This window comes from Eurosta solidaginis, chromosome 3, assembly GCF_040869045.1.
Source record: "Eurosta solidaginis isolate ZX-2024a chromosome 3, ASM4086904v1, whole genome shotgun sequence".
Lineage (NCBI taxonomy): Eukaryota > Metazoa > Arthropoda > Insecta > Diptera > Tephritidae > Eurosta > Eurosta solidaginis.
Genome location: NC_090321.1, coordinates 49,098,389 through 49,242,567, shown reverse-complemented (window position 1 = coordinate 49,242,567; position 144,179 = coordinate 49,098,389). Strand labels below are relative to the sequence as shown.

The window sequence follows — 144,179 nt, the reverse complement described above, 5'->3', positions numbered from 1 at the left end:
ATTAAACTGAATTCCAGCGCCTCTACAATTGTCGCCTTTTATACTCTTTGATTTCAACCTTCGCATCTTCTAGGCGCTTCCAGAATCTACTAGTCCAGCAGCTCTCAAACTGCTCAGCTGTAACTGCAATTGCACAATTTTATACATCTTTTAGGCGCTTCCAGAATCTACTAGTCCAGCAGCTCTCAAACTTTTCAGCTGTAACTACAATTGCACAATTTTATAGTTTTTCTCATTGCATACTTATAGGAGTATCTCAGATATATGAATGTGTTTGTGCATTGACTCTCCGCTGCTCGTATACGTACATGGTACATATGTGTAGACGCAATTATTGTTTCGTTTATGTAGATACATAATGATTGATCTATGGATGTGAATTCACGTCACTACTTAGCATCGGCTTAGAGATGGCAGCACTCCTTAGTTTTGCTAATATTCGTAACACTGCCCTCCACCTAAGTCTGATCATCCCGATTAGACAAATCTCCCGATCTAAACGTTGCCAGCCTTTCCAAATGGACCACTTTCATTTTGGTTCGTGGTTTACCAATGGTTTGTATGCGGTACACTACATCGTTGATCCGTTTTACAACTTTGTATGGGCCTTCCCAATTACACTGCAATTTCGGGGACAAACCTTTTTTACGTTGTGGGTTGTATAACAGCACCAAATCTCCTTCCTGAAAACCTCCTGAATTAATTGCTTTATCGCATCTGGCTTTCATCTTGTCACTCATAATATTTGTTCGTTGCCTTATCAGATCATGTATTTCTCTTAGCTCTTCTTCCAAATCACTAGTGGATTTCTTGACATTTCCCTCCGCATTGGCATCTATCCCAAACTTCAAATCAGCAGTCTAAGGTCATTGCCAAAAATTACTTTTGCAGGGGTTTGGCCCGTTGTCTCATGCACTGCTGATCGGTAAGCCGTCAAGAATAATGGTATGCGGGTACCCCACTCTTTATGGTACTTGTCTACTACTTTCCTTAAGTGTTCCTCCAATGTTCTATTGAATCGTTCTACCATACCATCGGATTGAGGATGCAATGCAGTTGTTCGTGTTTTTCGAATGCCCAATGATTTACACATTTCCTGGAACACAGCTGATTCGAAATTCCTGCCTTGGTCAGAATGTAACTCTATTGGTACACCATACCTTGCAACCCAATTGTTTACAAACACTTCTGCTACCATTTCCGCTTCTTGATTTGGGATTGGGTATACCTCTGGCCATTTGCTGAAATAATCCATAACTACCAGTACATATTTGTTTCCGCCCGATTACTGCTGAACCCTTTCTCCAAACTAAAGTAAAGTGGTATATCCTGGTTCTTATAGCGCATAATCTTTCTCCGCATATCGATCATGATGTCATGGTCAACTAAGAAGTCCACTTCCAATATGACTTCATCAACAATCTCCGCCACAATGAATTTGTGTAGAAACATGACCTTTCCAATTAATACCTCACATACCACTTCTCCTTGGACTTGTTTATACTCGCCAGTGACCGTACGCAACCTTGCCCCAGGTAACGGTTTTACTCTCCTGTTGACCAAGTCAGATCGGATTAAGGAATGAGATGCGCCCGTATCTACAGTCAGTACACGCTCCTTGCCAACCAGCTTTCCATCGACGGCAAGACTGTTCGACTTTCTTCCAATTTGCGACACAGATATCAGAGGACATTCAATAGCTGAGGCAAGTTTTCGTTCTTTACATTTGACACGCTCTTCCTCATCTACTAGTCCAGCAGCTCTCAAACTTTTCAGCTGTAACTACAATTGCACAATTTTATAGTTTTTCTCATTGCATACTTATAGGAGTATCTCAGATATATGAATGTGTTTGTGCATTGACTCTCCGCTGCTCGTATACGTACATGGTACATATGTGTAGACGCAATTATTGTTTCGTTTATGTAGATACATAATGATTGATCTATGGATGTGAATTCACGTCACTACTTAGCATCGGCTTAGAGATGGCAGCACTCCTTAGTTTTGCTAATATTCGTAACACTGCCCTCCACCTAAGTCTGATCATCCCGATTAGACAAATCTCCCGATCTAAACGTTGCCAGCCTTTCCAAATGGACCACTTTCATTTTGGTTCGTGGTTTACCAATGGTTTGTATGCGGTACACTACATCGTTGATCCGTTTTACAACTTTGTATGGGCCTTCCCAATTACACTGCAATTTCGGGGACAAACCTTTTTTACGTTGTGGGTTGTATAACAGCACCAAATCTCCTTCCTGAAAACCTCCTGAATTAATTGCTTTATCGCATCTGGCTTTCATCTTGTCACTCATAATATTTGTTCGTTGCCTTATCAGATCATGTATTTCTCTTAGCTCTTCTTCCAAATCACTAGTGGATTTCTTGACATTTCCCTCCGCATTGGCATCTATCCCAAACTTCAAATCAGCAGTCTAAGGTCATTGCCAAAAATTACTTTTGCAGGGGTTTGGCCCGTTGTCTCATGCACTGCTGATCGGTAAGCCGTCAAGAATAATGGTATGCGGGTACCCCACTCTTTATGGTACTTGTCTACTACTTTCCTTAAGTGTTCCTCCAATGTTCTATTGAATCGTTCTACCATACCATCGGATTGAGGATGCAATGCAGTTGTTCGTGTTTTTCGAATGCCCAATGATTTACACATTTCCTGGAACACAGCTGATTCGAAATTCCTGCCTTGGTCAGAATGTAACTCTATTGGTACACCATACCTTGCAACCCAATTGTTTACAAACACTTCTGCTACCATTTCCGCTTCTTGATTTGGGATTGGGTATACCTCTGGCCATTTGCTGAAATAATCCATAACTACCAGTACATATTTGTTTCCGCCCGATTACTGCTGAACCCTTTCTCCAAACTAAAGTAAAGTGGTATATCCTGGTTCTTATAGCGCATAATCTTTCTCCGCATATCGATCATGATGTCATGGTCAACTAAGAAGTCCACTTCCAATATGACTTCATCAACAATCTCCGCCACAATGAATTTGTGTAGAAACATGACCTTTCCAATTAATACCTCACATACCACTTCTCCTTGGACTTGTTTATACTCGCCAGTGACCGTACGCAACCTTGCCCCAGGTAACGGTTTTACTCTCCTGTTGACCAAGTCAGATCGGATTAAGGAATGAGATGCGCCCGTATCTACAGTCAGTACACGCTCCTTGCCAACCAGCTTTCCATCGACGGCAAGACTGTTCGACTTTCTTCCAATTTGCGACACAGATATCAGAGGACATTCAATAGCTGAGGCAAGTTTTCGTTCTTTACATTTGACACGCTCTTCCTCATCTCCTCCAACTTTGCGTTTACGGCCACCCATATTGTTGGAAATATTAGGACCAAGATCGCAATGACGTGCAATGTAACCGGGCTTCCCGCATTTGAAGCATTTGATAACTCTCTCACTCCGCTTTTGCGATCCTTTCAGCGCCTTCAATATTGCGTCTACCCACTCTGGCCTTTCTACTTCCACACGGCGTGCTTTGCACGCTGGCTTACTCAAAAGTGATGCTGTTTCCTGAGTCAGTGCATAGGATACCGTTTCAGCAAATGTTTGCTTTGGGCTTGCGTATGTATGTAGCTCGTTTTGTGTCGACGTCCCGTATGCCGTTTATAAAGCTCTGAATCTTTACCCTTTCAGTGTATTTCACGGGTGCAAGATGAGCCAATCTTTCAACATCCGAAGCAAACCCCTGCAATGTCTCATTTGCTTTTTGGTAACGGTTTTGCAACTCAATTTGGAATACCTGGTTTCTATGCACGCTTCCATAACGTCTCTCGACAGCGGCCATCAATGCTTCATAGTTGTTCCGCTCTCCTTCGGGAATTCTCTGTAGGATTTCGGCTGCTGGCCCCTTCAATGCTACGAATAGAGCTGCAACTTTATCTTCAGTATTCAAGTTGTTCACTGCTGCGGTCTTCTCAAATTGTAGCTTAAAGACCTGGAAAGGAACAGAACCGTCAAAGGATGGTGTTTTTACCTTTGGATTGCTTGCTGAAACTGCTGGGCGATTTAGTTGCAATTGCTCCATACGACCTTTAAAATCCTCGACTTCTGCCTGAAATTGAGCGACTTTTGCATCCTGTGCTTCCAGCTTTGATGATATACGGACTTCCTGCTCTTCAAGTTGTGTAGATATCTGTGATGATATCTGTGCTGAAATTTGCGCCGACATTTCGGATATTCGTGCCTCTTGTGCTTCAATCTTCGCTGTTATTTCAGATGACATTTCTACAATACGTGTCTCCTGTGATTCCATCTTAGATGCCATATATGTCTTCTGTTCTTCCATCTTGGACGCTATGCGTGTCTCCTGCGATTCCAGTTGAGATGCAATTTGCGACGACATTGATGTTACTGTCGATGATTGTGCAGATATTGCAGCCAATATCATGTTCAAGTCTGTGCTCGTAACTGTCTGCGATGTTTCATTTGTCTCTTCAATTTTTGTTGTCTCCTCGCCATCAAGAGGAAAGACATACTCTTCCACGATAATTCCTTCTGCTTCCATTGCCTCTCGTAGTCGTGCTTGAAGTTCGATTTTAATGCCGCTTGTATTCAACCCACGGCTCTCCAACTCCTTCTTCCGCTGCTGGATCTTCAATTCACTCCACTTTGCCATGTCCAAGTTGTATTCGAAGCCTTCGGAATTTATTCAACAATCCCACTTCTGACACCAATTGTAACGAATTTACTGCAATTCCTCTTATTTGCAATATTCTGCTAACGTTCGAATCACTAAACTGTTGAATAAATAACTCCAATATTGAATAACGGAAAAATGGCCTTTATTAAAGTACTTCACAATAAATAATACTGCTATTGCTCGCCAGATAGCGTCTTAATCAAAACTGAATTATTGTGCCTCTACTGGTGTGCCTTTTATACTCTCTGATTTCCTTGTTCGCATCTTCTAGGCGCTTCCATTTCCAGAATCTACTAGTTGGCCATCAGCTATCAAATTTCTCAGCTGTAACTACAATTGCGCGATTTTATAGCTTCTCTCATTGCATACCTGCGGGAGTATCTCAGATACATATATGCATGTAGTTGTGCGTTGCTTCTCAGCTGCGCATACGTACATATGTGTAGCCATAATGATTGATTCGTTTATGTAGATACAAGTGACTGTCTGCTTTATTGTTGTTGTGACTTTATTTACTTAGACTAGGGATGTGAGTATCACTTAGTGTCACTCATATTCGTCACAGTACGAATGTTTCTAAGATTATAAAAGTGTCGAATCGTGCATCGCAAATAGGGTTTTAAACGCGAAATGTGTGAAGACCAGTTAAGACTTTGATCAAGAGACACACCCAAATATTGAAACTACTTAACTTTTTCAATTGTAAAGCAGGAATCGCTACAATGAGCATTGCAATTGAAAGAACTCATTGGACAAGATAAGCCATGTAGCGAAAAATACGTGCAATTAGTAGAATGGAAACAATATCTCCGTCAGGCATATCTCTCGCATGTAGATTAAAAAACATCATCTGTGTTTTTTTACTTACAACAAGCATATGCTTAGCAAACCACGCTCTTAATAAATACACATCATGGTTGATACCTGCCACCAAATCTAAAAAATTCATTGAACCGTATGCAATCGCGAGGTCAACCGCGAAGGCATTTACTTTTCCGTAGAAGGGTAATGAAAAAATTGAGTTCAAGTAAACTAAAAACAATATTGGGCCTAATACAGACCCTTGTGGCACTCCCATGTTAATTGAGACTGAATAACTTAAACAATCAGTGAATCTTACCCTCTGAACTCTTCCTGTTAAGTAGGAACTAAACCAATTATGAATAAACCCACGAAAACTGGCGCAATGCAATTTATCTAGCAAGATTTTATGATCTACCATATCAAAAGCCTTGTTAAAAAAAAAAAAATGTAAGGCGCGATAACCTCCGAAGAGATCTAAGGCCGAGCTTCTCTTCCAATTTGCGTCGTGCTCCTCTTGATTTTCCCTACAAATTGGCCGGACGGGACCTACATGTTTTATGCCGACTCCGAACGGCATCTGTAAGGCAGATGAGTTTTCACTGAGAGCTTTTCATGGCAGAAATACACCCGGAGCGCTTGCCAATTACTGCAGACGGGCGACCCCGCTTAGAAAAATTTTCTTCTAATTGAAAAACCTTATTTCTAAAATTTTGATGTTGCTTTGCCCGGGGTGCGAACCCAGGGCATACGGTGTGATAGGCGGAGCACGCTACCATCACACCACGGTGGCCGCAAAAAGCCTTGTTAATATCCGCAAATAGGTCAGCGCGGGTTCTTTCTGTTATCTAAGTCGGCATTTATAAGGGAACAAAAGTTAAGTAAAGCATCTTCAGTAGACCTTCCTGATCTAAAACCGAACTGCATTGAGCAAAAAAAGTTTGTTGTATTTTCCAGGAACGAACAATCCTATTTTTAATCAGTTTCTCAAAAACCTTTGAAATAGAAGACAGCACAGAGATAGGTCTATAATTGTTTTTGTTTTGTTCATCTTTCATATATTTGTACAATTTAATGCGGCGACTTCTATGGGAATAAAGAAATTGAGTTACCATCTCTTCAAATAAAACAACTTTGGATAACGATTGCTGGTAATGGCATAAAGGAAGTAAGATATTTATATAGCAATCCTTTTATTAAAATTGGCAGCATAGAAAAATATTTTAATTGAGCCGCGTACATCCATCCGTCCGTCAACGATGACATTAGCAATGAGATATCATTACAAAATTTGGTATACCCGCTTATCTGGGCCTAGAATAGATTGGTTTTGAAAACGAGCGAAATAGAAAAATAACCACGCCATGCGATAGTTGCCCATATGTATTTGCAAAGTTTAAATGTGTTATTAAGTTGACATGTGTACAATGAATATATTTTTAATGAAAATTATAAAGGGTACACTTGGCAAATACTAGAAGTTTCCTAATACTTAAGCCACTTGCTGCTTTTAGATCTGACGGCTGTATCATTCCTAATAGCTGGAGTCTTAGCCTGGCAAGCGCAGGGCACGATCACAGAACGTGCTCCTCCAACCCGCACTTCCTAGATCTGCTATCATTGACCAAGCCTAATTTAAAGGCACGAGACGCCAGAAGGCAGTGTTCAGTCAGAATACCCAACATGAGTCTACAGTCCTCTCTCTTTAATGATATAAGCAACTTTGTTACTCTAAGGTTGTAAGACCTACACATAATCTTCGACACGTTACAGCCCCGCGCTTGAACCCACGCGTTTCCCGCTTGGCCGATCATGTGCACCTCTCGCCTTCTTTTAATCTCGCCCAGTCTAATTGGGAAGTCTACGGAGCAAGCTTCAAGGGAAGCGCCCTTTTTAGCTAGTTCATCCGCTTTTTCAGTCCCATCTATTCCCATATGCCCTGGGACCCAATATAGATGCATGCTTCTCCCTGTCCCGATTCTCTCCAGAGACTGCTTACACTCTAACACGCATTTAGATGCTGTGTTATGCGGGATTATTACCTTAATCGCTGATTGACTGTCATTATAAAAGTTAACACGGTTGCAGCTTAATCTATTTTCTTCCAGTGTTTCTACTGCTTTGGTTACGGCTAATATTTCCGCTTGGAATACGCTACAGTAATCTGGTTGCCTGTAGGATCTGCTTATTTCCTGATCAGTACAGTATACCACACCCTCTCCTCCATGTTGATATTCCATGACAGCTTACTGTTTAGGATGATTCCTAAATATTTTGTGCAAGGTTTCTGCTGTAGGGTCACCCTCCTAACTTAGGCCTGGTCCAATTTGTAAACAAGACCATATCCGTATTCTCCGCGTTGGCTTTCAACCCGATATTAGATGGCCAGGTATGAATATCCCGAAGCGCCCAATCCATCAGAGATCTAATCGTTGGAAGGTACTTTCCACTTATGACAATTGCAACGTCGTCTGTATAAGCCGTAAGTTTTACGGGTCCCTCATTGACTCGCTTGGCAGTTGGTTGATGACCAGCGTCCACAGCAGAGGTGATAGCACCCCTCCCTACGGCGTGCCCCTGTCCACTGGTTTCGTGGCCTCGTACAATCCCCATTGTGATGTAATGATCAAGGGTTAGGAGGAGTTCGCTCGACGCCACTTTACTGTGTTGGAGGTTTAGAGGGTACACTTAATTAGTTCTATCTGTTTTCAAGTTGCTAATATTCCGTCGTACACTGCTACAAAACCAGAGTTGGGAGCAGTGCACTAAATTTTGAGCAGCAACATATACAACTTAAGTAGGCTGACATAATCAAGATCTTGCCTTAATTTGTCATGGATTTAAACGTCTGTTCATCTTTCACATATTATTAAAACTAGCCAATACCCGCGGGCCAGTCCGCACGATACAAATCAACACAAAACTATTGCGATATATCAATATATGATCTTGAAAACAATAGCGAGACCGTCCAGAAAATAATCTTTGAATAGTTCCAACAAATTGCGAAATGTTCGCTGTCGCAGAAATAACCAGACAGTAATATTTAGAAGGAATGATATGCTGGATATTTTAAAAGGGTAGGCTGCAATACTCCCATGAAATACTTTTTTTTTATTTTTATACTCAGTTGAGCAGAGCTCACAGAGTATATTAATTTTGATTGGATAACGGTTGGTTGTACATATATAAAGGAATCGAGATAGATATAGACTTCCATATATTTTATATTAGGCTGAGCTCAGGCCAAGGGGGTCACTGCTGGCGGACAGTGAACGGCCTATTAATTAGGTTAGCTGCGAATATCAAATAAGCAACCCTCGACCAAGAGCGGCTGGTGAGGAGGGTTTGGCTTAAAAGGCCTAAAGCACCCTGAGAACCTCCAGTGGCAGGGCGAGTAGATGCCGCCCTGAATTAAGCATCCACAGCCTAGTGCGGGGTTGCATCGAGGGAATACCTACCCAAGATAGGGAAGCAACTATACGACGTGGGATACACACTCAGGAAGGTAAAGAGGTAAATTATTTGTAAATTTAAGGTGATTGTCACATTAAGACTGAGCCCAGTAAGGTCTTAATTAAGGTATACTGGAATCAACGACTCGGATATGTTTGTTAAGGGCTGGCGAATGTGGCATTCGGAAATCTCAGTACACGGTTTGACACACCGTCGAAATGACTTTCCGGTTAATGTCTCATTCGTCTCCGTCCCGTTAAAACCTTGGCAGGCTTTGGGGTACGTTCAAAGTCCGTCATCATTAAGTTGGTGGTGCAGGTTCGGTTGAGATCCTCCCGATTAATACTGATCTGGCTCTGAACGCAGTCTTCATGAGGGACTGCGTCAACCTTCACGTGGCCTCCATACCTTCGCATAGACAACCACGGGATCTATATAGGTAACTGCACACTCGGACCAAGATAGCGGCCTCAAGTGGGGACCCAATTAAATAAATGATGAGCAACAACAATACTAAAATAAAAAACCAAACACAGGAGAATGAAATGGCGTTCAATCCATTTGTAGGAAGGAAGCTAGCTCGCTCCCCAGAAGGGCGTGGCCCATCGGCTGGGGGCCTTAACATTTCGTCGCAAGTGGTAACGAAACCCAAAGGAGCGGAGGCCGAAAGCAAGCAAGGAGCGTTGTCGCCGGGTGCTACACCGAAGCTTTGCAAAAAGAACTCCGACAGCAAGGCTCAAACGGGCACACCATTATTAAGTGAGCTAATTAAGCAGGCGTCAGCTGCGTTAAATCAGCAAAACCTCCCTGGAGAAAAAAAGATGACCAAGCTAGGCAAGGTGATTGAGGACTTGATGCAGTTCTTCATAGGGCGTAATAATATACACGCGGAAATCAAGCGCTTGGCCTCCGTAATAAAAGTGCTGTACATCGAGTCGGCCCTAGAGGTAAAGAATTTAGAACATAAATTGCGTGCAAGCGAATGCGCCAAGGATAGAAGTCCATCACCCCCAGGAAAGCGACCGAGGAATAATTCGTACTCGACCAAGGAGAACAACGTGGTAAAACCCACTACTACTCTAAAAGATGTCTTACCAGGGCACGTGGGTTGTCACAAACGACGGCAAGAAACGCAAGAGAAGACGGAGCGGAAAGAGGAAACTGCAGCCCAAAAGACGGGAGAGTGGCAGTTAGCCAAAAAGAAGAGCAAGAAAAAATCACTTAAGGCTAGGCCGGATGCAATCATCATTTCCAAGGCGGGGGATGCGACGTACGCCGACATATTGCGTAAAGTGAGAAGATGCGACGAATTAAAATCCCTGGGTGATGACGTCAAAACGATTAGAAGAACGGCGAAAGGAGAGCTGTTACTAGAGCTGAAAAAATCGCAAGATGGGAAAACAAGCGCGTACCAAGCAGAAATGAAGCGGTACTAAAGGACTCGGCTAAAGTTATAACAAAGTCCCAAATGGTCACGCTACAGTGCAGAGATCTCGATGAGATTACTACGCCCGAGGAGATTTGCAACGCCCTCCACCAGCAATGCAACATCAAACTTCCAGATGTGGCTGCCATAAAAAGCATACGCACAGGGTACAGTGGCACGAAGTCGGCACTTATAAGCCTTACAGCGGATGATGCCAAGGCGGTTCTTAATACGCAAAGAATCCGGGTAGGATGGGTTTCCTGCCAAATTAGAGAGCTCAAGCAAGAAAAACGCTGTTATAGGTGCTGGGGCTACGGGCATATAGCTCAGAAATGTAAGGAGACTGTAGATAGGTCTAGCCTATGCAGGAAATGCGGCCAGGAAGGTCATAAGGCTGCAAGTTGCGAAAATGCACCGAAATGCGCGCTATGTGGGGGACAACATTCAGCAGGCAGTTTTAAATGCCCACAACGAGAGGGCAGCAAAATTACTGTCTCATGAGGGTATTGCAGCTCAATTTAAACCATTGCGAGGCAGCCCAAGAGCTATTATCCCAAACAGTCTATGAAGGAGGATATGACATAGTGGTACTCTCTGAACAATACAAAAATCGCCAGGAGCAGGGTTGGTTCTCAGATTCAGCAGGGAAAGCCTCAATTTGGGCACCAGGGAAATTTCTCCCACAGGAAATTATGACGCCAACGGTAGCAGGATTCACGTGGGCAAAAATCAACGGTATATACGTCTTCAGTTGCTATGCCCCTCCGAGCATGACCATCGCCGAGTTCGAAGACATGATATACGGGATCACCATTGAAGCACGAGGTAAACACCCGCTTTTAGTGTGTGGAGACTTCAATGCATGGTCATCTGTGTGGGGAAGTAGACGAACCAACGAAAGAGGGAGAGTTCTCCTCGAAAGTCTTGCTTCTTTGAGGCTAGAACTCCTAAATGAACCAGGGATATATACCTTCGATACAGGTACCAGACGATCCATTATAGATCTCACCTGCGCTAGCAGCGAAATAGCAAGACGAGCAAAATGGTCCATAAGCAACGTCTACACACACAGCGACCATAAAGCTATTAGCGTAGAGCTGCTCGAAACTCCACGAACGGTAGCAGCAAGACATCGACAAAGTAGGAAATGGAAACAGCACCTTTTCGACCCACAAATATTTGACATTATCTGGAAGGACGCCATAGTACGAGAATCGCATGCGGAAGACCAGTCGGTTCAAATCACTAAGTTGCTATGTATGGCATGTGATGCTGCCATGCCCAGAAGTCGCGGAAAAGCACAGCGCACTCCGGTATATTGGTGGAATGACGAAATTGCGGAAGAGCGTAGAAAATGCCACAAAGCACGAAGAATAGCGCAGAGGGCACGCTCATCACCACGATATGCAGAGCTACACAGCACCTATGTCGCACAAAGAAAGGCACTTAAAAATGCCATAAAAAAGAGCAAGAAGTTATGCTTTAGGGAACTGCTGGATAATGTCGACCTAGATCCTTGGGGATCAGCCTACAGAACTGTGATGGCCAAAGTTAAAGGACCGATATCACAGCAACCTACGTGCCCGATACTGATGAATGTTATTGTTGAAACACTTTTCCCGGCGCAAGATCGCTGGACTTGTCCAAGCGAGGATCTAGAAAGTACGGAAATTCCGCAAATTACAGAGCAAGAGGTGCTGGACGCTGCAAAAAGAGTTGCTGATAACAAATCCCCAGGACCCGACGAAGTACCAAACATAGCCCTTAAAGCCGCGATTACAACTAGGGCTACATTATTTACTGATCTTTTTAATGCCTGTATGCAAGAAGGCATGTTCCCTCGCCCGTGGAAACGACAAAGACTTGTCCTATTGCTGAAACGTGGTAAACAGCCGGACCAACCATCCTCATATAGGCCACTTTGTATGCTGGATTCCCTAGGGAAGATTTTCGAGCGTATAATTAGTGAGCGCCTACAGCTGACTCTAGAAAGACCAGGTGGCTTATCGAATAGTCAATATGGATTTCGCAAATCAAGATCCACCGTAGATGCAATACAAACAGTCGTCAATATAGCTAGAGAAGCTATCTCTGGAGGCCAAAATAAAAGGAAGTTCTGTGCACTGATTATGTTGGACATCAAGAATGCTTTTAACACTGCGAACTGGATGCAGATAATGGCAGCGCTGCAAAGCTTCGGCACTCCAGCTTACTTACGCAGAATTATAGGTAGCTATCTTAAAGACAGAGTACTTCTTTTTGACACGGATCAAGGAGCTAAAGAGTACAAAATCACAGGAGGCGTCCCACAGGGATCTGTTGTCGGTCCAACGCTTTGGAATGTAATGTATGACGGGGTGCTAAAGATTGATCTACCAGAAAACACGCAAATTGTGGGATATGCTGATGATATTGCAGTGGTAGTAGTGGCCAAGAAACTGGACCTGCTTCAAGCATTATGTAATGACGCCGTAGCAAGAATAAAGGAATGGCTGACCAATACAGGACTGGAGTTGGCTAGCCAAAAGACGGAAGTGGTATTAGTAAGCTCCAAACGGTCGGCGAACGAGTTAGTCTTAACTGTCGGGGATCATCAAATTATCTCAAAGGACTCCTTAAAATACTTAGGAGTGCACATTGACTCTAAGTTAACTTTCAAAGAGCACTTCAGAGCGGTGGGGGAGAAAATTACCAAAGTTAATGGATCACTTATGCGAATAATGCCTAACATTGGTGGTCCGAGCGAAGCTATACGTCAGCTATTGTCCACAGTAACCAGCTCAATAATATTATACGCAGCACCAGTGTGGTATGGATCTAAACAGACCCATCAAAAATATATATTAGCAGCGTACCGACTTGCTTCTTTAAGAATAGCAAGTGCTTATCGGACGGTGTCCGACGACGCGATTCTGGTTCTAACCCGGAAAATCCCAGTGGACTTACTGGCAAGCGAAATGGCCGATCTGTATAACACTAATATCGAGCGACCATCTGAAGAAGACAAGAAAAGAGCAAGGACACAACAATAGCAAGAACGGTGGGAGGCCTCGAGTAAAGGGCGTTGGACTTTCACACTAGTTTGGAACGTAGCTCAATGGAATGAGCGGAAACACGGCGAACTGAACTACCATCTCACGCATATAATGAGTGGACATGGCGGTTTCAAAGAGTATTTATGGAAGCGTAGGATGGAGGAAGATCCTCATTGCCCAATGTGTACCACAGAGTTAGAAAACGCAGAACACGTCATGTTCTACTGCCCCCGTTTCCACGAAGAAAGACTCACCCTGCATGGAGTCTTTGGGGAGGAACCTACCACGAGAAATTTAATTTCACATATGTGCAGCAGAAAAGAATGCTGGACTGCAGTGAGCAAAATGGCATTTATAGTAATGACACGCCTGATGGATGCTGAGAGGGAGCGCAGAGAAATGCGCATGTGAAGCAGTGGCGATTAAATGGACACTCAGAGCAAATAGCGGGAACCTGGACGCGGGGACAACAGTAGGCTCTTAAAAAATGAGAAATATGGAACGCCACCCTGAAGTAATGCGAAAGTGGTGCCGGGGTGGGCGACGGTTCCAGAACGGGGCTGTTTTTTAGTCTACGGACACACGGTTGCTGCGACGGCAGCAATTATGGTGCATTAGGCATTTTTCAGCCTCCCCGCAAAAAAAAAAAAAAAAAAAAAAAAAACTTCCATATATCAAAATAATCAGCTTAAATAATGAGCTTATGACGCAGAATAGAAAATTAGTAAAATTTTAGACAATGGGCGTGGCACCGCCCACTTTTAAAAGAAGGTAATTTAAAACTTTTGCAAGCTGTAATTTGGCAGTCGTTGAAGATATCATGATGAAATTTGGCAGGAACGTTACTCCTATTACTATATGTACGCTTAATAAAAATTAGCTAAATCGGAGAAGGACCACGCCCACTTTTAAAAAAATCTTTTTTAAAGTAAAATTTTAACAAAAAATTTAATATCTTTACATTATATAAGTAAATTATGTCAACATTCAACTCCAGTAATGATATGGTGCAACAAAATACAAAAATAAAAGAAAATTTCAAAATGGGCGTGGCTCCGCCCTTTTTCATTTAATTTGTCTAGGATACTTTTAACGCCATAAGTCGAACAAAAATTACCCAATCCTTTTGAAATTTGGTAGGGGCATAGATTTTATAACGTTAACTGTTTTCTGTGAAAATGGGCGAAATCGGTTCATGCCACGCCCAGTTTGAATACACAGTGGTCCGTCTGTCCTTCCGCTCTGGCGTTAACACGATAACTTGAGCAAAAATCGACATATGTTTACTGAACTTAGTTCATGTGCTTACTTGAACTCACTTTATCTTGGTATTAAAAATGAACGAAATCCGACTATGACCACGCCCACTTTTTCGATATCGAAAATTACGAAAAATGAAAAAATGCCATAATTCTTTACCAAATACGAAAAAAGGGATGAAACATGGTAAGGTAATTGGATTGTTTTATTGACGCGAAATATAACTTTAGAAAAAACTTTATAAAATGGTTGTGACACCTACCATATTAAGTAGAAGAAAATGAAAAAGTTCTGCAGGGCGAAATAAAAAACCCTTAAAATCTTGGCAGGTATTACATATATAAATAAATTATCGGTATCCAACAGATGATGTTCTGGGTCACCCTGGTACACATTTTGGTCGATATCTGGAAAACGCCTTCACATATACAACTACCACCACTTCCTTTTAAAACTCTCTTTAATACCTTTAATTTTATAGCCATATCGTACAAACTCATTCTAGAGTCACCCCTGGTCCACCTTTATGGCGATATCTCGAAACGGCGTCCACCTATGGAACTAAGGATTACTCCCTTTTAAAATACTCATTAAAACCTTTCATTTGATACCCATATCGTACAAACGCATTCTAGAGTCACCCCTGGTCCACAGCCCCCTGATACACATGTCATACAAACACATTCCAGGGTTTCCCTCGGTTCATTTTCCTACATGGTTATTTTCCCTTATGTTGTCATCATAGCTCTCAACTGAGTATGTAATGTTCGGTTACACCCGAACTTAACCTTCCTTACTTTTTTTTTATTTTTTACCTTTATATTAAGTCGCTTTCATGTTTGTCCCCTCATTTCCATACGAATTTTTGACCCGCGGAAAAGTCTTTTTCGGTAACTTACCATTGAGCTAGACACTTGATACTTAGAGCATAGTTCAGATCTGGCAGACATTACAATGCAAGTGAAAAACAATCCGCTAGGTGGCGCACGGATCGAGATATACAGAAAATTTATTTTAAAATGGAAATTTTTCGATCGACTTTTAACTAACTTCTCGGTGATCCAGGGACTTGAAACTTAGCACATAGTTTGCGAGTCGATCGCACTACAGTTCGTAGAAAAGAAAATGCCGCCTGGTGGCAGACGAATCGAGATAAACGAAAATCCCTGAAAAAACGCAGGGAATCTTGCGATCGATTTTTAAGTAACTTCCCGGTGAGATAGAGATCTGAATCTTGGGCCGTGAGTCAGAACCCGGTGACAATGCAATATTTGATCAAAAAAAAATCGCTAGGTGGCGCGTGGATCGAGATATTAAGAAAATTTGTTTTGATTTGGGAATCTTTCAATCCATTTTTAACTAACTTCCCGGTGACCTAGAGACTTGAAACTTGGCACACAGTTTGAGGCTTAGTGACGATATAATTTATAGAAAACAAAGTTCCGCTAGATGGCGTGCTAATTGAGATAACAACAAATCCCTGAAAAACGTGGGGAATCTGGCGATCGATTTTTGAGTAACTTGCCGGTGAGCTAGAGACTTGGAACTTGAACCGTGGGTCAGAACCCGGTGACAATACAACATTTGATAAAAAAAATCGCTAGGTGGCGCACGCGGATCGAGATGGTAAGAAAACAAATTTTAATTTGTGAATCTTTCAATCCATATTTAACTAACATCCCGGTTACCTAGAGACTTGAAACTTGGCACTTAGTTAGACCTGGTGACAATACAACTTATAGAAAACAAAGTACCGCTAGGTGACGCGCTAGTCAAGATAACTGCAAGTCCTTTAAAACGGGGGAATCTTGCGATCGATTTTTAAGTAACTTCCTGGTGAGCTAGAGACCTGAAACTTGGGCCGTGAGTCAGAACCCGGTGGCAATGCAATATTTGGTCAAAAAAAATTCGCTAGATGGTGCATGGATCGAGATAATAAGAGAATTAATTTTGATTTGGGAATCTTTCAATCAATTTTTAACTAACTTCCCGGTTACCGACATGAATGGTCAAGATAGGTTGGATTGCGCCCCTTTTAGATAAAGCATCCATTTTTTTATTCCCATCTATTATCTTATGCCCTGGGACCTAATATAGATGTACTCTTCTCTTTCTGTTAGTTAGCAGCGAACGAGGCTAACTGGTGCCAGCGAAGAGAGAAGAACAAGATGAGAGAGAGTTGAGTTGTACTTTCGCCGGCAAACAAGAAAGACCTAAAAGTCGTGATCCATAAATTCTTAAATTAAATTCATTATATTAAACTTTGTATCTCTTTTTATACTCAGCTGAGCAGAGCTCACAGTGTATATTAATTTTGTTCGCATAACAGTACCCGGTAACGGCATAAACTAATCGAGATAGAAATGAAAAGAAATTCATTTAGCCATGTGCGTCCGTCCCTCCGTCTGTCCATGAACACGATAACTTGAGTAAATTTTGAGGTATCTTAATAAAATTTGGTATATAAGTACCTGGGCACTCATCTCAGATCGCTATTTAAAATGAACGAAATCGGAATATAACCACGCCCACTTTTCCGATATCGAAAATTTCCAAAAAGCGAAAAAGTGCGAGATAATTCATTACCAAAGACGGATAAAGCGATGAAACTTGGTAGGGGGGTTGACCTTATGACGCAGAATAGAAAATTAGTAAATTGTTGGACAATGGACGTGGCACCGCCAACTGTTAAAAGAAGGTAATTTAAAAGTTTTGCAAGCTGTAATTTGGCAGCTGAGTATGTAATGTTCGGTTACACCTGACTTTGCCTTTCTTACTTGTTTAACATTTAAATTTATTTGAAATCAGCAAACACTGTCTCTCAGCATGAAGACCAAGCGACCAGTGTCTCATGATTGTGGTAGTGACCTTAAACATTTCTTTTTTGACCTATGTAGTAGGTCGTATTGCTGGCATATGCTGATGACAATGATATCATTGGCCTGACCACCCGCGCCCTTAATTCTGCTTAATCCAAGCTGGAAAAGAAGCCGCAAAGATGGATTTGATGATGAATGAGGACGAAACGGTGTACCTGCTGTCATCGAGCAAAGATTCAGCTTTAATGCGCCTTGGCAACCACCTTACTATTGGCAGCCATAATTTCGAAATAGTAAAGGACTTCGTTTATTTGGGAACCAGCATTAACACTAACAACAACATCAGCTCTGTAATCTTGCGAAGAATAATTCTTGCCAATAAATGCTACTTTGGACTAGGTAGGCAATTGAAAATAAAGTCCTGTGTCGGCAACCGAAAATAATGTACTACAAGTCACTTATCTCACACGTCCTGCTATATGGTGCAGAAGCATGTGCATCAGATGAAGCGGCTCTGGGAGTTTTCGAGAGAAAAGTTCTTCGAAAAATGTATGGACCTCTACGCGTTGGCGATGGCGAGTACCGATGAAGATTTACTCCCCTATTGCGGATCGGAATAGAATCGATTATTTGTCAACATGATTGCAGGAAAAGCCACTCAAATACCACAAACTACACCCAGAGAAAACCCGCCATGGAAAAATAAATACGTTCCTATTCATTTTAAGTTTGTTTTATGTAAATAATGAGAAATTGCAAGTTTGAATACAAACGCACATTAAATTTAAAAAAGTACATATTTATTCAGCTTAAATAGTATGAATTTTAAAAAATGTAATACAAAATATTTATAAAACAAACAAGTATGTACAAATCTCATATCAACATGTTTAAATTCAATATAACATAATAGCTGTGTTTTTTTTTACGTCTATAGACGTTTGCGCTTAAACTTTATATGGGCTGCTAAGCGTCAAACTTTAAATACTCCTCTGAAATTGTTGCGCATAAAATTAGTAGTACTAAATTTCAATACGCATTATACTCAGATTCAACTGAAATATGTGTCTATGTTTCACCTCTACGCTAGATCTATGTATCACCTCTTAAAATGGTGCGTGTCCACAATTCACCGCAACTGATTCAGCTATATGTTACACTATGGCCATCAGAGGGTTGGGTCTCCGCTGTAGCTAGTTATTTAACCACTGGCGCTAGATGGGTCTCCTAAGCGTTAACTAAGCGAGGATAAGCGTTTTTTTATGCGCAAACGTAAGCGTATACGCCTGTAAAAAAACGGCTAATGTCGTACTTAACCTAACGTTGCACGTTATACATTTAAACATTCAAAAAATTCCCCGCTGATATCCTGGAACTGCTCCAGGAGTACAACCCGGGTCTACCGATCCAAAACTGGAAGGTGGTTAAAGTGGAGAAGACTGAACGGGCCACGATGCAGATAGTCCTGCTGCTCGACAGCGCAAGCGTCAAAGCTTTGAAAAGGCAGGATTTCAGGGTAAGCTACGGCTTCAAAAATATAAGCCTTAAGGTTTATAAGGCTGACGTCGAAGCCTTGGTAAACCTTGCATCTCGTACGGAGGTGGCTGAACTCCCCCCCCCCCCCCCCCCCCCCTAGTGAAGACGAGATGGTGGTAGACGAGGGCGAAGAAGCTGGTGGTTATGCTTCGTCAGGTTCGAGCGGAAGCTTGGCTCTCAGAGGGTTGTACTCTGAGGGTCAGCTTCTGGAGGATGGCGATTCCGACGACACGCTCACGGAGGAGAGCACAAACAAGCAGTGATCCGGGTCCTCCAACTAAACCTGCATCACTGCAAAGCAGCATAAGCTGCACTCCTACTGCACCTGTCTTCAGGTGCGGTAGACATCGTTCTAGTCCAGGAGCCGTGGATCGCTGGCAATAGGATCTGTGGCCTGCGGACACCAACGTATAAGCTTTATAGCGCTCAGGAAAAGGGTAAGCCTTGCACATGTATATTGGCTAAGTCTACTCTTAATGTTTTTCTTCTACCCAATTATAGCGATGGGGATTTGACAGCGGTCAGCGTCGAGGTGCTAGGGAGGAGCTTTAAACTTGCCTCCTTCTACCTAGCGCACGATCACCAAGGCTCATTACCACCGGATAATTTCAACGAGTTCGTGAGAGCGGCAAATCCACGAAACGATTTTATCCTACTCGGAGGCGACGCCAATGCTCATCACGCCCAGTGGGGCAGCAGAGATACAAATGACCGAGGTGAGTCTCTATTCAACTATCTGTTAGGCACTAATCTGAGTATATGTAATAGGGGAAATGATCTTACTTTCATTACGAGGAACCGCGAAGAGGTCCTTGACATAACACTGGTCACAGACTCTTTCAGTGACCTGATCGTTTCATGGAGGGTTCTAAAGGAGCACTTCTTTTCTGACCATAGATATATAAGTTTTTCTATATCACAGGCGCACGCAAGTCCTAAGTATATACAAAATATTAGAAGAACTAACTGGGGCTACTATAAGAAGATTATAGGTAAAAGGCTATCTGAGGAGGTACGAGTCCCAGAAAGCGAGGAGGAGCTGGACGTGTTTGTAAATAATTTCAGTCAAAATTGCAGGAATGCTTTAGATAGGGCTTGCCCGGCTAAAAAGGTTTTGGAAACTCACAAACCACCATGGTGGTCGTCTGATCTTGATAAACTTAGGAAGTCATGTAGGGCGGCCTTCAATAAAGCAAAGCATGATGGACATGAATCCTCATGGGCTGCTTTTAAAGCGAAGATAAATATATATAAAAAAGCAATCCGGAATGGAAAGCGATCCTCCTGGAGGGATTTCTGCGGTAGGATTGAATCCGCATCCGCGGCCTCCCGGTTAAGGAAGGTGCTATCGAAATCTCCAACTCAGCTAAGTTACGTCCAAAAGCCGGATGGGCACTGGACGGACTCCAGCGCTGAAACCATAAACTTGCTAATGGATACGCACTTCCCAGCAAGTACGGGTGTGTCTTCAAATATTGTCAGCGGAGGGTCACCTAATGATCAGCTGATAAGCGAAATCACAGATGATAAAAGGATAGATTGGGCTTTACAGACCTTCAAGCCCTATAAATCGCTGGGGCCGGATGGAATTTTTCCGGCTCAGTACCAGTATACTGCCGAACTTATAAGGCCCTGGATTAAAGGGATGTTTATAGGTTGTCTTAGGCTCAATTACGTACCAGTATCGTGGACGGAAGTCAACGTAGTCTTTATCCCCAAGGCAGGGAAACCCTCCCACTCTAAACCAAATGATTATAGGCCTATAAGCTTATCTTATTTTCTGCTTAAAGCGTTCGAAAGACTTCTAGAGGACCACATCAGGAGGAGGATTGAGCCGTCGCTTCTTTCGCAAGCACAGCATGCCTATACTAAGGGCAGGTCAACTGACACGGCCTTGCACTCACTGGTATCCGCTATCGAAAGGTCACTAGACCTCAAGGAATACACATTGGTGGCATTTCTAGATATAGCGGGTGCTTTCAACAACGTTCTCCCGGAGGTCATAACCTCGGCGCTGACCGATCTGGGGGTGGACGCGTGCCTGGTGGAGTTTATATACAATCTGCTTACGCGTAGGTAGATTAAAACTGAGCTAGGTGGATGCGTGATCCGCAGACCGGTCGGCAGAGGCACTCCGCGGGGAGGTGTTCTCTCTCCGCTACTTTGGGTGGTTACCGTGAACCAAATACTCCGCCTCATGGAATCAGAAGGTCACCAAGTGATCGCGTATGCAGATGACATCTGCGTCACCATGCGGGGGAAATTTCCGCAAACTCTTTGCAACCTAATGGAAGGGGCACTATCCAAAATTTCGCACTGGGCCACAGCCACAGGCTTGGAAGTCAACCCGTATAAAACCGAGCTTGTCCTCTTCACGAGGAGGTATAAGGTACCAAATCTAACACCGCCAAGAATTGGGGGTACGTTTTTAGCGTTTAGCGATCGAGTCAAGTATTTGGGAATAATTCTGAATAGGAAGCTATTATGGAGTGACCATATAGTGGAGCGATGCAAGAAGGCAGCAGCAGCGCTGTTCACCTGCAAGAGGGCAATTGGCACCTCCTGGGGATTCTCCCCCAAGGTGAAATACTGGATTTATACAGCCATTGTGCGCCCGATTCTTCTTTATGGTGCCTTGGTCTGGTGGCCTGCACTAGCTAAAACTACCTACCTTAAGACGCTTCAAAAGGTGCAACGGAGTTCGGAGCTCTCGGCTCCACTCCATCTGAAGCACTCAACACAATGCTATACCTTCCACCTCTTGACCTGGTAGCGAAGGAAATAGCGGTCATCGCCGCTCTACCCATAAGGGAAACAGGTATCTTGTCAAATGGATCTAGTGGACACCCAACAATCCTGGGCACGAGCGCCCCAGTCCCAATACCGGTGCGCACTGACTACTGCACGCCAAATAACGTCTTCGTTAAAAATTATAGTATATATATACCATCGCGACAGGACTGGAATACCATACAACATACGTTACCGGGTGCCATCAACATATTCACGGATGGTTCTAAGCTTGACGGGAAGGTGGGAGCAGGCCTCTTTTCGCCGGATCTGGGTCTAGAGGTCTCTTTTCGCCTACCAGATTACTGTAGTGTTTATCAAGCGGAAATGCTGGCGATACACAGGGCTGTGAACCATCTAGGGTCTATGCCTAAGGATGGTAAACGGGTGTTTATTTTCTCATACAGCCAGGCCGCCTTAAAGGCCCTGAACTCATTCGTCGACAACGCAAAGTCGGTCACTGAATGCCGCAGATCTCTTAACGAGATGGCTCAGCACTTCAGTATCAGCCTTATATGGGTACCTGGGCACAGGGATATCGAAGGCAATTGCAGAGCAGACGAGCTGGCCAGAAGAGGCACCACCGACGATATCCTTCCGGGAAATGATTCGGTAGGCATACCCATGGCCACTTTCAGGCTTCGTGTGAACACAAGCACTATAAGAATCGCAAATGGACTATGGTCAGCCATATCATCGTGTGAGACATCCAGGCAAACCTGGCCCTCATATGACAAGGGGCGCACAGAAGCGCTTCTGATTTTAAACAAATCAGCTCTATCGTCCCTAATAAGGGTTCTAACAGGGCATTGCTTAATAGGCACGCACGGTGCTAGAATGGGGGTAACTACCTTCGACTATTGTCGCAGCTGCAGATGTACAGAAGAGGAAGAGAGCGTCCAGCACCTTCTCTGTCACTGTCCAGCGCTTAGTAGGCGTAGGATGGCTATCCTTGGTAAACCTTTTCTACATGACCTCGCTGAGGTCTCTTGCTATGAAGTAAAGGCTCTGGCAAAATTTATAATTTCCACGAGGTGGTTTGACCCGCTTTAGGCAGGGTAGGGGTCCTCTTTTGAGACCGTATAGGGTATTACAATGGGCCCATTGGTGGCCTAAGTAGTGAGCTGTTACCATAGTGTTCAGCTCAGCCCTTGCAACCTAACCTAACCTATTATGAATGCTGCACGACGAATTCCTAATAGGCAACGAACGAACCCATGGCTAAACTATATGGTTGGCTCATCTTTACAGCAACAACATACCTTTGTTCAGATTGTCAAAATCTGCGTGTTGGGGAACGTACCCAAACTACGTGACCCATAGGCGAATGGAATGGAATGAAAAAAACTTCGCAGTTTTTGTGTGTTGTAAGAAAATGTTGTCAATATGTTGGTTTCATTTTGAGTTTGCCATCTCCTTTTGACAATCCCTATTCCAGAGAATTGTAAAAAAAAAACAAAACCAGCTGATGAGATGAGCCAAGCATATAGTTGGGCCATGGTCTTAAGGGCCAATTAATGATGACTTATAACAATATAAAAATAACCCACCACAATTCACACACATAAGATTGTGCATTCACGAGTTCAAAATTTCTTCGTTCTGCGCATCTACGTCACAGTTGACTGCTTGGGCGAATGAAAGAAAGAGAGAAAAAAACAAGAGCTAAAGGAAAATTACGTATGAATTGCCCATAAAAAACAGCTGATCTAATGTTTACATGCGCAATGCAATCTTCTTGTGTGATTTATGAACATAACCAGATAAAACAGCTGATTGAACCTACCTTATTGAAATCAATGTAATCGATAAATGGTGCCGTACCATAACGCTAACGCTATAACCATACCATAGCCAACCAATTGGTTTTTCGTTTCTCGCCATATCCATATCCTAAAAATATTTGATTTGGCGCATTTAATAAGTTTTGCAGTTTTTATTCATTGTTTTGGATACGTTATGACTAAGAGACTTATTTTTTGTGGAATATGTTTGTAATTTTTTGCGTTTTCTTAATTTTTATAAAATTTTCACGATTTTTAGATTAAGGCACAATTAATCGATCACATTGGAGATGGTTATGGATATGGGTATGGTTACGACTATGGCGTAGTAGTAACCATACCCATATCCATATCCAGCTCCAATGTGATCGATTAATGGTGCCTTAACCTAAAAATCGTGAAAATTTCATAAAAATGAAGAAAACGCAAAAAATTACAAACATATTCCACAAAAAATAAGTCTCTTGGTCAAAACGTATCCAAAACAACAAATAAAATACACAAAAAGTTAATAAATTCACCAACTCAAATATTTTTAGGTTATGAATATGGCGAAAAACCAAAAACCTATTGGTTGGCTATGGTGTTGTTATGGCGTTAGCGTTATGGTAAGAAACCATTAATCGATTACATTGATTTCCATAAGGAAGGTTCGATCAGCTGTTTTATCTGGTTATGGTTTTATGGTTATAAGTCACCATTAATTAGCCCTTAAGGAACAACTTGAAGAAAATGTAAGGAAAATAAGGGATAAAGTATATCAACCGTTCCACTTAAAGAGCTTCATCGCTTCGATTTGAATGATATATAGTAGTGTTAATTTCACTTAAATAAAATAAAATTGTTTTTTAAATTATTTTCAAAGAGCGGCATTTTTCATATTTTTATTTTTAAATAAAAGCTCGATATTTTTTCTTTAAAATGATACCTATTTTATTTTGGCACACGAAAATGTCTTTAATACATTTTTATTTTAAACATATAGAGTTCCAGCTAAAATTCACACATAAATTTTATAATTTTTATTTTTTATTTTTTTTTTCAAGTTTGAACATTTTATATATTATTTCTATTCTTTAAATAAAAGATTGATATTTTTCCTTTAAAATGATACCTATCTTGTTATGCTGCCCGAAAATTTCTTTGATAAATTTTTTTTAACATAGAGGTACAGATAAAAATTCACACATAATGCCATTATATTAATTTTATAATCACTTGAACACCTGTATATTATTCTGTGTATAAAACCATTTTATTTGTTTCATTCTACAGGTTGTACTTACAGACTATTGCTAGTTTAGTGAATATATTTAATCTAAAATTATACATACTGGCATTAAAATCTATTCAGTTCAAAGTCAATATAGTAGAGTTGTACATACTAATGTTTTTTTTTTTTTGTTTTTGGGAAATTCTTGGCTGCTAGTATGAAGGGAAAATCTTTTTACTTCAAGCTATGTTGTAGAAGCAGGAATAAATGAATGAAATTTTTGTGTTCCAGGTATTGGTTCAGCTGAATGAAAACGATATTTTAATTCGTTGCCTGTTTTTGCATGACTCTCCTTAGAACTGAACAAAATCTCTGTTTGAAGTAAGTTTCGTTTGGCCTACTGATAAAAAGAATCGCAATTAAGAATTTGACTATCCGGTGAAGCTTGTAAAAGCCAAATTAAACTTCCTTAACCCTAACGCCATAGTCGTAACCATACCCATATCCATTACCATCTCAATTTGATCGATTAATGGTGCCTTAACCTAAAAATCGTGAAAAATTCATAAAAATGAAGAAAACGCAAAAAATTACAGACATATTCTACAAAAAATAAGTCTCTTAGTCATAAGGTATTCAAACAAATGAAGAAAATCTACAAAAAGTTATTAAATTCACCAACTCAAATATTTTAAGGTTATGGATATGGCGAGAAACCAAAAACCAATTGATTGGCTATGGCGTTAGCGTTATGGTATGGCACCATTAATCGATTACATTGATTTCCATAAGGTAGGTTCGATCACCTGTTTTATCTGGTTATGGCTTTATAGTTGTAAGTCACCATTAATTCGCCCTTAAACTGGCACGCCATGCAAGTATTTTCAAATTTCCACCAACTCCATCACATGCGCCTTTGCCATGTGCCCTAGCATGGAAATGCCATTCTGCTGGAATACCGAAATCTTCCTCGTATTGTACAAGATTTTGAAAGTATACTTGTTTTTAAAATGTTGTGCTGCCACGTCAGTAAAGTATATAATTCTGGTAACTTTGATGTTGTTAGTTAAATACTTCATCGATAGTTGTTGGAAAGCATATACAGCTACTGTGTCATGTTTCAGACTATCTGATAAAATTGCCATACTTTTATGGGAAACAGGATTTCCTTCCTTATAATAAAAAACCACAGTGAATATCGTCATCTGGTCATTATTCCAGTGAAAAGATTGTGCAGCATTTTGAGCAATGAAAGAGTAATTTTCAGCAAAGTCACATGTTGCGAGAAATTTGCCTTCTTTTAGGTTTTCTCTTCTATCTTTGAATAAGCTCGGCTGTTGTTTGGCAATATATGAATGAGGCTTTAACTTGTAAATGCGATCGCATAGTTCTTCCACAAAATCTTCCAAATTAGAAACTATAGTGCCCAATGTACATCTGTCGGTTTGTTGCCTGCTCACATACTCTACTTTTTCATATATCTTTATCTTCAAGAACTGATTTTAAAGACATTTTAAAAATCTCAACTCCTGGACATTTTTGACACTCATTGAGATTGCATTCCGCAGTATTAGTTCTGCAGTTAATTATTTTAAAAACATCTTCATAATTTTCAAAAGGAAAGAACTATTTTGCACGCTGATTAGTATAAAAATGTATTTGTCTGTACACTAAGATTTCTTCAAATCTACTGTGGGTTTTCTCCAAGATAAAGGAGTATTTAAAGGGTTTTTATCATATATACATAAAAAACAATGCAGGTAGTTGCAAACTACTCAAGCACGACCATTATTGAACAATCTATTCCTAAATGCACGCGTAATGCGGGCAATTCAGGCCTAAGCAATAATTCGCGGTTTATTTTCCAAGGCTCGTTAATCACTGGAAAGCCCACACAAAAAACAATGCAGGAAGTTACAAACTGCTCAGGCCTAAGCAAGAATGCGCAAGAAACGTTAAAGGCTCGTTATTAGAGAAAAATTCGATAAAAATGCAGAAAATTATAAACTATTAATGCCTAAACAATGTAATGTCTCAATACGCATGAGTTTTAAACCCTTGAATTTCTTTCGGTAAAGGTTAAGACTCATTTTACGGAAGTAAAAAATTGGGTATGCCTGCTTTTTATGTTCTTACACTTTTTTCATTGTGGTATTATATTTTGCTTAATACTTAGTGAACATGTGAGTTATATTTATTTATTTTTACAAAACTTTATTTTTATTACAATTTGTTACTATTTTATACAATGAAATAATGAGAAAGCTTTCCTTTGAAAATAAAAAAAAAAACTAGCTAAAGCGCGCATAAAAAAATTTATACATTTTTCGGTACTTCTACGTTAAAAAAAAAAATTTATCAAAGAAATTTTCGGGCAGCATAACAATATAGGTATCCTTTTAAAGGAAAAAAATCAAGCTTTTATTTAAAAATAGAAATAAAAATACATAAAATGTTCAAACTTGAAAAAAAATAAAAAATAAAAATTATAAAATTTATGGGTGCATTTTAGCTGGAACTCTATATGTTTAAAATAAAAATGTATTAAATAAATTTTCGCGTGCCAAAATAAAATAGGTATCATTTTAAAGGATAAAGGATCAAACTTTTATTTAAAAATAAAATTAAAAATATGAAAAATGCCCCTCTTTAAAAAAAAATTTTAAAAAAAAAATTTTTTTATAAAATTTTTACTAAATATAAGTATAAACTGAACACACCATTAAACAAACATACATTTTTACTAAAATTTTTCAAAAAATTTTTTTTTATATTTATATTCGAAAAGAATGGAAAAAATACTTTAGAAACCGATCCATGCATTTCTTCTTAGAAAGCCAATTACACGACTTATGATTTATAGAAAAAAGGCTTCCACAAAAAAAATTGAGAATTCAGACGCTTATATCTCCGTAACCACCCAAAATTTAGGAGCGAACTTCAGTGAAATTAACACTACTATATAGCACAGGAATTTCACCAAATTTCATTCAAATCGAAGCGATGAAGCGATGAAGTTTTTTAAGTGGAACGGTTGATATACTTTACCCCATAAATAGTTTGTATACGAGTGAAACTACTTACCCTGCAAAAATTGTTGGATTACGTGTTCCTTTTTCTTCATGTTGGAGTACTCTAACAATAATCCTTTGCCATGCGTTTGCGGACCACCATCAGCCGATCATTGCTCGTTTTTAACGACCGTGATCAAAACACGATGATGATCGAACAGAGTTGCCAAAAGTAAAATATTACATACAAATAACTGCCCTGCAAAAATTGTTGGATTACGTGTTCCATTTTCTTCATGTTGGAGTACTCTAACAATACCCCTTTGCAATGCGTTTGCGGACCACCATCAGCCGATCATTGCTCGTTTTTTAACGACCGTCAATACGACATGATGACGATCGAACAGAGTTGCCAAAAGTAAAATATTCCCTACAAATAACTGGTAATAAATTTTACTATGGCAACTCTGATAAAATGCGCACTGGTTTTATGTATACATACTATAGTATAGAGAAATATTAGTTTCTTTATTCACGCAAATGCTAAATAACATAAGAATATTCGTTGTATAAAATATAAAAGTTGTATTGCCCATCTTCATTTACTTTCATTTTAAATTAAATTCACTCCGACAATTCTTTCCGACACAATTCCTCTTTAGTACTTTGGCATATGATCCTCTGTGGGTGCTCCATGGAGTACTACAGTGAAAGTACTTTGGAAAGTACTCTCACGTATGTACTCTATGGAATACTCACAAACAAAGCGAGAGTAGGATCACCTACTCCTCTCCTAGGACATCGCAATGTTAATTGGAGCACATTTTTTGTATGAATACAGATTAGATTTGGAGGGAATGTTAATAAAATAAATTTCACTGTTAGGGGAAAAAAATGAGGACCACCACCATCAACAAAACAGATGTTTTATATTAGTGCTACCAGCTCTCATAAAGTTGATCCAGATCGTTCCAATGAGATTTGATCGTGAGCCAGAGCTCGATAACTCAATGGAACGCTCCTATTGTGAGTTCATACAAGTGGCGAATATTTGATAAAAACGTTCACAATAGTAAACAGCCTCTATCACCTGTTCAATCGCTGTTCGATTATTTAAGTCATTTGCTCAATAGTGTTTTTCAAACATTTTTGTAGACGACTGGTATATTTCATTATTTACATATTTTAAAATGTGTTATGGTCCACTTGGGAGAGTCACCATTGGAACGTACCAGTTGGCTGGTGATAGGGAAAAGGTAGGATTCACCCTCACTCATGTCTGCCTGGGGTGCCCTACAAGAATACTGACTATCATATGACTATCATCTGATTGTCAGCAATGTCAACCTAGCGATCAGCACCTCATACAAACTTTCTATCACAAACTTAAGGGGACTTGCGCAAATGTGATGTAAACAACTGTGTACGTGTGAGTTTTTGTCTCCTTCTTATACACGAACATGGCCTACTGATTAAGCATATAGCCGTACTGCTCACTCTCATTCCTTTTCCTGGATCAGTGCTGACACTCTAACTATCAAAAAGTGTCATAAATGATAGTTTACTGTAGATATCAGGTTTGACTGTTATACTATCATAAATGACCATTGTTATATTCCGCCAAAAATGAAACTATGCTTTTTGCTTTTTATTTACTTTATTTCATTACGTTTTTAATTTTGTACGTGATAAAAGCATACGTGTTTGTTATTTGTTTAAAATAAATAGTTTTATAAGAATTCGAGTTCAGAATGTTCAATTTAAATTCAGAAAATAACAAAACAACAGAAGAGCGCTTACCTCATGCGGAAACACATTTAAAAATGAATCACCACTAACCACTATTATTTTTCGCGTATCAATTTTTTGAGTGCGCCCCCATACCTTCCGACAGCTTTTGGTATTTTTTAATATTATTTTCGATTTTTTTTCTTTTAGCATGGAGCTTTGAAATGCTTTCTTTTTCATTTTTTAAACGTATTTTTTATATGGTTTTCGTCGGTTGAAAATGGCGGAATTTAAAAAATAACAAAACAACCGTAATAATCATTTGATTGTCATATGACAGTCAGTAGTGACAACATGATTAAATCAGATAAACTGTTCTCGCATACATAAAATTCCGTTGAGAATTATGTATCTGTCTCACATGCATAATGGTATTTGCTGTATGTTCTTTTGTCCTGTACCAGGTGTCCGAAGCTTCCCCAGTTTGAGTCCTTTTTCATAACTATAGGCTGTCGTCGGGAACATGCGGACATGCGTGAGCGAACAAAGGAACATACATAAATTTGAGTATCAATGTTTACGTCATCGCAGGATCATTGTCAATTACAAGTGTGAGTGTATTAGTAAAACAGTCAGAGTTTCTTGTAGGGTTGTTGAAACAAAATTTTGTTAATTTCGCGCAGGTGGCATCGCGAAATAATCCAATGGTGTGGGAAAATTCCCAATAACGGCAACCACCATGATGAATAGTTAATTCAAGGTGACAGCTGACTAGTAGTTTCATACGAATCATGGTTCAACTATATACAGGTTGGCTCATCTGTAAAGCAACAAAATATGTCTGTTCAAATTATCAAAATCTGTGTATTGGTGTTGGTGCGAATGGTATGGAATGGAAACATAAAACTTAGCAGTTTTTGTATGTGTAAGTAAAATGTTGCCAATGTGTTGGTTTCGTTTTGAGTTTGCCATTTCCTTTTGACAATCCCTTCGACCATGCAATGACATAAATAAAATCAGCTGATGAGATGAGCCAACCTGTACATAATTGAACCATGATACGAATTGACACATTAACTTTCAGCGCAGTACGATTTTGACATTAGTCCATCGGTTCACAAAAAACGAAATATATCGAACTTTTAATTATGGCTACAGGATCGTCACCGCACTACCACCTTGAATGGTCCTACCATGGCAACCACAGTTAAATCATGCCGTTCCACTGCGCAGTCGCAAGAATGGAATGAAATTTTTTCCACAACACAATGGCGTGTGTAGCCATTTTTTGCGCGAAAGAAGGAGAACAAAAAGTTTGGCAAAGGTGGTGGCCCCAAAAAGAAAAAAAAACTTGCAGTTCGTTCAATAAAGTATTTCGGGAAAATCATATATTGCTATCGATAAAAGCGCCGTGCTTAGATACCGGCAGCTAGCGAACAAACGCTTTCGTGCGGATATCACGTATTACAGCCACACAAATAAAAAAATTACAATTGTGAAATAGCTAAAACACGCAAATATTTGGTTGCATTTCACACTGTCCCTCAGCAATAAATGGACGACGGCGCGTAAAGCAATTTTAGGAACAGCGTATCATCAAGCACGCTCTTTAAGTGTGCTTAGCGCAGCCACCACCAACTGCGCCCACCGCCATCGCCAGTGGCCACAACAACCACTTCGACCGCGCAACCCCATCAGCAGCGCCAACCAAACGCGCCGCATCCACCAGGCTTACCACTAGCATCAGCTTCAACAACCACATCAGGGCCGTTAATCGCATTCATTATGCACCAACAAATCTAACGTCGAAAAATTCTGGTCGCAATTTTGCCAACAAATACCAAGCCAAGTCAAATAAGAGCGATACAAAATTATTTAATCAGCAACAAAAATCTCGATTTAAAACAATTCAACAGCAGAACTTTTTTTTATATAACCAGGAAAAGCCATTTAAACGGCCTTTGCCGCCAAGAGCTATACGTCCAAGTACGAGTCGTGCCTGTTCGCCATCGGTGACTAAGAGTAGCGTTACAACGAGTCGGTTTATACCACAGATTCAGATTACCAAGCACATCTCTTGAACTTCCTGTTGTTGGGTGATGATCTCTTCTGGTTCTTGGCGCGTATGGAATTCAGATGTAAATTTAAAACAAAAATTTGACAAGGTATTACAAAGTGGACTCTGCGTATCTGGTCAAACTATTGGCGCAGCTATAAAGCATATACGGCGCTTAGAAGACCAATTAAAGAGCATAATTGTTAATATTGTTTCGGTGGATATAATGAAAGGGCCGCTACACCTAGGCCTGCTGAAACAACGCCAGCTACAACAACAACAGCAGGACCGCCGAACATAGGCCTGCTGCAACAGCACCAGCTTCAGCAACAACAGCAGGCCGCCGAACATAGGCCTGCAGCAGCAGAACCCGGCCACAACAACAGGAGCCACATCTGATGGGTGAGTCCGTTCCAACCCCTCCCCCATAAGGAGAGTTTAAATATAATTGCATATATGAGCAGACGCATACGTAAAAATACACATATGTATACAAAAACATAGAAATACATACTTATTTGCTTATATTAAATATAGTTATATATATAAGCATATACATACGTAAAATTACACACATGTGTACAATAACATAAAAATACATACTTAGGTGCTTATATTAGATATAGTTATATATATGTATATATAAGCAGATACATACGTAAAAATACACATATGTATACAATAGCATAGAAATGCATACTTAAGCGCTTATATTAAATATAGTTATATGTATATATAAGCAGATGCATACGTAAAATTACACATATGTATGTGTACAATAACATAGAAATACATACTTAGATGCTCATATTGAATATATTTATATGTATATATAAGCAGATGCGTACGTAAAATTACACATATGTATACAGTAACATAGAAATACATACATGTATACTTATATTAAATGTAGATGCATATACATAAGCAAATACATACATAGAAATACACGTCTGCATTCAATTATATTGGATGTAGTTATATAGCAATAAGCTTTATTCCCTTTGGAAGAAAAACCGAAGGGACGCAAATTGGCGTGCATACAAACTTACACGAAATGAGACCACAGCCTATATTAGGAGAGAAAAATGCAGATACTACAGTAAAATGTTGAATATATCGTTGCCTAATCATGTTTTGTGGCGTAATCTGAAAAAACTTCGTGTACATGTGAGTGAGAGTTCTGACTGTTCCCTTAATCCTGAAGATCTTAATGCAGCTTTTGTGACTTTTGTTCTTTTTTACATTGCGATTTATCTTTTTGTTGTACTATAAAAGATCCTAGATCTTATTGTGCTAATACTATTTTTGCAATAAATGATGAAATGATGATATATGTATGAGTAAGCATATACATACCTATAAATGCACATGTATGCAATGACATATACATACATACATGTATACTTATATTAAATATAGTTGTATATAAGCAAATACCTACATGGAAATACACGTATGCATACAATTATGTTGCATATAGTTATATGGATATATAAGCATATACATATCTATAAATACACATGTATGCAATTACGTATACATACTTACTGATAGACTCTTATCAAATATAATTATATATACAGGCATTTCCAACGTACTTAGAAATACACATTTATAGAGAAAATAAGTACATACATGCTTATATACTTGTACTAAATATAATTATATATGTGTAAGCATATACATTCCTAGAAATACACATATATAAGTAATAATAAATGCATACATGCATACATATATACTTATATCAAATATAACTACATAGGTGTATAAACATATACATTCTTAGAAATACACTCTTATAAATAATGATAAATACATTCATGCATATATACTTGCACCTACCTAGAAATACCCGGTCATATACAATGATATATACATATCTGCATATATACTTATATTGAACATGGTTATGTATAAGTAAATACATACCTAGAAATGCACATATATATGGCATGACATATACCTACATGCATATACACTAATTGAACATATTCAAACATAAGCATATACATAACTAAAAGTACACACGCATATGACCGGAATTTAGCTTTAATTTTCTGAGGGTTAACAGGCAATTGATGAAGCTGGATACTGAATTCTAATAAGTTTTCCTGAAAGGATTTTAAATAATGAATTATAAATAAAAATTGTAATTAAAATGGGAATGCTGATGTGTCCATTTATTTAGAAGGCACTAGGTAGGTCAGGTAAGGGGCCACCGAAATATAGGTGCGTCGGTGGCCATGGATTTGAGGGTGGGACAAGCACCGGGCGTCGCAACAACACCCGCGGCGCTCCTAAATATATTCGGCCTTTTTTAATTTTTTTTTTTTCAGCTGTTCATTTTGATTTTCTGCGATTGATAACCGGTCATTTCCGGTTCGATTAATTTTGTTACTTTTTTTGCGTTTAGTTTTTTTTTTTTAAGTTTTTTTTTTTTGAAATTTGAATTTGAATGTTTAACGGTACGTCCGTGGCATCCGGTTCGACCGGATGTCGTTTTAGTTTGAATCCCAGCGCTTTGAATTAGTTCTGCGCTGTTTGACCATATCAAAGGCATGATAGGAATTTTTTTCTGTTTGTGGCGCAGGACAGTAAGGTTGGCAAGAACCGCGCCCAGCCGACATGACTAGCCACAGAACACCACTAGATCATGCCGACTGCCTTCCTTACTGCTCCATTAACGATGCGATACCATAACAAATGTTTACTTAACTGGCTGCTCATATTTAATCTATTAACTAGATTTTAGAAATTAATATTAATAAGACCGTTCCATTGAGTTGTCGAACTCTGGCTCACAATCAAATCTCATTGGAACGATCTGGATCAACTTAATGACAGCTGGTACCACCCTGCAAAAACGCTCCACGTCATCTGACTAACCATTTTACCGTCATTGTGCGGTCACGCCCCTTGTTAAATTTTAGTCACGTTTGCATTAGCGAGAGTAGATTTTTTACACTTTTTTCCCACTTCGTACCTACCCTGCAAAAACGCTCCACGTCATTTTACTAGTTATTTTACGGTCATTGTGACTTTTTGCAGCGGTTATATTCATAGTCACGTTTGCATGGGCGTGATGCACTTTTGTGACCAAATTTTCCGTTTCGTTCCTATTAATGCGATCGTGCATTCCGCTCCCACTTATAGGATGTGAGCATAGCACTGTTCTGCTCACACACGGCACAATGCTCGTCAAATGGCGGTCATTTCTTCAGTCATTTCACTCTACATTTTCGAGTCTTTTGACAATAAAGTTTACTTCGGTTTTACCATTTATATAACCGTCATATAGCATGAATTTTACCTGCAGATTTACTTTACCTGGAGCAGCCATATGAATAAAATATGAACCAAAAAAATTGAATTTTCAATATTTATTATTTTTATTATATGTACATGAAATTGGAACTTATATTAATACAGTTCATATAAAAAAGAAGTAAGTACTTTAATAATAAATAAACTCGCTTAATTGGTTTTTATTTTCCAATTGAAATCTTTTCTAAGCGAGCCGAAAATTATTTTAGGCTTTAGAAAAAACTCCAATTATTTCAATAATCTACAACTTAAAGCTCAGTAGAAATTCAGATTAGGTTTACTTTTTCAGATCAAGAATATTCAAAGGTGTCGTGGAATCCGATTGCTGTCGTAATTGATGAACTTAAAAATGTACGACTAGTAATTGAGTCAGACTTATTATTGTTCTAAATCTAATCATTCAAGCAATAATTCTGCAACCCTTAGCAGGAGTATTGATTGGTTTCAAATCTAATTCCGACAGCAATCGTATTACGACATCCCTTATTATATATGCACATGAAATTGCAACTTAAATTAATACAGTTGATATAAAGAAAAGTAATTATTTTAATAGTAAATAAACTCGCCTTATTGGTTTTTGTTTTCCAATTGAAATCTTTTCCAAGCGAACAGAAAATAATTTTGAGCTTTAGAAAAAACTCCAATTATTTGAATCAATTTAAAACTTAAAGCTAAGTAGAAATTCAGATTAAATTTACTCTTTTTTTCAGATCAAGAATATTAAAAGGTGTCGTGGCAAACAAAAGCTGCTTAGTTTTATGTTTTCAATTCCGTTCCTTTCGTCTAACATCAACACGCTGATTTTGACAATCTGAACAAAGGTGTGCTGTTGCTGTAAAGATGAGCCAACCGTATAGTTGAGCCATGAGTGCTACTAAAGGGCCCATTACTGATACTTAGCATAGACTTGACTTGACTTGACGTAAACTTGGCAACTTAGCCACGATTATACTCCACTTAGCGCATACAATCTGGCATTATAAACAATAAATGTCAATTTGTATGACAAAATGACAAAATGAAATGGAAACAAACAAATGGCATCTCAAAATGTAAACGTCACTTAGAACTTACATAGAAAATCAAAATTGAACAGACTTCTAAGCCAAGTCAAGTGTTGCTAAGTTTTGAGAAATCAGTAACATGCAATGTTCATTTAACAGAACTGTAAGTGACAGTTATCAAGACAAGTCAAGTCTATGCTAAGTATCAGTAATGGGCCCTTAACTCAAAAGTTAGCTGTCAAAAAATCTACTACAGAAAACGAAATGAACAGAACTGCCATACGGATCAGAAATTGAACCAGATAAATATCAGGATCACAACGTTGTTGTTGCATTTGCATGTTAAATTTCTATCCGATTCTGGTTCACGCGTCATTGGAACTTAACTAATATGTAGTCTGATTTTCGGTATACACATTTAAAAGAAAAGCTGTAGCGGAGTTCACTAACTTATAACGATGCGATTTGTCGAGATTTTAATTAACGATTTTGTCGCTTGCCTTATCAATTGTGCTATTCACTAACTTAGTTTTAACGAATCGCAATAAATTACATTTAAATTTCGTTTTAATAGTATAAAGGTGGCAGCTCAGCTTAACGAAACCTAAAAAATGCGAAAAGCACAAAAGGAGTGCCAAAAATAAATTTCCGCATACTAACTGCTTTTAAAAGTTTTTACATATTTTAACAAATGGTAAGTAAATGCGGTATTAATTTTTTTTTCTCTGTTCATATCGCAGTTATTCTTGTACCCCTTAATTGACCATCAAGTTTAGAAATAATATCATGAGCCAAGTCTAAGGTTAGTCGGTACAGCTTTAGAAACTCCGTTGCATTCAAGTGGAATGGGTCATCTACTTCTCTATGAACCACTGGCGATGGACTTAGTAATTCCCCATTTTGTGATAAAACGTACGCAAAGTACTCAAATGCCATTTTATTTATAAATAAAGCAGCTTTTCGTGTTTGAAAGTATTTAATTAAAGTTCCGATTTTCTTTTTTAACTAAAATTGCCAGAAATATTAATATCGTGATTTTTAACGCAGCCAATTTACTTGCCGTTTATTTAACGACACAGCTGATAGTCGATAAACAAATATCGATACAAAATAGTTACTGAATAATGAAATCGTTATAGGTATCGATTCGCAAATAAAGGGATGGAAAATGTCATTAAAAAAGTTAGTGAATTCCACTACTGATTTGAAACACAAATGAGCAATTCATTGCACTTTAATTTAACCGTAGATCGAGTTTTGTATCAAAAATGATACATTTCATTTTTCAAAAATCATTAAATTCGTCCACGATGGCAACACATATCTCAACTTTTGTGACTTTGTTTTTTCCGTTGTTGCACGCATTTCAAACAAGAGTTCGAATTTTTTGATCAAGTAGGCTGCGAGAAATTTGCGAACTTCATAATTCTATAAATGTATCATTTATGATACATATGTAATTTTGAGGGGCTTTAAGTATGAAAAATATTAGTTGCGTCGTTATTTTGATATTGAACGGTGGTTTTTCTGTGAATAAGTGTTTATTAGTCAATTTTTCTTCAAAAATGTCGCGTTCTCAATATTTAACTGTGGGGGAACTCGTGAATGAAGTGATGGAAAATAGTTCACACGACGAATCCGAAAATGAAAGTATTTCCAATTCTGAAACTCAAGAGGAAAACAATGTATTCGAGAGTGATTCAAATGAAAGTTGTATATCTGATCTTGATGAATATATTGTCCCAAGTTGTAGTACGGATCCCCTTTACATAGGGAAGGACGGTACTATTTGGAATCCAAAACCATACACCATCGGCCTTTCACGAGCAGAAAATATCATAAATTTACGACCAGGGCCCGTATTACGTGTTACGATCCGTGATCGAAACTCATTTTTTAAATCACAATAGCTCTGAAATGGTGGATCGGATTAATGACATATGCGAACTTACGACAAGTTGTACTCGTTAGATCCATAACTTATTATAAGTTTTAGAAACAGTTTGACATTTGCATAGTTATCGCTTGAGTGAAAACCGTTTTCCGTCACTGATCGTAACACGTAAGACGGGCCCAGGTTACTGGGAAAATTTATTTTTTATAGTGAGTTGTTGTAAAATATTGAGTATCTAATATCTTTTAAGAATAGCAAGATATGTATCCAGTCGTGTCGAAAATGATTGTAAAATAATATCAATCTGGCATCATTCATTGTATTTCTTCTTTATTATCTATTCTTATATACACATTAATAAAGTCAGTCGCTATTCTACTTTGTAACCACGCGTTCGTAATTTACTCTGTGCAACAGGTTATGGGCCTATTTGCCTAAAGATAAATTGAAAATGGCGGCTAATACAATGAACTTTCCTTTCGAAAAGCTTCGTGGACGTGAAAATTTAGACGTGTGGAAAAGGCACGCAAAATCGTATCTGGTGCTGAAGAGCTGCTGGAGCATAACACAACATGGGGTAAAAGAGGAAAAAGAACGAAGTGTCGATAAGCGAGCATTGGCGGAAATTACGCTTATGGTTGAGCCATGTAATTTCGCTCATATCGCAAGTGCCACAAGCGCAAAAGAGGCCTGGGACTCCCTCATGTCGGCGTATGAAGACAGCGGTCTTACACGCAAAGTTGATTTGCTACGAAAACTAATACAGCTGAAGTTGGAACATTTCAATGGAATGCAGGAGTATATCAACGAAATGGTAATGACGTCACTAAAGGTGAAGGGTGCCGGTTTGAACATTGATGATGAGGTTATTGCGTCATTAATGCTTGCCGGTTTGCCAAACGAGTATCAAGCGCTAGTTATGGCAGTGGAAAATTCCAAAAGCAAATTAACGATCGACAATATAAAAGGTTTGTTGTTGCAAGATACAAAGTTCGACAGCAAGAGCGAGTACGCTGGTAATGCACTATACACAAAAAATTCCAAACCAAAGCAGAACAACAAAAATTTCAATAAGAGACATTTTCGTTGTTACGGCTGTGGTCAAGAGGGGCATTTGAGGAGAAATTGTACAAAACACTCTAAAAAAGCGCCAGAAGGTATTGAACAGAAAAAGACCACAACATCTTCAAATTCGTTGATGGCAAGTTGTCTATATTCATATTCACAAAATGTATGGTACATTGATTCGGGTGCCACTTCGCATATGACCAATGATCGTCGATTATTAGTGGATGAAAAACCTTCACAAAACAAAGATGTAATTTTGGCAAACAAAGAAAGAATACCAATAGAAAGCGTAGGTAACGTTAACATTGTCATGAACAAAACAAACAACGAACAAATGACAACCAAGAAAAATGTTGAATATGTACCAAACCTTTGTGCAAATTTATTGTCTGTTCGTGAAATGCCAATGAAAGGAAATAAAATTAAAGAAAAAAAAACTTTTTTAAAAATAAGCTTTTATTATTTTGGTTAATAAAATTAACTAAAAAGTAAACAATAAATTGACTCTAAAGAAATATAACACTTTATAAGTTCATTGTAAGCTTAAACGATAATTAGGCTTTTTCGTCTGCGACAAAAAAATTCTATATTGTACATAATTATATATTTTTAACATTAAAACTTTACACCTAAATTATTAAATCTTACAATTTATATCACAGTCCAAATTGTTCTAATAAAAAACGTGTTAAATTTTGATGGTATAATTAAGAACATTTAGGATCTCATTTTCTTGCTATCGCAATGTAACACGCTTTTATTAGAACAATTAGGACTGTGATATAAAATGTAAGCTTTAATAATTTAGGTGTAAAGTTTTAATGTTAAAAATATATAATTATGTACAATATAGAATTTTTTTGTCGCAGACGAAAAAGCCTAATTATCGTTTAAGCTTACAATGAACTTATAAAGTGTTATATTTCTTTAGAGTCAATTTATTGTTTACTTTTTAGTTAATTTTATTAACCAAAATAATAAAAGCTTATTTTTAAAAAAGTTTTTTTTTCTTTAATTTTATTTTTTACTTTTTAGTTCGTTTTATTAACAAGTAATAGAAGCTTGTTCTTAGAAAAGCTTTTTCTTAAATTTAATTTAAATATGATTTTCTTTTTTTAATTTTTAGTAGGGTAAATTATTATGGCTTTCGCCGTGTAAATTATTATGGTGTATTTGTATATTTTAGATTTAATGCACAATTAATATGTGTGTGTTTGAGCGGTCACATAATAACAGTAGTATTGCTAAAGTGCTGCTTAGTTGATGGAATGTCGCTAATTTCCTAGAGATGATCAGCAGATTGTCAATATTCCGTTAAACGGACGCGCGAAATTGCCACATCTGCTCAAATTTTCCAAGATTTTCCATTCTTGATTTAACTTAAGCTGTTATGCCAATATTTTTCAGCCAGCTTTTTTCAAATAGGTAATTTTTCCAAAAGCAAAATAAATTACAGTAACTCTTAAAAATTCAGCTATGTTGGTTATACACAGAAATACAACAGAGGGTTGTGTCTCCGCTTTTTGCAAGCGTTGAGATTCACCACGCGTGACACGCGTGATTCACCACGTCCAAATATCACAATCCACGGATAGGTACCGGCGGGTTTGTATGGGACTTAGGCTGTTATGCCAAAGTAAATACAAATCTTTACCGATAACTGTGTTATCGATTAATTTATCGAATTCTAACAAAGTAATATTGCATTGTCATCGGAGTTATATATGTGTGCAAAATTTCAGCTCAATCGGACACCGGGAAGTGTATCAAATTTAACTTGCAAGATTCCATTACAGACAACAAAAGTGAAACTAAATAAAAGCTTATAAAAAGGTGGTGTTTCAAGGCGACGATTGCAAAATTTATGACGATGCTGGAAAATGAATTGCAACAGCATACGTTGAAAACAATTTATATGGTTTGGATTGTAAACCAGAGCCTATTAGTAAGGCAATGACTGCGATTGATAATTTTCAACTTTGGCATCGCAGATTTGGACATATCTGCAACAAAGGTTTAAACAGTGTAAACAATTATTCTGGTGATGTTTATTACAGTACTCCAGATGATGGCAAGTGCATTGTGTGTGCGAAAGGCAAGCAAAGTCGAACAATAAGCAGAGAGAGTGGCATGCGTGCAAATAATCTATTAGATTTAGTCCACTCAGATGTGTTAGGTCCAATTAGCACAAGCTCATTCAGTGGTGCTAGGTATTTGTTGGTATTTGTCGATGACTTCTCTAGAACAGTATTTGCATTGCCAATGGTTAGAAAATCAGACGTTCTTGGTAAGTTCAAAGAATTTAAATGTTTAGTTGAAAATCAGTGCGGTCGCAGCATTAAAATCCTGCGAACGGATAATGGCACTGAATACTGCAATGACCAATTTTTAAAATTTGTTCAAAAATGTGGAATTATACACCAAAAAACAGCTCCATATACGCCCGAGCAAAATGGGGTGGCTGAGAGAATCAATAGGACGATCATGGAGCGCGTAAGGTGTATGTTATTCGATTCCGGTCTTGATAATATTTTTTGGGCTGAAGCTGCAAACACAGCTGCATACTTGATAAATCGCGTTCATTGCAGAGGAAATAGTATGAGTCCTGAATAAATTTGGTCTGGCGTCAAGCCAAATTTAAAAATGTTACGTATTTTTGGGTGCATTGCAATGGTGCACATACCGAAGCAAAAGAGAACGAAACTGGATGCCAAATCGGACGAATGTATATTTGTGGGATATAGCGATGAATCAAAGGCATATCGTTTGTACAGGAAATCTGATCACAAATTCCTTATAAGCCGTGACGTTAGTTTCTTCGAAATGTCAAATGCAAAAAACGATCGCGTTTCACATCAATTTGTTGTCGACATTGGTAAAGGTAATGCGGAAGGTAACATTAGCAATTCAGAGGAAAAAGTTGAGCTGGAATTGCCAAATGTAAGTGAATCTGGTAGTGTCTCCGAAAACGAGTACGATACTGCTGACGATAGTTCTTCAGATGAGCAGAATGAAATGAAAGAGGTTGATGTTCGTCGATCTAAGCGTATTGCTGATAAAGTAAACAAGCAACCCGTATTTTGTACCAATATATATGAGACTGATGATCCTGTTAGCTTTGAGGATGCAGCTAAAAGTGCAGAAGCTGATGCTTGGTCAGACGCAATGACGGCTGAGATGGATTCACATAAATTAAACAAAACATGGTTTCTCACTGATCTTCCCGCACATAAGAAAGCCATAGCTTCTAAGTGGGTATTTAAAACAAAACGCAACGCTGATGGCGAAATCGTACGTCATAAGGCTAGGCTGGTAGTCAAGGGATGTTCGCAAAAGCAGGGAATCGACTATACTGAAACGTTCGCACCTGTTGTCAGGTATAATTCGATACGATTCTTATTTTCTTTGGCTGCAAAGCATGATATGGATGTATACCAACTCGATGCAGTGACTGCTTTCCTGAATGGGGATTTGCAGGAGGAGGTATACATGAGGCAGCCTGAAGGTTTTGACGATGGCACGGGCAGAGTATGCCGGTTGGTGAAATCATTGTACGGCCTTAAGCAGGTAAGTCGAATATGGAACAAAAAACTCAATGCAGCCTTGGTCGATCTTGGTCTTGTACGCAGCGACGTCGATTAGTGCATTTATTACCATGTAAACAATGAACGCATGGTGTATGTAGCTATTTACGTTGATGATGTCTTGGTATTTTCAAACGATAAACAAATTGCTTAACGTATCAAAATGGAACTCTCTTCGAAATTCAAAATGGTAGATTTGGGTGTGGCGCACTCAGTTCTGGGCATGCGTATTCAGCGTAATGAGGTAAATAAAACGTTTAAAATATATCAGTCTGAGTATATTTCTAGAGTTCTTAAACGTTTTGGAATGGATGACTGCAATCCCGTATCTACGCCGCTTGACTTATCGCAAAAGTTGACCGCAGATATGTGCCCACAAACTTATGAAGCTAAACAAGAAATGAAAAAGGTTCCATACATGGAGGCGATTGGATGTTTACTCTTTGCGGCACAAAATACACGGCCTGATATTAGTTATGCAGTTAATTTGTTGAGTCGATTGTCCCAAAATCCTGGAAAGGCTCATTGGCAAGCCATTAAACGTGTTCTGAGATACTTGAAAGGAACAATAGAAAAGGGTATCGTTTATGCGAAAAGTGGTGAGACCGTCACAGGTTTCTGCGACGCCGACTGGGCTGCAGATGTTGACAAAAGGCGATCGACATCTGGTTACGTCTTCACAATGCAGGGAGGAACTATAACTTGGGGCAGTCATCGTCAACGCACAGTTGCCTTATCTTCGACAGAAGCGGAACTGATGTCCGTTGTAAGCGCTTTGCAAGAAATGATTTGGTTAAGGCGTTTAAAGGCGGAATTGATTCCTGACTGTAATGAAATAACTACGTTGCACTGTGACAATAAAAGCGCCATAAGCATTGTACGTAACAATAATTTTTCACCACGTACAAAGCATGTTGACATCAAGTTGAAGTACACGCGCGAAAAGCTTGAAGATGGGTCAATAAAATTGGAATACATTTCAACATCGGAGATGCTAGCTGACGCTTTAACAAAAGGTGTTCCCGCTTCAAAGAACCAACTCATTAATGACAAGCTGGGCTTAACCTAATTATTGAAATGCATAAAATTAATTTTTGTAATTACTGCCAGATATGCTATTAACCTGGAGTATTGTAAAATAATATCAATCTGGCATCACTCATTGTATTTCTTCTTTATTATCTATTGTTATATACACATTAATAAAGTCAGTCGCTATTCTACTTTGTAACCGCGCGTTCGTAATTTACTCTGTTCAACAAAAATATCCGTGACGCTATGCCCTTATTTTTTCCTCCATCAGTTACAAAAGTTATAATCGAAAATTCGAATAGGTATGGAAAATAATTACATGGAGATAAGCATTTGGAAATTGATGAAGATTTACTTCATGCCTTCCTAGCAGTTTTAATATTAGCTGGTGTATATAAGTAAGTAAATATAATCAGTATCTAAACTTGATAGATTTTAATAAGTCCATTGTTAATAGATCCAAAAATGAAACTTTACACGACTTATTCGATAGTACATATGGGCGTCCTATATTTCGCGAAATTATGTGTGAGAATACCTTTTTGTACGTGGCAAAAGTTATACGCTTTGATGACGTACTTAGTCGACGCGAAAGAAGGAGTGAAGATAAGTTTGCACCAATTCGCGATTTATGGGATCGGTGGGTTGCTTTACTTCCCACATTCTACAATCCTCATGACTGCATCACAATAGACGAACAATTATTGGGTTTCCATGGTCGCTGTAAATTCCGCCAATACATTCTCTCAAAACCCGAGAAGTACGGCATAAAGTTCTGGCTGGCGAAACCAAGGCGAGCGAGTCGTATTGGATCTGGTCGAAGGGTTAAAAGGTCACAACGTTACTTTGGATAACTTTTTTTCTTCACATTCACAAAAACTTTTGCAGCGAAATTTGACAATGGTTGGGACAATGCGTAAAAATAAAAGATCCATTCCTCCTAAATTACATATATGCAAAAATGTTCCTAGATTTGAATCAACTTTTGCGTTCACTTTTGCGTTAAGCCAAAAAAACAAATGTACAATTGTTATGAGCACAATGCATCACGACGCCAATATTCAAAATTTCACCAAAAAATTGCCGGAAATTATTTCTTTTTATAACTCGACGAAAGGAGGGGTTGACACGGTGGACAAAATGTTAAGCTGTTATAGCTCTAAGCGTAAAAACAATCGTTGGAGTATGGCTGTGTTCTCCAATATGATCGACATCTCGGCATTAAACGCATATATTATATACAATGAAATAGATCCAAACTAGAAACCTACAAGCAAACATACAAAGCGAAAGTGCTTTCTTCATAATCTAGCTATTTCCTTAGCCAAGCCTTATGTTGAAAAACCATCGCGTCGTTCTCATAGTAACTCTTCGGTGCTTTTTTCAATTAACGTTGTTAACAGTGCAGACGATAGTGAGCCTGAGTCATCAAAAGGTGCTAAAACTAAAATTTCGCTAAAAATCAATAGAGGAAGATATTACTCGTGTTATAATTCCGGAAAAAATAAAAACTAATGGACTTCTTTGTATTGCTGCAAATGCAAAAAACCTTATTGTAAAGAATTTCATATGGAAAATGTTTGCACTAAATGTCTCAATAAAACTTAATATTGTATTTCTTTTCAAATGTCGTTAAAATAATGCTATATTTGTTTCATTTATCTTAGAATTTCGGTATATATCAAAAATGATACATAAGATAGGATTATGAAGTTTTCTGTAGACCCGATCTACGGTTAAAAACCGCGAGCAAAAACAAACCTTTCTTCCAATCTCTGGCCATTCGCGACAGCCGTTCTCCCTGTCAGCTATTATTTGACAGGTAGATATGGCCATGGAGGAATAGAAAGATTTTAACTTGTATGAATTCACAATGGTCAGAAGCGTTTGAAATTTTGTACTTTTAAGCGAAAGCATAGATGAATGATATATTTATAAAAACCATAAAATGACCCCGAGAGGGTCCGAAATATGTGGCCCGACCCATAGGTTTTTGCATAGAATACATTTCTGCGTTGAGGGCCTTCGTCGCGATTTAAAAAAAACCTTGGATAGGTCAAACACCAGTTTGGGGATCAAAATTAAACGCGCACAGAACACCTTTCTGCTTTAGTGTGTGTGTGTGTGTGTGTGCAACAAATCTGGCAAAATACCACAACCACATGCAAATTTTAACCGATTTTTTGCTTATATCTTTTGAAACAAATTTAAATTTTCGCTTTCGGATTCTAAAAACGGGTGTCAAAATGTGTATTTTAATTTGATAATTTGTGATAAAAATTAGGTGGTGTACCGTCCTGTAAAACGATACATACCGAATTTTAAGGCCCAATTAATGGCGACTTATAACCATAAAACCATAAGCAGATAAAAAGCTGATCGAACCTAACTTATGGAAATCAATTGCCGTCATCCAGTGACTTTTACAGCTCCGGCTCACGCTCAATTCTCACTGGAACGCTCATGATCATTGAGAGACTTGAGAAGCAGATGTCGTGATATTTTCGCACACGTAAAAATGATAGGCAGATTTCGCCGCTGTTTTTCAATTAACTCATATGGCGAAAGGATAAGCAGCGACATCTATTTTTAAAAAAGTGGGTTTATTAAATGCAGCGTTGTCAAACTAAGGACAAGTACATAATTAACATATTATCTGGCTCACAAATTGAACCAGACTTCTATCTTCTTTTATCTGGCTCAAATCGTTGTTGCATTTACATGCAAAATTATTTATCTGGCTCAGGCTCTTTGCCACCGGATGATGGCTAATGCAATCGATTAATTGTGCCCTACCATAACACTGACGCCATAAAGGCCAATTAATGGTGGCTTACACTCGTAAAACCATTACCAGATCAAACAGCTGATCGAACCTACCGTATGGAAATCAATGTAATCGATTAATGGTGCCATATCATAACGCTAATGCCATACCCATTCCATAGCCAACCAATTGATTTTTGGTTTCTCGCCATATCCATAACCTACAAATATTTGAGTTGGTGAATTTAATAATTTTTGAAGATTTTATTCATTGTTTTGGATACGAATATGTTTGTAATTTTTTCCGTTTTCTTCATTTTTATGAAATTTTAACGATTTTTAGGTTAAGGCACCATTAATCGATCACGTTGGAGAGGGTTATGGATATGGGTATGGTTACGACTATGGCGTTAGAGTTAAGAAAGTTTAATTTCCCCTTTAACACCTGACGAGCTGCGTCCGATTAATACCCTACCTATTGATGAAAAAATTATGGAAACAGTGGTGAAAAAGCAACTAGTAGCATACCTAGACGATCATAATATAATCATACCAGAGCAATCAGGCTTCAGGAAAGGCCACTCCTGCGAAACAGCATTGAATATGGTAATTGCAGAGTGGAAAGAGGCTGTTGCTGATAAAAAAGGTAGTAGTATCTTGCTTCTTAGACTTAAAGAGGGCGTTTGAAACAATCGATCGAATGAATTGCTGAAGGTAATGGATAAAATTGGGATCAAGGGAAAAGCTTTGGAATGGTTTCGTAGTTACCTGAGTAACAGAAAGCAGAGGACGGTAATTGGAGATGTTAACATTGGGCTGCCACAAGGCTCAGTACTTGCTCCGATATTGTTCATAATTTACATCAATGATATAAAAACTTGCGTGAGAAATTGTAAAATAAGTCTTTTTTCGGATGATGCATTAGTTAGCATTAGTGACAAAAATGTAGATTGAGCTGTCATTAAAATACAAGAAGACTTAAATAATTTATTTAAGTGGCTATGCAGTAGAAAGCTAAAACTTAATAATAATAACTTAATCCAATCTAGTCTGAAAATAAAAACCAAAGCAATTGAAAGAGTAGATCAAATGAAGTACCTAGGTGTAATAAAAATGATGAGAAACTAAGTTTCACAGAACACATGAATCATTTAGAGAAGAAAATTGCACAGAAAATAGGATTTATGTATCGAACATGTAAGCATATTAGCAAACATCACAAAATATTAGTATACAGATCAATTGTAGAACCACATTTTATTTACTGGCCATCAATACTACTAGTAACAAATGATACGTTAATTAATAAGCTCCAAATACAGCAAAACAAAGCAATGCGTTTGATACTAAAATGCTCTTATAGAACATCAAAAAGTATTATGCTTCCTATCTTAAATTGGCTTAGGATTAAACAATTAATCTGTTATTACTCTTTGAAGTTTATACATTACATAACACAGGGAATGTTACCAAATTTGTTATGGAAACGCATTTACGATGGAAGCAGTAAGGAAGGCGGTCGGCATGATGTGTTGGTGCACAGTGGCTAGTCATTGTCGGCTGGGGCGGGTCCTTGCCAACCTTACTGTTCCTGCGCCATAAACAGAAAAAAATTCCTATCATGCCTATCAAAACTAACAGCTGTCAAATTTAAAAAAAACCTAACAGAAGCGCAGAGACCGACTCAAAACGCTTAAAATTCAAATAAAACGACATCCGGTCGAACCGGATGCCACGGACAGACCGTTAAATTCAAAACTTAAAATTCAAATTCAAAAAGAAATCTAACGCAACAAAAAAATACCGAGCCGGACATGACCGGTTACTACTCTGAAGTCAAATAACCAAAAAAAGCTGAAAATTTAAAATAAAAGAAGGGAAAGGAAAATAAACAAAAGGGCCGAATATATATGGGGGGCGCCGCGGGTGGTGTTGCGACGCCCGGTGCTATGTCCCACCCTCAAAAAAACCATGGCCACCGACGCACCTAAATTTCGGTGGCCCCTTACCTGTTTTACCTAAGTGCCTTCTAAAAGAATGTAGACGCCAGCATTCCCATTCTAATTACAAGTTTATTCAGATATCATTATTACTAAAGTATGTATGCTATGAAAGAAACATTTAAAGCTATACCTATATTTATGTCACCTCCTTTTTTTTTGACAAGGGTTATAAGCGCTTGGTGCAAAAAAAAATTGTAAGTAAATGTGCTTATGAATAGTAGATAGATTACTTACAAAGTAGAAATATGGTTAAATACCATTTCTCTTTTCATTCACAAACCTATCTTAGGGCTGTACAGTTTGGATACAACTTCCGATAATTGGGGCCACCTTACAAAATTAATATGTTGTTGTAGTAGACTTATTTTGAGTTTAACAAAACATCAATTCGGTATAAAACATAGTATAATGACACTAATATGTACTATGTACTAAGAAAATTGTTATAAACGCAACTAAGACTAAATTTGGGGTAAATCATACTCCTCGAAGAAATTGTTTCACATGTTCAAGTAAAACGTGAACTTCTAAATTCAAAAAAAATTAACGAAATCATTTACATGTTCAAGCAAAAAGTGAACTTTTAAATTTATAGTGAAATTAATGAAATCGTTTTACTTGTTCAGGTGAAACGTAAACTGTTTTGCATGTACCAGTCAGTGCTGGTATTGTTTTGTGTTTAGTTCAACTCAGTCAAAAAAATAAAATTAAAATAATAAAATGAAAGAATAAAGAAAATAATTCAGATTTGAAAGGTTTCATGTATGTATATAATAATATTACTTTAATATGTATAAATTTATTTTTGACATATATTCATGTAGAATGAAGCAATTTAAGTTCCACTGCAAATTTTATGATTTGTAAGTTAAACTCGACAATGCATTCACTTCTTGAGTTGAGGTTGATAATGAAAAAAAGCAATAAAGTAGATGCCATATTAATTATTCACAATTTACACGGGCATGCTGCAGCTAGTAAGATGGCAGTAAGCAATAAAAATTTGCATGTACTGTAACTTACATTATCGCTAAATTTAACAGTTTACTGATAAAGATTATAGAAAATAGTAGATATTTTTTTTTTGTTGATAATGTAAGTTAATTTGCATTACTCGTTAATTGCATCCCTTAATATAAATTTAATGCGTTTTAACTGATAATGCAATTGAACTTGAATTACCAATAAAACTTTATTCCTTACAGAAACAACATCAATACCTTTTGCTCATTCCAAAAACATATCCGCAACAATTGCATTAATTAAAAAGTGATAGTAAAATTTTACTGTAACGCAAAGCAACTTTTAATACCTGAAACTTTTTTCTTGTTTCTCGGGCAGTACAAATTGCCTACCTATGACCATTAAGATATGTTTTGTTTTTTTTTTTCTTTTTTTATGCTTCTAATTTAGTTAAACCTCCTTACTTCACTTTGCGTTAAGTCTACTTTTTTTTTTTTGCATGGTATAATAAGTTAACTTTACTACAAGTGGATGCAGCTTGCTAAAGAACAAGGTTGAGGCTACACATATGTACGTATATTTAGTTCAGTATTGGAACGAACTCACCGCTTTATCCGCTGATATTCGTTGTCGCAATTGGCCTGGCCGCAGGCCTATGTTCGCTGCCCTGTGTTTGTCATTGTAGCCGGTGTATTGTAGCCCGTATGGTCGTAGCTGATAAAGATGCGGCTAGTATTGTTGTAGCCGTTATGGTCATAGCTGATAAAGATGCGGCTAGTATTGTTGTAGCCGTTATGGCCGTAGCTGATAGGGGTGCGCTAGTATTGTTATAGCCGGTATGGACGTAGCTGATAAGGTTGCGCTAGTATTGTTGTCGGTGGTACCGCCTCTTGTAGGTGTTAACATTAGTGGCCGCAGGCCTATGTTCGCAGCCCCGCTGTGTGCGTTGCAACTGGTGGTGGCGGTACGTCTGGTGGTTGTTGCGCTCGTGGTTGGCGCTAATGGAAGGGTTGGGGGAGGTACTACTGATGGTGATGCCCGTGATAATAGTAGGCGCCGTTGGTGGTGGTGGGCGCTTTGGGTCGAGGTAACCGAGTGAACCGGGTGGCGATAAAGCTTCGCGCTACCCTGTACGAGCCGGATGACTTGGCTCTTTGACATTGATTGTATTACGTGGCAGCGTATTGCTGGCCCTGGAGGCGGAGGTGGTGTCGGACGCTTTTCCGCAGGTGGTAGTGTTCTTCGTAAACGTAGAGGAAGAGGTTTATCTCGCTAAGTGTGACTGCGAACGCCGACCTACTTCAACTGGACCTTGTGTCCACACAACACAACCGGTGCAGAGTTCATTACCACCCAAAATAGACGCGTAGAAACGAGATTTGTCGGAAAGAACGGTTTCGGTGCTTTGCGCTATCGACTCTTTCCTAGTTTCTGGACAATTACCTGCGTATGTGCACAGCCGGCGAGAATGTTTTGTGATCACCAAATTTTTCCACCCTTCCACTTTTTTATCTTGGCGGAAACTCCTGGCATATTTCGCTAGTGATCGCCCGTCTGTTTTTTCCTTGTTTTTCGATACTTTTTATCGCAACTTTCGCCACATCACTAGGTGTGTTCGCGTGAACACGCACCCAAATGGATCGTAGCCGTAGACCGTAGCAGCAGACCGTAACAAACCTGCTTCGCTTTGAAGACCTGACGATGAAGCGAACAGGAAACCGGATCATCTGTGGGAAGCCACTGCCAGGGATCTCCAACGACAAGCAACGTGGGGCACGACTCACCCCTGAGATAAGAGTCTCAAAGTCCTACTACGAAGCTAGCCGGGCAACATAGGTCCATCAAAAAAAACTAAGTCAAGTTGGGAATTAATTCTGTTTCCTAGTTTAAAAGGGCTTTGCGGCAATTAGACATTTGTTATGGAGAACTCGTCAAAACTCCGAAAGATGATTTCTAGTGGGTATCGCTCCCACAGGAATGCAAAACAAAAAAAAAGGTGTAGACATTTTGATCTGGAGAACTCGTCCAAACTCCGAAAGGCTAGTCCGACCTAAGCGTGGACTGCCAGGGTGTTCACGGTCCTCGGTGAGCACGCGCGTGAACATCCTATGAGGTCAGTGCTCGGGGAGAATATTGTACGAGATGTCCCCGACCGCCAAAACGCCCAGACAAAAAAAAATCAAATTGTAAGTTTAAAATAAAAAAAAAATCAATTTAAAAAAATCTTGGTAAAAAAATTAAAAAAAATTACCATTACTCCCGGAAGGGGTGTGATGAGAATGCTGGCATCCCCTTCGAAGGCAGTAGGACTACAGGCAAAAAAAAATTACATAAATTCATTCATACTTGTCCCTAGTGCTCCCAATCGCAATGCGAGGGGTCTTAAGGCCCCCCTCCGAGACTGGTTGGGGCCACTAGGGTCAGGGTGTTGAGGCCTCCCGTCCATTCTTGCTGGACACCCCTCCTGCCTCCGCCGCAATGGGTGGAGCGGTTTCGAAACAGCTCCCCAGTCTGGTGGGACAGGAAGGAGTGCCACTCTGAATCCCAGCTCAACCCGTGACAGTCCAGGTGGTATTCGAAACTACCACCTGGGACGTGGGATGAGCTGGGGTTCTTTCAACACATACACACACACTCACTCTAACAACACAAATTCGGCAGATAAACTAAAAAAAACTACTTTACAAAAAAAAAAACCCAATTTAGCGGACAAAATTATTCCTAGCCGACTAACGGACAACATTCCGGAAAAAAAAAACCCCACTTACAAAAAAATAAAGTGCGTGCAGCACTGCCTCACCGGGTGAATACAAAAATCCTGATAACTTGACGTAAGGTCCCGTGGATCCCTCAGCTACTGGAGACGATGATCACTCCGGACACCCTGATCCGTCCAACCATCCCACCGCAACGCAGGTGGCTGCTCCTGCGGCTGCTCACCCCGGACTGGTGGGAAGGTCAACCTCACAGGTTTACCAGGAGTGACCCTCGCACCCGGCGCCTCAGGAACCACGTTGGGCGCCATCTGTTATGGCGCCCTCAGCAACTGTCAACGATGATCACTCCGGGCAACTTGATCCATCCAACCATCCCACCGCAACGCAGGTGGCTGCTCCTGCGGCTGCTCACCTCGGACTGGTGGGATGGTCAACTTCACAAGTTGACCAGGAATGACCAGCGCGACAGAGCCTCGGGCACCAAATCCCGTTGGGCGCCATCTGTTATGGAAACGCATTTACGATGGAAGCAGTAAGGAAGGCGGTCGGCATGATGTGTTGGTGCACAGTGGCTAGTCATTGTCAGCTGGAGCGGGTCCTTGCCAACCTTACTGTTCCTGCGCCATAAACAGAAAAAAATTCCAATCATGCCTATCAAAACTAACAGCTGTCAAATTCAAAAAAAAACCTGACAGAAGCGCAGAGACCGACTCAAAACGCTTAAAATTCAAATAAAACGACATCCGGTCGAACCGGATGCCACGGACAGACCGTTAAATTCAAAACTTAAAATTCAAATTCAAAAAGAAATCTAACGCAACAAAAAAATACCGAGCCGGACCGGTTACTACTCTGAAGTCAAATAACAAAAAAAAAAAGCTGAAAATTTTTAATAAAAGAAGGGAAAGGAAAATAAACAAAAGGGCCGAATATATATAGGGGGCGCCGCGGGTGGTGTTGCGACGCCCGGTGCTATGTCCCACCCTCAAAAAAACCATGGCCACCGGCGCACCTAAATTTCGGTGGCCCCTTACCTGTTTTACCTAAGTGCCTTCTAAAAGAATGTAGACGACAGCATTCCCATTCTAATTACAAGTTTATTCAGATATCATTATTACTAAAGTATGTATGCTATGAAAGAAACATTTAAAGCTATACCTATATTTATGTCACCTCCTTTTTTTTGACAAGGGTTATAAGCGCTTGGTGCAAAAAATTGTAAGTAAATGTGCTTATGAATAGTAGATAGATTACTTACAAAGTAGAAATATGGTTAAATACCATTTCTCTTTTCATTCACAAACCTATCTTTGGGCTGTACAGTTTGGATACAACTTCCGATAATTGGGGTCCCCTTACAAAATTAATATGTTGTTGTAGTAGACTTATTTTGAGTTTAACAAAACATCAATTCGGTATAACACATAGTATAATGACACTAATATGTACTATGTACTAAGAAAATTGTTATAAACGCAACTAAGACTAAATTTGGGGTAAATCATACTCCTCGAAGAAATTGTTTCACATGTTCAAGTAAAACGTGAACTTTTAAATTCACAGAAAAATTAACGAAATCATTTACATGTTCAAGTAAAACGTGAACTTTTAAATTCATAGAAAAATTAACGAAATCATTTACATGTTCAAGCAAAAAGTGAACTTTTAAATTTATAGTGAAATTAATGAAATCGTTTTACTTGTTCAGGTGAAACGTAAACTGTTTTGCATGTACCAGTCAGTGCTGGTATTGTTTTGTGTTTAGTTCAACTCAGTCAAAAAAATAAAATTAAAATAATAAAATGAAAGAACAAAGAAAATAATTCAGATTTGAAAGGTTTCATGTATGTATATAATAATATTACTTTAATATGTATAAATTTATTTTTGACATATATTCATGTAGAATGAAGCAATTTAAGTTCCACTGCAAATTTTATGATTTGTAAGTTAAACTCGACAATGCATTCACTTTTTGAGTTGAGGTTGATAATGAAAAAAAGCAATAAAGTAGATGCCTTTTTAATTATTCACAATTTACACGGACATGCTGCAGCTAGTAAGATGGCAGTAAGCAATAAAAATTTGCATGTACTGTAACTTACATTATTACTAAATTTAACAGTTTACTGATAAAGATTATAGAAAATAGTAGATATTTTTTTTTTTTGTTGATAATGTAAGTTAATTTGCATTACTCGTTAATTGCATCCCTTAATATAAATTTAATGCGTTTTAACTGATAATGCAATTGAACTTGAATTACCAATAAAACTTTATTCCTTACAGAAACAATATCAATACCTTTTGCTCATTCCAAAAACATATCCGCAACAATTGCATTAATTAAAAAGTGATAATAAAATTTTACTGTAACGCAAAGCAACTTTTAATACCTGAAACTTTTTTTTTTGTTTCTGGGGCAGTACAAATTGCCTACCTATGACCATTAAGATATGTCTTGTTTTTTTTTTCTTTTTTTATGCTTCTAAGTTAGTTAAACCTCCTTTCACTTTACGTTACGTCTACTTTTTTTTTTTGCATGGTATAATAAGTTAACTTTACTACAAGTGGATGCAGCTTGCTAAAGAACAAGGTTGAGGCTACACATATGTATATTTAGTCCAGTATTGGAACGAACTCACCGCTTTAACCGCTGATATTCGTTGTCGCAATTGGCCTGGCCGCAGGGCTATGTTCGCTGCCCTGTGATTGTCATTGTAGCTGGTATATTGTAGCCCGTATGGTCGTAGCTGATAAAGATGCGGCTAGTATTGTTGTAGCCGTTATGGTCGTAGCTGATAAAGATGCGGCTAGTATTGTTGTAGCCGTTATGGTCGTAGCTGATAAAGATGCGGCTAGTATTGTTATAGCCGGTATGGACGTAGCTGATAAGGTTGCGCTAGTATTGCTGTCGGTGGTACCGCCTGTTGTAGGTGTTAACATTAGTGGCCGCATGCCTATGTTCGCAGCCCCGCTGTGTGCGTTGCAACTGGTGGTGGCGGTACGTCTGGTGGTTGTTGCGCTCGTGGTTGGCGCTAATGGAAGGGTTGGGGGAGGTACTACTGATGGTGATGCCCGTGATAATAGTAGGCGCCGTTGGTGATGGTGGGCGCTTTGGGTCTAGGTAACCGAGTGAACCGGGTGGCGATAAAGCTTCGCGCTACCCTGTACGAGCCGGATGACTTGGCTCTTTGACGTTGATTGTATTACGTGGCAGCGTACTGCTGGCCCTGGAGGCGGAGGTGGTGTCGGACGCTTTTCCGCAGGTGGTAGTGTTCTTCGTAAACATAGAGGAAGAGGTTTATCTCACTAAGTGTGACTGCGAACGCCGACCTACTTCAACTGGACCTTGTGTCCACGCAACACAACCGGTGCAGAGTTTATTACCACCCAAAATAGACGCGTAGAAACGAGATTTGTCGGAAAGGACGGTTTCGGTGCTTTGCGCTATCGACTCTTTCCTAGTTTCTGGACAATTACCTGCGTATGTGCACAGCCGGCGAGGATGTTTTGTGATCACCAAATTTTTCCACCCTTCCACTTTTTTATCTTGCCGGAAACTCCTGGCAATTTTCGCTAGTGATCGCCCGTCTGTCTTTTTCCTTGTTTTTCGATACTTTTTATCGCAACTTTCGCCACATCACTAGGTGTGTTCGCGTCAACACGCTCCCAAGTGGATCGTAGCCGTAGACCGTAGCAGCAGACCGTAACAAATTATCTAAGTGATAAGATACAGTATAATCATGAGATCCATAACTATGGAACTAGGAGTAGCAGAAATATAAGACTGCCCCAAGTAAGAACTGAGTTCGCAAAAAAGACCTTAAAATACGTAGGCTATAAAATGTATAATGAACTACCAGCAGAGATAAAAGACTGTGAAAACGTTGTTAAATTTAAAGAAAAACTATTTCTATATTGTAAAAATTTAAACATGTAATACTAGTTAAACAATGAATGTACTCATTTCTTTTTAATGAAATAGTTTTAAGAAACAATTATCAATTTTATAAATTTTACTATACAATGAATTAGCCTTTTTTGGCCGTAATAAATAAAATAATAATAATAATAATAATAATAATAAAAAACAGCTTTTAATTATTTCGGATAAAGACCCGAACACATAAGAATAACCTATTTGACAAGCCCCATACAAACACCGCTGTCTCCTGCGCCTACAAATGAGTTGACTGCATGTGTTTGTATGGAGTTTGTCAAATAAATTGTTCTTATGTGTTCGGGCATAGTGTACAAGTACAAGGATGTTGACTTATCTGTCAAGCATTCTGACAGGCACTCGCTGGATTCGGAATGACAGCGAATTCAAAATGGATACCATTACCGAGTGCGCCGAATGATTGAAAAATTGAAAAAGTCGATACGATTGGTAGTCAAAAATGTTGTCGTTGAGACCAAAAATGCGACTCTAGACCTGAGATTTCCATCAGGTGAGCGAGGCTGTTTGTATTTTTGACGTTTATCGCTTAGTGAACACACTTGGTATAGGTACACTATGTGTTCGGGCATTGAGAAATCTGCGATCATCTTTGATTCTGCGTATCTTTTCCTTCGAAATTAAAGTGAAAGGAACAGACCGAATTTTAGCCACTTGCACTGTATGTTTGCAACATAGTGTACAAGTACAAGTGTGTTGACTTATCTGTCAAGCATTCTGACAGGCACTCGCTGGATTCGGAATGACAGCGAATTCAAAATGGATACCATTACCGAATGCTCCGAATGATTGAAAAATTGAAAAAGTCCATACGATTGGTAGTCAAAAATGTTGTCGTTGAGACTAAAAATGCGACTCTAGACCTGAGATTTCCATCAGGTGAGCGAGGCTGTTTGTAGTTTTGACGTTTATCGCTTAGTGAACACACTTGGTATAGGTACACTATGGTTTGCAACGCTATAAAATTCCCTAAGGAAATTTCAGTTTGATTTGCTTTAAATTTCGGACAATGGCCTAAAATATAGCGTCAGAAGCGTTTGAAATTTTGTACTTTGAAGGAAAAGTGTAAACTACTTAAAATCCAAAATACTGTAATTTTGATAAAAATGGACCGCTACCGAAATCTTTATAAAGAAAACGCATCAATTCTTAATCAAGCGCAACACAATCGGAGAAATCGGGAATTACAAAATGCAAATCGCGCCAAAAGCCGACGACAAATATTTGAAAGCGGGCGGAATATTGAAGTTAGCCATACGCCCAGAAAAGTTGCTATGCCCCAAGATGTTGAAGTAAAAAACCAAATCCTAGAAAAGGAAAATATCGGAGTTGTTTGCAATGTTAAAAATGAAAAAAGTGAAGAACCCAAGCCACATGAAAACGATTGGAATAAGTCCCGCATTGCTTTAGCCAAGAAAGTAAATCCAAAAATAGCAACAAAACAAGAAACTTTCTTATTAAAATTTATTAAATGGAAAGAAGCCCACAAACTAAAAGAAAAAAACAAAATTGAACCAAAACGTCGTCCATTTGCTGGTGGTGGTGTTGGAGGCAATGCGTTTGATAACACAAGAACGCCAGCGGTGAGCAGCAATGTTAATAACAAAGTCGCATCATTTGTACCAAAAGGACATACAACATTTAAAGCACCTCCAGGTTTACGAAGTCCTACAGCCAACATGGTAAGAATCGTCTTTATCCATTCTGAAAAAAAGCCTAAGATTTTCCATCATTGCGTCACACTTTGATAGTAAATATAAATAACAGTTGTTAGAGTTATCCTAGATGCCAAACATTATTGGCCTTTGCCTAGAGGCACTCCGCTGGAGCGCCGGTGCACTAATGGAATATACAGCCAAAATAAGATATATAGTAATTGTAGAAATTCCCTCTACCAATATCGCGTCTTCCGGCGGCTTCTAGTTTTTGCATAAATTTTGCCAATGTAGATCAGCCTCTTATGAATCGCCTCCCAATAAACTTCCCACTTATTTAATTTTACTCTAAAGAAAAATCGGTTTAATGACTATTTGCAATGATGTTGGGCTAAAATTTGTTGACAGAGATTTGTACATTTGTTGATTTTCATTTCTGATTCGTGATCCCGTGGCAAAAATGCGACTTTAGACAGTTTTTCGCATTTGTTGTGTTATATGAAGAATAAGCGCAAATAATTGTGCAAATAAAATCTTGCACGAAAATGCTTCAATAAAGATTTTCATAGGATTGCCCCCAGCAGCGGTTTGGTCAATACTCGTTGTTGTAGCGATAAGGTTGCTCCCCGAAGGCTTTGGGGAGTGTTATCGATGCTTCATACCGTTCGCTGTCGACATAAAATGTGTAGGTCCCGATAATTAGATAATTATAACTAACTTCAACCTTCCAAAAGGTGTATTACAACAACTATTAATTATTATTTTATTCCAGACTTCAGAGGCTAGGGACCTTTACGCACATGATCGAAAATCATTTTATACTCTCGTTCCGACGCCGCCTAGAAATAAGCAGGAATTAAAAAAATCAACAGCATTGAACAAAACTCCATGTGTATCCAAATTAGGGCTTTCCAATACGCCAGCAACAGCTGCAATGAAGACAAATTTGAAACCAGTAAATGCGACCAAATCGCAAAGTACAGTAAAAACAGGTACCATACCAAAAACGTGTACTAAACCTACAGCACTAGTTGCGCCTACCACAAAAACCTTAGGACGTGTGCTAACATATCCTTCTACAGCGTCTAAAACAACTACTCCAGCAGGTGGTGTACCAAAATCAAAAGCCGGAACTAATAACGTTGGCGTAACAGTGCCACTGAAAAAAAATGGATCTGCTGAAAAACCTATTGCAAATCATTTAAAGAGTGCACATAAATTAACAAAACCTCAACCATCCAAAAAAGCAACAGCAATCACTCAAACAAAGTCTGTGGCGCACGAAAGAAAATTTTGTGCTACAGCAGCAGCAAAAACACAAAAAACAGCTTCAACAGGCATAACCACTGGCGCTGTAGGTAAAGCACATCTACTACAAAGCAAGCGAGCGGCTGCAGTGACGGCGACTACAAAACCTAATGAACAACGAAACGCAAAATTTGCAACTAGTTTTAAGGCTAAGAAAATACAAGTCTCAACATTCAACCGTCCAAATGCCCCCAATAAAATTACCATAAAAGGTAAGACATTACTTGGTGGTGGAGTACGCCCATGTAAAACGGATGCAGTATTTGCAATTGCTGAAACACCAACAGATTTATTAAATATTAATCCATATGAGCCTTTTGTCACATCGACGCGTTTAAAGTCGATTTCACCACATAAAAGCAATGCGCCCAATATAAGCCCCATCGGTAAGGAATTAGACGGAATGGCTGTAACTAAATCAGGTCAACAAAAGCATCAAAATATACGCGCGACACACGGGTCTACTTCGGCAAAACGAACGCTACTCACAAATGAAGTTAAACCTTGTATACAAAACCCACCGTCACAATTACAACGGCAGAAAAGTAAATTCAATTTTATACGTTATTCTGCTGGCTTATCGGAATTGGACACAAGCTACGAAAATGAAATGAAAATTGAGGAGGAAGAAAAAAAAGATCTAACTGAATTTAAATCAGCACAGCAAATAACGGTATTAGAAGTGAAACCGATGCAAGTAATTGAAGAAGGTATGTATTCATTAATAAATTTTTAATATATTACGCAAAGCTAAAACTGAAAACAATAGTAATTAGTTATTAAATGGATTTTGGAGGTCATATTTTTTGTGCATTGGACCAAACAAAGTTTTTGTAAAGACTGACTGATCCAATGCAAACAAGTGTGTTTTCACTGCTAGACAGAGCAGACGGAAACTCCAACACATTAACAGAATTTTTGACACCACTAATGCACTCGCATAAATTGTTCCTTTTATTCGTATGTAAAACCATGGGATGTATGTCTCACAACTGCTTCAAAGCAGCTAGGATCGCTGCAAACAAAGCCATTAGGTCAGCTAAGCAGAAATTTTATAATAACAAGTTTAGTGCTGCTTTGAGTTCGAAGGAAACTGGAAGTCGATTAAAAGTATTGGTATCGGAAAATCCTATTGCGATATTTCTGTCCTCCCTGATGTAGACACTAACGAGATAAATATAAATTTTGTAAATCTGCCAATCTCAACTAACAATATATGTACTGACAATTATTGTATTCGCGCTAATGTTGATTTTGGTCCTCTTGAGTTTGCTAGTGTCGATGATTGTGATGTCGTTCAAGCCATTCTGTCAGTAAAGTCTAATGCTATGGGGTTCGATGGTATATGTCCGAAATTTTTAAAAATAATTCTTCCTAAAATCCTTCCTCACTTAACCTACTTGGTTAACTCTGTGCTGACGTCCTGTGTATTTCCTGCTAAGGTAATCCCAATCCCCAAGCAAAACAAGGAGTATAGACCTATAGCTATTCTGCCTTTCCTTTCCAAGGTCGTCGAACGAATTTGGCACTGCCAGATAAGTACTTATGTGCAGGATAATAACCTCACAGATTCCCAGTCTGGATTCAGGTCAAATCGTAGCTGTAAAACGGCTCTCCTATCGGTGATAGAGGATATTCGAGAACAAGTTGACTCTTCTCGACCATTCAAAAGCGTTTGACTCGGTCGACCACACCGTTCTCTGCAAGAAGCTGGACAACCTATTTAATTCCTCCAACTGTGCAACAGCCCTAATCAGATCGTATTTGGCCGACCGAACTCAGGCAGTAAGTGTTGGTAGCAGAAAGTCTGACTTCGTCAGTGTTTTAAGAGGCGTCCCACAAGGCTCAATCCTTGGTCCCCTGTTATTTGCTTTGTATATAAACGATTTGCCTGGTGTTCTCAAGTATTGTAATATTCACATTTATGCTGACGACGTACAATTGTATATGTGCTGTCCTAGTGACCGTACCAATTCATGTATTAATAACTTAAATTACGATTTGTGTCAAATTGGTACGTGGGCTTCTATGAACGGCTTATGTCTTAACCCTAAGAAGTCGAAATGTATAGTCATTCATAGAAAGTCACTAGATAAAAGTGGAATGGAAAATTTAATTTTAGACAACACTATTATAGCATACGTTGACACGGCAAAAAATCTAGGTGTAGTTGTTAACAAAACCTTGACATGGAAAGATCACATCTTCCGCACAGTGGGAAAAGTGTATGGGATGCTTCGTACACTCTGGCTTACACAATATTTTACTCCGTTACATATTCGTCTACTAATAGCAAAAGATACTTAATACCTACGCTCCTTTATGGTTGTGAGGTTTACTCTAATTGTGACTATGTATGTAATAGGAAACTTAATGTTGTTTATAACAACATTGCTAGATACGTCTATGGGTTGAAAAGACTTGACCACGTCTCTCATCATGCTTACAGGTTGCTAAACATTTCTTTCGATAACCTTATTAAACTTAAAACGCTCACTACGCTACATAAATTAATATATATGAAGGAACCTGACTATCTGTATCGGAGGCTAAATTTTCTCCAGTTGTGTTGTTGTTGTTGTTGTAGCGATAAGGTTGCTCCCCGAAGGCTTTGGGGAGAGTTATCGATGTGATGGTCCTTTGCCGGATACAGATCCGGTACGCTCCGGTACCACAGCACCATTAAGGTGCTGGCCCGACCATCTCGGGAACGATTTATGTGGCCACATTAAACCTTCAGGCCATCCCCTCCCTCCCAACCCCAAGTTCCATAAGGAGCTTAGCGTCGCCAGAGCCTCGTCTGTTAGTGAAACAGGATTCGCCGCGGATAGGTGAGGTTGACAATTGGGTTTGGAGAAGCTATATGTTGCGCTGGCAACCTGCAGGGTTGTGCTACACAGCCCCTTGAATCTGGTATTTTAGTCGCCTCTTACGACAGGCATACCTACCGCGGGTATATTCTACCCCCCTAACCCGCTGGGGGTGCAGACATCGTATGCTAATATCTGATCGCCAGTTCTTCATTACTTCCATACGTCTTTGGAACTCGCTCTCTTCTAGACTTAGGCTTATAAGCAATGCTCGGCTCTTCAACAAAGAATTACCAACTTTCTATAATAACCTAGACAATTAAAATACTGATTTCTTCTAAGCAAATGTACTCTTATACAGAATGTTTACATCAGGTTTGTCATGTCGTTTCTAACAACCTGATAAAAAATTTGCTTCATGCTGTGATGTAAATTTCCATCAGCATATCTGTCAATTGATGCCTCAAATGACTAATAGCTGTCTAGCAGGGTAGCTATCAAAATATAAGTATTGGCTTTGAAACCTCGAAACATCCCTCATTCTTATAAAAAAAGTCATAAAGCTCGTATATGTATATGGAAATGTCGTCTTAAAAAGCTTTAAAATGTCAATTACACACAGAGGCTTAATGAAATAATTAGTCAAGTTTTCTATATTAAAGCCTAATTGAACGCAAACTTCCATACAAAATACAAATTCTTAATTATCTCATTGCTTTATTGAATGCCTAATCGAGTGAAAAATCCAGTCGGTTTTGCTTTTTGCTTCGAATTTTAATGTCAATGTAACAAATGACAATTAAAAATATATTATTTTCAATACTTTACGAAAAATAGAAAAACACGAAAAAATTCAAAATTTAATTTTCGCTGCATTTGCTGCAAAAGATAATATGGCTTTTTCGAAAATAGGCACATATTTGGTTAGGTGCAAGAGCTATGGGTAAGTTGCGCATGCATTTTATTTTGATTGTATTTATAGAAGGAAACGACTGCTTTCCATTTTAACTATTTTTTTTTTTTTTTTGTAAAAAGGAAATTTTTTTGGGCCTGCTGACAGATGTTCGTTTAATAAAGCAAAAGACCTTATATGAAAAGGAAAACTTAATTATTTTATTAAATAGAAATGTGATTCCATTAAGTGATCTGGTATAAAATCCATTTTTACGTTTGCATGAATATTTAATTTATTAACAATACTTTACTAATTTATGTATATTGTGTACCCTTTGAAAAGAAATGAAAAAGGCGCTTAGGGATATACACAAAAATTCTTCAACTTTCTATGCCAACCAATGTCCGGTGAACCTCGTTCTCAAACACAAATACCCCAAACTCGCAGTAAAAGAAAGCAACCCCAGGCATACGAGCGTCACTCCAGCTCACATTTTATCTGTGTAATGTAATAGGTTAAACTCTTACTTATTCGGAGTTAATCCCGACACACTCAATCTATATCGCGCTTGTAAAGTGTCCCCACATGACACCAACCGTCTTTTCAATTGCAGTGTGAAACTGACGCCTCTAACATCCACTTATCTGTTGAAACTGCAAGTTTCCTCGGACTTGCGTTAGAGGATATTGATGACAATTTGTTGTTCAAACTGCAAGTTTCCTCGGACTTGCGTTAGAGGATATTGATGACAATTTGTGAGTTATCGCACTTATGCGATGGAGTCAAGCACTGATACAAGAAAAACAACCAGTCAATTTTTTTTGTGTATCTGTGTTATTTGTCGCCTATAATCTGCCTTTTGATTCTTATATTACCTTTTACCTAGCACGCTTCCTCCAGAACTTTGGCTGCTTTTTCATGGATACAATTTTTTCCTGACGGACACTGCAGTGATCTGGCAGCCTAGCCTGCATTCCGCATCTTCATGCACAGTAAACAGCAGACCCGAACCATTTAAGTTATTTGGAACCATCTGTATACACGAGTGTAGTATGTTCTGCTATTTCCGCACCTTTTCGCCAACCTTCTGGCTCTTTTGGGGGCCAATACTTTCCCATTAAATACCTAATAAGAGAGTTTGGGCGATTAGCGCCACGTACATCCTTGCATTCTCTTTCTTGTACTCAGTGCCACGTAGCTTTCTTCGCTCTCTCTTTCACATGGTGTTTCCATGACAACTTCCCATCTTCTAATTCCTAGATTTTTACTTGCACGTAAATCTCGGGAACGCTTAATATGACCACTAAGCAATTATTTGATGACCAGCGTCCATAGCATTGGTGATAACACCCCAGCCTGCGGCGTTCCTTTCTTTACATATATGTCTGTTACATATAATAGTTAAAAAAGAGAGAAAATGTATACAGTTCAAATAAGAAAAGAAGGCGAAGCATACATTTTTTTACTTTTAATTCCCAATAAATGAAAAAATACTTGGATAAGCCAATTTTGAGCTTCGAAGAATCTATGTTTTGGAGGCTGACGTCGAACTTAATTCTATGCTTATTCTCAATCTCTTTAAAGAATTGTTTTGATTTAAGACCCAGCCGAGTGTTTAACAGTGCATTAATTATTGAGCAGCAATTTAAAAAAAAACATATGTGTAATACATATATGAAAAAAACCATGGTATAAATATTACAAGGTAAAACCAGTGAGAGCCGAAATGACGTTTAAAAAAATTTTAAAATTCTCACTGCTCACATTTTAATTTTTTTATTTTGGTTTTGTTTTCATAACAGAAATATAACAAACTGTAATATATTTGGTAATTCTATACGACAGCATGACACGTCCAAAAATATCAAGAGGGGTATCAAAAGACGCGTTTTGGATCCAGGGTCGCGAATCCGAAAGCGGAGGTAAACAATTTTGGGCCTGTCAAGAGATATTTGCAAAAGAAATATGGAAAATTTTCATGTGGTTGTTGTAGTTTTGATGATTTCGTGGTACCCACAAAAAAATTGTGAACATAACTGTTTTGCGCGGATATAGTTTTGGTCTCCAAACTGGTGTTGAACCCACCCAAGGTAATTTTTTTATAAGCGCGGTCAAAGGCCGCCAATGCAGAAAGGTGTTCTGCGCAAAAATACTATGGATTCCACCCTCGGATTCGGAGCACTCCGGGGTAATTTTTCGGGTTTTCGTTAATATCTTTTGAACGATCTAAAATTTTTATTTTCCGCCTTCGGATTATTGTTGTCGAGGTCAATACGAGTCTTTTTACACCTCTCTCGGTGTTTTTGAACAGGTATTACCAGTGTCATGCTATCGTATAGAATTACATTAGTTTTTGCGTTCTAACATTTTTTATTGGTGGAAATAACTTTTTTTTGGTGGGAAAGAAATCTCAACGGTCAATCGCATTCCAGAATTTTCAATTCAGAATTGTATTGTGGTTTCCCGCAGAAAGAAGCATCAGGCCACGATCCTCTTCTGAGGAATTTTCTTCAACGTAAGAGCTACATACCTACTAATAATAACAATTTGGTGTGACATATATCCGAGGAGATTAAGGTCCAGCTTTCCATCCAATTTTAAGGCTACGTATCGTGTATTCATTTTTATACGAACTGGCTCACCTAAATACATGTTTTATGACGGGCCAAAACTTTATCTGCTAAGGCGGACGAACTTTTGGTGCCAAGGTGTGGCCGAGGGACAATCGATACCGTTTATACAAATTTTCTTAAATATTTTTGATGGATAGGCAAACGCACTAGCTCTAGACCACGGGGGCAGACTTTGGCCGTTCAGCCGGTAAATTCAGCCTCCACGAACTATCATACTTCAACTGAACGATGCTGTTTAGCTAAGCTGCGAAGAGCTACAGCGCTTTTGCTGGCGTGGGTAAGTTATGGGAAGATCTCCACAGAGTTCGGAGAAGCAGGTGGGGGTAAGACTTTGATCTCTCTTGGTGCCCCTTGTTGGCGTCAGTTATCGCGAAACAGGGTTAGCTGGAGTGATTTGTTACACAACGACTAGCATCTCCTAAACGGTTAAGCGCCAATTAACGAATTTATCTTCCAACCGCGATGCACATTTAAGACTGCTGATCTCTTATGAAGTGAAGTTACAGCATATTTAAGGGTTAAAGACGTATCAACCAAGTGAAGAAGGATGAATGAAAAATCAATAGGGGTTGTCTCCAACATTCGCTTCTTAATTAGAAGAGGTTAAGAAGGTCTTTTCCTTTGTCCCTTTGCAAAAATAGGACGTGTTGAGGCATCCACTATTTTGGCAACTAATTTTTTTGCCATATACATCAAAACGGATTTCAAAAATCTTCGAAATATTTTTTCACTTATTTCATAAGCGTTTTATTTTTTTGGCATTAAAAAGTGAAAAATGTCATACCAACAATTTTTTGTGGTTTTCTTTGGTTTGGCATTTCCACAAAGTTTAAGAGAGTGATTTTAAAATTTTTTTAAAAATCAAAAAACCATCATGGCCGCCAAGAAGAGTTGTTGTTGTTGTAGCGATAAGGTTGCTCCCCGAAGGCTTTGGGGAGTGTTATCGATGTGATTGTCCTTTGCCGGATACAGATCCGGTACGCTCCGGTACCACAGCACCATTAAGGTGCTGGCCCGACCATCTCGGGAACGATTTATGTGGTATATCAACATTCAAGTTGATATTTAAAAAAATCTTTTATTTTGATTTTAAGTATAAAAATTTATTTTTGTTTATTTTTGAGTTTAGATATTTTCCAACTAATTAGAATTTTCTTTTTTTGAAGTTATTCAAAATTTTAAGTTAACACGAAAACTCAATTAAAATTATTTTAAAAATTAAAGTAAAGAGTACAAAGTAGTTAACACTATATTTACTCCCCAATATATTTGGTGGTTAACCAAATATTTAAATATTTATTTTTTAAAAATATTATGTTATTTATTTGAAGTATAAAATATTATTTTTGTTTATTTTTGAGTTTAGATATTTTCCAACTAATTAGAATTTTCTTTTTTTTGAAGTTATTCAAAATTTTAAGTTAACACGAAAACTCAATTAAAATTATTTTAAAAATTAAAGTAAAGAGTACAAAGTAGTTAACACTATAGGTCAAAGTAAGATCCGAATTTCTTTTATAAATTTTAAATTTAGAAAAAGGAATAACTGATACAACTGCGCCGGTATCGATAAGAAAATTAAGTTTATTGAATTTATCAAATATGAATAGGCGACGAGTAGGTTTAATAATAGTTCCATTATCCGTCACCGTCATAATGGATCGTTTCAGTTTAAATTTTGTTCGGAATTTGAATTGTGATTTTGATTAAAATTGCATGGGGGTATACATTTAAGAGCGTTATTCTTAATTTTTTTGTGATACCAACAAATATTTGTTTGTGAAGTAAAATTACGATTGTTTGAAAAATTTCTTGATTTTGAAAAATTTCGAGATTTAGATCTATCTCTATCTTTAGATCTTGAACGGATTTGTAATTGATTAATATCATTAGAAATTTTATTTAAATTTTGATAAATAGCCGTAGTTAATTCAGTTAAATTTTTAACGCATTGTTCTAAAATATTATTATTTATACTTGAGCCTACAGGAGATTTGGAATAATGAGGTTCATTGGTCTGACATTTTACCATTCATTCTACTTGGTTTACGAACTTCTATTAAAGAAGATTTAAAATGTTCATCTGCTGAACTTGTTTATGGCCAAACACTTAGAATACCTGGTGAATTAATTATTTCAAATAGTAATAAAGAACATGATTTTTCTAATGACGCTCTTCATAAAATAAGAGAATATTTTTCGCTTGTTCGTTCTAGGGTTTGGAGAAGCTATATATTGCGCTGGCAACCTGCAGGGTTGCGCTACACAGCCCCTTCAATGAGGTATTTTAGTCGCCTCTTACGACAGGCATACCTACCGCGGGTATATTCTGACCCCCTAACCCGCGGGGGTGCCAAGAAGAGTAAATGGTTTTACCTGGTAATATTTGTACCATGAAAAAAAGTATCAATGAGGATTTTGTTTTTTTGTCAATTTCATTTCAATTAACTTTCAGTTTATGTAAATCAATAACCTTTTGTTCTTTCCCTAATTTTTACCGTTTTTTTATTTTTCTCAGACAATTTGGCAATGCCTCTACAAAGTGGTACAAACTGCAAGTTGTCTTCGGACAAAACACCAACTTCGAATGAATCTGAGCGCCCCGTTAATTATGTAGGTTCCTTTGTATCAATTTCGCGTGGAAAGGTAAGCGCTCGTAAGGAGCGCGAGAAACGTGATAGTATATATGTACCCAGTGCAGATGTCACACTGTTAGCCACAGCCCCCAATACACCGGTTAAAGCAAAGCAAGAAGTCATGTGCCAACCTACAATTGTTACACCGATTAGTATTGAGGCCAGGCGAATGCTCGAAGCCGTGCGGTATTTCCGTCAGCAGCTTAATAGTGAAATTGAACGCTTACACGCATTATGTGATCAATGGGAGGTTTATAAACAACAAAATTCAAATCTCCTACAAGAAACTTGCGGTGACGATATGATTAATGTGACCGTTGGTCAGGCTAAACTCTTAACAAGCAAAAAGTTTCAACAATTCGGAGGATTGATTGATCGTTGCGAAAGCGGAGCTAGAGGTACAGCAGCGGCATGTGATGGTAGTGAGGACACAAAACCAGTCACTGATGTAGATTTGGAGGGCTTCTGGTCCATGCTTAACTTACAGGTAATGGAATAAAAATTTTGCATTAAAAATTGCTTGGTTCGATTTTTTATTGTATATTTTTGTTATAAGGTTGAAAATGTTGAGAAACGATTTGATAATTTAACACGTTGGAAATCGAACAATTGGTCTGATCCAGATGATGCGATTCAAACTAATAAACAGATCAAACCAAAAGCCAAATCAAATTTAACTAAAGTCAAAAAAGCAAAAGCCCCAGCTAAAACCGCAAAGGCAAGTAGTGGCTTACAAGCAATGCTACGCAAAATGCATGCTGAGATGCGTAAGAATAAAGAAACTGTAATAACTGCGGAAACCCATGCCACTGATGCTGTTTTAACTTTTATACCGAGCCATCAGCGTCAACGTCTGTCACACAGTGGTACTCCAAAGGGTGAATGTAGCACTGAAACTGAACGAAATAGTACACCGCGGCGTGTGTCGGTCGTGGTGCGCGATCGTAAATCACTTTCTGCTGCAGCAACGGTTATTAGTCTGCCAGCTGATAGCACAGTGGCTTCAGCTGTAGCAGCACAAAGGCGTATCTCACGTTTGTTTGCCGCTAATGGCGTTAACGAATCACCAAGATCATTACATTCATACAGCAATGAGCTGCGACGTAGTATAAGCAATATGGAGAAAGCTTTTGGCAATTGCAGCGATTTACGGCGTACCACACTCTCGGGAAATGCACATAAAGCGCGTCGTCGAAGTGGTACACCGAATTTCGTTGAATCACCTCTCGGTACAGGATTGAATCAGCAGCCTCAACAACCAGAAAGTTGCACACCACCAACAATAGGTGGTCGGAAGTCTATATTGAAGACACCTGGGATTGCGAAAGGCAAACCAAAAAGTGTAATTTTCAGCGAAAAGTTGCGCGTAAAAAAGTTTAAGTTTACTTTTGAAGACGACGATAAGTTGAGCGATGAAGAGGAACTTATGCAAACAAGTAATGAAGGTAAGTCCATATTTGTTTATACATAGTTGGTGTAATAGTAACAAAATCATACCATACCATTACGCTCGAAACGTACATATGGTAGAGTCAACTGTTATGCATACTTACATAAATATTCCGGTCAATCATTAATTCACAATATCTATTAAAATTATCAGAATTTAGTAGATAATTTCGGAATTGATGATAAGCCTGATTATTTTCAATTGTCCTAAAATGTTTAACGTCCTGTTTGTCTTTTAGGGCTACTGAATGATCAACAACGCACATATTCCTTACGTACGCGTAAAGTTGTGCTACGACCATCTAGTGAATTTGAAATACCTAAAGCTTAAATTGTCATACATATATAATTATCTTTTTTATTTGCTATTCGACTTTTAATTAGTTATGTTATTTTGCTACATTTAATTTCTTTTGTAGTTGCATGATTTATCAATATCAGTTGTTTGTATACATTTTAATCTTTAAATAAATTATTCACATGATATCCATAGCAATAAAGTATACATATGTGCATATGTGTAAAGTTTTGCTATGCCATCGCAAAGCTTTTCATAAAAGTAATTCAAATGATCTAAAAAAGTTCATATCTATGTTAAGTCCTTAATTCTGATGGATTAACTTTTGAACTTGGCTATTGAAGCATATTTTGTCCAACACTGGTTTAACGAACAGCTGACTATACCCTCCAAAAAACGCGAGTACTCCATAAATAATGTAAGGAATACTCCTTTGGGAGTATAGGAGTGTTCCAAAACTAATCTGTATTCATACAAAAAATATGCTCCAATTAACATTGCGATGTCCTAGGAGAGGAGTAGGTGATTCCACTCTCGCTTTGTTTGTGAGTATTCAATAGAGTACATACGTGAGAGTACTTTCCAAAGTACTTTCACTGTAGTACTCCATGGAGCACCCACAAAGGATCATATGCCAAAGTACTAAAGAGGAATTGTGTCGGAAAGAATTATCGGAGTGAATTTAATTTAAAATGAAAGTAAATGAACTTTTATATTTTTTACTACGAATATTCTTATGTTATTTAGCATTTGCGTGAATAAAGAAACCAGGGGCCCGAATCGCCACATACGATCACGGATCGAAAACTATACGAAAGACAATTACGTGATACGTCAGACGTATGGGTCGATTGGCATTACCACATACGATAGCTATCGTATCGTAATTCATTCTTAGTTCACAATAAATTTTAAGGTCCACATCATTGTGGATTTTATTTTTAAGTCACAATAGATGTGGAAATGTCAAAATATTTAAAAAATTTAATAAACAAACGAAATTTTAAAATGGAAGAAGATGAAACAGTAGCACGGAGGCTACTTAGAGATAAAAGTGATCCTTTAGCTTTACCACAAACTGCGTAAGTATGTGGCAAATAAAGTTTTACAAGTATACAAAAATGTGTGTTCTGAAGATTCTTGAAACGATTTAGATTATCTAAAGAGGCTTTCCAGTTTGTACTTCATGCCTTAGAATTGAAGCAGTCGGATGCAAAAGCGGTGCCTCCAGTTCTACAACTAGCTGCTTCTCTTCTAGGAAGTGGCGGGTATCAGCATTGTGTCGGCAGTGATTATTTGGTTGGAATGTGCCAGAGCAATGTGCCAAAGGTAACATCCCACGTTATTCTCGAAATAAACAAGTTGTGTCCACAAAATATACAATTTCATTTAAACGAAACTTCGGAATGTAAGCAATGGTTTATGGATAAATACAAAATACCTGGAGGTAGGCAAACGTTCAATTACATTTATTAAATAAGTTTTTTAATTGGATATCTACTTTTACAGTCATCGGTTGCATTGATGGCACACACATCGGCTTGCAAAGACCATCTGTGGATGAGCATATGTACTTTAATAGGAAAGGATACCATAGTATCAACGCCATGATAGTGAGTTGTTGCGATCACACCTATAACAGCAATGCGTGGCTTTTAGGTACGACAGTGTATGCTTTGTGGTTAATATTACTATTGTAATGACAATTTTCATTTCAACAGGTGATTCTGGCTATCCACTAGAGCCGTGGTGCATAACGCCTTACCAAAACCCCGCCGATGGCTCCAGTGAATCCGCATTTAATGATGTACACTCAAAAGCAAGATGTACCATCGAACGTACCATTGGTATTTTTAAAGGACGTTGGAAAATTTTAGGATATGGCAATAGGGGTAGATACCATCCTACAAAAGTGGCACGATTTGCCAATGTGTGTGCAGCTTTACATAATATCTGCATACAGTTCAAAATTGATTACAACATACGAAGATATGAATCAGACCAAATCAGCGATGTTGACCCAGGCTAAGCCAACCATCTTACCACAATTGGTCAAACAATAAGAGACCAAATAAAACACTAATTAATTCCATGAAAATATTAAGAAAAAACGATTTGTAAAAGCAAATGAATTCATTTAATTGTTTTTACTAAGTGCTAAGTATGTATGTTAAAATTAGAGATAAAATAAATGAAATGACTATTCGTTTAATTGCTAAAATCACAAAAATTAAAAAAATTCAGGTACAAACTTTGTTTTTACTAAGTGCTAAGTATGTATGTTAAAATAGAAATAAAATAAATTAAATGACTATTCGTTTAATTGCTTAAAATCAAAAAAATTAAAAAAAATCAGATGCAAACTTGTTAAAAAGCTAACTTAAAATTTTAATTTCTTCTTTTTCTATTTACACTTATTGCTAGAGACTAATTCTAAATTTTTGATTTGTAAATCAAGTGCATGTGATTCTTGATGCAGTTGATGCTTCTCCTTAATGGTCAGCATCTTTTCTTGCACTTGCGACAACCTCTCCTGCACCTGCACCAATCGGTCAATCTTCTCCCCCAAATCGCGCTAAAATCAGACATTCTACTCAAATTTTGTTGGAGCACTTACAGTTCTGTTAAAAGAACATTGCATATTACTGATCATAGTGTACCTATACCAAGTGTGTTCACTAAGCGATAAACGTCAAAACTACAAACAGCCTCGCTCACCTGATGGAAATCTCAGGTCTAGAGTCGCATTTTTAGTCTCAACGACAACATTTTTGACTACCAATCGTATGGACTTTTTCAATTTTTCAATCATTCGGAGCATTCGGTAATGGTATCCATTTTGAATTCGCTGTCATTCCGAATCCAGCGAGTGCCTGTCAGAATGCTTGACAGATAAGTCAACACACTTGTACTTGTACACTATGTTACTGATTACTCAAAACTGAGCAACACTCAACTTGACTTAGAAGTCTGTTGAATTTTGATTTTCTATGTAAGTTATAAGTGACGTTTACATTTTGAGATGTCATTTGTTTGGTTCCATTTCATTTTGACATTTTGTCATGCAAATTGACATTTATTGATTATGATGCCAGATTGTATGCGCTAAGTGGAGTATAATCGTGGCTAAGTTGCCAAGTTTACGCCAAGTCAAGTCTATGGTAAGCATTAGTAATGCGCCCATAAGTGTTGCTAAGTTTTGAGTAATCAGTAACATGCAAAGTTCATTTAACAGAACTGTAAGTGACAGTTCTCAAGTCAAGTCTATGCTAAGTACTGAGATACTATTAATTTCTAGCCTGTTAAGGATTAGCAACGCTCAAAAACTTTTAGTTTACATATATCCGGCACCAGACCATAAGTTGGTTACTTGGTAACGTTTTACAAGACGGTGCACCACCTAATTTTTATCAAAAATTTTCAAAGTTGGTATCAAAAGACGCGTCTCGACCTCCGTTTTTAGAATCCGAAAGCGAAAATTTAAATTTTTATTTCTGTCGAAAGTTATAAGCAAAAAATCGGTTAAAATTTTCATGTGGCTGGTGTTTTTTGCCAGATTTGTTGTACACACACACACACTAATGCAGAAGGTTGTTCCGCGCATTTAGTTTGGTCCCCAAACCGGTGTCGGACCCACCCAGGGTAATTTTTTTATAAGCGCGGCCGAAAGCCGCCAACGCAGAAAGGTGTTCTACGCAAAAAACTATGGATCGGGCCCCATTTTCGGACCCTCTCGGGGTCAATTTACGGTGTTTTGTAAATAACTTGCGACAGAAAGAAAATTTTTGATTTCCGCTTTCGGGTTCATAAAACGGAGGCCGAGACGCGTGTTTTGATACCACCTTTCATAATTTTTTGTTAAAAATTAGGTGGTGCACCGTCTTGTAAAACGTTACCGGATACTTAATTGGCGCTTAACCGTTTAAAGAATCATCGGCGTCCAAATTCTTTCATTCGAATAATATGGCCTAGCCAGCTTGTAGAACTCACCAGCGGGTTAGGGGGATTAGAATATACCCACGGCAGGTATGGCTGTCGTAAGAGGCGACCAAAATACGAAATTTATTCAAGGGGTTGTGTGGCGCAACCCTTTCAATGGGTTGTCAGCGCAATGTATAGCTTCTCCAACCCAATTATCAACCTCACCTACACGTAAAGAATCCTGTTTCGCCTTCTTTTTTCGTTCGAATCACTGAACGAACTGTCAAATAAACAAACGCCAATGTTCTGTATATGAAACTATCTAAATAAACAACAGTTCGTTCTATGCTAGTCGATCTTCCAATTTAATGTATTCGTGTACTTCACTTATAGATTCCATAGAAAAGTATATACAGGTAGACACGACTGCCATTGATTTCAGAACACGACCGCTTCTCTTCGCTTGGTCGCATCAACTAACTCGACTAAGCTCGACTTCTACTCAACTAAGCTCGACCTTTACTGACACATCGTCACCGTGTGACGACTCGGCGAATAATATGGAATGCAACAGCGTTAAAATATAGTAAATAGGTCTATTATTTTCTTGGTTTGGTAAAATTAAGCTACGTGCTTTGTTCTTATCAACGGCGCATAGTCATGGTCAAAATAAAACAAGTTTTAAATTTAGTTACAGCTTTTTTGCCAGATAGCTCATAGAAAATTATGTGAGAAAGCTGCAACTAAAATTAAAGTCTATTTTATTTTGACTATGACTATGCGCCTTTGTGTTTTAGTAATAAAAATCGCGCAATTGCTCATGTTTGTCATTATAACAATGGCTCTTTATTTCCAGCCAAACAGCAGTGTTTACATCTCGTTGTGCACTTGCATGCATAAAAATTTAGCTTAGAACTTTTAATTCATATGTAGGTGACGTGTTTGCCTTGAGTTGCTGTGTGATTTCGCTCATATCAACTCTACCACCTACCTTGATCCCGTATTACGCTATAGTATAATGACTACACTTACGTTCTTAGTCTTTAGTAATCCGTTAAGTGTTTCAAAACCATATGCTACGCCCGTATTTACATTGTACATGTATCCCCCATATATAGGGCTGCCAGGTCCCCCTGAGGCAAAACCTGGACACTTTGAAAATTCAAGAAATATACACCACCACCCGCCCTCCTGATATACCTTCCAGGTACTCTAAAACAGCTAATCACAACTACAATTCAAAATAAATACTTTTAAAGTGGTTCATATAGATAAGTAGGTTCATATGTACCTATGTATGTATGTTGAAATACTAAGTTTCGTGAATGGAACATTTTTTACGTAAGTATAAAAGGATAAAATTAAACAGCTCAGCGGCGGAGATCAGCTGCCTTTTTATTGTATTGGTTTTACAATAAAAGAAGATATTTCTTTTGAAGTAGACGCCTCGCATAACCTTATCTCCATTGTGAATGATGACTAAGTGTGCTATCTTATCTGTCAACTGCCTGACAGGCTGTTCAATATGGCTACTTTTCAGCGTTTTGGTAGGCTGTTCAATATGGCGGTGCCTATCTAGAAAGAGAGACAGAATGAGACAGCAATAGTCAAATACAAATCAGGTGATCCAATCACTTTGGAATTTTGACGTTTACACAATGCTTATCTCCACCTTGACCCAATGGCAATAAAACAATCCCAAATTGTGCACAACGATTCATGTTCACTTCTTCCAAGTTTCATAAAAGACCATTTCTCTGTGTATGAGAGAAGGATTAACCTTTCCATTTTGGCATTTTCTAAAAGTGATTTAAAAGTATTATAAACACATCTATTTTATAAATTTTGTGAGAAAACTTACAGTGAAATCAGAAATACTCAACTTGAAGAACCAAATACTTAGCGGAAAACAAAAACACCTGTAGCTAATTAGGAAGAACACTTTACATCGATAATCGATATATGTGTACTAGCGATGCTAGAATTTTACAATTAAAGTCGGTAGTTGGTACTTGTATTCAGTTGGAGCGCACATTATAAGCAAACCAAATAGTTCGTAGATTTCATGACTCTTTACAATCGATTAGATTTAAAAACCAGGAAACCTAAACGAAAACCGGGACATTTTATGGTTGGACCGGGAGACCGGGACAAATGGCCTAAAACTGGGACGTCTGGCAGCCCTACCCACATAGCATAAACTTACAACGGACTACGCTTGCGCTTAAATTAAGGATTCCCTCATACAGTGAACGAAGATGTTAACAAATGTTGTTGCGGTCCTATACTCAGTTATTTATTTTATTTCCGTCATACATACATAGTACGTGCGAAGGTGCACTAAAAGCTATATAGAAATGTTTTGTAAGTATCCTTAATTTAAATTTGTAAAGCGTAAACCCTTAATTAAACTACCACATTGCAATGGCACATCTCTAAAACTTATGCCATCCACAAGATCTGATTGTAAACTGCAAGGATATTCAGAACCGTAAGCATCCTTCTGCCATAACAATTTAATTTTATACTCAATTTCGGGAGTGAGCAACAGTCCTTCACCCCAATCAATGTGCATATCGCAATTATATTTTGTTTGTTTTTTTGTGACATTATGCTGCCAAATAATAGAATCATCAACTTTTGGGGTGTTAGCATCTGCGTTCTTATCATCAACATCATTATCATCAGACTCATCATCACTATCACTATTATTTTGTATTTGCTGTTGCTTTTGGTTATTGCAAATAGCAGGCGCTAAAATTTTAATTTGAAAGTTCTCACTATATTCGCTGGTTGCATTAAGGGCGGCATAGGCATAATATGCGGCTAAATGTGATAAATTTGGCGTTAAACGACTACAAATTATAAGACCGCGGAAAGCAATAAAACGATCACATTTAATTAACAATGACCATTCGTGTGTGTGTTGATTGATGATTAAAGGCGGACACGCTTTGAAATAACTGCGTTCAATTATATTACATTTTTGTTGCTGTGTGTATTGTTGTTGCTCTTGCGTTTTTGCCAACACATCTCCATTCACGTAAGCAGGCAGTTGTAGATCATTTATGATTAGATCATCATAGTCTTCCTGCTTTACACCCAATGCATGACACTCCTGTTGACACCAATCATAAACGAACCAAAGCATGTGTTTGCTTGCATTTTCATTTTTATTTGCTTTAATGATTGCTTTCATACATTCTTTAGAAACATGCACATAGTGTTGTTGCTTGTGCGCTGTCATATATTGTGGATTATTGAGACAACAACGACTGAAGAAGGACATACAAACTTCCAATAAATCATGCAAATCCATGCAAACGCATAACTCCAGCGCGGGTAATATGTTGTCGTATCGTAATTTACGTGCTATTGCTAATAAGCAACTATGGATAAGATCGGCAATTAAATATTTTTCAGCACAATAATATAATTCAATAGCTTCTTCTAGTGTAAGCGCCAGTAAATCAATGCTGCCAGCATAAATGTAATTTAATAACATTTGAAAAATTTCTATGCTAATATCTAATATTTCAATTTCTTGTGTTTGTTCGCGCAATGGTCCATAGAACATGGCTTCAAAAACTGGACTGGCTGTGGCTAGTATTAGTTTGTGACATTTTAATTGTTTTCCAACAATGTGAAAAACGCAATCAAAGAATTTTTCAGAACGTAAAAGTTGTTCGAAACGGCGTCTTAATTGTGCGGCCATTGTGGCGCTATCCATATGCTGATGAGCTAATTGTACTGATTTCCGATGTGGCAGCTGGAGTTCATCTGTGAAGCTTGGCGCGCATAATGGGGAGTTCATCTGAAAATAGACAATTTTAAATTTAGTAATTTATTTAGTAATTAAACATTAGTACAATAAGACTTAGTATTTTATGGTGCAACAGCCAAATTATCAAAAATATAAATTCTTGGGGAAACAATAAAATAGAGATATCATATTGTGAGGAATATTAGCATCACTAATTGATCTCACATCCCTAAGGTTATTAAATAAAGGCACAACAACATTAAAGCAAGCTACATAAACACAGTAATCATCATTTACCCACATATATACAAGGCAACAAAGAGATACTCACCATCAGCCGAAGTACTACTCACATATACACACGCATATGGCTATGCGAGAGACTATAAACTACAAATATACATGTACATAAATGGCTGGTGACCAAGCATGCATTGCGAGAAGTTACTAGACCTTAGGAGAAATGGGTGGACGAGCCAACAGAGAGTATAAAAGCAGCGAAAGCTGAGTAATCAGTTTGATTTAAGCACGCTATTCAAAGTAGTCTAATAAAGACCATTTAGCATTATTGAATATTGGAGTTATTTATTCAACAATTTAGCGATACGAATGTTAGTAGAAGGTGTAAAATAAGCGGAGTTTCCCTAAATTCGTTACAATATCTTAAAAGTAATGCAAGTCAGCAACCCCATTAATCTCGGCTTGCTAAGGCCGATAAAATAAATAATTAAAAGTAAAATAAACTTCATAAAATAAAATAATTATAATTATGTTAAGATGTAGGATAAACATTACAGATTGAAATTAAGTCACTTTTAAAAAATAATAATTCATTGACAAGCAGAGAAGTGACTGTAGATCAGTTTTTTGAAGTTGCCTTTGTTAAACTGGCTTTTTACAGAATAAGGTATTGAATTCCAAAGACGAACGGCGTTAATGAAGAACAGCCTTCATGGGGAATGTGAGTTTATCATATAGATACCGAGGTGTTTTGCAGTGAATAAGCCGATATAAGAAAATATAGTTTCTGGATTTCATATATTCGGAAATCTCACATCCCAAACGTATTTCAAAGCAAGTAAAGAAGTCTTAGGTTCGGTTGGAACCGAACATTACGAGGTATGGAAACTAAGCAATTCAAATTTAGTTATAATTTAAAAACAGTCAACACTTTTATATTCGCCATCATATGTTTAAGAGGGCGGAATTTCCTTTTAGCTAGAGTTCAAAGTTGAAGTAGATGGCACGTTTGGTTTGTGTTTTATGTGTATTTTTATCTTTTCATGAAAATGAAATGGTATATTCAGCCCAATCACGCAATCCATCGTGGACTGTTTTTTCGGGAAAATTACGAAATTACTATCATTGCAATTCGACCCTGTTTCCAAACGTCTCCGAAAGTAAAAAGTAAATTCGAAATTCGTACAGTGGCATCACTGAATTCACTCGGAACGTAAACTTTTGACGTTTATTTGAAATTTTCTACGACAAGTTATTGCCAACGGAGAAAATTTACGAAACGCAAAAAATATTTCAAAGAAACAGCCCAATCACGGAATCCATCGTAGCAATCAAGGCGGCACGATACAAGGTGGCAGCATGGAACAGCTGATTATAAACTTTTTTTATTTGATTTGATACATAAACTTCCGGCGCAGCACGATTTTGACATTTGTCCATCGAATTTACAAAAAGTAAGTACATGGAACCGCCATGGTAGCAATGTTACGAATTCGAATGTTACGAACCCCGAAAAAACAGTCTACGATGGATTGCGTGATTGGGCTGATTAACTTCGTCACGAAACTCAAAATTGTAAGTCCTTAAAGGAAAATAAATAGACCTACCAATAAGTATATCGAAATGATCAGGATGAAGAGCTCAATTTTTGAGAGATATTGATAAAATTTGGTGAGCGGGTATATTTAGGTGTCCGATTAGACTTTTGTCGGAACCGGCCGGATCAGACCACTATAGTATATATCCCCCATACAACCGGTTTTTCAGAAAATATGAATTTCGTCATATCTTCCTCAATTTATCAGATTTAAGCTTCAAATTTCACCATATGCTTTCGTATATAGCAGATATTGTTGTCTAAAAAATTCGAAGAGATCGATTGTAGATATGTCCCCGACAACCGATTGTTCAGATAAGAAACTTTTCGCAATTTCTACACTATTTGACCAGATAGAAGCTTGAAATTTGTTATGGTTGCGCATTTTCAATGGAAGCAGTAAGGAAGGCGGTCGGCATGATGTTGTGGTGCACAGTGGCTAGTCATTGTCGGCTGGGGCGGGTCCTTGCCAACCTTACTGTTCCTGCGCCATATACAGAAAAAAGTTCCTATCATGCCTATCAAAACGAGCAGCTGTCAAATTCAAAACAAACTGACAGAAGCGCAGAGACCGACTCAAAACGCTTATAATTCAAATTAAAACGACATCCGGTCGAACCGGATGCCACGGACAAACCGTTAACATTCCAACATTTAAAAATTCAAATTCAAAAAAAAAAAAGACTGACGCAAGAAAATTTACCGAACCGGACATGGCCGGTTACTAGTCTGAAATCAAAATAACCGCTGAAAATTAAAAGAAAGCAAAAAGGAAAATAAACGGGCCGAATATACATAGGGGCGCCGCGGGTGGTGTTGCGACGCCCGGTGCTATGTCCCACCCTCAAAAAAACCATGGCCACCGACGCACCTAAATTTCGGTGGCCCCTTACCTGGTAACCCTACGTGCCTTCTAAATAAATGGCGACGCCAGCATTCCCATATTGTTAACAAATTTATTCAAGTTTCATTATTACCAATATAGCATTTCTTTCTATAAACTTCTTTTGATCTTACTGCAAGGTTTTTTTTTTATATATATATATATTTATGCTTATAAATATTTTTTATTTTAGAAAAAAAGTAGCAATCAAAAATGCGTGCCTAATTGGAGAGGAACTATGTTTTTTTGTAAGTTTTTAGAAAAATTATTGTGAGCTGCGTTTTGTGACGGTTCATTGAATGTAATAATAATTGGTTTGTTTTTATAATCTAATATATTATATATATAATAAATTTTTTTTTTTTTTTTGGTAGAAATTTGGTTAAATGCCCTTTTCTTGTTTCATTCGCAAACCTATCTTAGGGCTGTACAGTTTAGATACAACGTCCGATAATTGGGGCCCCCTTACAAAATTAACATGTTGTTGTATTAGACTTACTTTGAGTTTAACAAAACATCAATTTGGTATAACACATAGTATAATGACACTAATATGTACTATGTACTAAGAAATTTGTTATAAACGCAACTAAGACTAAATTTGGGGTAAATCATACTCCTCAAAAAAAATTGTTTCACATGTTCAAGTAAAACGTAAGCTTTTAAATTCATAGACAAATTTCCGGAGTCATTTACCTGTTCAGGTAGAACGTGAACTTTTAAATTTATGGTAAAATTAACGAAATCGTTTTACAGGTTCAGGTAAAACGTGAACTTTTTAAACTTATAGTAAAATTAATGAAATCGTTTTACTTGTTCAGGTGAAACGTAAACTGTTTTGCATGTATCAGTGCTGGTATTGTTTCGGGTTTAGTTCAACTCAGTCAAAAAAATGTATACAAATTTTTTATTTTTTTTTTATAAGGTAAGCTAATCCGCATTACTCGTTATTTGCGTCCCTTAATATAAATTTAATGCGTTTTAACTGATAATGCAATTGAACTTGAATTACCAATAAAACTTTATTCCTTACCGAAACAATATCAATACTTTTTGCTCATTCCAAAATCATATCCGCAACAATTGCATCAATTAAAAAAAAGTAATAGTAAAATTTTACCGTAACGCAAAGCAAATTTTAATACCTGAAACACTTTTTTTTTGTTTCACAGGCAGTACAAATTGCCTACCTATGACCATTAAGATATGCTTTGTTTTTTTTTTTGTTAATTTTTCAGTATGCAACAATTTCGAACGTATAACAAGAATTGCTTTCTTAACTTTTCATTTTCTTCGCTCATTATGCATATTGCATTCGTATTCATATTCGTTTTAATTCTATACTAGGGTGATAGCCTTAAATTTGAATATGTTTGTATATTAACATTATATAATGTTGCAGAGTCAAAAAAAAATTTTAAAAGACAAGGTTGAGGCTACAAATACGTATATCTGGTTCAGTAATGGAACGAACTCACCGCTTTACCCGCTGATATTCGTTGTCGCAATTGGCCTGGCCGCAGGCCTATGTTCGCTGCCCTGTGGTTGTCACTGTAGCTGGTTTATTGTAGCCCGTATGGTCGTAGCTGGTAAAGATGTGGTAGTATTGTTATCTCCGGTATGGACGCAGCTAATAAAGATGCGCTAGTATTATTATCGCCGGTATGGACGCAGCTGATAAAGATGCGGCTAGTATTGGTGTCGGTGGTACCGCCTGTTGTAGGTGTTAACATTAGTGGCCTCGGACCTATGTTCGCGGCTCCGTTGTGTGCGTTGCAACTGGTGGTGGCGGTACGTCTGGTGGTTGTTGCGCTCGTGGTTGGCGCTAATAAAAGGGTTGGGGAAGGTACTACCGATGGTGATGCTCGTGATAATAGTGGGCGCCGTTGGTGGTGGTTGGCGCTTTATCATATGCTACTGCGTATGGAGTTTGTGGTGGTTTTGGGGTACCATGCAGTCAGCGCAGACCACGTCACAATAATAGGTGGCCGTTGTATGTTGCCATAACGAAAAAGTGAAATTGCGGCTAGTAGTAAAACAGTCGGAATGGCAAATGTAGGTAACTTAACCACTTTGAAATGCAGGTAAGATTTGGTGTACGATGAACAAATGTTGGTTATTAGTGGAGGATTATTTACACTGCCTTTGATAAGTCTTTTGATTCCATGGTGCCTTTAACTCGTTTCCTTTGTAGCTGCGGAGCTGACTGTCGCTGCATTTCTTCCAGACGCGTCACGATTGCGATTTTAATAATATCAAATGTTGCTTGCAGAAAATTAATTCAGTTTTATGTTCGAAAAGTAGTATAGGATTGTTTTCATATGTACAATGCTTATCGGCTTAAAAACAATTCAATTTAAAGTACGCTTAGCCCTTAATTGGAAAATTTAAGAGCACAAAATCACCACGTTTAACCAACTCAGCTCGAAAAAAGGAAAAGATCCTTTTTTCTTCCTCCGGAACTCGTGGTCTTTTTCTTCGTTAGCGATCGCCCGTCTGTCTTTTTCCTTCTTTTTCGATACTTTTTATCGCAACTTTCGCCACATCACTAGGTGTGTTCGCGTGAACACGCTCCCAAGTGGATCGTAGCCGTAGACCGTAGCAGCAGACCGTAACAAACCTGCTTCGCTTTGAAGACCTGACGATGAAGCGAACAGGAAACCGGATCATCTGTGGGAAGCCACTGCCAGGAATCTCCGACGACAAGCAACGTGGGGTACGACTCACCCATGAGATAAGAGTCTCAAAGTCCTACTACGAAGCTATCCGGGCAACATAGGTCTATCAAAAAAAAAGTTAAGTCAAGTTGGGAATAATTTCTGTTTCCTAGTTAAAAGGGCTTTGCGGCAATTAGACATTTGTTATGGAGAACTAGTCAAAACTCCGAAAGATGATTACTAGTGGGTATCGCTCCCACAGGAAGGCAAAATAAAAAAAAAGGTGCAGACATTTTGATCTGGAGAGCTCGTCCAAACTCCGAAAGGCTAGTCCGACCTAAGCGTGGACTGCCAGGGTGTTCACGGTCCTCGGTGAGTACGCGTGTGAACATCCTATGAGGTCAGTGCTCGGGGAGAATACTGGGCGAGATGTCCCCGACCGCCAAAATGCCCAGACAAAAAAAGTCCAATTGGTAGGTATATAAAAAAAGTCAAATTGTAATTTGGCAAGGAAACGTTTTCTGGTTCATTGCGGACGAATGTCCGAAGCGTGAAAGCGACATATCAATTTCCCGTTTAGGTCTTCGAGATCGTACAGTGCATTGCCTATTTTTCGAAGCACACCACACTTTAGGTATTTTGGTAGGAATTTGACGTTAATGCCCTGTTTGAAGTTACTTAAGGCAAAGTTTTTCCGAAAAACTTCCTGACCTTCCTTATAGTTGACTTGCCTGGAGCGCTTGTTATAGGTGGTTACTCCCCTATCCTTGGCCTGACCTAAATTTCTACGGATCTGCTCACGGATATTAGTCAACTTGTCAGCTCTGCTTACTACCGTAACCTGGTCCTCCCGAAGGCTGCCGAGTTTCTCTAAAATGTTGTACGTTGAGGCATGTTGGACCATATTTTGGCCATATAATGCAAAGTATGGAGAACACTGAATCGCCGTATGAAAATCACTTCTCAAAACTGATAAAATCTCGGGTATATTCTTATCCCAATCGGTATGGTCAGGTTTATCTTTCAGAAAAATCCTAATCTTCGAAACAATTTCTATTAACGCGCTCGGATGCGTTTGCTTGGGGATAATATAACCCCGTCCTCACGTGCGTCACCCCGTAATTTGCAAAAAATTGGTTCATTTCCTTCGAGATAAACTGTTTACCATTCTCACTGTGAATAAACTCAGGGACCCCTACAGCCGGAAAAATTTCTGAAGCGAAGTAATTTATAGCGTTTACAGTGGTGGCTCTCTGCATGGGCTTTAGCCAAACGTATTTTGAAAAATGGTCTAGTACTATAAAAAGAAATTGATTTCGCCGCTTAGATCTCGGATACGGCCCTAGGAAATCGCAATATAATCGCTGAAATGGCCTCTCGGATGCAAAGGTATTCTCTATAGGCGGTCTCGACTGCTGATTAGTGGGTTTTACAGCTTTGCAGGTGCCACAACGCTGGACGTAGTCCCTGACGTCCTTAGCCTGCTGCGGCCAGAAGTACTTCTGCCTAACACGTTCTAAGGTTTTCTGCCACCCGCCATGGTAACTCCGGTTAGCGTCGTGTGCTAATCTCACTGCTTCCTCAGTCAGACCTTTCGGCAACCATAATCGCCACAGCGAGTCTTCTTCCCCTTCCACTCCCTTTCGAAATTTAACTCGTTTGAAAATTACTCCGTCCACCACTCGCAAATCCGGAAGCGATTCCTCATTTTCGGTGACGGTCCGAATTAAGTCTAAATATTCGTTGCTGCTAAATTCGGGAGAGACTAAGTCTATTTCCCCGGGTGTGGTAGTGAAAGACAACTCATCGGCATCAAACCACGACAGCGCATCTGGTACTACATTCAGGGTGCCCTTACGATGTTCCATTTTGAAGTCGTATCTTTGTAGTAAGAGCGACCACCTCGCCAACCTCCCGCTCAAGTCCTTTTGTGTCATTAACCACTTGAGACTGGAGTGGTCCGTGATAATACGAAACGGTAATCCCTCCACATAGGGTCGGAAACGCTTCACGCTGATTATGGCGGCGAGACATTCCAGCTCGGTTACCGTGTAATTGCGTTGAGCATTATTCAGTTTTTTCGACACAAATGCGATCGGATGCTCAGCGCCCTCGTCATCGACCTGGAACAACATTCCGCCAACACCTATTTTGGAAGCGTCGCATTGTATCACGAATTGCCTTGAAAAGTCTGGTTGGGCCAAAACAGGGGCAGAAATCAAAGCTACTTTTAGCTTTTCGAAGGCCTCTATAGCTTCAGAGGTAAGCTTGAACGGGCCTGCTGACTTACGGAGACAGTCGGTCAAGGGACCTGCCAAGTCAGCAAAATTGGTAATAAACGCCCTGTACCAATTCGCCATGCCCACAAACCTACGCACTTGCCGAGGGGATTTAGGGATCGGGAAGTTTTGCATTGCTTCTATTTTTCCCGGATCCACTTTCAGACACCCGCTGCCTATCAAGTACCCTAAGTAGCGTATTTCCTTCTGACAAAATTTATTTTTTTCCACGTTTATTGTCAGCCCTGCGTCTCTCAAACCATGGGCCACTTCCGCTAGCAATCTTAGGTGATCCTCAAAATTAGTGCTACATACCATCAGATCGTCCAGGTAGACAAAGACGTTCTCTCGCAGACGCGAAGGGATTGCCTTGTCCATCAGCCTACTCATAGTCTGCGGTCCATTGCACAGACCAAATGGCATTACTTTGAAGTGGTACAGAGGCCTCCCCGGAACTGCGAATGCTGTTTTTTTCTTAGAGGACTCTGTCAATTTGATCTGGAAGAACAAATCCTTCAGATCAATGCCACTAATAAAATGCGTATCTTTCAGTCTGCTCAATAAGCCGTTGATATGAGGCAGGGGGTACGAGTCTTTCTTAGTCACCGCGTTGACCTTCCTGGAATCTATGCACAGCCTAACTTTACCTGGTTTCCGGACCAGTACTACAGGACTACACCACGGGGAGTTCGATTCTTCAATAACTCCTAATTCGAGTAACCTGTCTAGTTCGCTAAAAGCTTCGGCTTGCCTCGGTGGCGAAAGAGGGAAATGTTTGCTTTTTATGGGAACGGCATCACCGGTGCCGATGTGATGCTCCACTAATTTAGTTTGCCCTAGGCCTAACTTCTCGTACGAAGGAAACGTCTCGATGACCTTTTGCAATTCTAATTTTCGTTCTGGTGACAATTCATGGAGGTTAAGTTCCTCTTCCTTTTCAAGTCTAATCTCTATGCACTCTACGCTTGGGAATATTTCGGGAGCTAACGCAAATGCTCTCCAAAAATCTACCCCGAAGTACGCTTCTTGGAGCAATGAGGGAACAAGGTAAAAACGAATAACCTTTGTGTTATTTTTGAAGGTGACTGGTAGGGATACTGAGCCATTTTTCCCTAAGATGGAGACATTGGCTCCCGAGTCCAACAGCCCTACAAGAAAACTATCCTTAATTTTAGCCTTTACGAGAGGTCTTTCATCCTCTGTAAGCGTTAACGTGGTGGCTTGCAGCAGTCTACGCTCCTGTACTCTCCTGTGGTATCTCTTCCTACACTTCAAAATATTGTCCGATACCGGGTATTGTTCAAAAATGGTATGTCTTATTTGTTCGTACCTATGTTCCCTTTCTTCAAGGTTTGGTGAAAAATGCGTTTGGCAAGCGACATCCCTATGCTGGCGTTGCAAAATTCTGGTCGGCTCTCCCATCGCTGATGAGGACGTTTGACTCGGATTCAGAACTATTCGAATTGTACGTACTGTCAGGGTAAGTTATTATCACGTTTGAAGGTTCCTTTGTCAGGGTACTACTGCACCTCGGAAGCTCACCACCTCCATGCAGAGGTTCACCCTCTGGTTCGGTGCACGGGACGACACCTCGAGCACTGGCTGGTGTGGGAGCTATGAAGCCGAACGAGGTTCCCCCGCCTCGCTCGGGTACTGGTTTCCCTGCCTGCGATGGTCCCTAGGGCATTTAGGAGTAAATACACCCTTATACCCACATTTAAAACAAAAGGGGTTTTTAATGGGTTCCTCACAATATATATAGGAGTGGCCCATTGCCTGGCAATTCCAGCATTGTATTCCCGAATAGTCCGGTCTTCTGTTGCGTCGATATTCCAGCGCCTCTATTTGTGGATCCATTTCGCCGTCCTCGCTTTCCCTCCTCATGTCTGGGGTAGTCGCGCGTGCTTCGTTTACATGCCGTCCTGGGTAAGTGGCTCCCAACAGCTTGCTTTCTTTCAGCACTTGTTCACCTCTGCGTGCTACATCGCGTAGATCATGAAGAGTCCTTACATCTGTGTTGAAAAGCATCAGCTTAAGGCTACTGTTGACGTTTCTTTTTATTATGTCAATCAGTAGAAGCTCCGACATTGGCTCTCTTAAGCGCGCGTTCAAGGAGATTATGTCCGTATGAAACACGTCATAGCACTCACTTGCTTTCTGCTTCCACATGGAGATCTCCATCATGATCTCGTTGTCAGTTTTCAAAGTGCCAAACTCTCTTTTCAATGAGTAGCACAAAAAGGCATAAGTCGCGTTTGGGTTTTGTTTCGTGAAAAGCCAGTACCATTCTTCGGCCCGCCCGGAAAGAAACAGGTGGAAACTAGCCATTATTTGTTCGTCCGTGCATTGTGTGCGCTCACACAAGGTGTTCAGTTTAAAAAGGAAATCGGCCACGCTCCCAGTGCCGTCAAACGAGATTTTCCACTCCTGCGGCTTCACTACTATGTTGCTCGGAGCAGGGTATATTGGCGGTACTACCGTTGGAAATGGGTTACGGTCCATCCTACTTGCGTTCCTGTTTTGCTGATTTGATTGCTGCGCGGATTCGAGAGCGGCGTTGAGCTGGGCCATATTGGCTCTAATTGAGCCCATCACTCTCCGCATTTCCTCCTGCGAAGCCTGGAACAGTTGGTGTAGCACGTCCACCCACGAGAACCCACGAGTGGCTTCGTCCTGCATTCCTAGTGTATTCGCCCGATCACTTGTAGCGTCCCCAATCCTGATTTGGTGGTAAAGCACCAGCTCCTTCGGGTGCATAGGTCGACACATTGGTCATTAGCCCCGAGATATCGTGCATGTTCACGTGACTGGTGCTTCCCGGTCGGTCCAGTTTCTCGCGAGGGTCATTCAGGTCCGAGCCCATGTTTATTAACGCGGGATCTCCGTATCGTCCCCCTACTGGGGTGTGCACCACCAAGGGACGCCTGGCCTGAGAGAAGGCCCCTCTATTTTTATTACCCCGTTGCTGGTTTCTCTGGGGATTCCCCGCACTCCCGAACGGAGTGTTCCGGTCCGGTTGCCCGAATGACTGGTCGCGCGACATGTTCAAGGGAAACAAATTTGGTCAAGCAAAAAAAACTTTTGCCACGTAAGGCGCTTAGGGATAAAAAAAATTATATATAAAAAAATTGAGTGAAAATAATTGCTGAAACCTCTGATCGATAGTCGTATCGGATAGAAGAGGTCAAAAGCTGCAAAAAAAAATTATTAGATAAATATGTCTTAAGTAACCCATGGGAATGCTGACATCCCATTCCCAAAAGGCAGTAGGCTACAGGAAAAAAAATAAACACAAATACATTCATACTTGGCCCTAGTTCTCCCAACCGAAGTGCGAGGGGGTCTTAAGGCCCCCCTCCGAAACTGGTTGGGGCCACCAGGGTCGGTTCCAGACACACACGGGTAGGTCTCAACACGCCCAGCCGCAACGCAGGGGCAGTCTCCAGGGGCTTGCCCCTGCGACTGATTGGGGGTGTTGGGGCCTCCCGTCCATTCTCTATGGACACCCCTCCTGCTTCCACCGCAATGGGTGGAGCGGTTTCGAAACCGCTCCCCAGCCTGGTGGTACCACCTGAGACGTGGGATGAGCTGGGGTCCTTATAATACACAGACACACTCTCACACCGGACAACACAAAACAAAACAAATTCGGCAAAAGGGAAAACAAAAAAAAAATTATTTAACATTGTAAAAAAAAACACAATTAGCGGACATATTCAACCAGGGCCGACTAACGGACAAAACATCCGGAAACATAAAAACCCACTTACAAAAAAAAATCAAGTGCGTGCAGCACTGCCTCATCGGGTGAAAATAAAAAAAATTCCGGAGACTGACGTGAAGTCTCGTGGATCCCTCAGCTACCGGAGACGATGATCATTCCGGACACCCTGATCCGTCCAACCATCCCACCGCAACGCAGGTGGCTGCTCCTGCGGCTGCTCACCCCGGACTGGTGGGATGGTCAACTTCACAGTTTGACCAGGAGTGACCCTCGTACCCGGCGCCTCAGGAACCACGTTGGGCGCCATCTGTTATGGTTGCGCATTTTCAATGGAAGCAGTAAGGAAGGCGGTCGGCATGATGTTGTGGTGCACAGTGGCTAGGGGCGGGTCCTTGCCAACCTTACTGTTCCTGCGCCATATACAGAAAAAAGTTCCTATCATGCCTATCAAAACGAGCAGCTGCCAAATTCAAAACAAACTGACAGAAGCGCAGAGACCGACTCAAAACGCTTATAATTCAAATTAAAACGACATCCGGTCGAACCGGATGCCACGGAAAAACCGTTAACATTTCAAAATTCAAATTCAAAAAAAAGACTGACGCAAGAAAATTTACCGAACCGGACATGGCCGGTTACTACTCTGAAATCAAAATAACCCCTGAAAATTAAAAGAAAGCAAAAAGGAAAATAAACGGGCCGAATATACATAGGGGCGCCGCGGGTGGTGTTGCGACGCCCGGTGCTATGTCCCCCCTCAAAAAAACCATGGCCACCGACGCACCTAAATTTCGGTGGCCCCTTACCTGGTAACCCTACGTGCCTTCTAAATAAATGGCGACGCCAGCATTCCCATATTGTTAACAAATTTATTCAAGTTTCATTATTACTAATATAGCATTTCTTTCTATAAACTTCTTTTGATCTTACTGCAAGGTTTTTTTTTTTTTTATATATATATTTATGCTTATAAATATTTTTATTTTTGAAAAAAAGTAGCAATCAAAAATGCGTGCCTAATTGGAGAGGAACTCTATTTTTTTTTGTAAGTTTTTAGAAAAATTATTGTGAGCTGCGTTTTGTGACGCTTCATTGAATGTAATAATAATTGGTTTGTTTTTATAATCTAATATATTATATATATAATAAATTTTTTTTTTGGTAGAAATTTGGTTAAATGCACTTTTCTTTTTTCATTCGCAAACCTATCTTAGGGCTGTACAGTTTGGATACAACGTCCGATAATTGGGGCCCCCTTACAAAATTAATATGTTGTTGTATTAGACTTACTTTGAGTTTAACAAAACATCAATTTGGTATAACACATAGTATAATGACACTAATATGTACTATGTACTAAGAAATTTGTTATAAACGCAACTAAGACTAAATTTGGGGTAAATCATACTCCTCAAAAAAAATTGTTTGACATGTTCAAGTAAAACGTAAGCTTTTAAATTCATAGAAAAATTACCGGAGTCATTTACCTGTTCAGGTAGAACGTGAACTTTTAAATTTATGGTAAAATTAACGAAATCGTTTTACAGGTTCAGGTAAAACGTGAACTTTTTAAACTTATAGTAAAATTAATGAAATCGTTTTACTTGTTCATGCACTGTTTTGCATGTATCAGTGCTGGTATTGTTTCGGGTTTAGTTCAACTCAGTCAAAAAAATGTATACAAATTTTTTATTTTTTTTGATAAGGTAAGCTAATCCGCATTACTCGTTATTTGCGTCCCTTAATATAAATTTAATGCTTTTTAACTGATAATGCAATTGAACTTGAATTACCAATAAAACTTTATTCCTTACCGAAACAATATCAATACTTTTGGCTCATTCCAAAATCATATCCGCAACAATTGCATCAATTAAAAAAAAGTAATAGTAAAATTTTACCGTAACGCAAAGCAAATTTTAATACCTGAAACACTTTTTTTTTGTTTCACAGGCAGTACAAATTGCCTACCTATGACCATTAAGATATGCTTTGTTTTTTTTTTTTGTTAATTTTTCAGTATGCAACAATTTCGAACGTATAACAAGAATTGCTTTCTTAACTTTTCATTTTCTTCGCTCATTATGCATATTGCACTCGTATTCATATTCGTTTTAATTCTATACTAGGGTGATAGCCTTAAATTTGAATATGTTTGTATATTAACATTATATAATGTTGCAGAGTCAAAAAAAAATTTTAAAAGACAAGGTTGAGGCTACAAATACGTATATCTGGTTCAGTAATGGAACGAACTCACCGCTTTACCCGCTGATATTCGTTGTCGCAATTGGCCTGGCCGCAGGCCTATGTTCGCTGCCCTGTGGTTGTCATTGTAGCTGGTTTATTGTAGCCCGTATGGTCGTAGCTGGTAAAGATGTGGTAGTATTGTTATCGCCGGTATGGACGCAGCTAATAAAGATGCGCTAGTATTATTATCGCCGGTATGGACGCAGCTGATAAAGATGCGGCTAGTATTGGTGTCGGTGGTACCGCCTGTTGTAGGTGTTAACATTAGTGGCCTCGGACCTATGTTCGCGGCCCCGTTGTGTGCGTTGCAACTGGTGGTGGCGGTATGTCTGGTGGTTGTTGCGCTCGTGGTTGGCGCTAATAAAAGGGTTGGGGAAGGTACTACCGATGGTGATGCTCGTGATAATAGTGGGCGCCGTTGGTGGTGGTTGGCGCTTTATCATATGCTACTGCGTATGGAGTTTGTGGTGGTTTTGGGGTACCATGCAGTCAGCGCAGACCACGTCACAATAATAGGTGGCCGTTGTATGTTGCCATAACGAAAAAGTGAAATTGCGGCTAGTAGTAAAACAGTCGGAATGGCAAATGTAGGTAACTTAACCACTTTGAAATGCAGGTAAGATTTGGTGTACGATGAACAAATGTTGGTTATTAGTGGAGGATTATTTACACTGCCTTTGATAAGTCTTTTGATTCCATGATGCCTTTAACTCGTTTCCTTTGTAGCTGCGGAGCTGACTGTCGCTGCATTTCTTCCAGACGCGTCACGATTGCGATTTTAATAATATCAAATGTTGCTTGCAGAAAATTAATTCAGTTTTATGTTCGAAAAGTAGTATAGGATTGTTTTCATATATACAATGCTTATCGGCTTAAAAACAATTCAATTTAAAGTACGCTTAGCCCTTAATTGGAAAATTTAAGAGCACAACATCACCACGTTTAACCAGCTCAGCTCGAAAACAGGAAAATATCCTTTTTTCTTCCTCCGGAACTCGTGGTCTTTTTCTTCGTTAGCGATCGCCCGTCTGTCTTTTTCCTTGTTTTTCGATACTTTTTATCGCAACTTTCGCCACATCACTAGGTGTGTTCGCGTGAACACGCTCTCAAGTGGATCGTAGCCGTAGACCGTAGCAGCAGACCGTAACAAATTTCAGCAAATGCATACGCATATAGCGTATATTGTTGTCCGAAAAATCATAGAGATCGGTGGTATATATATTACATACCCTATATATACTGTAATTTCTGCCTTCCTTCTTAACGGCTAGAAGCTTCAAATTTCATCAAATACTTACGTTTACGTTATATATTGTTGAGATAAGTTATATATATATAAATGAACTAGAGTGCCATTCCCGTTTAGCGGTCAAAACAAATCTGAATCTTTATTGGTATTTCTATACATTTTTATGCATCTTTTGCTTACAAATTATTTACTTTATTTTCTTATTCTATTCTTAGCTTATGCGGCAGTTACCCACCGACGTGTGCCGTACGTACTGACGTTTGTCGTACGAAGCACGTTTGACCGAACTCTCAAGCCCGTAGAAATCAACGTGTGCGTCTGTGTACATGTACATAACATATTTGTGTGTGTATTGTTTACAACAAAGCACTGTTGCCATTGGCCAGTTTGCATGCATGCTTATGGAAACATCAACTTTTTCCAATTTAATTTTTGATATTGTAAAATTCCGTAATACTTATTAAATAAGTATAAATGATTACATATTTATAATCAGCACTTTTACATAATTATTTCGAATTATTTTCACAATTTTTCAAACTTTAATTAGGTGTTTTTGCATAAAATTGCAAACGGTCAAAAATTTGCGCACAAAAGTTTACTAGGCAATTCTGTCTAGTGAGAGAGCGATCAGCTGACACGTTCTTACGGAAAAAATCAAAATTGTTTTGATTTCTACGTTCCGGGCTACGTACGTACGGGCGTTGCACGTCGGTGAGTTTTCGTTTACATTGTACACTCATAAGATAGGTCGTATCAGCTGATGCGGCAGTTACTCACGAACGTACGTACCAAAAACGTGTCAGCTGACACGACCTATCTTATGAGTGTGCAATGTAAACGAAAACTCACCGACATGCAACGCCCGTACGTACGTAGCCCCGAACGTAGAAATCAAAACAATTTTGATTTTTTCCGTAAGAACGTGTCAGCTGATCGCTCTCTCACTAGACAGAGCTGCCTAGTAAACTTTTGTGCCCTAATTTTTGACCGTTTGCAGTTTTATGCAAAAACACCTAATTAAAGTTTGAAAAATTGTGAAAATAATTCGAAATAATTATGTAAAAGTGCAGATTTATATTTATTTAATATTTATATTTATTTAATATTAATTCCAGCCTTTTACAACATCAAAAATTAAATTGGAAAAAGTTGATGTTTCCATAAGCATGCATGTAAAATGGTCAATGGCAACAGTGCTTGTCTGTAAACAATACACACACAAATATGTTATGTACATGTACACAGACGCACACATTGATTCCTACGGGCTTGAGAGTTCGGTCAAACGTGCTTCGTACGACAAACGTCCGTACGTACGGCACACGTCGGTGGGTAACTGCCGCATGAGACGTTTTTGGTACGTACGTTCGTGAGTAACTGCCGCATTAATCTACGCCCTCTGTAATGCATGCAGATGTTCATATGGGAATTTGGCAACGTCATCTTTTCCGCGAATATTAGTTCACTAGCTTTGAGCAGTGAACAGAATATGTAGGAAGACCAACTTAAGTGTGGTCATGTTTCATTATGTCGAAACAGAAGCGCATACTCAAAAATGCATTGTTTAGTCTAGTGTCCGAGTGTGGATAAAATTATCCAGAATTTTGCTGTGGGAATGTGGCACATGGTATTAGTGTTAACCGCTGTTAACTTATATATATATTGTCATAGCTATTTCATGTAGACAGAGCTGGGTAAATTCAATTCCATTACATTACCCATTACATTCCTCAGTAATTGGAAAAAGTAATCAATTCCTTTCCTCCACGGCAAAGGAATTGATTACATTTCAATTCCTCAAAAAAAAAAAATACCAAAAGTAATTTCGTTTTTTGAGGCTCAAGTACAAAAAATTTTTTGCTTGTAATTGAAAAAAAAAAATAGTTTGCCCAAATGTAATTTCTGCCACAGTACTTTCGAAAGGAATTGCAAATGTAATTGAAAACTTTCCAATTACATTACAAGGAATTGAAAAAGTACTTTCGAATTTCCCATTCCATTCCTCAAAGGAATTGCGAAAGTAATGGAAAAACTACAAGTGTATAGGAACTTACGCGGGTTGATGTGGGTGACTTTTCGGGTCACACTTTTCATTATTTCATCAGATTTTTCTTTTGAGTGGTAACTGGTAAGGGATCTCCTCTCCTTCCTCCGCTATGAAAGGGTAGTGGCTATAGGTAAGCAGCATAGTTTTTAATTCTCTTTGATTCATTCAGCTGGCATAACGTAAATACCAATAATGTTCCGGAAAACTTTTTTCTCGTATTCTTGATCTTTTGATCCATCAATAGTTGCCTCTTCTGAACCATATTGTAATAAATAATATTAAAGCAGACAATGATAAATCGTCCGTATAAACGTATAAAACCTCAGAAGCATTTGAGGTGAAGTGTAGCTAAGGTATCGCGGCACCAGGTGCTACTAAATTTCTCAATGCCAAATGCTTCTTAATATTTAAAAGTTTGCGTAGAAATGATGCATCGCTTCGCCTCCTTGTTTGAAAAGTTTAGTGGTCAGATGTTCTTCTGTGCCTCATTGATTTTAAGTCGGGATATTTGCATTTCCACCTCCTCACAGTACGATGTTGCCCTCGCTTTTGGCAATAAGGCGTTACGCAAAATTTGTAAGTTTTTAAGTAATGGTATCCCCATTATTCCAGGGGCTGAAACTGTTATTCCTTTTATAATATAAGTCCTTGCAAAACTATTAATTTTGGAATTTAAACATATTTGGATGAAGAAAAAAATTATTTTTGGGGTTTTTATTTTTTGAGTCCTATAGAACTAGTTAAACTCGGACTTTTAAAAATAAAAGTCCCGATATAAAAGTTAAATCAAGACTTTTATTTTTTAAGGCCGAAATAAAAGTCCCGCTTGATAACGAAGAAACGACTTATCCGAATTAAAAAAATTTGGTACCAATCGATTATCCTGGATTCCTAAAATTTAAAACCTTATGGACTTTTGAAAATTTCTGTTAATAATACTAGAAATTTATCATAAACAAACTAGATCGAAAATCTCGTAGTATAAATGGTGAACTTGCAGTGGATTTTTGCAATAAATTTCGTTCCAATACAACTATTAGAGTGAAAATTAGTAAACAGCATTCCGCTATGATAGGAAAGCTTTCCAAAAAAAGAAATGGTCATAATCGGTCAGTAGCCACGCCTCTTTCTGTATATAGAAATTTCCGCACAGAACATGCAATATTTGAGCATGATAGAGCAATTCTTAACCTTCAGAGCATCATAAACCTTCGAAAATATACAGTCCGGTATCTGGGTCTGAATGTTGGTTAAATTTTGTCGGCCTGTGTAATTTATCCATCGCCTTTGGCGATACAACTCTTATGACTCGAAGAGATGCGTGAGCGGTTTTTGCCGGTACTTTTTAATGCCCGGAATTTTTAATTCCCCGGATGAGGTGAACATAGACACAAACACGACGTGTGACCCGTTACCATCACCGCACAGAGGTTGAAGAAGCCATGAAAAGAGCCAAACCTTCTAATTCAATAGGTCCAAATGGAGTAATCATGCCAATGCTAAAACATCTTGGCACTGAGGAAGAAAGCTATCTGACGCACGTTTTCGAGCCTAGGAAACCGGCTAACGAAGGTGAGTTATAACGACCGGTATTACTCTGTTCGCCAGTAGCGAAGACATTAGAAACCTTCCTGCTCCGTTTAGTGCGAATCTTCGCCTAGCCACTCATCAGCATGGCTTCCGCAAAATATATAGCACTACCAGCACTGTCAAAAGCTTTTGACACAGTCAACCACGGTACTATACTCCAAGATATAGAAGAATCACCCTTTCCCCTTTGTATAAAAACATAAACTGCAAATTATCCGAACCTAGCCGGCCAAATCCACGGTCACTGTTGCGACTTGGAATATTGGACGTTGAAGTCGATGGTGTTGCGTTACCGATTGTCAGCCATTAAAATATCTTAGGAGCAACATTCGGTCACACTCTCACCTTCAAGAAGTATGCCATCGAAGTTGTATTTAAAGTACAAATCCGCAACAAAATCCTCAAGTCGCTTGCCAGTAGCACTTGCGGAAAAGATGAAGAAGCATTGCTAGCCACGTACAAAGCAATTGGAAAATCTAAACTACGATGATACAATCTTACCATAACCCTCCTCATATATGGCGGGAAGAAATGAATTGCAAGTCACTGAAGGCAGTGCTTGTGTTTTAAAAACATTTTCTTATGGTCCAAAAAGTTACAATGGCCTCATAAGATCACCACTTGAATCGCAAAAATGTTTTTTACACTAAGAATTCTTCAATTACTTTTGCAATTCCTTCGAGGAATGGGAAATTCGAAAGTACTTTTTCCATTCCTTGTAATGTAATTGGAAAATTTTCAATTACATTTCCAATTCCTTTCCAAAATACTTGGGCAGAAATTACATTTGAACAAAGTATTTTTTTCTCAATTACAAACAAAAATTTTTTTGTACTTGAGCCTCAAAAAACGAAATTACTTTTGGTATTTTTTTTTTTGAGGAATTGAAATGTAATCAATTCCTTTGTTGTGGGGGAAAGGAATTGATTACTTTCCTCAAGTACATGTAATGGGGAATCGACGGGTACTGATTACCTAAAGTAATCATTACTATCCAGCTCTACATGCAGACCACAAAAAACGTGAAACTTTGCATCCACACACAAAGTACCTATTTTTTTTTTATTATTTATTTCTCTTAAAAACTATATATTTCATATCTTATACAGCCGATTATTTGGATATTACGAATGGGATAAATTATTGTTCAGCCCCATTCATGAAAAGTATGAAGTCTTCGGCACAGGCGAAGGCAGTCACGTACAATGTGACGTAAATTAAAAGCAACGTGCTGTGATTCAGTTTTTAGTAAAATCTGGCGTAAAACCGGTAGTCACTGCGGATGAGACTTGGATATGTGATTATAACAGCGAGACGCGTAAACAAAGTCAGCAAAGGGTGGCGAGCAAATGAAAGCGAGGTTGTCAAAGTCACATCTGAAGGCAATGTTGATTGTTTTTTTTTTCGATATCCACGGCAAACACGTTTCCGCTGGCTAGACAGTGACTGGAAAATTATATGTTTGCGTTTTGGAGAGGCTGCGGGCAGGTGATTCACGGCAATGCACCGATCCATTCCTCCCTCGTTCGATATACAAGAGGTTTTGGCAAAAAAAGGCATCATGACGTTGCCTCATCCACCCTATAGCCCCGATATTTCCCCCTGCGACTTTTTTATACACCAAAATAAAGTCGCTCCCCAAGGGAAGTCATCATGGGCTGACGGGCTAACTTCGGAACTACCAAGGGTATATAAGATTATTATAAGGGTCTGCGAAAAATTTTTATTCCACAAAATTTAAACCAGAACCGTACTACCTACATCCCCGTCGTATATTTTTTGGCACATACAGGAACTATTTCTAGAATCTATTTTTGGTAATTTATGTACTGTTGGGGATAATTTCGAAACTTTTTTGTAGTAATGTAAACATTTTTTGTATTTTTTCGGAAGGTTTGGGGAGGCGATTAGTAACATCACGAGACTATTTTGGGACTATGTAAGAATTATTTTGAGATCGTTATGGGATTATTCCGAGTCATTTAGAGACAATATTTGGATTAAGTTAGCAACTATCTCGGGAATTTTTGGAATCTTTACCCACTGCTAAAAAGTTCATTTATGAATATGAAAAGATAGTGAGCTCTTATTATCATGGGATTGGCATCGGCATCTTATCGACGTGATATCGACTTGTTACCGATAACAACTCTAATTTATTTATTTATTTATTTTATAGTAGTATTTTATGTTATAGGTTTACTATCGATAAGTTATAGATTGTTGTTATAGAAAAGTTATCGATATTTTAACTATAAACTGTTTGTATGAATTAATCGGAGGTTGCCCTTATTGCTTTAAATGTATGAAAACATTTATTTGAAGCAATTTTTAATTTATAATTTATTTAATAATTTGGGAAAAATTTAAATAACGTGACATCAGGACAAGGCGACTGTTGATTTGATATCGAAAAAGTATATATTTGTAATCGAAAAAATCGATTTGCTATCGTGAAAATATCGATTCCTTTTAAAATCTATACATTTTCGGTATAAGAAGTGGATATTTTTTCGATAAATAAATAATTTTTCGATAATTCGATAAAATTTCGATAAAAAATCTATATTTTATATATAAACAAGTAAGAACGGGACTGTCTTCGGCTGTGCCGAAGACTTCATACCTTTCATGAATGGGGATGAACAATAATCTTATCCCGTTCGTAATCTCCGAATAATCGGATGTATAAGATAAGAAATATATAGTGAACAGATCTACATACCTTAACGATTTTTAAGATAAATATAAAATAAAAAACAGGTAGGTACTTTGTGTGAGGATGCAAAGTTTCAGGTTTTTTGTGGTCTGCGTGTAAAAACTATGACTACGAATCACGTATTTCAAAAATATATGACGAAAACGTAACTATTTGATGAAATTTGATGAATTTTGAAGATTCTAGCCGTAAAAAAGGGGTCAAAATGACAGTTTATATGAAGTATATAATATATATACGACCGATCTCTATGATTTTTTCAGACAACAATATATGCTATATACGTAAGCATTTTGTGAAATTTGAAGCTTCTAACTGTTAAAACGGGGCAGAAATTGCGCAAAGTTTCTTATCTGAACAATCGGTTGTATGAGATATATACTATGTGTACCACCGATCTCAATGATTTTTTCAGACATCAATATATGCTATACACGTAAGCAGTTGGTGAAATTTGAAGCTTCTAGCTGTTAAAATGGGGCCGAAATCGTAAAAAAAATATATATATACTATATATATATACTATATATACCATCATATATATATTATATATATCACCGATCTGATTTTTTGACACAACAATACATACTATATACGTAAGCAATCGGTGAAATTTGAAGCTTATAACTGTTAAAATGGGGAAGAAATTGCGCAAAGTTTCTTATCTGAACAATCGGTTGTATGGGATATATACTATATATACCACCGGTATCTATGATTTTCTCAGGCAACAATATATGCTATACACGTAAGCATTTGGTGAAATTTGAACATATCTAAACGATTTTTAAGATAAATATAAAATAAAAAATAGGTAGGTAATCTGTGTGAGGATGCAATGCTTCACGTTTTTTGTGGTCTGCATGTAAAAACTATGGCTACGAATCACGTATTTCAAAAATATATGACGTAAACGTAACTATTTGATGAAATTTGATGAATCTTGAAGCTTCTAGCCGTAAAAAAGGGGTCAATATGACAGTTTATATGAAGTATATAATATATATACCACCGATCTCTATGATTTTTTCAGACAACAATATATGCTATATACGAAAGCATTTTGTGAAATTTGAAGCTTCTAACTGTTAAAACGGGGCAGAAATTGCGCAAAGTTTCTTATTTGAACAATCGGTTGTATGAGATATATACTATGTATACCACCGATCTCAATGATTTTTTCAGACATCAATATAGGCTATACACGTAAGCAGTTGGTGAAATTTGAAGCTTCTAGCTGTTAAAATGGGGTAGAAATTGCGAAAAGTTTCTTATCTGAACAATCGGTTGTATGAGATATATGCTATATATACAACCGATCTCTATGATTTTTTCAGACAACAATATATGCTATATACGTAAGCAATCAGTGAAATTTGAAGCTTATAGCTGTTAAAATGGGGTAGAAATTGCGAAAAGTTTCTTATCTGAACAATCGGTTGTATGAGATATATACTATATATACAACCGATCTCTATGATTCTTTCAGACAACAATATATGCTATATACGTAAGCAATCGGTGAAATTTGAAGCTTATAGCTGTTAAAATGGGGTAGAAATTGCGAAAAGTTTCTTATCTGAACAATCGGTTGTATGAGATATATAATATATATACAGCCGATCTCTATGATTTTTTCAGACAACAATATATGCTATATAAGTAAATATTCGGTGAAATTTGAAGCTTCTAGCTGTTAAAATAGGGCTAAAATTTGGAAAATATATATATATATATATACCACCATATATATACTATATATACCACCGATCTTTATGATTTTTTCAGACAACAATATATGCTATATACGTAAGCATTCGCTGAAATTTGAAGCCACTAGCTTTTAAAATAGGGCAGTATTACGATTTTGGTGGGTCTATCTATTTTCCTTTAAGGACTTACAATTTTCGGTTCCGTGACGAAATTAATTCATGAGAGGTATAAAAATAGGTAGGTAATCTGTGTGAGGATGCAAAGCTTCACGTTTTTTGTGGTCTGCATGTAAAAACTATGACTACGAATCACGTATTTCAAAAATATATGACGTAAACGTAACTATTTGATGAAATTTGATGAATTTTGAAGCTTCTAGCCGTAAAAAAGGGGCAAAAATGACAGTTTGTATGAAGTGTATAATATATATACCCCCGATCTCTATAATTTTTTCAGACAACAATATATGCTATATCCGTAAGCATTTTTTGAAATTTGAAGCTTCTAGCTGTTAAAACGGGGCAGAAATTGCGCAAAGTTTCTTATCTGAACAATCGGTTGTATGAGATATATACTATATATACCACCGATCTCTATGATTTTTTCAGACAACAATATATGCTATATACGTAAGCATTTGGTGAAATTTGAAGCTTATAGCTGTTAAAATGGGGTAGAAATTGCGAAAAGTTTCTTATCTGAACAATCGGTTGTATGAGATATATACTATATATACAACCGATCTCTATGATTCTTTAAGACAACAATATATGCTATATACGTAAGCAATCGGTGAAATTTGAAGCTTATAGCTGTTAAAATGGGGTAGAAATTGCGAAAAGTTTCTTATCTGAACAATCGGTTGTATGAGATATATACTATATATACAACCGAACTCTATGATTTTTTCAGACAACAATATATGCTATATACGTAAGTATTCGGTGAAATTTGAAGCTTCTAGCTGTTAAAATGGGGCTAAAATTTGCCAAAAATATATATATATATACTATATATATATACTATATATACCACCATATATATACTATATATACCACCGATCTTTATGATTTTTTCAGACAACAATATATGCTATATACCTAAGCATTCGTTGAAATTTGAAGCCTCTAGCTCTTAAAATGGGGCAGTAATTACGAAAAGTTCCTTATCTGAACAATCGGTTGTGGGGGATATATACTATATATACGACCGATCTCATCAATTTTTTCAGGCAACAATATGTGCAATATACGAAAGTATATGGTGAAGTTTGAAGCTTCAATCTGTTAAATTGGGTAAGATATTACAAAAATCCTCTTTTTCTGAAAAATCGGTTGTATGGAGGATATATGCTATAGTGGTCCGATCCGGTCGGTTCCGACAAATGTCTAATCGGACACCCAAATACACCCGCTCACCAAATTTTATCAAGATATCTCAAAAATTGAGGGACTAGTTTGCATACAAACAGACAGACGGACAGACGGACATGGCTAAATCAACTCAGCTCTTCAACCTGATTATTTCGGTATACTTAATGGTGGGTCTATCTATTTTCCTTTAAGGACTTACAATTTTCGGTTTCGTGACGAAATTAATATACCATTTCATTTTCATGAAAGGTATAAAAATCGATACTTCTTTGATTCAAATCGATATTTTTCGATAAAGAGTCGATAGAAAATAGATAACAAATCGGTATTTTTTGATAGCAAATCTATAAGGGGCACCAGTGGAGTAGGAAGACATCTTGCCCCAGGCGATGCTCACTGGGGGGCGCCAAATGGTCCGCAAAGCAGAATTTCCTCGATAATTTGTATTTTTATTATTGATTTCTGGAAAATATTACCTCGCAGTATAAAAGAAATTGAACGTAAAACTCCGTTAGAATTACTTACTTTTGTAATCTTGTATGATGGAGAAGATGTTTGTCCAAATTTGCGAGTGGCACTTCAAATACTCTTGACTATCTCAGTATCAATTGCTGCGCATGTTCATTCAGCAAATTAAAACAGATTTTGAAGGGGCAAGTTCGCCTAGGTGACCTAACATTTTTAAGTATGAAAGAAGAAACATTTGAAATGATAAATTTTGATGATATCATTGATATATTTGCTTCCTCAAAGGCAAGGCAAAAATGTTTTGGCCCGGGTGCAACTTTTTGCCTATTTGATCTACATTAGCCGCTTAGTGTAAATTAAGCGCTAGGTGATTAGCGAATTACATAGAAAGCAGCAACACAAAGTAAGCTAGTTCAGTTGGCTAAGGGGTTTGAGATGAAAACGGTTAAGCAACAGTGGACCAAAAAAATAACTATTGTAAACGAGCGCATGAAATGTACCTACGAATGTGCAGGTAAACGAATTAACAGCGTGGCGACAGGGGGACATACATAACAACAAACACACGCATTCCATGTACTTTGATTTTGTGAATCTCTCGGTTAAGTGTCAAAAACGTACGGAGCCAGAAGTAGAAATGTCAAACAAAGGACCAATTAGCTGATTTCCCTACACCACCTGTATGGTTCCCACAAGATGAAACTGTTAAGCTAGCTGAAGCGTTTTTTTCAAGCTCGCTTGCAAAAAAAGGAACTATTGTCCTCCATTGCCGCGTCGAGTAGTGCTACTGCCGCTAAATGTGAATTGCTTCATAAGAATATATGCAAGGAATATTTTGCCTCGTACTACATATTGGGAAAAGTGCGACGAAGGGCCACCTTAATATTAATATTATTGGCCGATATAAAAATATGAGAGACCTTGAAGGGAGGGATGGGTAAAGGAGTGATCTCCCTGAACTTTTACAACTTTCAATCATGATATTAAATTTTGAACGATTCCTAATTTCATAAAGGAAACCGCATAACCCCAAACATAAAAACAGTACGATTTGCATAACAAAAAAAAAAAAAAAATCCGAAAATAATTATTTTAAGGCACAGCCTATTAAACGTAGACGCGCGCAAATAACCACTTTTTAACGCACAAACAATCTAAACTGCGATTCAGCAAATATAAAAAAATGATCAACTAATGTAAACAAACAAATACAACAATGATCATTGATTTTTTTGATTTTTAATGTGAAGCGACAAGTTCGCTGTATTATTGAGCAGTAAAACAATAAAAACGAAGTAGAATAAAACAATCAATCATGGGTTGTTCCATCGTCACTGGTGAAATAATTGTAAGCAATATTTCATATTTTTTGAATCAATGTGATAAAACCAGCTGGGTACTTCTGGTGCTAATAGATATGCTCTGACACTTAGTATTCAATTATTACTGTTATGTAAAAAAAAACTCACAATATCTCAGTATATATGCAAATTATAATAAATTTTATAATTGTCGCGAGTGAGACAAGAACTATACGCTATCTATTAGTAAAGCCAATTGTTATAAAAACTCTGAGAATATATGTACCTAAGTAGCTTGTTTTGTTTAAATAGTGTTACGAATTTCTAGAATTCTCGATTATTCTGCGCCTTCTGCTATCGTTCGAATCAATGAACTAAATACAATGAAATGTTCTGTACATAAAATCATCTTTATTAACAGCACTACTATCGTAGTAGATCTTTACAATCTCGTGTATTCGCATACTTTACTTATATCGTGTTAAAATCAAACTGATTATATTCCTTATCGTGTGGTGCTTTTATACGCTGAGTTGCCTAGTTCTCATATTTCTACCAGGCTCTACACTTTTATCGTACAGCCGGCTTGAATATTTGCTTATTTACTTCTCTTAAGTGCTGCATCTCATATTCTTATCTTCTATGTATGCAGTTCACTGTGTTCCTGTTCTCGTAGCTATTTGTTGTCTCTTTTGTTTACATTGCTGTTGTGGTTGTGCAGCATTTATTTACTAGCGGCGTAGTGACGTGTCGAAACTGCTTAGATATATCCGCCACAATACTTTTAGATATACGAACATTGGGGAAATATTATAGCATAAATGTAAGTGTATCTGGGCGACCGAGCTTTGCTCGGCAACGTTTCGTTGTGCTGGCAACGTTTCTCGAGTATCTTCATACGCCGAATTATTAATTTCAAAAATTTTTTCGTTATACACTATGAAAGTCTCACAATTTTATTACTTTCCAAAAACTTGTAAATTTCACGAATGACAAATATTAGTTATGACAACTGGCAGTTAGTTTAATTAAATGTCAACTTACTTCCCTAAGTGCCATCTGTTGGTAAGTAGTTAAATGGTTAGATGTCGTTTTCAAAATGAACATATGCCTCTAGTGTTCAACGGTAGCAAATTACCATAGTGAGATGTCTTCTTGCTATGGTGAGAAATCTTTATAATAGTAATCTGTGAGAAATTACAATTATTCATTTCATATTTGCCAAAAATATGCATTTAAATATATTTTGCTAGAATTTGCCACCGTGCCTTGATATTGCATTTAAATTTTATTAGCGTGTGTGAAATTAAGAAAATTAAGTCGAATCATGTGTAAGATTTATTTACGAAGATTTTTAACTTTAATGTTCTCCTTTAAAGCTTTAATAGAATATGAGTAAGTAGAGTACTATTTCGTCTAACTACCCCAACCCTAAATGGTAACCCTACTCAAAAATGTCCCTACTGTAATACGGAGTGAAATACCTTTCGTTTGATACCCATATCGGCATTTCTAATGCAATTTTTTTGATTTCGAATAGGTGGTAACCCTAAATGGCAACCCTACCCAAAAATGCCTCTATTGTAATGCGGAGTGAAATACCTTTCGTTTGATACCCATATCGGCATATCTAATGCAATTTTTTTAATTTAGAATAGGTGGAAACCCTAAATGGCAACCCTACTCAAAAATATCCCTATTGCAATACCTTTCGTTTGATACCCATATCGGCATATCTCATGCAATTTTTTTAATTTCGAATAGGTGGCAGCCCTAAATGGTAACCCTGCTCAAAAATATCCCTATTGCAATGCGGAGTGAAATACGTTTCGTTTGATACCCATATCGGCATATCTCATGCAATTTTTTTTAATTTCGAATAGGTGGCTACCTTAAATGGCAACCCTAACCAAAAGTATCCCTATTGTAATGCGGAGTGAAATATCTTTCGTTTTATATCCATATCGGCATATTTCATGCAATTTTTTTTTATTTCGAATAGGTGGCAACCTTGTGAAACATTCTGAGTGGCAACACCTAGGTATAAAGTCTTAAGCCCCCATTAGTGATACTTAGCATAGACTTGACTTGACTTGGCGTAAACTTGGCAACTTAGCCGCGGTTATACTCCACTTGGCGCATAAAATCTGGCATCATAATCAGCGTTGAAATTTATTTTTAAATAAATGTCAATTTGTATGACAAAATGTCAAAATGAAATGGAAACAAACAAATGGCATCTCAAAATGTAAACGTCACTTAGAACTTACATAGAAAATCAAAATTCAACAGACTTCTAAGTCAAGTTAAGCTTTGAGTAATCAGTAACATGCAATGTTCATTTAACAGAACTGTAAGTGACAGTTCGAAAGCCAAGTCAAGTCTATGCTAAGTATCAGTAATGGAGCCTTTAGAAGGTGATACATTATCTCTGTGCCAAATTTCATTTAAATCGGTTGAGCCGTTCCCGTGATCGTTCGGCTATACAAATATACAAGAATTGCTCGTTTAAAGTTATAAGATTAATTGTTGTTAAATGATTTTATTGCTATAATTGAAACAGAGCTGATCAAAATTTTTATACTGAAGTGCAAATCCAATACATATACAAAATTATGTGTACACTGAAACTTTTTTAAATAAAAAAAATTATTTGAAATGTTTCAAAAATTTTGATGATCTCCTAATGATTAAGTTTTGAATACAATTTTTTCTTCTCAGTGCTACAATATTTTTGAAAAAAATTTTTTTGTTAATTTGTTAGTGTAAATCTGAATATCATACCGAAGTGCCTTGGCTTCATATGAAAGTGCTTTTTCTTTGCGTTTTCATCTGAATCGAATTGATATGTGAGAGCATATGGGGGTGCTATGAAAATTTTTTTTATATACAAAGTGTGAATTTGTATCTGTGTCTATTCTTCAGGGCAAAACAAAAACAAAAGTGCTTTAAGTGTATACGGATTGAGCAGCTCTGATCTAAAATATAATGACGGGTGGAGTATTCTAATCGCTTAACGGGCTAAATAAATTTGAGTTACGGAAAATTCTAAGAGTTTTTATTTTCTAAGGCTTTGATTCAGATTCAAGGGCCACGAAAGAATCCATTTCATAGATAGATGTTAAATTTTTAATTTTAATTTCTACTGGACGTTATTAGCTGATAGCTGTGTTAGGACCATAAGGCGTATTAGCAATGCCTACTCACTTTTAACAACTGTTTCTGCGTATATGTTAAGGGTGGGACATACTTCATTGTTGGATAATTCCTTAACAATTTTAAATACATCAAAACAGGATTGCTGGATATATTTTAAACGAGTTTCTAACACTGTGTAATAAATACGAAATGAAAGAACTTTGCAAAACTTAGAATAACAACTTTTGATGTTTTGGTCATGAGTGGGACAAAATTTATACTGTTTAATGCATCTAAGACTTGACTTAGTCGTTTAAAAAATTGATTTGATTTTTTTAAATTTCATATCTCCCTCCCGAATATAATATCCATTCATGGGATGCGTTTGCATGGAATGACCCAAGTGTAGGTTCATAAATTGGTTAAATGACTTTTTACTTACAAACTTATGTTTACTTTAATGCTGCAAAGAGCAAAAATTTTCAGATCAAATGACTGCTATAATTTCTATGCTCAAAAGAGTGAGCGAGGATTGAACACCTGCAACGCTGGAAACACCCATGTGCAATACAAAATTTCAAGTTCAAGATCAAATAGATCTACAATGAATGCATGATGTAAGTTAACCCAAAATAAACTAGGTTTTCATTTGACGCTTTTTATACCCAGCTGTACTTGTACACAGGATATTATAACTTTGATTGGATAACGGTCGGTTGTATAGGTATAAAGGAGTCGAGATAGATATAGACTTCCATATATCGAAATCATCAGTATCGAAAAAAAATTTGATTGAGCCATGTGCGTCCGTACGTCTGTCCGTCTGTCCTTCCGTCCGTTAAGACGATAACTTAAGTATATATTGAGATATCTTTCACCAAATTTGGTGCACGAGCTTATCTGGACCCAGAATAGATTGGTATTGAAAATGAGCGAAATCGGATAATAACCACGCCCACTTTTTATTTATATAATATTTTGGAAAACGCAAAAAACCTGATTATTTAGTAAATAATACACCTAGAATGTTGAAATTTTACGTGTAGACAGATATTGACTCTTGATAAAAATTAAAAAAAAAAAAATTTAAATGGGCGTGGCACCGTCCACTTGTGATAAAATCAATTTTACAAATATTATTAATCATAAATCGAAAATCGTTAAACCTATAAGGAATGCTTTGAAGAAAAATTAACGAAACCCGTTAAGAACCACGCCCACTAGTATATAAAAGATTTTTAAAAGTATCGTGGGCGAATAAAATAAGCTATATCTTTGCAAAAAAGAGCTTTATGTCAATGGTATTTCATTTACCAAGTGGATTTGTAAGAATAAATAGCAAAAACTTCAAATTAAAAAAAATGGGCGTGGCAATGCCCCTTTTATGACTAAGAAATTTTCTATGTTTCGGGAACCATAACTCGAAGAAAAATTAGTTCAGAATAAAACCATATGTATATGTATTGTGGCGAATGTTGACATCACTAGTAAATAATCACGTCAGAACAAAAACATGAAGCGGCCACTCTTATATGCATGTCCACGTTAAAGCTGGCAACACATACATACAAGGCAACGAAGAGATACTCACAAACACATGTACTCATCAGCCGAAGTAGTTACACATACACCCGCATATGGCTACAAGATAAAGATAGACTACAAATATACATGTAGAAGATACAAAAGTTCTAGAAGGCGAAATGTCTAGACCTTAGGAGAAATATGCGAACGAAGCAAGGTAGAGTATAAAAGCAGCACAAGCCGAGTAATCAGTAATCAGTTTGACTTAAACACGCTATTAGTTACGAAGTGCAGTATAATTGTACTACGCTCAAAGTAGTCTAATAAAGACCATTTTGTAATACATAATATTATAGTTATTTATTCGACAGTTCAGCGATTCGAACGTTAGCAGAAGCTCGTAACAGTATAATTGCGCAGCTTTGTAACACTATTAAGCACACAAAACAAACAACAACAGCTTTTCAAGTGTACAGCTGGGTATGTAACGTTCGGTTTCACCCGAACAAGACTTCCTTACTTGTTTGATTTAAAAATAATAAAATACTGTAATTTTAATCACAAACCAAGCAGTTCAGTTTGAAACTGAAACCCAAGCTAAACGCTGTCATTGCGTTAAATTTTGCAAATATTAAATTTTAAACCATATTTCGATGTTTTCTTATTTCAATGTTTTCATATCATTTTCACAAATTCACTTCGATTTTATTTACCTTTTGAGAACTTATCACAATGTTTACACTATTTTATTAATTATTAATTTTTTTTTATTGTACGTGAATGTATTAGTATTATTTTTTTCTCTCCAAATAATAAAAAGAATATAAAAAATCGCTTAAAAAACCTTACACCTCAACGATACAAACACGATTAACAATGTTTTAAAAATATTCTGATGTTTTTCCATCTTTCTCTTTTGAGTGACGATTATTAGAGTGCTTACGAGGGTTGCACTTTATATTTTGCGCCTTGACAACACTACACCTGATTAGCTGTAATTAAATATTTTTATTGTAAAGTTTGGTATTTTTTGGCATGAACTTGCATAGAACGTTTTCACTTACGAGTTTTATTTGTGTTTTTAAAAATTCATATTGCCTAAAAATGGAATTAACCCGTGAACATTTTCGTGCGATGATTCACTACGATTTTCGACGTGGAGTATCGAGACAGGAGTGCATCAATCAACTTACTTCTACTTTTGGTGTTGAATTACCACACTTAGCCACTGTGAAACGATGGTACAACGAGTTCCTACGTGGCCGCCAATCTTTGCAGGACGAATTTCGTGAAGGTCGTCCAAAAATGGTGGTTGTGCCAGAAACAGCCGATGCTGTGCGTCAATTGATAATACAAGATCGGCATGTGATATATCGCGAGATAGAGGCATCCTTGGCCATTAGTGCGACCAGCATACATTCAATATTGCACGAACAATTGGTCGTAAAGAGGATTTGTTCTCGTTGGATACCGCATAATTTGACAATTTCCCAAAAAAGGACGATTGGTGTAAAGAAATGTTCAAGAAATTTAGTCGTTATGGATCAAAGCACGTCTATGACATCGTAATAGGTGACGAATCTTGGATCTATGCATAAGAGCCGGAAACAAAGCAGCAATCGACTGTATGGATGTTCCAAGACGAGCATGATCCAACAAAAGTTGTTCGCTCAAGAAGCACCTCAAAGAAAATGATCGCCTGTTTTTTCGGAAAATGTGGTCATGTCGCAACTATTCCACTAGATAAACTTAAAACGGTTAATTCTGAGTGGTATGCAACCATTTGTTTGCCAAAAGTTTTTGTAGAATTAAGGAAAATCAGCCGCCGAAGAAAAATCATTCTTCATCAAGACAATTCGAGCTCTCACGTATCGATTCACACAAGAGAGTTTTTGAGGACTCAAAAGGTCGAATTGATGGGTCATCCGCCTTACAACCCTAATTTGGCACCTAATGATTTCTTTTTATTCCCGAACATCAAAAAAAAAATGCGAGGTCAAGGTTTTTCAACGCCTGAAGGAGCTGTAGAAGCCTTCAAACAGCTCGTTTTAGAGGTGGCCTCTTCTGAGTGGCAAAAGTGCTTTGAAAATTGGTTCGGGCGAATGCAGAAGTGTATTGACTTGGATGGAGAATATTTTGAAAAACAATAAAACTATTTTCCTTAATGATTTTTAATAATCGGGGATTGCCCATATTGCTTTTATTTAAATGTATGAAAACATTTATTTGAAGCAATTTTTTAATTTTATAATTTATTTAATGATTTGGTTGTTTAAATTTTTCCCAAATCATTAAATAAATTTTCCTTAATATTTGTCTGTGTTTTCATTATTGGGCGCAAAACATAAAAGGCGACCCTCGTACAATTAATTTGACCGATCAACGCCGGCTGTGAGAGCTCAACATACAAATGCCAGTCACCCCACCTTTTAAATTTATAAATATTTACATACACTATAGAAAAAATAAATAGATTGACAAAAGTTCGCTCAAATAATTAAGGTTCAAATAAACAAAATTGGTAAAAGTCGCACAGAGGGTTAATTAAATAATCAGCCCAATTCCAAACAAAAATTCCTTGCGAGGTTTTTTCCATTCCTCGTATTCTAAATTAAAAATTCTTATGAGTTTTTTCACTTCTCCCTTCTTATTCTGAACAATGTTCGAAAAGGGGAAAACCGGTTATTAGAGAAAAGTAGGTATTATGAATGTGATTGTAAGTGAGATTTCTCTGCCACTTCTTAAGAGTTTTTTCACTTGTTAAATTAAAGGGAATGCATCAAAATAGTTAAAGTAAATTGGTTATTTTAAGAAAGAACACTTACTTGTACAAATTTGTGCTAAAATATGTACATTCTACCGCAATATTCTTTATTTTAAGTCGAAAATTATATGAATAAACCACGGAAGGGCTCTTAGTAAATTTGATGCAGCTATTCAGGAATTGCGCAGGGATTTCTTAAGAAGGCTTAAATGGACTTTGGCGTATGTCGAAAGAAGAATTCAATTCGGCTTGGCCGCTAGACAATGGCTTTACTGAATGATAGCAGGCAACTCCTCTATTGATGTTGCTGTGGCACCAATTCATTAATAATTTCAGTCAATACCAAGTGAAGTGCATTGTTTATATTTTATTTCTCAATTTTTAACAAATTCCCAACAGCAGTTAAACTTTTAAATTTCTTAAATAAAAATAGAAATGCGTCATAAAATTTCAATTGGAAAAAAACCGCTGACTTCGAAAATTCGAAATTCCTATTCCCCAATTATTGTTCTCCCTAAGAGAAAAGAATTGGAGGAATTTTTCCGCGGGTATGAAAAAAAATCGCGAGAACAAAATTCCGAGGGAATATTTAGAATTCGACTGTCAAGTTTTCTACTCTAAGCGCGATATCCAGATCACAAGAAATGAAAAATTCCATACGAAAAATCTCTTTAGAAATGCTTAAGCAAAATTTCGTGTCTCAATTAGTAACCATCTCTCTTGAAAACTCGCTTTCTGCTACTTTTTTCTAAATATTTTTTAGCAAACTTTCACCGGCCAGCCCTGCCAAAGTCCAACCTTCGCTAACGCTATAGCTGCATCGCCAAAAATCTCTAAAAGAGTATCAAGTGCGCAGAAAAGCATGCACAATATAAAATTGTATAGGATTTTGCACTTAAAAACATAGGCCTGGTTTTTCAGTAGGTGGTTAAGCTAAGTTTAAACTAAGTTTGCTTAAACTCCAGTTAAACTACTGAGCAATTTTTTAGTCACAGTTTAAGGCCGCCTTTGGGGTATGCTTTTTGTGCGGCCGCCGTGGTATGGTGGTAGCGAGCTCCGCCTACCACACCGAAGATCCTGGGTTCATGCCCCGAGAAAAGCAACATCAAAATTTTAGAAACAAGGTTTTTCAATTAGAACCCACATTTCTAAGCGGGGTTGCACATCGGCAGTGTTTCGCAAGCACTCCGTTTGTATTTCTGCCATGAAATGCTCTCAGTGAAAACTAACCTGCCTTGCAAATGCCTTTCGGAGTCGGCATAAAAAAAGTAGGTCCCGTTCGGCCAATTTGTAGGAAAAATTAAAAGAAGCACGACGCAAATTTGAAGATAAGCTCTTCCTAAAATCTCTTCGGGGGCTTAGCGTGTTACATTTATTTATTTTTTAAATTATACATATATATTTCATTTTATTTTCGTGAAAAAACTGTAGTATGGAATCTTACATTTGAGTCCAGTTAAAGAACCACAAGTTGTTAATTAAATTTGTTCAACTTAAGTTAGGGTTACCAGATGCCCGAGATATGAATCGGGGACACTTCCAACAGAAAAGGTAATCAAATTTCAATAGTAAAAAGTTTGACCAAGTTTAACCTTCTAAACGCAGTCGAAGACGGGAAATTGCACCCAGAAAACTGCAAAAAAATTTATAGAGGGTAGGGGAATATTGTAAATAATTTAAAAATTTGCACAAACATGTTATTTATTACATATAATTATTTATACATTCTTTTTTCTTACTTCTAATTTCAAGAATCTGGTGCTCTTTTTCTGTCAGCACTTCCCGACATATTTCTGGGAATTGCTGATTTTTTTTTTAAAGTTCAGCATTCTCAGGAAGGGTTAAAAGTTTTTGGAATTCGAGACATGTAAAATCTGAAAAATTTAACTTCACTCGAAGGATGTGCCCAACATTTTCAACAATCAAACGATTTCTTTCTTTTGTCCATTGCGAGCTCATCAAGGAGAAAATCTCTCGCAGTTCGCATTGTGACATGGTATCGAATAGAAAAATTGAGCAATTTTGAGCACTTCCGAATATCCTTCGAGATCTTTATTAGCTGAACAAAACGCAGTCATTTTGGCGCTTGCAGATTTTGTGCAAAAAAATCGTGATCATCGGCCTTGGATTCCAAAAATTTTCTCAAATGTACTCTTTGATCATGTAACAAAGAATAATTGATGGTCACTCTTTTTTTCAAGCAATTAAAAGAGGCATGGTTCTACTTCACTATATTGCAAGTTTTGATCTGTTTTGAAATCTAACCATTTGAAAACTCTGAATTCCGAAAATCCTGACGTCCAAAGTTTCAGATATTCTAATGTTTCACAATAAACAATATCGATTTTTGCCAAAAATTCGTCTCAAGCATGGTCCTTTCCATCTTTTCTTAATTGTGCCAAATTCGTCCTTACAGCTAATGGAATAAAATTCGATTTTTGTCTTTCATTCACTTTTGACAGGAGATCATCCTAAACTAAAATTATATCTAAAATGCTATCGTAAAATGGGGGACATTTAGAGTATAAGCGGAGACGCTGGGGCAAATCGTCGAAATCGGGGACGAATCCCCGAAAGTGGGGACGTCTGGCAACCATACTTAAGTAATAGCATTTTTTGCTTTATAAAAAATTACCTCTTACTGAGTATGGTATGATTCTCGAGTTAAGCCACTGTTTCGAAACAACTCTTGAGATTTTAGAAGTATGCCTAGTTATCAACATGAGCTCTAATGTTACTCAAGCCCAAATGCTTGTTGGGCATATTCGACGCCATTTCGAGCTAACGGAAATCACGGATAGGTTAACTAGGCTTTAACCCAGCCAGATCGACCGCTTAAGCTCAGCTTAAACTTCAGTTAAAGTAGACTGAAGAACTGCAGAATAAGTTTAAGCGTACGTAGTTTAACTGACAAACTGTGTTGAACTTGTACTGAAAAACTGGCACATACAGTACTAATATTTAACAACCGGAGTCGGCAGTTAAAAAACGTCCAAAAATGTCGGTAGCAGTATAAAAAATGCATTTTGAACCTAAAAACAACCGTCCGAAACTGTACGTGTTTTACATGTGTACATGCCTACATTTGCGGGTAAAAAAACGCTTATCGTCACTTAAATAATTAGGACACCTATTTAGCGGCAATTATTAACTTATGATCTGTTTGTTTGACCATCGCCGAACAGTTGTCAAAATCTAGCACACATGCGTGTGTACATATGTATTAGAAGATTAGTACTCAATGTTGTTGTTAGCCATTCTCATCACCTAAAGAGACTACAAACAGAGAGCTGACTAGAATTGGTCGAAAAATGTCAGCATACGGTGTCAGCCAGCTTAGTATGTAGGATTGCCAATGTATTTGAACACAGACTGTTAATAGAAATAACCCAGCAAAAATTGGCCTAAGCAGTTGTAACCAATAAGAAATACAGCTGCAGCGCTTTTTGATCTGCTGGTAATAGTATAGTTGAGGGGTCGACTGCTAATGCGTCCAAAAATATCGAGAGAGGTGTCAAACGACGCGTCTTGACATCAGTATTAATAATCCGAAGGCGGAAAATATTCAAAAGATATTAACGAAAAACCGAAAAATTACCCGGGGGTCCCTCCGAAAGCGGAGGTGCGATCCATAGTATTTTTGCGCAGAATACCTCTCTGCATTGGCGGCATTCGGCTGCGCTTATAAGAAATTACACTGGGTGGGTCCAACACCGGTTTGAAGACAATAACTATATCCGCGAAAAACACTTAAGTTCACAATTTTTTTGTAGGTACATCAACCACATGAAAATCGCCAATTTCAACTGCAAATATCTCCAGACAGAGATACAATTTTTCTTTTCCGCCTGCGGATTATTGTTGTCGAGGTCAATACGCGTCTTTTGACACCTCTCTCGATATTTTTGGTAGCGTATTAGCAGTCGACACCTCAACTATACTATTACCAGCAGATCAAAAAGCGCTGCAGCTGTATTTCTTATTGATTACAACTGCTTAGGCCAATTTTTGCTGGGTTATTTCTATTAACAGTATGTGTTCAAATACATTGGCAATCCTACATACTAAGCTGGCTTATAGTATATGTATCTTATAACATTATATAGGTTATCATATACAGCCATGGAGTGACGGACGCGTGCTCACCTACCATAGCAAAGGTCGTGGGTTCAAGTTTTTTCAATTAGAAGCAAATTTTTCTAAGCGGCTTCGACCACCGACAGTTGTTTCGCAAACACTCCGAGCGTATTTTCGATGAAAATCTTCCAAAAACCCTGATGCCACGTTATAACAATTTTTCCCAAATTATTAAATAAATTGAAATTCATCTCGTTACACAATTTTTTTGGATTTTTGTCACACTTTAATATAGAGAAAAAGTCGTTTGTTGCAATTTTAGACACGAACATCTCGAAAACTTGGACCAATTTTTAAAAACTGACTACGTACTAAGGTTCTTGCCACCGATATTTTTATATATTTGTGGAACAAGTTTTAAATTATTTAAATGGATTTTAAAATGCTATTTTCAACAATCTTGGAATCAAAATCCAATAATCCCAAGGTCGTCAACCCTAAATACAACTGCGGTGCTTACAGATTAAGGGCCGTTTTTTCGACTGCCTGTTAATGTGGAGATTACGCAACTGGTAGATAAATTTATCTACATGATAAGTTTGGTTTGGTTTGCGCAATTTTCCTCCGAAGAAATTTAGGCCGAGCTTCTCTTCCATTTTGCGTCGCGCTCCTTTTAATTCTTCCTATAAACTTGCGGATCTACATATCGTTTCCGACCGCTAAATATTCGTCAAATTGTTGTGGAAGTTTGACAGCTCTCCAAATGGATGTAAAAGATACTGTCGAAATCAATTTTAGACCAAAAATATTTGGTTGAATAACTGTAAATTTTTTGCAAAAGGGTTATAATGGGGGAGAAGTGTAGAACTCTGATAAAATAGTCCTTAAAAAAGTTAGTGGAAGAAGTTAAGAACTTGATATAAATCCGCATGCAGTAACGAGCAATAGGAAAGGGAAAGATTGCACGTGGAAATCGGCTCTTTGTTGAGTACAAACAAAACAAATGGCGCTGTCGCAGCAACAAATTATAACGGGTGTAAATTTTTAATTTGTAGGCAGGATAAATACAACGGGCATTGCGGCCACCGTGGTGTGATGGTAGCGTGCTCCGCCTACCACAACGAAGATCCTGGGTTCACGCGCCCGGCAAAGCAACATTAAAATTTTAGAAACAAGGTTCTTCAATTAGAAGAAAATATTTCTAAGCGGGGTCGCCCCTCGGCAGTGTTTGGCTAGCACTCCGTGTATATTTCTGCCATGAAAAGCTCTCAGTGAAAACTCATCTGCCTTGCAGATGCCGTTCGGAATCGGCATAAAACAAGTAGGTCCCGTCCCGTCAATTTGTAGGAAAAATTAAAAAGGGAGCACGACGCCAAGTGGAAGAGAAGTTCTGCTTAAAATCTCTTCGGAGGTTATCTCGCCTTACATTTATTTATTAATTTGTTGAAATGCAGGGACCTTGTCGTGTTATACGATCACGAATGAAAAAACCAATTTCACTCAAATAATTAATATGAATCTGGCAAACTTGTTATAAATATTGTAATTAAACAAATTGTGTAATGAGTACGTATGATAACTAGTAAACATGTAAGAGCTATTGCGATTCAAAATTGGATTTCGATTACGGATCGTATAGCACGATACGGGCGCAGTTTTTATACTCAGTTGAGCAGAGCTCACAGAGTATATTAAGTTTAATTGGATAACGGTTGGTTGTACATATATAAAGGAATCGAGATAGATATAGACTACCATATATCAAAATAATCAGGATCGAAAAACAATTTGATTGAGCCATGTCCGTCCGTCCGTCCGTCCGTTAACACGATAACTTGAGTAAATTTTGAGGTATCTTGATGAAATTTGGTATGTAGGTTCCTGAGCACTCATCTCAGATCGCTATTTAAAATGAACGATATCGGACTATAACCACGCCCACTTTTTCGATATGGAAAATTTCGAAAAACCGAAAAAGTGTGATAATTCATTACAAAAGATAGCTACAGCGACGAAACTTGGTAGGTGAGTTGAACCTATGACGCAGAATAGAAAATTAGTAAAATTTTGGACAATGGGCGTGGCACCGCCCACTTTTAAAAGAAGGTAATTTAAAACTTTTGCAAGCTGTAATTTGGCAATCGTTGAAGATATCATGATGAAATTTGGCAGAAACGTTACTCCTGTTACTATATGTACGCTTAATAAAAATTAGCAAAATCGGAGAAGGACCACGCCCACTTTAAAAAAAAATTTTTTTAAAGTAAACTTTTAACAAAAAATTTAATATCTTTACAGTATATAAGTAAATTATGTCAACATTCAACTCCAGTAATGATATGGTGCAACAAAATACAAAAATAACAGAAAATTTCAAAATGGGCGTGGCTCCGCCCTTTTTCATTTAATTTGTCTAGGATACTTTTAACGCCATAAGTCGAACAAAAATTAACCAATCCTTTTGAAATTTGGTAGGGGCATAGATTTTATGACGTTAACTGTTTTCTGTGAAAATGGGCGAAATCGGTTAATGCCACGCCCAGTTTTTATACACAGTCGTCCGTCTGTCCTTCCGCATGGCCTTTAACACGATAACTTGAGCAAAAATCGACATATTTTTACTGAACTTAGTTCACGTGCTTACTTGAACTCTCTTTATCTTGGTATGAAAAATTAACGAAATCCGACTATGACCACGCCCACTTTTTCGATATCGAAAATTACGAAAAATGAAAAAATGCCATAATTCTATACCAAATACGAAAAAAAGGATGAAACATGGTAAGGATTGTTTTATTGACGCGAAATATAACTTTAGAAAAAACTTTATAAAATGGTTGTGACACCTACCATATTAAGTAGAAGAAAATGAAAAAGTTCTGCAGGCCAAATAAAAAACCCTTAAAATCTTGGCAGGTATTACATATATAAATAAAGTAGCGGTATCCAACATATGATGTTCTGGGTCACCCTGGCCCACATTTTGGTCGATATCTGGAAAACGCCTTCACACCACTCCCTTTTAAAGCTCTCATTAATACCTTTAATTTGATACCCATATCGTACAAACACATTCTAGAGTCACCCCTGGTCCACCTTTATTGCGATACCTCGAAAAGGCGTTCACCTATAGAACTAAGGCCCCCTCCCCTTTAAAATACTCACTAACACCTTTCTTTTGATACCCATATTGCACAAACGAATTGTAGAGTCACCCCTGGTCCACCTTTATGGCGGTATCTCGAAACGGCGTCCACCTATGGAACTAAGGATTACTCCCTTTTAAAATACTCATTAACACGTTTCTTTTGATACCCATATTGTACAAACAAATTCTAGGGTCACCCCTGGTCCACCTTTATGGCGATATCTCGAAAATGCGACCACCTATAAAACAACCACCACTCCCTTTTAAAACCCTAATTAATACCTTTAATTTGACACCCATATCATACAAACACATTCTAGAGTCACCCCTGGTCCACCTTTATGGCGATATTTCGAAACGGCGTTCACCTATAGAACTAAGGCCCACTCACTTTTAAAATACTCATTAACACCTTTCGTTTGATGCCCATATTGTACAAACAAATTCTAGGGTCACCCTTGGTCCACCTTTATGGCGATATCTCGAAACGGCGTCCACCTATGGAACTAGGGATTACTCCCTTTTAAAATACTCATTAACACCTTTCTTTTGATACCCATATTGTGCAAACAAATTCTAGGGTCACCCCTGGTCCACCTTTACGGCGATATCTCGAAACGGCGTCCACCTATGGAACTAAGGATTACTCGCTTTTAAAATACTCATTAACACCTTTCAATTGATACCCATATCCTACAAACGCATTCCTGGTCCACCTTTATGGCGATATCTCGAAAAGGCGACCACCTATACAACAACCACCACTCCCTTTTAAAACCCTCATTAATACCTTTAATTTGATACCCATATCGTACAAACACATTCTAGAGTCAACCCTGTTCCACCTTTATGGCGATATTTCGAAACGGCATCCACCTATAGAACTAAGGCCCACTCCCTTTTAAAATACTCATTAACACCATTCGTTTGATGCCCATATTGCACAAGCAAATTCTAGGGTCACCCCTGGTCCACCTTTGTGGCGATATCTCGAAACGGCGTCCACCTATGGAACTAAGGTTTACTCCCTATTAAAATACTCATTAACACCTTTCTTTTGATACCCATATTGTACAAACAAATTCTAGGGTCACCCCTGGTCCACCTTTATGGCGATATCTCGAAACGGCGTCCACCTATGGAACTAAGAATTACTCCCTTTTAAAATACTCATTAACACCTTTCATTTGATACTCATATCGTACGAACGCATTCTAGAGTCACCCGTGGTCCACCTTTATGGCGATATCTCAAAAAGGCGACCACCTATACAACTACCACCACTCCCTTTTAAAACCCTCATTAATACCTTCAATTTGATACCCATATCGTACAAACAAATTCTAGGGTCACACCTGGTCCACCTTTATGGCGATATCTCGAAACGGCGTCCACCTGTGGGACTAATCATCACTCCCTTTTAAAATACTCATTAACACCTTTCTTTTGATACCCATATTGTACAAACAAATTCTAGGGTCACCCCTGGTCCACCTTTATGGCGATATTTCGAAACGGCGTCCACCTATGGAACTAAGGATTACTCCCTTTTAAAATACTCATTAACACCTTTCATTTTTCATTTGATACCCATATCGTACAAACGCATTCTAGAGTCAACCCTGATCCACCTTTATGGCTATATCCCTAAATGGCGTCCACCTATAGGACTATGACCCACTCCCTCATAAAATACTCTTGAATGCCTTTCATTTGATACACATGTCATACAAACACATTCCAGGGTTTCCCCCGGTTCATTTTCCCACATGGTTATTTTCCCGTTTGTTGTCACCATAGCTCTCAACTGAGTATGTAATGTTCGGTTACACCCGAAGTTAACCTTCCTTACTTGTTAATTGTCAATAACGTTGGAAAGTACCAACGAGTGAGAGAAATAATTTCACTTGCAAAGTCTGAAAGCACTCATAACCGAAACCATAGCCAAATTCTTGTTATTATGTTTTACTTGCAACAAAAGTTGTCTACTTTTGCATGTCAGATGACGCTTATGATGCGTTATTTGTAGCTTCCCATGCAACCTACTCATCTTATGGCGCATAGAAAGTGACTTATGAAAAAAAAATCGCCGCTAGGTGGCGCAAGGATCGGGTTATTCAAAAAAATCTTATTTGTGGTCCGATTTGGCTCATATTTAGAACAAATATTACATATAGTCCGGTAGAAGTGACATCAAAATATTTTGGAGATCGAAGAGGAACAAGCATACCTTCAGTTGTTTTACATTTGATTATAAATAGAAATTTGACACGTCCAACGCTTTTATTTAATTGTCTGATCAACGCCCTAGATTGATGGTGAGTGTTTTGACTAGTACCTAGGACCTACCTAATTATTTTCTAGCGTTTAGTATTATTATTACTTCATGTAAGTACTGTTTTCAATAAAACCGTTTAACTTAATTTTTTTTTTTATTATTTTATTTATTTTTACTATGACTAAGTATGCGCTATGTGTCGAGCCTATAAATGCCTTTTGACCAAATGACATAATCCTTATATAAGGTTCAAAGTTTTTTAGGTAGCAGCTTTTGAATATACATGCATACATACACATATAGATTTGTATATACCTAAATAAAATTACGAACAATCAAAATTTTTTGTTGACTTTAATAGGTTTTTCATTTTATTACTACATTCACGGGATTTCGCAGGTACTCTTTTTATACCTTTCATGAAAATGAAATGGTATATTAATTTCGCCACGAAAACCAAAATTGTAAGTCCTTAAAGGAAAATAGATAGACCCACCATTAAGTATACCGAAATAATCAGGATGAAGAGCTGAGTTGATTAGCCGTGTCCGTCTGTCTGTTTGTGTGCACACTAGTCCCTCAATTTTTGAGATATCTTGATAAAATTTGGTGAGCGGGTGTATTTGGTTGTCCGATTAGACATTTGTCGGAACCAGCCGGATCGGACCACTATAGCATATATCCTCCATACAACCGATTTTTCAGAAAAAGAGGATTTTTGTCATATCTTACTCAATTTAACAGATTGAAGCTTCAAACTCCACCATATAATTTCGTATATTGCACATATTGTTGCCTGAAAAAATTGATGAGATCGGTCGTATATATAGTATATATCCCCCACAACCGATTGTTCAGATAAGAATCTTTTCGTAATTACTGCCCTATTTTAAAAGCTAGAGGCTTCAAATTTCAACGAATGCTTACGCATATAGCATATATTGTTGTCTGAAAAAATCATAAAGTTCGGTGGTATATATAGTATATATATGGTGGTATACATAGCATATATATATAGTATATATATATATATATATATATATATTCGCAATTTTAGCCCCATTTTAACAGCTACAAGCTTCAAATTTCACCGAATGCTTGCGTATATAGCATATATTGTTGTCTGAAAAAATCATAGCGATCGGTTGTATACATAGTATAATATCTCATACAACCGATTGTTCAGATAAGAAACTTTTCGCAATTTCTACCCCATTCTAACAGCTATAAGCTTCAAATTTCACCGATTGCTTACGTATATAATATATATTATTGTGTCAAAAAATCATAGAGATCGGTGATATATATAATATATATATGATGGTATATATAGTATATATATATAGTATATATATTTTTTTTTTTGCGATTTCGGCCCCATTTTAACAGCTAGAAGCTTCAAATTTCACCAAATGCTTACGTGTATAGCTTATATTGATGTCTGAAAAAATCATTGAGATCGGTGGTATACATAGTATATATCTCATACAACCGATTGTTCAGATAAGAAACTTTGCGCTATTTCTGCCCCGTTTTAACAGCTAGAAGCTTCAAATTTCACCAAATGCTTACGTATATAGCATATATTGTTGTCTGGAAAAATCATAGAGATCGGTGGTATATATATTATATACCCCATATAAACTGTCATTTTTGCCCCTTTTTTACGGCTAGAAGCTTCAAATTTCATCAAATAGTTACGTTTACGTCATATATTTTTGAAATACGTGATTCGTAGTCATAGGTTTTACATACAGACCACAAAAAACGTGAAGCTCTGCATCCTCACACAAAGTACCTACCTATTTTTTATTTTATATTTATCTTAAAAATCGTTTAGATATGTTCAAATTTCACCAAATGCTTACGTGTATAGCATATATTGTTGCCTGAAAAAATCATAGAGACCGGTGGTATATATAGTATATATCTCATACAACCGATTGTTCAGATAAGAAACTTTGCGAAATTTCTTCCCCATTTTAACAGCTAGAAGCTTCAAATTTCACCAAATGCTTACGTGTATAGCATATATTGTTGTCTGAAAAAATCATTGAGATCGGTGGTATATATAGTATATATCTCATACCACCGGGTTTTAAGATAAGAAACTTTGCGCAATTTCTGCCCCATTTTAACGGCTAGAAACCTCAAATTTCACCAAATGCTTACGTATATAGCATATATTGTTGTCTGAAAAAATCATAGAGATCGGTGGTATATATATTATATACCCCATATAAACTGTAATTTTTGCCCCTTTTTTAAGGCTAGAAGCTTCAAAATTCATCAAATTTCATCAAATGGTTACGTTTACGTCATATATTGTTGAAATACATGATTCGTAGTCATAGTTTTTACACACAGACCACAAAAAACCTGAAACTTTGCATCCTCACACAAAGTACCTACCTGTGTTTTATTTTATATTTATCTTAAAAATCGTTTAGGTATGTAGATCTGTTTACTATATATATCTTATCTTATACATCCGATTATTCGGAGATTACGAACGGGATAAGATTATTGTTCAGCCCCATTCATGAAAGGTATGAAGTCTTCGGCACAGCCGAAGACAGTCCCGTTCTTACTTGTTTTAATTTTTAAATGTTTTTTTTTTTATTATTTGTCTGTATTTTTGTACCTTAGGCTGCTTATTCAAAAAATACGTTTCTTCGCCGTAATTACAAAATTTTGTATGCTTAAGAAACTCTTTGAATGTATAACAGGTGAACTGTACTGAAATTCTCTATTTTGTTTTTAGCTACCTACATCGATTGGTCCTCGCCAGCAACGGAAAATTCATTTAACATAACAAATACTTTAATTGGCTTGTAATCGATTTTTAATAACCGCTCCTGAATACATTGAAACAGCTGTTATCTACAAAACAACATATTTTACAAGAAGTGCTTTAAGACAAGTTCCGGATTTTTCGCAGTATCTGAATTTGCGATGGATAGTGTAGTTTTTTACAATTTACATATATATCAAGGTATGTATTAAATATATCGTCGCTTTCTGTTACCATTTTCTAAAGATTTTTAAGCAAACTTGTACAGGGAGCCCTGGTTTCACTAAAGAATATATGTACGTCTCATTATTTCGCACAAATCACACGCAGGTGATTTGTGATTATTTCGTGAGAAATGGCCCTGTAAGAATACAGCCATTTAAATACCAAGATAAAAGTTACTGTATGCATGACATAGCTGGTGAAGAATGAAATCATTTGCTTTTTGAAATTAGAATTTTCTACAATCAGTATTTCAAAATTTTTTCTTCATACGAGAATTATGCTTTCATTTTTTTAATGCTGCAATCATGCAGAGAAATAAGGATTTCATTCAGCACCGCATTCATTTGAAAAGAATGCTAAATCAGACTGCAGAAATAAATATACTGAAATCAATGAGTGCACTCAGGTGATTTCACATTTTTGGTGTGTGAAGTCACGCATTCAGTACCAATCACTTACTACAAAAATGCGCAAATAGTACCTAAAATAGTACGAAAAAATTTTAAGTTCCTCTTTATGAAAGCTTAGTTTTAAAAATTGGTTGAAAAAATTTTTATGAAGATATTTATCGTGAGAAGAGTTAAAACAACTTGCTCAAAAGCAATAAGCATGACAATTTTAAAAGTGTCGAGTTATATTGAAAAAAAGTATCATTCCGGCAAGTTGAACATTCCTCTCTTTCATATACAATTTTTTATTGGAGTTGCTGATATAGCGGTTTTTTTACTTGAGCATATTTAGTTAACCCTCGGAGCCCTTAAATTTCGCTATCACATCTTTAAAAAAATAAAGCTAGACAATATGCAAAACCACCCAAATAACACAAATCGAAAACGTAAGATTTTACAGCTCTGAACCCCAGACATCCCGCTCTATACATAGAAATCATACATTTTTTATTTGAACCTTAATTTTGAGAAATAACGGTTGAATAATATATTGCTTTCACAAATGCAATAGACTCTTTCAATAAGCAGAAGCATTTTTAAATTTACAAAAATTATTACTTATCTTCTCATGGTAAAAATTGGAAAAAATGGCTACAGTAAGTTTTCTACCCGCGTGTAAAGTTTGCATCATCGGTTTCAATAAATTTTTTTCCCGTGATCATTTTGATACATGTAAATCTTTATTTTTCTCGATTAGTTTATACCATTACGATGCAGAGTGACAGATGAAACCAATAACAATACTATCTTGGGTAGAATAAAGTAAAACAGATATATCCAAAATTTTACATCATTTGCGCACCATCCAACAACATATGGCACATTTACTTGTATATAAAAATTTGTGAAAATCGGCGTGATATCGAGCAATCTATTTAAGTGCGCTTTGGGTGTAAACTATTTACTTTACTGCAAAATTTCTAAACTGTATCTACTCGCTAAGAAGCATGGATCTTACTGATCTTGGTACTCACGTTTTTCTTGTGCTCTTTTTTCATAAAAAAATGTTCTTGTACTTTTACTGTTTTTTACGGTATTAAAATATATATATGGGGTATTCCATCCAATTTCGACCAATTTTGAACCCGACCTCTTAGAATTGGCTGAAATGTTTCTTCTTTCTCTAGCTTATGAAAGACGTTTTTCAGAATTTTTTCAAATTTTTTCATCCAGCTCAAAAAAAGTTATGAATTTTTAAAAAAGAAACGGTGTTTTTTTTCAAAATGCTATAACTTTTTCAAAAATTGACCGTTTGGGATCTTTTTTTTTAATTTGTTTTTAAATGTACTTTTCGGAAAAAATACAAAAAAATTTTTAAATTTTTTTTTTCAAGTAAATACAAAAAAAATATCGGCCCACTCCGGGATTAGTGGGGATGATTGCAGAATTGATTGAAGTTTTTTATGAAAAAAAAAAATGGCGAAATTCGAAAAATCTCGAAAAACTGAAAAATTACAAAAAAAAAAAAACTTTAAAAATTTTTTTGTATTTTTTCCGAAAAGTACATTTAAAAACAAATTAAAAAAAAAAGATCCCAAACGGTAAATTTTTGAAAAAGTTATAGCACTTTGAAAACAAAAACGGTGATTTTTTTAAATTCATAACTTTTTTTGAGTTGGATGAAAAAATTTGAAAAAATTCTGAAAAACGTCTTTCGTAAGCTAGAAAAAAAAAGAAAAACTTTCAGCCAATTCTAAAGGGGTTGGGTTCAAAATTGGCTGAAATGGGATGGAATACCCCATATATGTACGTACTCACTGTACTGTAAGGCTAGTGTTTTAGATAATTTTTTCTAGTTTCCCAATAATAGCAACATGTGCCGCCAAATGGGTTAATGAATATTCCAAAAAATTTTAAAACTTCACCTTATATTAGGGATGTCAATATTTTATAATTTCGGAACCCCGGGATTTTCGGGATCTTGTATTGTACTTAATATCGGGATTTAGATATTATTTAGATTTCAAAAACTTAACCTACGAAAGTGCGCAATATTATTTGGGATAACCTTTCATGCATCAAATCATATGGGTTCAAATTAATTCAGAAATAAATAGGTTTCAAACTTCGTTGCATAATATTTTCAATTCAAGCTAACAATCACATATTTAAAAAAAAATTATATACATTGTTTAATAAGACCATAATTTCTTGAGAACCATTTAATCTATTGTGATCTGATAGGTCAAAGAAATTTCATAACATTCTACTTATGTGTATGTTCGACTTTTAATACTAAGCAACATTCAAAAACTTCAAAAAGTATTCCTACATTCAAAACAGTACTAGTACTATAGGTTTGTATGTATTCGTATGTAGTTGTATGCACGCATGCTAAATTAATATTGAATTAGATATGCTCTAAAAAGCGGTTTTCTGACGGAACTTCATGTTTCTTAAGAAATTTGGAGTCCCAAAAATGCTAGAATTTGTATTAAAGGTGAAGTCTCTGAATTTATATCGTCAGCATGCAATTGTCAAATAAAAATAAAAAATGTATTCAAATAATTTTACACACCAAGCGCACCAGTAGGAAATGAGCGCATGTATGGGAATTTCTTTTCTTTCTTATTGCTACTATTTAATTATATAACGATCACTAAATTTGTACAAAATGATGCTTTTCGGACAATATTTTATTAAATTGCGTCTTCATTTCGGGAGAGCTGCGAAAATCATGCAATATTTATTCCAGAAAAGACCACAAACATATCCACTGGCAAGATTGGAGAAAGGTTTTTGTAAGTTTGTTTCATAAACTTCACCCTTAAATTGAACAATTGAAGTCTAAGCACTTCCGCAGTATTACTTTTACAAGTTTTCTTGCATACTGACGGCCCCCACAGTATGTACACACTAATTTTGCTTAATCGTTTCCCCAACATTTTTTTCAGAAAAATATACGTACTTATTCTCAGTACTAAGAAGTTGTTTTCATGATACAAATCAATGTAGAAAATTATGATTCTTGGTGTACGTTTTAGCACCACCAATTAACGGACTTAAGGGATTCACGTTTTTTGTTACTTTCTTTTTAAATGATCCCATCAAGTAAATGGAGAATTTTTGAAAAATTTTCTTTTGAACAAAAAGTGCTCAGAACGGAAAGAGTTTTTTATTTTCTTCTTTTATGGACGTTGTGACAGCGCACTGCCCTCAAGTCGTCCAATGAAACCAGGCTAATCCTGTTCATGCCGAGTCGTTGTAAGGCAATGGTTTGTTAACCATCGAAATCTAAAACTGCTCAGCTACAGAGAAAACCCCATCAGCTAAGTTAAATAAATGCCGTATTAGTAATTAAAGTACAAACACATAATGTATTGAATGTATGGAAGGATTATGTATTGAGGACTTAGATTGTAACAAATTGTCAGGAAAGAGTCCTTGTAATAATGAGTCACTAAATGAACTAAATAGAATGAGAAATAATAGGCAATTAAATAAAGACTAAAAACTTGAAAATAAAATAATTTAAAAAAAATTTTAAGTTAAACGGTTTTATTGAAAACAATACTTATGTACATGAAGTAATAATAATACCAAAAGCTAGAAAATAATTAGGTAGGTCCTAGGTACTAGTCATCACACTCCTCATCAACCTAGTGCGTTGATCCGACAATTAAATAAAAGCGTTGGACCCTTCAAATTTCTATTTATAGTCATAAGTAAAACCAACTGAAACTTAATCAGCTTATGATACGCCTCACATTTTTAGAAATTTCACGCGCCCAACGCTTTTATTTAATTGTCTGATCAACGCCCTAGATTGGTGAGGAGTGTGATAACTAGTACCTATGACCTACCTAATTATTTTCTAGCTTTTAGTATTATTAGTACTTCATGTAGGTATTGTTTTCAATAAAACCGTTTAACTTGAAACATTTTTTTATTATTTTTTTACTTATACTTATATACATTGAACCATGATTTACAGATGTTTTTGAATTTGAAATGAATATTTGCTAATAACAGTATTCAATACTGTCCCAGATGTGACTTTTACTTCATAAAGATATCATTAACAAGCTGTAATAAAAGAACTCAAGTTACTTGTGCATGGTGAAATAGACAGAGGTGCAAAATTATAAAATGTAAAATCACTCATTAGTGTAGTTAACCATATCAAGAAATGATTAAATAAATTTATTGCAAAGGCAAGCTTATATCTGCAAGTGAAATAGTCTCGCGGTCTGACAATATATATTTGGGGATTATCAAGAAATTCTGGGCCTTTGAATAATACAATCATATTTTATGTGTTTTTGATATAAAAAGGAACACTGTGCACTATTTGGCGTCTACTGTTGCATGTTTTTAAACGCATTTTTCTTCACCTTCACTGCACTATAATCTACAAAAAGCACTTCATTATATTCCTTATTTATGTGGCAATTCTACTTAACTTTTAAAAAAATTATGGTTATTTTTGTAGAAAATATCAAAATACAGTTTTACGATATAAAATGTCAAAACATTAAGTCAGAGTTACCGTCGCTATTGAATGCGAGAACCATATTTGGGATTTATGATTTGAAGTTATTTTATTGGATATAATATTTTATTACAATTATGTTTTATGAATGTGCTAACTCATTTATTCATGTTTCTTATTTATTTCAATCCGAACTGAAGTATGTATAATTGTATTTCATTCATTTGGGGCTAAATTGCCCGAACAAAACTTTTTAAAATCAAACATAATGTTTTAAATGAAATATGGCAGCCCGGTTAATTATAACGATTTTGACACCTTCAAACCAATCACAGGTATGTTAGCCATCAAAAGTACGAAAGTATCAACCCTGAAAACGGAAATATCAATGAAACTGAATGAAAAAGTGATTGCAGTCAACAAATTTTGCAATCACCGTGAGTGGGAGTGCTCTCGATGCTGTTGCATAACTGACTGTTGGGGTAAGGCGGAGGTGGCAATTGGCATGCTGGCAAGCCCGGCTAGCTCAGTCGGTAGAGCATGAGACTCTTAATCTCAGGGTCGTGGGTTCGGGCCCCACGTTGGGCGCCATTGTTGCATAACTGACTGTTGGGGTAAGGCCGAGGTGGCACTTGGCATACTGGCAAGCCCCTGCTAGCTCGTCGGGTGGGGTGAGTTTTTGCTCACCCGCCTTACCTACAGTTATACAAACAAGAGAGAGGTTCATGTCTGAAATCTTTGAAAAGAAAAAGAAAGCTGGAAGAAAAGGTCTGTCCGTTTCAGGTGGAGTCATCCCTCCCCTTCTGCGTAAAACCTTGACGCAGCTTTGGGCGTTACACTGACTCCGAAACTTTAGTAACGCCCCCTTAGCCTGACATTTGTCTGTACGTTACGGTCCCATGTCCCTAGCATGTCTAGTCTGTCACACCCACGTCCCCTACATTGCACTCGTGCAACACCCACACCAATTTAAAGTGTTTAGCCACTCATTCTGAGATAAGCTCAACCCATCTAACTAATGAACACGATAGTATGAATTTCTTTGTAAAATGTTATAAAACTCTTTACTAGCTAGTTATACTAAAATAATGCTCAAAACAATTCAAAACTTCCCTGATATCGAATTTTCCTTAAGGCTAATGGTTTGAAACTAATTCTATCTAATTATATGTATAATAAAAAAATATAAATGATGAAGATAAGGTTGCTAAATTGAAGATAATAGAGAAAAGGAAGTGGAAGCTGGGTTGTAAAATTGCCGCGAAAAGCACGTTACGTAATTCAAAGAAAATCAAGACATCGAAAGTCAGAAAGATCAGTTTGTTTAATGGCAGAATTGAGAATGAAAAACAGAAAATTAAAAACCGATGGAAAATCAAAAGTAAAAAACTTTAAATTGAAAACTATTGAATAAAAAAAAATAAAAAGGATGTTTCGTAAAAAGGAAAATTGGACCGTGCACCAAAAACTTAACTTGAAAATTATCGAATAAAAATGTGAAACATTAGCGTACAAAAATTAAACTTGAAAATTAATAAATGCTAATAATGCTGTCGTTATCGGGCCACCACTGTATCCCAATAACTCCTTAGCCTCTGCTGGCTTCCAGTAGGTTTGTTTACAATTTGATATATACGTATGTTTGTATTTAAACTATTTACGTAGGTAGTTAATAACTTATAACTCTAGCACTTACCGATCAATCCCGCGACGGAGGCGCCTTCGTCTAAGAGAGAGCGTGGCTGCAAGGAACGTACATATACATCTACCTACAAACCTATGCTGGAAAGTGTTCCAGCCTACAATGGGAGGTGAAAGTAAGAAAATTTACAAAGTTATTCGGGCATGCGGCTGCGGCCCGAATCAAAGATTTTACGCGTGGTTAGAGCAAGGTAAAAATCAATAGAATAAAAAAATTGAAAAAATTATAAAATAAAATATAAAAATATAAAATCTGATAGTGTTATAAAAATTCTAATGGTGTTATAAAAATTTATCCGAAATTTAACCAATATGCCAAAAATGGAATTGAGGGCCAATTTAAAAAAATGCGAATAGCTTTACGTAAAAAAAGGGATAGCGCAAAAGAAAACGTAAAGCAACAAAAAAAGTGAAAAATAATATAGAAAAAAAAATGCGCTAATGGGGAATAAAAAAAAAAAACGCAAAACGTGCAAAAAAGCAGCCAAAGTCGAACAAATACAAAAAAATGTTAGACAGGTGAAACAAAATTGGCGATCTTTAAATGCTAAAAAAAGGAAGTGCAAAAAGTGGGGAGGTAATGGAGAAACTGTCGGCTTAAGGCTTAGGAATTTAATAGAAGAAGCAGGACACGGGATAGAGATTAAATCTGGAGAAATAGAAAAACGAAGGTTAAGGAACTAATAGGTAAATAACAAGGGTAATGTTGAGAAACTGGAAAAAAGGTAGGCAGAAGTAAGGAAACGAAACGCAATAGCAGAAATGCTAACAATTATAGGGGTTACAAAAAAAAATTACTTCATAAAAAAAAAGGCTCTCAAGGAAATCGGCGAAAAACTAGAATTGATTTAAATTAACCCTAAGAAAACTAAACTTAACAATTCAAATTAAACAAATTCAATGAAACGAAATGGTGCTTAAAATTAACTAAAAAAATTCAAAAAATGTAAAAAAAAACAAATGTAAATTCCGGCAGCGGCGCACGGATAATTATGTTGCCCTTTTGGGCTCTCTCCTTGACTGCTGTTCTCCCCCAATTAGTGGTTCCCTCTGCAGCTACAATTTTAGTATATGTTCTTACTTCGGCAGGCTGCCGCTACAGGCTTTGAATTTTTTTACGTCCACGTCCCATGTTGCATGCACCATCGGCGGTTGCGAGCCTGTAGCGGCAGCCCTGTGGGTTAATGCGATGGTAAGGATGTTCAAACATTTACGCATGTATCTGTGTGCATATACCAGCATAGCTACGTTTACATGTGTTAGTAACTAGTAGGAAGCAAACACTTGGATAGATGTTCGAACATGTATCTGTTAGTATGCGTGAAGTTAGTTCGTGAAAGTTTATATCCGTCGTTTCCCGCCTAAATAGGATTGTTGGTATTGGTGTCTTTCGTTCTTGAGTGAAAGTGGTGAGAAAGAAAGGCTTTTGATTTATGGGGTACGACCGCCAAACGATTGCAGAGAATGTCTCAAAAGAAAAGTTGACTTAAGTGAGTGCGGAAGCAAGTTTTAATTATATATATTTTGTGTTGCGAAAAAAAAAACGTTCGCAATTTTTTTCTCATAAAACCGTGCTAACGGGTAATTTAGCGGAATCCCAAGGAGGAACCGGGATTCCATACCCGGCTTGACAACAGCCCCAGGTGAGTCCAGTGAAACCCCTTTCCCCAGTCCATGGTGCATGTGGACTAATAGTGAAAATAAATTTTAAAAAATGTTAAAAGTGCAAATTAACTTAAATAAAATTACTTACATACAATCAATAAAATTTAGTGAAATAAATGAAATTATATACAAAGATAAAATTAAGTAAAAAAAATAAAATAATGAAAGTTAAAAATAAAATAAAATTAAATAAAATTATAAAATAAAATAAAATATAAAACTAATTAAAATAACTAAAATTACATACATAAATAAATAAAGCCAGATATTTAATAAAAATTTATTGGATAAGATCAAGTAAAATAATTAAAAGCAAATGAATAAATAAAATGACATAAATAGGTAAAATGAAATAAGTAGATAAAAGTTAATAGATATAATAAGTTCACATGCACCCTAATGTGTCTTCCTCTCCCGCCATGACCCCAGTCCCTAATATTCTTCCCCTCTACACATTTAGACTGCTGTGCAAAAATTTAAGCTGTCCACCATCACCAGCCACAAACGCAAAAATAAAGCGGGGTAGTATTTAAGTTAAAGGAACTTGCCACACCAGCCACCAATACAGTCCGAAATACACAAATGCGGGGTAGTATTTCATATAGAGGAAGGGGAAGCATACAGACGGTGTCAGGCTAGACGTCAAGGGAGTAAAAGGGCATCTGAGGGCTCCTGTCCTGGCACCGCCATCATTAAATTGGAGCTGCAGAGACAACCACTAATTGGAGGAGAACAGCAGTCAAGGAGAGAGCCCAAAAGGGCAACATAATTATCCGTGCGCCGCTGCCGGAATTTACATTTGTTTTTTTTTTTACATTTTTTGAATTTTTTTAGTTAATTTTAAGCACCATTTCATTTCATTGAATTTGTTTAATTTGAATTGTTAAGTTTAGTTTTCTTAGGGTTAATTTAAATCAATTCTAGTTTTTCGCCGATTTCCTTGTGAGCCTTTTTTTTATGAAGTAATTTTTTTTGTAACCCCTATAATTGTTAGCATTTCTGCTATTGCGTTTCGTTTCCTTACTTCTGCCTACCTTTTTTTCCAGTTTCTCAACATTACCCTTGTTATTTACCTATTAATTTCTTAACCTTCGTTTTTCTATTTCTCCAGATTTAATCTCTATCCCGTGTGCTGCTTCTTCTATTAAATTCCTAAGCCTTAAGCCGACAGTTTCTCCATTACCTCCCCACTTTTTGCATTTCCTTTTTTTAGGATTTAAAGATCGCCAATTTTGTTTCACCTGTCTAACATTTTTTTGTATTTGTTCGACTTTCGCTGCTTTTTTGCACGTTTTGCGTTTTTTTTTTTTTATTCCCCATTAGCGCATTTTTTTTCTATATTATTTTTCACTTTTTTTGTTGCTTTACGTTTTCTTTTGCGCTATCCCTTTTTTTACGTAAAGCTATTCGCATTTTTTTAAATTGGCCCTCAATTCCATTTTTGGCATATTGGTTAAATTTCGGATAAATTTTTATAACACCATTAGAATTTTTATAACACTATCAGATTTTATATTTTTATATTTTATTTTATAATTTTTTCAATTTTTTTATTCTATTGATTTTTACCTTGCTCTAACCACGCGTAAAATCTTTAATTCGGGCCGCAGCCGCATGCCCGAATAACTTTGTAAATTTTCTTACTTTCACCTCCCATTGTAGGCTGGAATACTTTCCAGCATAGGTTTGTAGGCAGATGTATATGTACGTTCTTTGCAGCCACGCTCTCTCTTAGACGAAGGCGCCTCCATCGCGGGATTGATCGGTAAGTGCTAGAGTTATAAGTTATTAACTACCTACGTAAATAGTTTAAATACAAACATACGTATATATCAAATTGTAAACAAACCTACTGGAAGCCAGCAGAGGCTAAGGAGTTATTGGGATACAGTGGCGGTCCGATAACGACAGCATTATTAGCATTTATTAATTTTCAAGTTTAATTTTTGTACGCTAAAGTTTCACATTTTTATTCGGTAATTTTCAAGTTAAGTTTTTGGTGCACGGTCCAATTTTCCTTTTTACGTAACATCCCACAATCAAGTTGAATGCTTTTTTTACAGTCATGCAATCACTAAAGGAATTTTTGAATGGAAAAAATTAAATCGCATTCAAACTTGGCTTATATATTTGAAATCAAACAATCATATTTGTAAAATGAATCAATCTTGATTTATAACTGTATTGATTGAATCATTTTACAACGTTGATACATGAGTATATTTTAACGGAATTTGCAATTCTATTTGAGCACGAGTGCTCTTTTTATGTTGTTTGATATTTCCAAACTGACGTGACGTGACATTTGTATGACTAAATGTTAAAAAAAAAATGCTTTAACATTTCCGAAAATTTTTTCCAATAGCATTGTAATAAAGCGGACTTTATTTTAGTAAAAAGATTACCGAAATTTATTAAAAATACTAAATTATATAAGCTAATATATGGGCTGGCGTGATGTTACAAAAAACGGAAGTCCCCTTTGGCTTGAATTTTATAAAGGCATAATTCTTCGAATTGGGTAGAACTATTCGCGTGAAACTTTTTGTAATGATATTTAAATATTTAAGGTTAATGTTTCAATTTCCTATATTAAGAAAATCTTTTCGGTTTTTTTTTTACCAGACAAAGTATCTGGCGTGACTTTACCTGACGTTATGTCACTGAAATTAAATCCATTAAAATTTTTTTTTGTTGATATACCAATTTAAAATTTTTTTTGCAAAATTTCAAATTGAAGGGATGTATGGAGATATTCAATTGGGGTTAGCGCTGTGATTTTATTGTTTTGAAAAAATAAACCAAATTAGTATGCACATAACATTTGACATTTAAAAATAAAGCATGAATTTCACCAATGCGTTTTTTTTATTTAAAAATATTTCAAATAAGCAGTAATAACGTTTTTAAACTTTATTTTATTATTATACAACACTTTTGTGTGAAAACCCAGTCTCGGCTGATTTTATTTGCCTGGCTTCGCTGCTTGATAAATCATGAATTTTATGTATTCCAGCAATTCTCGGCAACTCATTCCATTTTTCTATTAGCAAAACATAAAACTCTTCTATTCGCTGTGTGGGAATGTAAGTTAAGTTAATACCAAAGATATGATTTCGAGCACATTGGTAAAAAGAAACTGCAGTATCCTAAAATATATTTTCCATTTTCGCCACCTGCCAAAATTTTCGTTTTATCGTTACTCCTACCCCATTGACCGCACCTTTTCCATGAGAAGTTGCAAAATAGTTGCACTCTACAACTTTGCAACCAAATTCAAACCAAAATCTGGCAGGCTTCGCGCAATAAACTTAATTTAAACTTAGAGCTACTTCCATCCGAAAAAATATAAATATTTTGAAATTGGCCATGTTCTTTTTTGATTATGTCTACAAGTTTTGTTAAAAAACAGCACACATCGAATTTATTGTGAGTTTGTCACTGATTATAGCATATGATTTTACTTCGCCAACCAGCCAAACCACGCAAGTGAAAGTGGTAATTTGACGGTAGCTAAAATGTGCGCTTTGCACCTCATTTTGACAAGTTAACCTATAATTCTCTGCAAAGTCAATTTGTAGAATTAGATCTTCTGGGCTAATGTTATTTTTTTTTTTTTGCTTTCGAAATAGTTTTGTTGGGAACGTTTAATAAAAAAGTGGCGTTTAAACAAAGGCAACTGTGCATCTATTTCGTACAAAAGATAGATAAAGAACCTTCGGTGTATGTCAAAACAATGCGGTCTTCAACTTTGCGCTAATGTTTCAATTTAACAGCTTCATCCATCAATGGCCCATATTTTAGGGGCACTAATTTCTTACATCCTGAACACAATTGTAGCATTTATTCATCATACATTTTTCCAATCTTTTTCTATACTTTGATGCCCTCTCTTTTGATTTTAAACGGCTTCTCTCCAGCCTTTGTAGGTCAGTTTTTAGTTTTTCCCCATAGCACTTTGAGTATTTTTTAACGTTACTCGAAGAATCCATCTGCATAAGACATGATTGAATTGGAATTGAGAATAAGGCATCACCTATCGATAAAATTACTTACAATATGGCGTGACGTTACGAAACTTTGAACCTCAATATGGAAGTGATTACTTGCTTAAATGGCGCGATTATTAATTTAATTTGTAAACTTTGTCAACTTTTATTAAAATACAAAACTATTTGCATCTACAATCGCCAGTGCAGATATAATAAGTCTAAATAGCCTCTGTATGGCGTGATTTTATTCTAGAATATCGATTAAAAGTAAATCCAAAATTGACCGTTAATTGAAGCGTTACTGCTCTTTTACATTGATTTTACGCCTAGTTGTTGTTATTGCCAAATTCTAGCTATTAGAGTTAAATTGCAGAGTTATCTTAGAAATTTAAACAGCAAAGAGAAAATACTCTTGTAAATAAAAAAAAACTGATCACCACACGAACATGAGGTTTGTGTACCGATATCTCACCATCGGAATTAAGGAAAATTTTGAAAATATTAAATATATAACATTTAATTATTTTTCTTTAATAATTCAAGCAATTTTTTTTTTAATCCTAGTTTAGTTTTTCGGTTAAGGTGGACTTTTCTGTGGAAGTTCCCGTATGTTAATTTTAACAGATTTCTTCTAATATATTGCTAAATTTGACTTTCGTGGCTTGCAGGGAAGTGACGCCGCTTTATAGAGAACTGGGCCATATTTTGTAACTCGATACGAATGAAATTTCTTTCGAACTTGAACAAAACATTTACATATGTATGTATATGGGTTGACAGCTTTCTAAACGCGTTTCCATTCTAATCGAGTTACAGAATAATGTTTAAGAGCGATAAAAGAATTGCCAATTTTTTTTTGGCTTCTACTATTCTTCTTGAGCGTGTTTTTATGTGGAAACCGCGCTTTAGTTATAGTTAGTTGTAGTTAATTGTATGAACAACGTACCCGTGGTAGCAGACCTCTCTGTCGTAGAGATTGACACAACCTAATTGCCAAGACATCGATTGATTCCTATCATATGATTTTGCCAAGTTTTTTTCTATGGAATGTATTTTTTTTTTTTTTAGGAAACAAAAAAAAACAATTTTTTAGCTAAAAAAAAATATTTGTTAATTGTTAACTCCCGGGAAAAAAGGCGTTGAAGAGATTTACAAGGTATAATCGAAACAACTTCCGCCTTGCCCGTCCTGATGTCGCGTTGTTAAAAAATTTCCCAAATTATTAAATAAATCAAAAAAAATTTTAATTTTTGTTAGGCCAAACAGTTTTTTTTTTTTTGTAATTTTCGGTAAATAATAAAAACTTGGGGCTACATATCTCCGAGGAGACTATAGCCGAGCTTTTCGTCAATTCATGGTGTGCAGTTTTTTCAAATTTTTTGCCTACTTTGAACAGCATCTCTCATAGCAGAAATACACATGAAATGCTTGTCAAAGCACTACCGAAGGGTGATCCAGTTTAAGAAAATTTTCTAAGGTATAGTGGGCGGTGCCACGCCCATTGTCCAAAATTTTACTAATTTTCTATTTGCATCATAAGGTCAACGCACTTACCAAGTTTCATCGCTTTATCCGTCTTTGGTAATGAATTATCGCACTTTTTCGGTTTTTCGAAATTTTCGATTTCGAAAAAGTGGGCGTTGTTGTAGTCCGATTTCGTTCATTTTAAATAGCGATCTGAGATGAGCGCCCTGGAACCTACATACCAAATTTCATCAAGATACCTCAAAATTTACTCAAGTTATCGTCTTTACGGACGGACGGACGGACATGGCTAAATGAATTTCCTTTTTCGCCCAGATCATTTTGATATATAGAAGTCTATATCTGAGTATACAAAAAAATTGCGTAATAAATTGTTTCGAACTACAAATGCAACCTTGTAAAGTTTGTTTATTGAGTAGATTTAAACGTCAGTTACGCATGGACCAACTATATAGTTGGCTCATCTCATCAGCTGATTTTATTTTTTTTCATTTCACTGGAGTAGGGATTATCAAAAGAAGATGGCAAACTCAAAATTAAACCAAAACATTGAACACATTTTCTTACAACACACAAAAATTTCAAAGTTTTATGTTTTGATTCCATTCCATTCGCCCAGTACCAACACACACATTTTGACAGTCTGAACAAAGGTGTGTTGTTGCTATAGAGATGAGCCAATCAGCTATGAAATTACTATTGTGTAAGCTAAATTGAGTTGTATGAACAGCACTCAGTTTAAGTCGAAATTGCCTCAATTTATTTTTCTGTTTGAACATAGCAACATAGCCTTCGATAAACCTAGACTTTTAAAAATTTTTTGATTTTTGCCAGGCTGTTTCGGCACAGGCACCATAGTGTTTCGTCCGTACAAAAAACTGCATATAATAAATAAATACTTTTTCTACTCGTAATAAACAAATAAATAATACAAACACAAAATGTTGAGTTGTAATTTTTTTTTCTTTAATTGCAGGATCAGTATATTCTATGCAGCTATGTTAAGAAATTTAAACAATTTGCTCTTCAGTAATAGACTTTTAATATTGCTCACAATCGTGCTGAGAATATTCATTCACTTGGATCAACAGCATACATTACACTTTAACAAAGATATACCAATTGAAGAAATATTTGGTAAAAATCATTTAGAAAATTGTTACGAATTGCAGGCACAATTGGAAAGTGATTGGGAATCTGGTATACACAATACACTCAATTATTTGTTGTACCAAAAAAATATAGCCAACAAAAGAGTAACGCAAATGCTGCGCTCCAAACTGGACGCCACTAAATTTATAGCAAAAACTTCAACCAAAAATATATTAAATATTTTAAAAAATATAAAAATGCCATTAAAACGCGAAATACTTAAAATGAAGTTCTTAACGCAAGCCGAAACTACAGATTTTCAATTCTGTCCAAAACAAAACATACAAGAATTTGTCGATATGCTCACTAATGAAAGTGATTTTAACGAGTTAACAATTTGGTTTCTATTACTTACTAATGTACAATTGCTCTTGCAACCATATTTGGAAAAGCAAAAGTTTCCAGTACCTAAAACATTTGGTGTGTGCGGCTTAACTTTGTATGAAGAATATGTCGGTAATACATTGCAATATTTTGAATATGCAAATTTTCGTATAAAATTAAGTATAGCTAAGCAATTATTGGATATAGCTTTTAAATTTACCGAAGGTATTAACGGCTATCATATATACATAACAGATTTAACATCAGACAATCTAATCTATAATACAGCACATGATAAACTATATTTAATTGATTTGGATACAATTTACATTGTAGATGGAAATAACACCAAAGAAAGTGAAATGATTGATTATCATGATTATATTGAATGTAATAATGATTGTTTTGCCTTTGTGCCTGTACGTTTATGTACAAACGGTTTAAGCGATTTAAATATATTGAGTGCATGCGTTTATTTGCGGGAAAATTTGAGAAAAGATGGTACAAGAGGATTTCTTCATCCCATACCTGAACAAGTAATGGTCAAACATACAAATTTAATGGAATTACTGGATGAATGCGTAGGCGGCGTGATTGCTTCAAATGCAGCGAGTAATTTTGATCTAATGTCGCGTTTTAATGCAGCTGCTGAATTAAGTAAATTATTTACGTATATAATTAAGGAATGGTAATTGACCAGATATAAATTCAATTACATAACCCTAGTGAGATAACGTACGTCTGTGAGACGTACGCAGCGTTGCCATATATTCTTTTTCCAAGTCGTCAGATGCCGCACAAAAAATCGTCAAAAATCGTCATATATATGGCAACAACCAATAACAACCAATTTTGAGTTAGGACGAAGTTGGGTTATTATCAGGTGACGTACGATTGTATTCGGCAGATACCAAAATGCGCCGGACTTCATTCAGAAATATTAACTTTAAAAGCGATTTTCTGAAAATTGTCTTTGATTGTTATTTTTTGTTGCCACATACAACATATAAAATCGTTTTTATTTCATTTGATTTTATTTTATAAATAACAAAAACGTGTTAAAAGATAAATTTTGTATTACATACAAAAGGTACTTGTTTTCAGTCATTTTAAAATTATTTTTCTTTGAGCTCGAATCGAACCTCGAATAAACTCCTATATCATTTTAGTTTCTTAGTTATACATTTTCGCTTTTATTTTTTTATCATATTTATTTACGGTTCAATATTATGACAGGAAAATTTATTCAATTTTAAATAATTTTGGGCTAGCAATATTCCTTTTAATGTATCAGTTTCCAGACGGTTTCGGATTTTTGTTTTGCTTAAAATTATTTTAGAAAAAATTCGTTCTACATTCGCTGAAGAGCGTGGCAAGCACATTAGATATTTATTTATTTAAAGTCAACAACAGACACAACGCGGTCGACTACTAAAAATAATATAATTCAATAACAAACTATTTGTAAATTTAACAAAATATTTGTAAATTTAAAAGCTAAGATTAGGATTAAATACATAAGAACTTTAAAAATTAAATTCAACTCAAAACAAAAAGAGAATTAAATGTGTTCATTATTATAATTAACAATCAGTTCAGATATGAGAGTATTGAATTATGCAAAGCAGTGAAAGAGTATTTCTTGCTGATACAATTATACAAATCATTATAGTGCGAGTACCAATTCCGCAAGGGATTATTTTTAGAAAAATTTTGTTGGTAAGTTGATAGGTGGAAGCGCACATAGTGTCTAAAAGTTCTGCTAGGGACAGCGAAGTTTAGGTAACTGACAAGGTAAGAGGAGTCTATCTCACCGATGATGAGCTTATGCGGGAACATTACCCCAAGTAATATTCTTCGGGTTTCCAAAGTTGGCAAACTAATAAGAAGCACCCTATTTTTGTATGGTGGTAGATGAAGGTTAGGATCCCAGTTTAGGCCAAGGAGTTCGAAAATTAAAAAATGTTTCTGAACCGACTCAATTCAATGTATATAGTTTTGATACCGCGGGCACCAGTCACACGAGCAGGACTCAAGTATTGGACGTACTAAATATGTGAAAAGGAGCTTAGTGAGATACGGATCATCAAACTCTTTGGCCACCGTTTCACAAATCCAAGTACCCCTGTTGCTTTGTTACAATTGATGAAATATGCATATTGAAACACAGTTTCGAATCAAAGAGAACTCCCAAATCACTTACAACAGATATACGCTCCAAGAGTGTGCTATTTAACGTATAAGATGGCAAAATTGGCTTCACACGCAACGAGAAGAACCTTAGAAATGTCTCCAAAATACGTCTTAAATTCTAAAAACTTGAATTCCCTATACTCGCTATCAATATTCTGCACAATTTTCTGATCGATTGTGTGCAAAAAATGTTGCAAGGCCATATGCAAAGAATACATTTTTTTTCCAGCACCTTCTTTGTGATCCATGAAACATAAGTTTTGTAGAACAACGCTTTCTAATTTGATCACACATTTCGATATAAAAAATAATACAATCTTGTTTAAATTTGACTTCTTCTTGCTTGGAAATGTTAGAGGCGATAAGCTTATCCATCGCATAAACTCCTGCATAAATCTGATCACTTTGCAATATATTTGAAATGTTTTTATAATCTATAACTTCTATGTTGTCTAATGTAATACATTCCGGCTTTACAAACTTATACAATATACTTAAACAAAGTCTTTTTATTTCTGAATACATATTATGTACTTGAAACCCCTCACACAAAATTTTATTAACTTTATTAATATTTTGGAGAATATACTTCAGTATGGAGAGATAAATTTCATTCTATCATCCAAGTTATCAAGAATGGTTTTTGCACTGTCTATTTTGTCAACATTAACAGCGAAGTTAAAAAATATTTTTAATGGCTCATTAAGTTCTAATACTCTGTAGTATACTAATGCCTCTAAGTATAGCCAGCGAGTTTGAACATGGATGTAGCATCCATTTTGGCTGCAATTCCAATAGCGCAGTTATATTTTTCAATTGAGTAGGTAATTCTTTTGGAACTATTGAAACGTAATTATACACATTGCGCACCAATATTTCTACACAGCTGGGTAGCTTTAAGCAGGCTTACGAAGAGCAAAGTGCCAAAGAATGAAATATACATTTAAAAGTAATTAAGTTAGGAATTTTTTTTCAAAAATTCGGGCGACCGAATGCTTCGAGCAGGTGATGTTATTGGCTCCGTCTGCAGCAAAAGCTAGCATATTTTTAGTATAAGGTATACAATGTTCAATAAAGCTTGTATCTAAATTTTAAATATATGTAATTTCTTGGTGTTTGAATATTTAAAATAAATCTTACCTAGAAGGCAAGCTTAAATCGTCATTTTTCATTACAAAATCGTCCAAGCGTCATTCTAGTTGAAAATCGTCTAAATGACGACGGCGTCGTCAGTCTGTCAACGCTGGTGCTGGGTACTGGTAATCACACTCCACATCAATCTAGGGCGTTAATCGGGCAATTAAATAAAAGCGTTGGGCGCGTGAAATTTCTAAAAATGTGAGACCTAGCATAACCTTATTAAGGTTCAGTTGGTCTTACTTATGACTATCAATAGAAATTTTACGCGTCCAACGCTTTTATTTAATTATATGATAAACGCCCTAGATTGATGAGGAGTGTGATGACTAGTACCTAGAACCTACCGAATTATTTTCTAGCTTTTAGTATTATTATTACTTCATGTAAATATTGTTTTCAATAAAACCGTTTACCTTAAAGTTTTTTTTAAATTATTTTATTTTCAAGTTTTTAGTCTTTATTTAATTGCCTATTACTTATTTCTCATTCTATTTAGTTCATTTAGTGACTCATTATTACAAGGACTCTTCCTAACAATTTGTTACAATCTAAGTCCTCAATAAATAATCCTTCCAAAGACTTTACTCGACTCTGCACCACGTATGCTTGTCCCTCCTCGAACTACAAAATATTTCGATGTCACTTCTACCGGATTATATGCCAAATCGGACATCATAGGTCGCTTTCTATTCATGTTTGTATTATGTATTCCAAATATGGACCAAATCGGACCACGATTTTTTTGAATATCTCGATCCTTGCGCCACCTATCAGAGTTTTTTCTTCTTACTATTGCATTGTCATCGGGTTCTGAACTACACACACATATATATATATATATATATATATATATATATATATATATATCCAAGGTTCAAGCTTGTAGCTTATCGGGAAGTTAATTAAATTTCAATTACAAAATTCGTTCACAACGGCCGTGCGCCGGCATGTCAAGTCAAGCTAAATAAAACCGTTAAAAAAATGAGATATTCTGAAACAATGCTGACCCACTGGTCAGTTGGGGTGGGGAATGGGGGGGGGTTCAAACGCGTTTCCAATATACGCATTACTGACTTGAAGTCAATGAAACAGTGCATGGGAAAAATCCACGCTTAAATTTTGTGTTCATGCAGCCCATTTCATTGCTGCCCGTTGTTTTAGCCACTAGAAACCTGTACTCATTTAAAAGGACTGAGAAAAGTAATCGATTCCCAAAATGTATCGAGGGAAAGTACTCGATACCCACTCGTATCGTACTCATTCAAAAGCTATGTGGAGCATATGAAAATAATCCGTTCTTTAGTTATATTTAAGAATTCATGAGCTTAACACCGGCTTATAATAATTGAATTTCAATTATTATGTTTTTCTAAGAGAAACTGAAAAGAATGACACATTTACTGGCATATTGCTATGGAACCATTTCAAAAACCGCCAACGTAATCATCATCAGGCAATTTTGTAATGTTATCAAAGGTTTCACCGGGATTTGAACCGTGAATCACATGGTGAAACTGCAGTAGCCTTTAACCACTAGGCCATCCTGCTGGTATTTGTTTTCATGCTTAATTCAGTTTTTCTCATTTCTACACTAACAACACAATTGAAACATTTTGTCTAAGATCATTTCAAAAAAAAAAAAAAAAACAATATTTTAAGGAAGTATTGGACCCTACCTTTTTAAGAAATCCAGTAAATCTTTCCTTCTGTTTATCACTGTGTAATTATCTACGCGAATGAGAATGTTTTGCGATTTATTGGGCCACGTAAATTCGAGCAGTGTTGTTGCTCAAAATTTAGTGCACTGATCTCAACTATGGCTTTCTGGCAGTATACAATAGATCATATTAGCAGTTTGGAAACAATAAAAACTAATTAAGTGTACCCCTTTCACATTGTACACATATCAAGTTGATAACACAATTCAGCTGTGAAAACAAATATATAAACAAACAAGTACACGGAAATTTCCGTGCATGGGTGAAATGTAAAATATAAAATGTTGGTGCAGAAAGAATTTTAAAACATATATGTAGTTACAAGATAGCACAATGGCACAAAAAATAATCAAGTTGAAATTCCTATTCAAGATGAATGATGCTGTTTTTTTTGCACGTTATCCTTGATTGAATAGCAAAAACAGTTGTAAAAGTCCATGATTTAGTTACTAAAGCTTTGTTCTCTAAGGTTTGGGGTTTCAGTACAGGTTCAACTCGTTTATCAGTTAAACAACGCTTAAATTTATTCTGTAGTTTTTCAGTCTTCTTTAACTGCAGTTTAAGCTAAGCTTAGGCGGGCGATCTGCCAGGATTAAAC

The 144,179-nt window shown here is 37.0% G+C and overlaps 4 protein-coding genes and 1 non-coding gene across 9 annotated transcripts; 4 read left to right on the top strand and 1 right to left on the bottom strand.

The window, feature by feature from the left end:
* Positions 1-56,836: 56,836 nt before the first annotated feature.
* Positions 56,837-69,807, top strand: mars. The gene is made up of 5 exons (XM_067771629.1): positions 56,837-57,603; positions 58,349-59,594; positions 67,741-68,345; positions 68,415-69,303; positions 69,547-69,807. Exons 1-5 carry the CDS (start codon positions 57,028-57,030, stop codon positions 69,636-69,638), a joined length of 3,408 nt encoding a protein of 1,135 aa, XP_067627730.1. The 5' UTR covers positions 56,837-57,027; the 3' UTR covers positions 69,639-69,807.
* A 1,013-nt stretch (positions 69,808-70,820) lies between these two features.
* LOC137246366 (putative nuclease HARBI1) lies at positions 70,821-71,645 on the top strand. Its single transcript, XM_067777462.1, has 3 exons — positions 70,821-71,052; positions 71,115-71,264; positions 71,327-71,645. Exons 1-3 carry the CDS (start codon positions 70,911-70,913, stop codon positions 71,632-71,634), a joined length of 600 nt encoding a protein of 199 aa, XP_067633563.1. The 5' UTR covers positions 70,821-70,910; the 3' UTR covers positions 71,635-71,645.
* Positions 71,646-75,797: 4,152 nt separating this feature from the next.
* On the bottom strand, positions 75,798-143,643 carry LOC137243674 (uncharacterized). Of its 3 annotated transcripts, none has more exons than XM_067771625.1 (2): positions 143,540-143,643; positions 75,798-77,340 (listed from the first exon to the last, which is right to left on the bottom strand). In XM_067771625.1, exon 2 carries the CDS (start codon positions 77,338-77,340, stop codon positions 75,901-75,903), a length of 1,440 nt encoding a protein of 479 aa, XP_067627726.1. In that variant the 5' UTR covers positions 143,540-143,643; the 3' UTR covers positions 75,798-75,900. The 3 variants fall into 3 exon arrangements, with proteins under 3 accessions (XP_067627726.1, XP_067627725.1, XP_067627724.1); XM_067771624.1 differs by lacking the exon at positions 143,540-143,643 and adding an exon at positions 108,758-108,906; XM_067771623.1 differs by lacking the exon at positions 143,540-143,643 and adding an exon at positions 108,611-108,670.
* LOC137243675 (divergent protein kinase domain 2A) lies at positions 103,413-141,892 on the top strand. Of its 3 annotated transcripts, none has more exons than XM_067771628.1 (3): positions 103,413-103,429; positions 123,076-123,306; positions 138,031-141,892. In XM_067771628.1, exon 3 carries the CDS (start codon positions 138,053-138,055, stop codon positions 139,220-139,222), a length of 1,170 nt encoding a protein of 389 aa, XP_067627729.1. In that variant the 5' UTR covers positions 103,413-103,429; positions 123,076-123,306; positions 138,031-138,052; the 3' UTR covers positions 139,223-141,892. The 3 variants fall into 3 exon arrangements, with proteins under 3 accessions (XP_067627729.1, XP_067627727.1, XP_067627728.1); XM_067771626.1 differs by lacking the exon at positions 103,413-103,429 and adding an exon at positions 108,343-108,524; XM_067771627.1 differs by lacking the exon at positions 103,413-103,429 and adding an exon at positions 122,988-123,007.
* TRNAK-CUU (transfer RNA lysine (anticodon CUU)) lies at positions 128,727-128,799 on the top strand. Its single transcript has one exon. It is a non-coding gene; the product is annotated as a tRNA-Lys (tRNA).
* Positions 143,644-144,179: the final 536 nt, after the last annotated feature.

What these genes read in the sequence shown, in the direction of transcription:
- mars (XM_067771629.1), top strand. Translation starts at nt 57,028, where the DNA reads ATGGACCGCTACCGAAATCTTTATAAAGAAAACGCATCAATTCTTAAT. An exon ending in GGTCCATGCTTAACTTACAG is followed by an intron (nt 68,346 to 68,414) that starts GTAATGGAATAA and finishes TTTTGTTATAAG; the next exon opens with GTTGAAAATGTTGAGAAACG. An exon ending in TATGCAAACAAGTAATGAAG is followed by an intron (nt 69,304 to 69,546) that starts GTAAGTCCATAT and finishes TTTGTCTTTTAG; the next exon opens with GGCTACTGAATGATCAACAA.
- LOC137246366 (XM_067777462.1), top strand. Translation starts at nt 70,911, where the DNA reads ATGTGCCAGAGCAATGTGCCAAAGGTAACATCCCACGTTATTCTCGAA. An exon ending in TAAATACAAAATACCTGGAG is followed by an intron (nt 71,053 to 71,114) that starts GTAGGCAAACGT and finishes CTACTTTTACAG; the next exon opens with TCATCGGTTGCATTGATGGC. An exon ending in CAGCAATGCGTGGCTTTTAG is followed by an intron (nt 71,265 to 71,326) that starts GTACGACAGTGT and finishes TCATTTCAACAG; the next exon opens with GTGATTCTGGCTATCCACTA.
- LOC137243674 (XM_067771623.1), bottom strand. Translation starts at nt 108,655, where the DNA reads ATGACAGCGTTTAGCTTGGGTTTCAGTTTCAAACTGAACTGCTTG. An exon ending in GTTTCAAACTGAACTGCTTG is followed by an intron (nt 77,341 to 108,610) that starts GTTTGTGATTAA and finishes GTCTATTTTCAG; the next exon opens with ATGAACTCCCCATTATGCGC.
- LOC137243675 (XM_067771628.1), top strand. Translation starts at nt 138,053, where the DNA reads ATGTTAAGAAATTTAAACAATTTGCTCTTCAGTAATAGACTTTTAATA.